At 36.3% G+C, this 137,304-nt stretch overlaps 3 protein-coding genes, 2 long non-coding RNA genes, 1 other non-coding gene and 2 pseudogenes across 15 annotated transcripts; 3 read left to right on the top strand and 5 right to left on the bottom strand.

Annotated features, from left to right (window-relative positions):
- Positions 1–19,098: 19,098 nt before the first annotated feature.
- On the bottom strand, positions 19,099–32,266 carry LOC139964955 (uncharacterized). 3 transcript variants are annotated; one of them, XM_071967065.1, is made up of 10 exons: positions 31,857–32,261; positions 29,785–30,273; positions 29,430–29,576; positions 28,870–29,015; positions 28,282–28,375; positions 27,145–27,315; positions 26,169–26,330; positions 22,601–22,751; positions 22,080–22,201; positions 19,099–21,559 (listed from the first exon to the last, which is right to left on the bottom strand). In XM_071967065.1, the coding sequence occupies exons 3-10, from the start codon at positions 29,481–29,483 to the stop codon at positions 21,236–21,238; spliced, it is 1,224 nt and encodes a 407-aa protein (XP_071823166.1). In that variant the 5' UTR covers positions 29,484–29,576; positions 29,785–30,273; positions 31,857–32,261; the 3' UTR covers positions 19,099–21,235. The 3 variants fall into 3 exon arrangements, with proteins under 3 accessions (XP_071823166.1, XP_071823165.1, XP_071823167.1); XM_071967064.1 differs by having other exon boundaries at positions 29,785–29,919; XM_071967066.1 differs by lacking the exons at positions 29,430–29,576; positions 29,785–30,273 and having other exon boundaries at positions 31,857–32,266.
- A 10,376-nt stretch (positions 32,267–42,642) lies between these two features.
- LOC139964685 (uncharacterized) lies at positions 42,643–46,531 on the top strand. The gene is made up of 4 exons (XR_011792055.1): positions 42,643–43,293; positions 44,159–44,341; positions 44,726–44,939; positions 45,464–46,531. It is a non-coding gene; the product is annotated as an uncharacterized lncRNA (long non-coding RNA).
- Positions 46,532–66,007: 19,476 nt separating this feature from the next.
- LOC139964911 (uncharacterized) lies at positions 66,008–67,622 on the top strand (annotated as a pseudogene).
- A 2-nt stretch (positions 67,623–67,624) lies between these two features.
- LOC139964682 (uncharacterized) lies at positions 67,625–71,764 on the bottom strand. The gene is made up of 4 exons (XM_071966507.1): positions 70,491–71,764; positions 69,988–70,050; positions 69,375–69,452; positions 67,625–68,469 (listed from the first exon to the last, which is right to left on the bottom strand). Exons 1-4 carry the CDS (start codon positions 71,761–71,763, stop codon positions 68,228–68,230), a joined length of 1,656 nt encoding a protein of 551 aa, XP_071822608.1. The 5' UTR covers position 71,764; the 3' UTR covers positions 67,625–68,227.
- An 83-nt stretch (positions 71,765–71,847) lies between these two features.
- Positions 71,848–90,740, bottom strand: LOC139964683 (uncharacterized). 8 transcript variants are annotated; one of them, XM_071966508.1, is made up of 14 exons: positions 90,607–90,740; positions 90,042–90,154; positions 88,291–88,453; positions 86,972–87,167; positions 85,966–86,043; positions 83,754–83,813; positions 82,896–82,955; positions 79,463–79,522; positions 77,746–77,805; positions 76,893–76,952; positions 75,176–75,235; positions 74,323–74,382; positions 73,465–73,524; positions 71,848–72,363 (listed from the first exon to the last, which is right to left on the bottom strand). In XM_071966508.1, the coding sequence occupies exons 1-14, from the start codon at positions 90,654–90,656 to the stop codon at positions 71,896–71,898; spliced, it is 1,548 nt and encodes a 515-aa protein (XP_071822609.1). In that variant the 5' UTR covers positions 90,657–90,740; the 3' UTR covers positions 71,848–71,895. The 8 variants fall into 8 exon arrangements, with proteins under 8 accessions (XP_071822609.1, XP_071822610.1, XP_071822611.1 ...); XM_071966509.1 differs by lacking the exons at positions 74,323–74,382; positions 75,176–75,235; positions 76,893–76,952; positions 83,754–83,813 and adding an exon at positions 84,613–84,672 and having other exon boundaries at positions 71,881–72,363; XM_071966510.1 differs by lacking the exons at positions 77,746–77,805; positions 79,463–79,522; positions 82,896–82,955 and having other exon boundaries at positions 71,881–72,363.
- Positions 90,741–95,294: 4,554 nt separating this feature from the next.
- On the bottom strand, positions 95,295–95,365 carry Trnas-acu (transfer RNA serine (anticodon ACU)). The gene has a single exon. It is a non-coding gene; the product is annotated as a tRNA-Ser (tRNA).
- A 2,100-nt stretch (positions 95,366–97,465) lies between these two features.
- Positions 97,466–99,763, bottom strand: LOC139964910 (dnaJ homolog subfamily C member 22-like; annotated as a pseudogene).
- A 32,799-nt stretch (positions 99,764–132,562) lies between these two features.
- LOC139964902 (uncharacterized) lies at positions 132,563–135,201 on the top strand. The gene is made up of 3 exons (XR_011792123.1): positions 132,563–133,336; positions 134,299–134,455; positions 134,729–135,201. It is a non-coding gene; the product is annotated as an uncharacterized lncRNA (long non-coding RNA).
- Positions 135,202–137,304: the final 2,103 nt, after the last annotated feature.

Below are 137,304 nucleotides of genomic sequence, written 5' to 3'. Positions count from 1 at the left end.
AGATTTGACATAAAGTGCATATGATAGTCACCGCCTATTTCTATTAAGAATATATTAACTTTACATTATCATTCACTTAACCAAAGTTAACGTATTGAAGCTCTGATCAAATATCCCTTTTATCCATTTTTTATGTAATGTTATATTATTTTGGCTGGCACATTGCTACCACAAAAAATCTTAACCTAGCTAAGACTCGTTTTGTCTTTCTTCTTGAAGATCTACTTGATATGATAGGTCAGTGCTGGTATAAACTTTTGTGTGTTGTTTTTGTATTTTATTATAATTATATCTTTTCAAATAAGCATCTGTTGCTTAATTTGAACCGTATTCAGATTTCAGGAAGTGAATGACTATATACGAGGTCTACTACACACAAAGTCAACGGTTGTTCTTTTCTTTCTTGAGAGCTCGTTGAGCAAATACAGCATGCAGGGCTGGCATAACATTTGCTGGAATTTCTTTTCCTTTTTTTCACTTTATCTTTTTGACGACATTTTGGTTGGTTTATAGTACGTAAGAACTGCAGGAAGCATGCGGTTTTGTTTCAAAATTGATGTAGTAATCCATTCTATCATATCCTAATATATCAAGGCTTTTCTTTATCATAAAAACAGCTTTGTGTGATGCGACTAAACCACCGATGGCTTTATCATTTTATGACCTCGACCCATCCAACCTTTTTAGCTTAATCAAATTATGGAGCATATGTTGATCATGTACGCATTGGGCGTGTGTTGAACATAATTTTGTTCATGGATTGGGCACATATTGATCATGCATGCCTCTCAAAATGTAAAATCAGAACCTGATTGTAATCCAAAACCATTGACTGAGTTTGAAGTAGCCAGGCCGGACGAGAAGGGGTCTATGCGCTCCATGCTCGGGCCCGGATCGGTTTGGAGGCCGGGAAAAGTATGGGATAAGATGTAATGTATTCTGATTTACATACTATACTTGAGAAAATTAATTAAAATGAGGCTTCGTGACATACAGTAGTTATCTCCAGGCCCCAACCTGGCTCTCAGTGCCCTGGAAGTGGCTGGTCGTGATTTACCATTCTTTGGCCCTGTTTCAATTTCAACTTGTTTTAAAATACTATTTCACTAGTTTGCCACTCTCTTATAAATAATGTTTAAGCCTTCACAGAAGAAGGGGGATGGTTGGTGTGAAGGTGGGGTTGAATAAAATCTTTACTCTATAAATTTGTAACTCGCCCCACCGCCTTATATATTTATTTTTCCAGTACCTTTGGCTCAATTCGTCAATTCCGTTGACTTGAGTAAGCTCCCAACAATGCATGTGGTTGGGTTGTGCAATGGCGAAGTACACACAAAGTAACCGTTTAGTCATTCCCAAAGTAACCCCTTCCTCTCCTAAGGATCATATTTCTCTTGCATACCCACGTGTACAAGCAACTTCGTCACCACAATGATATAGCAACTGCTGTATACGAACGCTATACCTACCATATGAGGTGGGTCAGTAGGACTGTTATAAAAGCTACAGAATATATGCGGTTACGTCACGGTGAACCTAACGATGTGCGGTTAACGTTTTCATTTCGAGTAATTTATCATATATATACAGCATTGGTACATTCTCCAAATCACCAAGAGACTTCAGAGGATATATGAAACTAATACAAAAACAATGATCAATTAAATTGTCTGCCGATCACTTTGCATATTCAAAGGATCCCCCCCCCCCCCCTGATGTCGCTGTAGCTGTAACATCCATTGTTCTTTCCCTCAAAAGGTCCCTCAGATACTCACTAAAGAGACCAGTTCCAGTTGTAGGACCCTTTGCAGCCACTGAAATGAATCCCTAAAGTCCCACTTCTTTCATCATGGCCTCCCTTCGAACCTTATTTAAGGCAATCACAGTGATTGACAAGTGATGTGTTTCATTAGCTCATTGGACAAAGACCTTTTTTTAAATGGTGGAGCATGAGGTTGAGTGGGCCTGTCACGTCAACAAAGTTGATTTTGCAGATCAGATTCTATTGGAAGCCGTTGTTTGAGTTGGTCACTATTACCAATGCACTGAAAAACTCTTCCTCTTATATCTTGTGCATTACCCTTTATATAATTCCAATTTTTATGGCAGTTACAAAGTAAACTTGTTAAAATTGGATTTGTTTTTACTATATTGTTGAAAGTGAACCTAAAACGAGATGTGGACAACAAAGAAAATGTCTAATTTGTAAACAAACAATTAATATCGAAAGCTATATTTGTGAAATGTGCCACTAAAATAGACTACACAGAGGCAGGTTTCAGAAAGCAGTAAATGTAATCTGCCTGATTCAATTATATGACGCTCGGTTTAACATCTGTTAAGATTCAACTGCCGGTGATATTGCTGGTCATCGTTTTAATAATTAACAAATCATCATTACAGCCAGTTTTTCTTCCTCTTTGCTCACGGATGCTCTATGCTTGCTCCACTAGTGCCCCACTCTTGTCCCTTTGTTGCCTCTAAATGAGATAAGCAGATCAATCAAATTTGGGGCAAACTATCTGATGTTAGTTTGTTTGGATCGAATGTGAGAACCTTAAAAAATACTCCTTCGGAATGACTTAATTAAAACCTTAATATAATCTGTGATGACGATTGATCCTGGCATCAAATCAAGTTGTTTTTAAAACCAACGAAAAGCACAATTAAACCTCATTTTTTAATTCAAAATTCACAATCAATAATACCACAAATCCACGAAAGAGGCCTCTCAACCCATCTGTGTCATACCTCCGTGGTTTAATCGTAGAAATATTTTCACAAATATTTACAAATTTAAGGGATTTTGCAATATATGGATATTTGCAAATGGGCATTTTAGCCAAATCGGTAATAAACCGTCGGTCGCAGCTGTAAGAAATTATAGTTTGTCAGAATATATAGACTTTGGATAATGCAAATGTTAGTTACCCTACCTCCTCCCCTCTCTTTCCCATTAAGAATTTTTTTTTTTTATCTGGGACTGCTTGTGTCACACTGATGAAAATTCCTCTGTGATAGAATTTCTTTCGTTCTTGTAGCGTTCGAAGATTGTCATATATCATTTACTTCAAGGCAATGATTCGAAAAAGGTTTGTGGCCGTCAGTTCTTTGAAGCCGATCCACATATTGGGGATTCTGGGGGCACGGGCGCCCCTCAGAAAAAGATGTTGTCGTAAAATGGCTGAATGATGCATTCTATGGTATATTTAAACTACATACGTTTGATTTGATTTGATTTGATTTATTTGATTTTCCACAGATGATAAATATATTCATGTGGAGGGAAGTCCTCTAAAAAGCCAATTCAGGAATAATAAGGTAAAGGACTCCCAAGAAAGAAAGCCAAAAAATACATATATGCATAAATGAAAATATAATTAATGTCTTAATAAGGAATAATTAATAACATACAATGTAAACGATGTATCAATACTGAGAAATGACTTCTTTTATAGAGTTTTTCTAAATGTTACTTTAGATGGTTTAGATTTTATAGGAGCAGTTAGAGAATTCCATATCCTCATAGCACGATTCTCTAAACTTAACGTACCGAATGTTGTATTACATAAGTTGTGGTGTGCTTGACCGGCACTTCTAGTGCGGTGACTATGTATGGCGCTGTTAATAGTAAAGAAGTCATGAAAGGCTGCAGGAAGTAAGCCATTCCAAGCCTTGTAAAAGAATGTGGCTACATTCAACCAAACAATACTGCTAAATTTTAATTGAGCAATTTGAAAAGTGGGCTGGTGTGTTCACGAAATTGCGAATGAGTTATATGACGAATGACTTTCTTTTGTACGATTTCAAGAGGTGAAGATAAACATTATGGGTGCAAGACCAGATTATAGAGCAATATGAAAAATGGGGGGAAAACTAATGTTTGGTAAAGCATTCTAAGAATATTCTGAGGAAAATAGTGTTTCAACTTAGAAATGATACCAACAATTTTCGCCACAGTGTTTGCATTATTATGTTCACACCAAGTAAGTTTACTATCAGTATATACTCCGAGAAACTTAATACTATGTTCATGTTTGGTAGGCTTACCATCCATTAAAATGTCTTTTTTCCAAGAAAAATATTTACTTTTATTGAAAACAATGTAGCTGGTTTTATCAAGATTAAGAAATAGCTTATTAGTTGCAAACCAGTCGTAAAATTTATTCAACTCCATGGATACTATGTTATGTAAATTATTCTAAATATTGGATTCGAAAAATATAGTAGTGTCATCTGCAAATAAAATAGTTTTTGCAATATTAGAGATATGACAGTTGTCATTGATATATATATATATATATATATATATATATACATACATATATATATATATATATATATATATATATATATATATATATATATATATATATATATATATATATATATATATATATATATATATATATATATATATAATGAAAGGAGGTGGTCCTAATATTGAACCTTGAGGAACACCACAGCGGATTTCAGCATAGTCAGACATGATGTTGTTATACGAAGTATACTCTAAACGTTTCGATAAGTAGCTGTACATCCAGTTAAGGATTGGTCCTCTGATACCGTAGAATGATAACTTGTTTAGGAGAATACGATGGTCAATGGTATCAAATGCTTTTGATAGGTCAATGAATATACCAATACATGTTTTCTTCTTATGAAGGCTATCGTATAATTTATCAATGGCATCTGGCAGGGCAAGCTCAGTTGAGTGACCAGGGCGGAATCCATATTGTTCCTTGCAAAGTATGTCATTAGCATCGAGAAAATTTATGATTCTGTTGGACATGAGACGTTCGAGAATTTTGGAAAAGCATGATAGAATAGAAATTGGTCGGTAGTTCTCGTAGATATTGGATTCTCCTTTCTTAAAATGGGAAAGACGTCAGCAATCTTCAGCTTGTCTGGGAATACCCCAGTGGTGAACTATATGTTACAGATATAAGTAAGAGGGGTGACAATGAAAGGTAAAACCTGCTTAACAATATCTGGCTTGAAATCATCATACCCAGCTGCTTTCTTTGGCTTTAAGCAATGATTCGCTACACGTAAACGTTCTCCTCTCTGACAGGGTAGGTAAAAATAGAGTTTCGCGTACTATTATTACTATATATGGGGTTGTTTGATTTTGCAGTATGATTGATTTAGCTGGCAAGTGAGGGTCCAAGGTTAAAGAAGAAATCGTTGAAGCCGTTTGCAATTTCTTGATCGTCGCTGGTTTCGTGATCGCCGTCTTTGAAAACAGATGGGTACGATGATTTCTTACGGCCGCCTAAGAACCTCATTAATACGCCCCAGGTATCATTTACATTATTGTTACTATCTTTGAATTTGTTATAAAAATATAACCGTTTAGAAAATCTTATTTTGTGGTTTAAACTTGTTTCGGCAAGCAACATAAATTTCTTTATTGCTATTTGTAGGAGGTTTTGAGTAAAGTCTGTAGAGATGTTTTTTTTTTCTTTTAATAGATTTTAGTATACCCTTAGTAATCCATGGATGTTTTCTCTTGCGCCTATTTCCTTTAGTTATTAATAGATGATGAAAACACTTATTGTACGTTAAATAAAAAGTGTTAAAAAATTAGTTGTAAGCTGAATTAGCATCAACTTTAGTTAACACCTCATCCAATGTTTCCTTCTCAATGTCATCGATAAATTCTGATATGTTGTGTCTGTTTAAATTTCGTATATGAAAGGATTCTTTTGTCTTGTGTGCCCTGTTAAGAACCTTTAGGATTATAGGCATATGATCACTTAAATCAGTAATGAGTATGCCTGTAGTAAGAGAGGAATTAGCATTCGTTATAATGTTATCAATAACAGTAGCTACATTTCTACTAAAACGAGTAAGTTTTGTTATCATGGGTAAAAACCGTACGAGTGCATAATGTTTAAAACATGTATAGACTTACTAAAATTGGACAAGTTAATGTTATAATCCCCCAAAATATTCGTAGTAATCTGGTGATTGGTTATAGTGATCAATATGTTTTCCATGTGTGTGTTAAAATCAGCCAATGAGTCATTTGGTGGTCTGTACACTACACCGATGATGGAATTCTCACGTTTACAAGGCTTTGTAATTTCAATCAACAATGACTCAATAGATTCATTAAATATTGATAGATCAGGTCTACATTTATAACTAACATCATTACATATAAATGGGCAGATTCCTCCATCCCTTCTGGTTTCTCTGTGTCTTTCTTCAAGTGTACAATTCTCCATGTTGATAAGGGGGGAAATGTTTTGCCAAGCCAAGTTTCAGTAAACCCAATAACTGAGAAGTGTTCGTCTAGTGTTGTAATGTATGAATATATATCGTCGAAATTTGTGTTGAAGCTACGACTGTTGAGGTGGAATATGGATACAGAATTACGTTGTGGTAAATTATTTAATGTATCAATATCATAGTACTTACATTATACGTTGGTTTGACATGTAATAGTGTTATGACTATAGTTCACGTTGGGATTCAGAAGAGAAGCCATGTTGAAAGGTTGAAGGCAATTAAATGATGCGTTATCTACTCTTTTATATGTGTGAAATATCGAAATTAATATTATATAAACAGCAACACTGATCATTTTGGCATAATTTCTTGGGTTCTTGACACTTGCCTCTTTAGAGGCTAAGGGTTAGGAGATTGAGTGGTACTACTTCTCGCAGCCATGGATACCGTTGGTGCATTTTGTCCCCGTTCAGTCGCTTTAGATAGTGCAGTCCCTGTATGCTCCTTTTCTGGTGCTGGTTATTTTACGGAGTCCATTGGCTCCTCTATTGTATCTGGTGATCGTGAGAAAGATACGCTTGAGATGATTTCCTCTTCGTCCTTTGTCTTACTTGGGTTCATGTCATTGTTCTCATCCTGTGCATTCTCGTTATTTTGAGGGCAATTATAGCTTCCAGTTCGTGGCAATTAAAGCATTCTACGTTTGGGCAATGGGATTCCCTGTGTCCTTGTGTGTTGCAGATTTTGCATAAATATTTAGGGTAATTACGCATAATATGGTCATTACCAAGACACAAATTGCAAACTTTAGACTGTCCATTATATGCTTCAGTCTCATATGAACTTTGTTGATGACAAAGGCATAAGGTAGGCTTTGGACTGACGATGGAAGCTCCAGACGAACATATCGTATACCATTATCAATGTTCGGATACAAATTAGAACATTAGGTATCTAATTTGGTCTGACCGCAATATTTAGGGTAATGATCACTTTTTAATTTTGTGGGGTGGGGGTGCGGGGTGTGGGGTTCACAATTTTTTGACGAATTATTGTATCTATACTATGCGTAACACCATTGTCCCACAAACAAAATATCCTTGTTTTATTTATAATTATATAAAGAAAATGCAATTATCGTTTAATATGGTCATAATTGTCGAACATGATGGCATTTTACAGAGAATTATGTCCCATCCCACAGCCCCCCCCCCTCCCAACCGAACTGGCCATCCTCGGTTCCACAAAACTTACGTTTGTCATATTATAAAATAGTAGCTCTAAGTGAGATAACTAAATAACTAACAGTTAAAGGACGGTTAAATGAACGAAATCACCCTGAAATCACATATTGCATAAACTATTTATTTGGAGGTAACAGATGAGGTGACATTATATAAAGTTTCGGTCCCTTGATTAGAGCAATACGTTATACTCGTTCCGTCTTTAATTGTTATGTAGACCATTGAGAATTGTGTATTACTATTCATTTCTAACTTTCTGTTGTGAGTGTGGGGCGGGGTGTGGGGGTGGTGAGATAGGGGTGGACAGTGCTTAAGATGTAAAATGCAAAATCCAATAGCGTGCATAGTGTGCGAATTTAATTATTGTTATACTATGATTATATATTATTATATCAAACCACAACTAGCAAGAGTTTTCATGTCTTTGTAACTTGATTTCAAAACCTCTGCCAAAAAAAGAGAGAAACACGATTTGTTTTTCAAATTATTATTTAATTTCCGTTAACTCATTACTTATTACACTTTTGCCAAATATCACACATAGTAAGAACAAAGGACCTGAAACATACACATTGCCATTTTTTTCCATATCGATCGAACAAAATTCTTGCTTAAAAGAAGAAAAACTTGTAACTATATAGACTTGTACTATTTTACCTTAAAAGCACATTGATAGAAACTTTTTCATTTGCAGGGCTGCCTCAGATTCTACTGTTTTTCTGATTTTTTTACGATATTATATATCCTTACGCCACTGAATATTCTTTAGCGATCTTATTTTGGGTTTTAAGAAGGTTCGACAAATAACTTTGCGCAGTACAGTTATAAATGTCACAAATTAATCATATGGCAGGTTGTCGAAATACAAAAAAAAACAGGTTCAAGGGCAGAACCTAATGAGGTCCTCAAAGAGAAATATAAAAGACATCGAATACATGTGAAGAGGAACATTTTAGGTTCTTGTCTCAAACCGTAACTAACGAGCAGATAAAGGAGGGTTTAAGATACGACCTAACCCTTCTATAACCATTGCTACTGCAAGCTGTGCGAACATCTCTGCATGAATTTACCCTTGACCGAAACAAATACCCACTTCTTGAATATTTTAACTTTCAAGAAACGATCGTTACAATATTATGATATCAATTAAACATATACCGATCAAGTTATTATATTTGTAGTTTACAAGGTATTTAGAAATAGACCATAGCAAAATGAACGTATATCAATTATGTATTCATGCAATGTCTAGAGAAATATGAACTGTAAGAAAGCCGCTATATGCTTATTTAGTGGTCAATACAGCAACCAAACGCAAAAGGAAAAATACAGACAAAAACTATTACAAGTGTACTCGACTTTATGCCGAAGAAGATCAAAGAGTTCGCTGATAATCATTTCATATAAAGACTTCTTTGGATGTGATCATTCCCGGGCTGTAATAATTTGATAAGTATGGGATGTTCGTCCACGGGAGATAATACATAGTTTCCATATAGACAAATATGGAAGAAATTGATAATTCATCAGGAGGAAAGCTGTCTGTGAAGCCTTTCTTAAATTGCAAATAAATAAGTTATAATCAACCCGGTGTCATTTGGTGACAAACGTGGTTTTGTAACCGAGGCAACAAACATTACTGCAATATTGGTGTTATTATTACAAACGAAATAGTGGGCCAGCTCTTTTTGGATTTCAAACGGTCTTCATCTTAGATGAAATGAGGGAGATAAATGATTAAATCGAAAACTCTTTTTGAGGACTTCTTTGTACGACTAGATATCATAAGGAGATCTTTCCTATCCATCTTGATCTTTTAATAGTTGTGTTGAAGGAGAAGTCACATGTAAAGTCAATATAATGTTATAAATACACAATAAATGCTAGTATTCTAGCCAACGTCAAGGGCTGGATTTATCACAGCGTCATACGCAAATTTTAACTTACAGAAATGATTGGTAACGTGTTAGAGCAATCATTCAGGAAAGGTTCGTATGTCTAAATTGGCGAACAAGAAACCGATTTCTTCAGCTCGCGATAGCATATAGTCTACGACGCATTAGTGACGAAATTCACATCACACCTGAAAAGGCATTGATATAGCAATATAAGTGAATGTTACAGGATAGTTTAATACTGGTGTGAGGGAGCTGTTTCCGTACAGTAAAACACTGAATATTGAGATCGTAGACGACAACATGTGGTGAAAGATAACTAAAAAGAAGAGCTGCAGGTTTAAAAACTGCAGGAGATTTCAACGGGGTGTATGTTTAACCAAAAGCTTCTAACTTATAAGGAAATATGTTGACGGAAATGTTCCATTCATTTTGCAAATCTACACAATGAAATCTGTGGAGAAAAAAAGTTGTACATTATTACTGGAGCGTTTCGAAGTTGTAAGCAGTTGAGATGTATCCAGACAGGCCTGGGTAAATTTAACCACAATTTGCGTGAAGCAGCTCAGATGACATGATAGAATATGCGTCACTATTATAGACTCTGGTCCCCAGTCGTTGGTTATAAAGGTCTATTCTTCACTCAGAACGATACAGTTAACCGGTCAGTGTAGATATCAGCGGCTTTCTAGTATAATATCAATCGGGGTTTTTATGTGATGAACAACAATGGAGAGAAAAGCAGGTGGAAAGTTCATATGCCTGTAAAATAATGAGAAAATATTTTATTTACACAAACTACGTTCTATAATTCTTATTAGATAGCCTTTCCCCCTAATTATGTTTGCCTCACTACCAATTTCATTAAGAAGAATACTTGTCTTGTATAAGTGTTACACTAAGAAATTTTCCTATTTGTTGAAATATTTCAGAATCAGCCCTGCTTATCTCGACCCGTCAAAATTCAAACAAACCACAAAAAAAGGGGTTATAAGTTAATTTTACTACGCTCATCGATCAAGGCTCTTCATCCAAGTTATAAATAACAAAGTATTGGAAAGGTGTGAAATTTCATTAGTACTTAATAAATATTAAACACAATCAACAATTAAAAAAAGAAAACAATGCATTGCTTCCGGTGGTTGCCAAGTTGGTGCGATGACTTATTAATTGCAGAAAAATGGAGTTTATCTAACGATTTTGATGGATGGTTATTGGTAAATTATTAAAAGTGGATTCCCCTTATTTCATGCATTGTGAATTAATTTCGTATTTCGTTTAAAAGGTTTGTTATCTCTACCTGTGGTATGTTTTTTTTTAACGTTTAGATAATATAACATATTTATACTAAGAAATTCAGAATCATGACAATATAGCGCATGCACTTTGGGTGTGGATTCCAATTCCAACGGATAACTTTGACAGTTTCGATATGTTGCATAAGATTCGAAATCTTTGATTATACAGTAGGGTTTTATTTGTGAAAAAGATATAGGTATCTTGTTCTGTCTCGGAGGAGTTAATAAGTATGACCCTCTCCCGGGTGGTTCTCCTTGATCTTCGTTAATTTGATTCGATTTAAGTTATTTTGAAGATCAAACATATTTCTTGTGTAATATGTTCATAATGTACATAACGTACATTTAGATATTTAATGAAATCATGACTATAATGCTTTAATACTTTTACTTATTATTTTATTGAGAAGGGATTCTGTTTATTAACTAATATTTTTATAGTCATGATTACAGGAGTATTCATAACTGACATAACTGACTGAGTTATGCAATTGCTACAAATCCGTCATAATATCAGTTATTAGTAAGCAAGTTTCATTTGAAATAACGAAGTAAAAGAAACACTTATCGAAAATAATACCAATGTGAGAATGGTTTTGGGCGAAATAATTCACTCATTAATGTTCCTTTGTCTTAGTTTCATCATTTCTAATCTAATTAATAGCATTAATTTGCTAATAGTAACTATATTCTGTAGGTTGGAAAAAAATCATTAAAGTAATAGTTGTAGTTTTTTGTATGGGAACATTCACTCCATGATGTGATCTTTATTGCTTAGTAAATCATCGAGTCATGACGTCTTTTGAAAAAAATGTTTTTTTTAACGTTTTTTGATATGCCTTTCTAAGGTCAACAAATGTAGCTAACTAGTCTGAAGCAACCTCTTAGCAGAAGTAGGTATAGGCTTACCTTAATTTGCCTTTAGCCAACGAGGATACTTTTAAACTAATAGCATCTTTTCGAACATATTTTTTAGTGAAATTGCAAAAGCTCTGATTTATTGCGGCAAACCGAAAGTAATATTTATTTTTCATCCAACATTGCCATTTGATCAATAAAACAGAATCTGGTGGACTGGGGTAGAGAGAGGAATTTAAATAGCTTGAATCGATTTCTAACATTACAAATATGCGAGAAATTCAGAAGCGTTTGGGCTGTGTTGATTTTTGTTAACTATTCTAGCGTAATTTCTTACTTTTAGTACTATTCGGATGGTTTGAAACAGTTCTGACTGAAGCTCCGCCCCTCCCCACAATAAAAATAAACTCTGATATTTACAAATTAAGACACAACACATAGAGTTTTTGGCTATAATTAATTAGGCTCCGCCCCCGTTCACCAACAAAAAGAAACTCTGATATTTACAAATTAAGAAACATCACAAAGAGTTTTTGGCAGTAAGTATTTAGGCTCCGCCCCGTCCACAATCAAAATATACGCTCATATTTACAAATTAAGGAACAACACATATAGATTTTGGCGGCAGTAAGTAATTAGGCTCCGCCCGTTCAACAAGAAAAAGAAACTCTGATATTTACAAATTAAGGCACAACATATTGAGGGCAGTAAGTAATTAGGTTCCGCCCGTTCCACATTAAAAATAAACTCTGATATTTACAAATTAAGAAACAACACATAGAGTTGTTGGCAGTAAGTATTTAGGCTCCGCCCCGTCCACAATCAAAATATACGCTCATATTTACAAATTAAGGAACAACACATATAGATTTTGGCAGTACGTAATTAGGTTCCGCCCCGTTCCGCAATCAATAGAAACTCTGATATTAAAAAATTAAGAAACAACATATAGAGTATTTGGCAGTAAGGAATTATGAATGATTAAATTATACTTACAGAAAATAAATATATCTCTCTAGCAAAAAGGAAGAAAGTTTACTCCCTGAAAAAAAAGACAATATCAATAAATATAAAGCAATCAATACCGAAGAGTACATTTTGTCTATAGTATTAATTTTTTTGAAAACAATTTCACGCTGAAAGTCTCAATATAATATTTTATTGCAGTAGCATCAATTAGGATACCCCCCCCCCCCACCCATCCCAAAGCAATTTTCACACTTTTGTTGCATTTCGATAGTTTGAAATTGTTACCTAGTATTGACCATTTGCAAGAAATTGTTGAAGTCACAAGTTGTATCAACAACAAAATATCGTAATATTTTGTTGTAGTTGCATAAAACGGTGATCAATAGAACATTTTTTCACTTTAATTTCAGTTTATTTTACGATTCATATTACAAACTATTTTATACATATGAAAATAAAGCATAACAATTTCAAAATGTCATACAAAATGTAGAAATATTATCATCTGCTTGAAACATTTAACGAAAGATGAAGCCGTAGAAATTCAATAACAAGGCTGCTTATGACCCCAAATTGGGATAAATGAGCAGCTCTCTATACAAATTGGGATTCTGAAGAGAAAGATTGTAACATTAGATCTTATTGTACTTTGTGTTAATAGAGAGAGAGAGAGAGAGAGAGTCAGAGAGAGTTAAATTCAAAATGAAGATTTAGTTGATATTCATCAAAATTTGAAAAGTTCTTGCAAATCATTTCTACATTAGCATCATGTTTCATCTCTATAGAGTAAAGCAAATCTGTCTCAAAAACAGAACTAGTATTGTTCAGTACAAGTGACAAACGCCTACAGTGGAATTGCGACTTTATATATATATATATATATATATATATATATATATATATATATATATATATATATATATACATATATATATATATATACATATAAATATATATATATATATATATAAGAATTGAATGTGAAACAAGTGGTATGACAGATATATAGTAAATCAATAAAGAATAAAACACCAGAAAAATTCCACTTCACGACCGGTTTCGTCCTTTGTGGAACTCATCAGGCGAAGGTAGGAATCGAACCCCGGATCTTTGTGTCACGAACCGAAGTCCGTACCACTCGACCGCAGTGATTCTACCGGTGTGTTACAGTGTATAAATTGGCATTGAATAACTGTCATTAAGGGCGTATTACCCGAGTGTTATGATTGTACAGAGTGCACCCCTGGCGCTTTGAATCTGACAATTTTACACAGAATAGTAATAATATATATATATATATATATATATATATATATATATATATATATATATATATATATATATACATTTTGGTAGTCCATGCATGTAAACTTACACGTTGAGGTCATCGTCACCGTATATTTCAACGTCATCGGGATTCATGTAAGGTTCTCGACCGTAGTACTCTTCCCTGAATCTCTTCAAGAAGGGATTTTTGAAGGCCTTGGTACCTCGTCCCCTTTGTCGACTGTTTGTCTGTCTGTTACCAGGTGCAACGTAGAAATTCCTTGCCTCTGACATGCTGATGACGAGGGCGACCACAAGCGTAAGAGCAAGAAGAATTGTTTTGGTGTTCATGATTAGTTCTGTAGAGCAAAAATATAATCAAAATAAATTGTCAATGTTTCAGCATATAGAATCCATTTGGAGAGGTAATAACGTGAGTATTTACAATATTATCTTTTAAAAGAACTGTTAATATATACAACGAAAATACAAACACCACATTTTGCTTGCATTGTCTCCCTCCATTTTGAATTTCGTTTTTTATTTTTAAATTTATCATGTCTCAACTTTGTTTGCAAATTGATTAAACTTGTCTAGTGGGTCCTATTTTGCTATTTGCTTCTTTCTGCCAGTTGATAATTAAGATCGTAAACATAACAATGAATAGGGTACAGTAACTGACTGATATGTGGACACTTGATTTTAGCAGTTTCAAGCATTGCAAGTTTTGTAGCAACTGTCTAAAAATAGTGGAACATTAACACCTGGTATATGATCTCATGTTGGTTCTCAACATTTTAACACCCAGGCAATTTAAATATTAGCCTATAGTTTTAATTACACGTAAATACTAAATTAGAAAAGTCTAAATCTTTAATGATATCTTCAATATTTGAAAGAGAATTTGACTAGTCCAGCTAAGGAAGCACATTGTAGTGATATTAAACTATACTAAATCGAAAAAAAACCCCTTCAAAGCTGCTAAAGGTAAGGATGAAAATGTAAAAAAAAAGGTTCATCCAACAGCCTCATTGCTAAGGATTTCATTAGGGCTTCATGCAATATGTTGGTACCAGTTGTGCGAGAACTGAGTATCCATGGTAATACTTGCTACAAGTTAACTGACTATAAAACGGTTCTTGGTGCACTCGACGAAGATGTTCCTCTCGATCACAACAGGCGAAAATGATCTCTGGATAATCACTGTTAGCGAAAATCTTTTTTAAGGCAATCTTGTCAATCCGATAACTTATGCGCATCCCGAGTGATCTTAATGTCAATTAATATGTTTCTTAGAAATTCTCAAGTCGGCAAAGTTCAATATAATATCTTAAAACTGTCACACAATTGTTGACAAATTGAAGAAAGTTGACTATATTATCGGCAAACATTTCTGAATGAGAAAACATTCCGGTGGTAGTGATAATAATATATAACCACTTAGGATATAAACATATGCCATCAATATTCGTTAACTTTAGGTGTCTTGTTCTTTGCAAACCTTGGTTGTTAATTGCAAGGAAAGAAGGGCGTGAATGGTCATAAGGCACCTAGATGAACTTGTGAAAGTTTAGTTCTATTTATAGAGATACCATTAATGCAAAGAAGAGAGACTTCTTTTCCGAGAATAACTATTACGTTGAGTGTTTAACAAGATCAATGACCAAACTGCTGCCATATCAAACATTTCCGATTTGAAATGAGAACGGGAGGGGTAGAATTACTGCACAATATGTTTTTTTTTCTTCAGGGAAATTCTTTTCACCTCTCGTCGAGCTCTGCTTTCTGTCATTGAAATTTTTATATTCAATGTTACTTTTCTTCATATTAAGCCTCAATTTGAAGAAAATGTCGGAAAAAAGTGTAAACAATTTACAGTTATCATGGCCGCCCAATTTTTCTACAAAAAAGCATTCTACTACTATATTGTTTACACCCAAGGTAAAATACTTCGTGTACACAAACGATTTATTTTCCGCATGCGCATGCAGTTCTCTAGCTTTGCGACGACTAATAGTAGAATGACCCAGAGTATTATGAACAAGATTGGAAAACGCCCATAATTTCTTCCAACAAATCTGTTTTGCTCTCGTCATATCTCGGTCAATAGAATCTACTGTACTCAAAGCACGTCAAACGTCCACAGTCATTTAATTTGTTATCTGCAGTCCTTCTCGTAGGCCATTAGTAACACATAAAAATTGATCTCACTTGTTTCACACTTTAAAGTTGCCAAAATAATCTTGATTTAAAATGAACTCGTTACTAAGTTCTGTTTTTGTTTTTTACAAGTTATCGTTTTAGCTTTTGATCCAATTCTGTCTGTAACAGTAATTAAGAGCACATTGATGTCAGATTCCTTTACAAAGATCGTGCTAAATGAACGTGTCGATTCATTCATGGTATACTTACGGTAACATTCCCTGAAACTGACCTGTATCTTCTGCTAACACAAACAAGCCGTGTGATGCAACTGAACTTTTGTCATGACGGTAATCTATCTGAGCTAGTAATACTAACTGACAACGAACGACATCAACCATAGCGCCCTCTAAATTAATTTTACCTAATCTCTCAATGATTTATTGTGATAACGTAGCGGACTCATTTCAAAGGAACATGTAAGGTGACCGTCCTTAGTAAATAGATCAACATAATGGTCATGTCAACTTTTAAGCCTCTTTTTGTTTTAGTCATCAACCTGTTTCGATGTAAATACAGACTGAGCCCAAATTGTAGTAATTAAAATTCCATATCTGCGTTTTATATTTTATTTGTAAACCTCTCATGTTTTTAACAGGGAATAACCTCGTTTATCATTCAGATAGTGTCAATTTAACTTATATTTCGTTTTTCACTCAAACTGAATATAACGTTTCAGTGTTTTTGGTTTACTCGTGTAATGTCCAGCGTTTTCGTTGATCTGTTTCCTCACAGTGTTATCTCCGTTGCGTATAATTGATTTGATGAACTCCTTGAATCATTTCTTGTTCTGAAAAGCATGATGCATATTAAGAATAACGAAATTATGTCTTCATGTTTATCAAGATTTTTACAGAATATTTCATTCTCTCTATTTGCACCCGCGTCGCGGCCTCCAACACGAAATTCCATCGACACGGAATGATATGGTTTACATGTTCAAATTTGCGTAGTGTATGTTATTTTTCCGTCATTATGCTCCCCTTCCCTCACCGCCCAGTCCACCCCCCCCCCACACCGCCCACCGTATCTACTGTATTCCTTACGCACGAACTACGGTAGTTCAACTACAAACCATTCACGGTTTTCTTTTCTTGTTTCTGTGTAAGTATATGGATATATCGTATGTAGAGTAAGGATATTCTTTTGATTGTGTTTTATTTCTTGCCACTCAACTCATCTTCATTTAAGTGCCTATATGTATACTACATAGACAGCTGCCTTTAAAGTGTGCGTACATGTCTGTAGAATAACATACTGAAAGCAAAAGTAAATTGTCAACAAGAAAGCAGAAAAATCAAAATCAAACTTGACTGCATAAATATCTGAACTGAACTGAATTCCAATATGTTTCAGTATACGGTATCATCGCGTAAGGCACAATACTAGTACGTTCTCTCCGATTTCATGGAAATGGTTCAAGTGAAATCTGTTAACACATTTAAAATGGGTCTAGCCTTATATTCAAATATTGCATTTGTAACGGGGTTTTTTTTACTCGCATATACTAGATGAGATGATAACATATTCATTTTTCTTTGTTTTATTTTTTTAATTCATCTATTTGTTTTATCGCCAATTGTGTACAATGGGAAAGGAAGTCTCTTATAAAGTCTTAAAAAGACTTTACAAAGTAGGAGACTCCCTGGAAGAAAAGAAAAGAAAAAGTACAAATATAAATAATACAGTATATACTGCAGTTATACAGCTATACTAAGAAATTTGCTAGAAATAAAGTTTGTTTTTTGATGATCAAGTTACAATTGATAACGTTCGTTCCATTTAACGACCAGCAACTCCTCGAAATTTCATTCTATAAATCAAGTTACATCTATACTTTAAGGATAAATGTTAATAATAGCGACGAGTTCGTGAAGTAAAACGAGGAGAATCTCCCCGTGCTGTTTTGAATGAAAACAAATGTTGTGACTTTTGTATTACATTTGTTTACAGCAAAAGTATTTACAGAGACTTTTCTTATAAAACTGCATTCAAGCGAACTTAAACTATTATCAAATAGTAAACATTATTCACGGTGTTAGACGTCATTAGTTTTGCCAACTGGTAAAAGCATCTCGTGATTAAAAGGACCCCCAACCCAACCCACTCCCACAAAAAAATAAAAAAAAAATAAGAAGAAAACATATATATTATGTAAGAAACGTGCTTATGTTAATACACAATATATATATATATATATAAATATATATATATATATATATATATATATATATATCGTATTCTAGTAAAAACTTACTAAAAACTAAAGTTTAAACTTACCGCGGCAACTCGTTATAAACAGAATCCAACGAGAACTGATTTTTCTTTTGAACATCGAAATAGAACTATAAACCTGACCTTTCTTAATCGTCACTGTTCTTGGCTTAAGGAATTAACCTCACTGGTGAAGACCTTCAAGGAATTGAGTAAATAAACGAACTCTCCGATACTTTTTATAAGACAGAGTATTCTTTGACGTCTTTTGCCAGATGTCTTGGAAATGTCACGTGACTCATTTACCTATGATTAATATTGACAAATAAGCGCAGGAGGGTTTTCTAGAATTCTGTTGAACGCCATTGACCCTCTCAGGTCGGGAAATGTGACAATTTTCCTAAATATTGATCAATTGAACTGCAAGACCCTATATCAGTAAGCTAAGAAAAACTGGAAAGATCTCATTTACAGTAACATATCATTGTTTTAGGTTAGTTGTCTTTATTTCTGCTTGTTTTGTTATCTTGTTCTACTGTTTTGTTTGCAAATAACAGAGTTGTGATCAGAAAATGATTGGTGATCATCAATGTAAGAAAACCTCTCGGTTTTGTTTCATTAGTTTTAATTAGTTTTAATTGAAGAGACAGAATTGCTTATTATCTTCTGCGATGAGAGACTTTAATTTAATCTTGGTCATATACCAACTCGACTAGGACCGACGCTAAAATTATCGATACCCTATATCAAAATGAAACTGTTGGGTTGCATTTGAGTACTAACTTAAATAGAAGTTTGATTTTGTGAAGTAATGAAATGTTTTAAGAACAAAAATCTGTATACATTTTTTTGTCTTATTCTTTTTTTGTACCATGCTTTAAGTTAATAGTCCCATCTAACTTTGACATGTACTCTCTTAAATTCTTAGACTGAAATTTCAGTCTAATAGACTGAAATTTCAGTCTAAGAGCGGACGAACTGAGGGACCAGTTCCTTCAGACTGAAATTCAGTCTAAGGAAGGACTGAAAATTTTCAGTCTGTAAAACGACTGATTTTTAGTCCAGCTAGACTGAATAATTTCAGTGTAACAGGACTGAAAGTTACTCTTTCTTACACTGAAATTAAGCCAAATTAGATTAGAATCCAGCCTATAAGGTTTGAATAATTTTATTCAATTAGACTTTAAAGAAAAGTGGCTAGACTGAATATCGTCATTTTATACTTTTAATTCAGGGATTAATAATCCAATAGGCAAGTCAAAAGACTACCCAAAAACACTAAATTGGGACGATTTCAGTTCATCATCTTAGACTCCGCTCTCCAGGCAGATTAAAGGAATATTCCTGTAGAATTGTAAATATTCATATATGGAGTATAATTTTAGACACAAACTGGTTAAAAAGGCAGGGTGATACCTCTTTTGGTTCAATAGTTACATATTTTTAACTTATATTTTGCTTTAACTATGAAAATAAGAAAACAAAACACCTGTTAAAAGTTTAAAAACTGTATTACAACTTTATTTATTTTCTTGGATACATTTAAGAAAATTTATAAACAAATAAAAAAAAAGTGCAAAAGGTAAGTTTGTTTGCTTGGGTTTTATTTATGATATCTTAGGTTATTAATAATTAGGTTACTAATAAGGGTTATTCAAATTTTAAGTCCAAACATTAAAGTTGCAATTCCGGTGCCGACCATTTGACACGCAAACTCTTTAAATGTGGTCAAGTTTACCAGAAATGTATAATTTGACCATAACTTTTTTATTTAGTGTCCTAAAACTCTAAGGCTTGAAACATTCATTGTTATGTTTTAATTTAGATTCATTCTTTTAAGTGAAACCAATATGTAGCAGTTGTTGCAAATATAATAACAACCCGAACCAATTATGACAGGGCAAGTTCCCCAATTATACAGATATTGGTACAACGAAATTTAAAATATAAAACCCTAATTGTACTTAAAGAACAAATTATGGCAAAGGCCACTTGGAAAGTGACCAACAATGAACGGATGCTGGCATAGGCCACTTGGAAAGTGACCGGCAATAGATGAATACTGGCAAACGCCACTTGGAAAGTGACTGGCAATGGACAAATACTGGAAAAGGCCATTTGGCAAAGTGACTGACAATGAATGGATTACAATTGACAGCTTACATATTACAACCAACTTACGTACAGAGAATGCAATTTTCGAAATAAAAAGTTAAGTATAAAAACAACTGAAATATTTCTCATACATGTTATACTGTAAGGCAGGGTTGTCCAACCTTTTGCAGAGGAGGGCCACATGGAATGATTATGAAGAAGGAGGGGGCCGCACAAACCCTACGCTCGATATTTTGCCCGAAGCCCAAGGCAGCAAACTGTGAGCACTGCGCGCGGATCGCACTGATTTATTTTCCTTCCTGATAAAACAGATGAATAAAGTCCAGCCCCCTCCCCTCCGTTGAGAGAGTGTCACACAAACTGACATGTATGCAGTTTTTTGGACCCAGAAGGTTCGAATGACTGATTAAATAGCTTCAAATTGTTATCAATAAATTTGCTCACTAAAATTTCGCATCGTAGAGCACCTCTGACGGGCCGGACGCAACCCTGCGGCGGGCCCGACTGTGGCCCGCGGGCCGTAGGTTGGACAACCCTGTTATAAGGTAAATGCATGCATCGCAAGAAGGTAAGAGTTGGAAAGACGTTGAAGCTTAATGTTGGTCCTTTCCACACCACCCTTCTTCCAAACTCCAACCTCTTGCCAACCCCCACAATTTTTAAACTCCCAACCTTTCCACCTACCCTTCAGGGTTTTCATTTCTGCTGCTTATTCCCAACCCCATCTCTTCCCAACCCACACCATTCTGACACCCATTTCTCGTAATTGAACCATTTTTGGAAACTGTCCGACTGGATTACAATTCAGAATTGTACCAAACTAAGTTATAATACTGATAGTACTGGTGCTTACATAAACAAAATAATTGTTTACATGACCCAAAATCAAAATAAAATACAGCATACAAATAAACACTTGCAACACCACTCTAAAAAGCTACTTAGGAGAAATTAGTTTAATGTTAGATGCCAAGCTACGCAATGGTGCCTTTACTGAAGTAGCAGGAATCACTCCATATAAAAAGGCAGCTAAAAATTCCCAAAATTGAAGAAGTGCCAAAGCATAATGCACATTAAAAGCATAATGTGCTTTAAATAACCTATCCACAGCCTGTATGAGATTGGTTCCTGCAGGAATTGGAATTCTATCCACCACAATGAAGAACTGCGACGGATTTAGGGCAGGACCGAGTGAAAGTATGTACGGTTGTACATACTTTTCATCTTTCCCGGCAGTAGTAGCATCAATACTCGTGCCAAGCTAGGAAGAAATGACAAAAAAAAATATGTATATTTCACTCCATACTATTAAATTCACATCTGAACATTAAGCAAACTGCCAATCAGATTTTTCCATGACACTTCCAGTTTATTCATACTAGAAGAAAATTTCACACATACTAAACTTCTTACATGATCTCCCTAGAATGTCACTAAAAATTCACAAACCCTGGACAGACAACTTTACAAAATTGGTTATAACAGCCCTGGACAGACTGACAGAGTCTACCTTCAGTATCAATAACTGTATATCTCAAACACCTGAAGGGTTCATAAGTCAACCGTTTTCCATCTCTATCTTTGTTATTCCTTACTAATAATGGCATAAATAATATTGGTTGGCTTTACATTTAAAACCATTTACACCAGACAAACTTTTTCCATCTTGTTTAGCCCAGTAAATTTTGTAAAACCATAACTTTTCCATTAAATGCAGGGGTGTTTATATGGCTTTGAGCATTTATAAGGGAATATGCAGTATATTGTCATAAAATACTCACAGGTTTGTTCTGAAGGAAGTACAACAGTGCCCCTGCTCTGCTAGTGGACTGCTGCTTCTGTTTTAACATTGTCACTGACCTGTGCAGTATATATATCAATGTATATAAAGCACACATATCCTCTGAAAAGAAAATTGAGTTTGAAGTTTTAAACATAACCTCGAAGGCATAGTCTGTGGTTAATTAAATGCAATAAATCATAGTACAAGTTAATTTGAACAAATGGCACAATTCCATAAATAACCCTTTTAAATAAAATCCAGATAAGTTATACATCCAAATAAATATAAAATTCTGTATTACACAAACTACAAAGTAATTGATATATTGATTTTTTAAAGTTATGGTTCATTGCATAATTTGCCCAAATTGAGAATAAGAATAAAATTGAGAACTTTACAGCCTCTTACCAAGGGGAAATGCCCAAAACACTTTATATGTGATCACTATTTGATTGGTTAGCTAGAAAAAGGCATACAAAGAAAACTTTGAAATATGATAGCTATACTAATTTAACTTACTACTATCAGTTTCCTCAAAAGCATCAATCATATTCGCAATAGCTGGTGAGGTTTTCTTTCCTACTTCTATGACGCGGTCTCTGTATCCAGCCCACTTTGTAATGAAGTTATCGCTGGATTCCGCAAACATTAATCGAAACTCCTCGTTAATCTGGAAGAAATGTAAACATTTAATTACTGCAAATCAGAATGCTAGGAGATTTTTCTAGTATCACAATTATGAAACTTACCACATCAAATCTGAATATTGCTTCTCCAGTTATCTATTGATTGCAGTGGCGTAGGAAGGTACTTTTGAGTGGGGGGGGGGGGGCTGAAGACTGATGGCCGACCTGGGGGAGGGGTCTAAGGGGAGGGGGTTCCCCCTCCCCTTTGGATTTTTTTAGCATTTCCAGGTGGCCTCAGATGCAATTTGGTGCAATATAGCACACTTCAACACCCACTCCATTTTTACAAAAATTTTGCATTTTCACCTGGCCTTAGATGCAATTTGGTGCTCCAAATGAGATTTTTTTTCTCATTTGGAAATGAAAAAGGGGTATTCTGACTTGCGAAGCGGGGGGGCGGAATGATACTTCCGCCCCCCCCCCCCCCATATTTTTCACTGGGGGGGCTGGCGCCCCCAGCCCCCCGGTTCCTATGCCCTTGATTGATTGTATAGAAGATTATAATTATTAGAAATGCTTGATATAGCGCAATATACCAAAACCGGTCTCAATGAGCTTTACAATTAAAATTTAATACCAGTATAGTCAGGCGATACAGTCAGGAACCTGGGGGCGCACAACAACAACCTTAACCAGGGGACGGACGAGAAAGATGGGGAAATGAATGAAAACTGCCTTTTCACACTTCTCTTCGCGAATAGTGTTCACTGAAAAAATAAACTAGTCAATATTGCCACGGACTAACGTTAAATTAGTCTTTAACGTTAGTCAATGCACCAGGACTAGCAAAAATCTTCGTTTCATCGCTGCTTCTTAGTTAGTTTACACTGACTAAGGAAAATATAATCGCAGCTTAGTCGGTGGCGACGGACTAAGGTATTTTAACCCATGGACTAAGAACGATACGGACACCCGATTTACGCCATAATCGTAGCTTAGTCGGTGTCTACGGACTAATGTATTTTAACCCAATTCGATTCACTTCAATTTGGAAACCGTGAGGCAACGGCAGCTTGCTGGGCTTGGCATAGTTTCATACGATCACTCTAAGCAACTTTCAACCGTAAATCACCCAAGAAGGTCTTTAGAAGAATGGAGGTATTAACTGCATCATCGGCCTACCTGTTATTCCTTTAACTAGAAGGTAAAATTAAAGTTAATTGTTAGGCCACTGGCACTAGTACTGTATTATGGTTAGTGTAACGCTACCGTTGTCACGTTGGCGTTTCGCAATACACAAGTGCAATGACAGTGAGTAGCCTATAGGCTTCTACTGGGTACTGCAGTGCATTCTCAACACTAAAGTGTGCATTCTAAACACCAATTAACAATGTGTTATGTGTGTATTGGGCTAGATTGAACAGTGGCACATAATCTTCTAATTTATTCCCAAACAAATGCTGGAACTATAAGGCTCAATAGTTTATTTGAAGTCTACACTCATTTGGTAAAGATTTCCTGTAATTTCCCATGTGAATCTAAATGGGTAGGCTTTGTGATATTGAATAAGCAAGGCTAGACCTTCAAACGTACAGTCACAGTCGGCTGAACACATGTTGCGACATTCCTTCACGGTCGACTTGTTTACTGTAAGAAGTATTAACCGTTTTTTTTCTCAGGAAAGCTTGATAGTCTGAAGTTATTATAACATGTGCTTTTAGTATACTGCCAAAAGAGTAAGTTGCTGTATTTGTATTGATATTTTATGTAGAAGTAACGGAAAATTTAGTACGTTTAGTTTGGTCTAATTGCACGTTTTTTTACTGTCCAATGTAGTGCAGGGTTCACTTGCGCGAATTCAAATTATTCTGTTTATGTGTATGTATATGCATCGATTCTTAGATTTCTTAGATAATTATGCCCATCAGTTGTATCTGAAGCCCTAACCAACATTTTCCAGTAGGTTTCAAGTGGTTACCTCATGAGCTGACCTAGGTCAGCCTTGAGGGGTCAAATATAGATCACTGGCAGGGGTACCCCACCACCAATAATTACTGGCAATGGCCATTTGTTGCTCTTGGGGCCATACCTGACATATTGTACTTACTTTGATGTGTTACCATGACAACTGATCTAGGTTAGCTATCAGGTGACTTTAAAATTGCTCTCCCAGCCACACCCACCACAGTCGGTTTGCCAGTCGTCTGGTTTCATATACAGGAATGCACTGTGAACATTGTGATGTACAAGGCAATTGGTTACCTTCCCAGCTAACCAAACCCTCTGGGATCCCGGTCTATTGGGATCATTATTATCATGATTAACATAATTATTAAGTTTTGAGAAATAACTTGGTGTTATGCTGTGCAAAGCTAATAATAATTTGGTAAAGCTGCTATTCCTGGCTTATAATTTGAGGGACCTAGATTTAAATGTATACCTCCCAATATGTTATAAAATTTTAAGGTAAATGTATGTTTATGATAATGTGAGTTATCATGTGCTATATCTGTATCTGTGCTTACACGTATATCATATTTTCTGTTCACAGGTCAATAATGGTGCAGATTTTGGCTTCCTGAAGACAAGTGGGAGGCCATTTGTAGTTAAGAGAAACACTCTTTGTTCGTGAAGACTTAACTGGTGTCGATTTGGGGTACCACTTTAAAAGGAAAGTCATGAGGAACCCTTGCCCAAGATCCAACTTTGCATTATTGTGCAGTGCTATACTTTTGCGATTCATGTTTGATCCATTAACTTGTCTTAACTTTGTTGGAAAAAAACTCAGATTTTCAGATTTTATTTACAGTGATTTCTTCTCTATCTGTCGAAAGTCAGCCTTTTGTAGACATCAGAAGTTTTATCAGAAATAAATACTGCCAACGTACACATTATTTGTGTTTCTTCTTCGCTCTTTTCTTTCAGTGATGCTAGTCAGTGAAACTAGTCGGGTTTAATTCTTTCAGTGAATCTAGTCGGTGCAACTAGTCAGTCGATACGGACTAAGAAAGGTTAGTCGGGAGAGGCACCATCCTGACTAATGTAAAACCTGCTATAAACTAGTCGGTGGCTCATATAAATTAGTCGGTAAAGACCGACTAATGTCACCAACTAATGTAACTGACTAATATACATTTACCGACTAAGAAATTGTTGATCGACTAAGCTGACGGACTAAGATGACCGACTAAGAAATCCAACTGACTAAGGAATAAATTAGTCGGTATAGCAACTGACCAAGGCTATGTTAGTCGGGAGAGGCACCAGATGGACTAACGTTATGTTAGTCGGTGAACCAATTTAAGTTTTCAGTGTTCAGAGAACCAGACATGGGTGACTCCCATGCAGGCAGCCAGGTACATCATGTCATGTAACACTTGCTTTTCCTGTCAATTGTGAAAAATGGACAATGGTTCGTAGGGCTGGCATTTTTGACAAGACATCTAAAAACTGAAACTTACCAAATTAGGCATATCCTGAAATCTGGGAAACTTCTGTAAAATTTCCGTAATTGTCTTACTGCCTGATTCCATCCACTGCCTTTTGTAGTGGTGAGGGTCCTTAAAGAAGTTGAGATGCTTAGATGGATTCTCACTAGGAACTGAGTATTTCATCCAATTAACCTAAACAATCAAATATAATTATAAAATCAGGTTACAATTTGTTACACCAGTGGTTGCCCTACTGCAACATCAATCACAGTTGGGCTTCACTACTACATCAATTATGAAGAGTCAATAGTACCACTGCCTCATCAACGGATCAATAAGAATTGCTCTCACTGCTCCATCAATCAGACTTGGTCTTACTGCTCCATCAAGCACAGTTGGTCTCATGGAAAACATTTAACAAGGGGGCTTTAATATAAACTCAGAACCTGCATTATCATGAAAAATTTATAAATTTACTTCGTTCCCCACTTACCTGTCTCCCCACAACCTATGCACCGCATTCTACCGTGTCTAGAATGCCCTGGTAATCTTTTAACACTGTACACCCTCACTGGCCCTAATGGCCTCCCTTCATTTTTCTACCCACAAAGTGTCTCACTGTGTTTTTCGGAGTTAGAAAAATTTATAATTATAATTTTTCATTTTGTCCATAAATATTGGCATTCTTTGGTGCTTATAATTTACTTTTCTCTAATTTACTCCAATTTTCCTAATTTCCTAAACTTACCTATTGGCACCTTTCCATTCGGACTATCGTGGTGCCGTTAAACTTTGCCGTTAAACTCCGAACAAACAAACATAATTTAAAGGAATTTGAAATTTGTCTCAGTAATGCCTCGAATTTTTCTTTGTTTCTGCCTTAATGTTAAGTGCTGCCAAACCAATAGATATACCAGTAACTTTATTCATACCAATTTTTTTAATACTGATAAACCTAAAACATCAAAAATTCTTTACATGATAAACAATTTGATAAAATATCTACCTTATCCATGATTTCATCCGTCTCTTCAGCAAGAGAATGACCAGGCCCATCTGGATTAGATGCAGATACAAGACCTTTTCGTTGCCGCATATGGTCAGCTTGCGGTTTAGTTGAGCGGATATTTTTGAGTCTATACTCGAGGAATCCCTGCCCATTGTTGTAATAATGCTCCTGTAACAAAATATATTTATATTCTAATATTAGGGATGCACCAGAACCAGATTTTTAAGTTCCGGTCGGAACCAGAACTAGCGGAACTGGAACTTTTTACATTTGTTAGTTAGAGTGAAATATGTATGACTGATTTAACTGTAAAATATTGAGAAACATGTCTAAAACAATATCAGTCATGTCACTATGTGCATTGAAACATGATTTTCAAACCATTTTTCAATATAATTATCCTTAAGTTAGTGCATACAGTACACTTGATTAGACACTTTCACTATTGACAGCAAGTTTGTCTCGACTGCAAAGAAGGAACAAATCATACATCACTCTGCGGCCGTTGTCGTAGGCGTCAACAAAAGGTTAACCTTGACTTTAACCTTGGGTTAGCAAATATGCTAAAAAATAAATAAACAAGCAGCTTGTTATTATTTATACCGATGATGTTGCTAAGGCCTACCCTTTCATTTAATATTGTCGATGAGTGGGGACGTTTTAAGAGGAATGACGTCGTCTTAAAAGAGAATAATGTTACATAATATTCACATTAGTTAACTGAAATATTGCTATTTTTAACCTATTTATTACTTTCTTGGTTTTGGTGGTTCCGGCCAGAACCACAAAAAATTCCAGCCAGAGCCAGAAATTTAAAAAATGGCGAGTTCTACTGCATCCTAATTTTAAGAAGCTTGATAAGCACCTTTCGGCACACTGACAAATTCATGCAGGGTATTTACACTAGTAACTTTGGTAAAAGATTTATCAGCCAAAACAGTACATAACCATGGCTTTACAAAAATATGCTACGATGCATTTTTGTAATTGCAGTAAAATGAACACACACAGAAAGTATATAAACTTTAATATTGAAAGGCTGTTTATAAATATGCATAACTAGAATTAAGAATTTCCTATTATGGGGTTAGAACAAACTGGATTACGGTCAAATAAAATGTTTATAGTACTTACATGCCCTTTCATTCCTGGTGTTGTGTCTTGCAGGGTGGGGAATACCGTCACAATCTCCATGGCAAGAGTGGTTTTTTGGTTAGTTGTTGGATACCTTTAAATGTGAAATATATTATTGTTGTATTAAACATTTAGTGATGGGAAAACAAATAGACAAAGGTAGTTCAGATTTCGTGTTTACAAGCTCTATAGCCAAAATCACGTTAAGCCCGCCCACTATGCATTTGAATGAGATTCAACATTTTTACACCATATTTCAATCAGATTGGTTATGTTAAACCAGTTATGTTAAACCCCGTCCCTTCATTAATATGCATGACATCATGACCAGTTATGTTAAACCCCGCCCCTTCATTAATATGCATGACATCATTACCAAAAAACAATAGGGCACATTTTCAAATGGCCTCTCTCTGTATAACAACACATGAACCAGATCTAGAGATATCGTGTTTACAAGCTAGGCATAACATACTTACACATGAGGGATAGGTTTCTGATGGTGATAGCATCTGAACCAAAAAACTAAACATTTAATATACACAAATGAGATCAACATAAAGCAATGGACTACAACAAAATACGTACAAACCACATTTCTCGACTAGACAACCCACTGCTATGCGCACAAGAATGCGTCGTTGACGGGTGGAAAGAACCTTGTTAGTTTCCAAAACCTGTGCTACCTCTTTGCCCTCAGAATGCTTGGTGATGGTCTCTTTGAAACCAAAGTTCTGAAAAAATTATGGTAAACAATTAGAAACTACTGGATCATACACTACTCAGTGTTTCTCCACTTGCGGCACATGCACCACTTGTGGCACATTGAGGATCCCAAAGTGGCGCAATGAACTTTGTCAAGCAAACAAATAATCGCTTCAGAATAAGAAGGAAAAAATGAAGAATAGAAAGTAAACCAGTTAAGTACAAATTTAAGAGCTCAATACACGTAATCTGATCACGTGCCACGCGACCGGTGCGACTACAGGACCAAAATGTTTTCTAGATGGGTAATTGCATAAGTATATAGAAGAGGGGTGCAGGGTAAAGTGACTCAACTACTGTAGAGCTGAGAATTAGGCTATTTTTCTGGCAAAAGTTGCTGCAGTTACCTGCTAATAAAATAATACATATCTAGCAGTACTTACTGTTATAGTAGCAGAGCTGTAACTGGCATTAAACTTTGAACACCCTTTTGACATATCACTTCTCTGCTTACATGGGGTTGATGATGAATTTGGAGAAAAGTCTTCTGGGGTCACAAGTGTGTCACTGTCTGATGCAGTAGAGGAACTCTGTTAACAAAATTGCAATGTTTGGTAAATATAATTTAAAAACAAAATAATATAAATTAAAATACATGTATGCCACAATGCAGAACTATACAACTAAATAGAGGTGATCAAACAGAATGATGAGAATTGTGAATTATGCATTTTCTAAACAACATTTGTTTTAAGTACCATTACAGTTTTAGTCTTGAACATACACAAATGAACTTACCAAAGACGATTCAGTGTTATCATCAATACATAGTTGCCTGATGAGAATGTGCAGCTTTCTTCGCACCCCAAAGGAAGTTACTCCCACTTCAAAACGTGTTGTTCATGATCTTCAGCATGAGGTGCATGTGTCATTCTAATGTGTCGCAAAAAAGAATTCATTAAGGTAAATGTCTTCAAACAGCCATCTTGGCCACATATAAGGATTTGCCCAGAGCCTCCAACTGGATGCAATGCATGCAAATGATATGCCAGCTCTCTAGTACCCCCCAAAATATGTTCTTGGCATAAAACACAAGTATATCCCATTCTCGCAGTTGCAGTGAACTTCTTTTACAGTAATTTAGTTAAGTGTTAATAGTCACTAAACACTACGCTGAAAGATACTGAAGTATTTGCTATTAAAATCCGAAGAATTCATGTATTTTCTGTACTTGAATGTTATTTGCTGTGTTGTGCATTCCTTAGAATTGTGATGCCATGGTGTGTTCTGAAAAGAGAGTGTAACATAAATAAAAGAATTCTCATATTCTTGCATTTTGTTTAGCAATCTGTATTGTTAGCATTGCTAGTGTGATAATCACCTATAATAAAGTCTTGATTACTGTACATTAAATTTCTGCAAGTACAGAACTGGATAAATATGAATATAACATTACTGTATGCACTGCACAGTACCATCTAGCAAAGAGTATGTGCCAACTTCAATGTTGACTAGACTATGTTTTGAAATTTTGTACGCACATGTACAGTATATCAAAGAGAAAAACAGGAACATAAAAATTTACAGTACAATACTGTAGAATTATAATATGTATGCACCTAGAGATAGCGTACTTTGGTAGTTGAAATTCTATTACTTTCTTACTGTTAGTTCATAAAATATACATCTATTTAAGATGGGTATGGAAATGTGTTATTATTTTTGTTTGCTACTAATTTGATGTGTTAGGCATTTATTTGAAACATATTCAAAGAAAAAGTTTTTTCCAGTACTTTTCTTTTAAATCACAATAAAAGAAGTGAAAAATCTAGTATTTCTCCTTTAACTCTTATGTTAAGTGACCTAACCAAGTGACCAAGTAGAAACCGTACTGAGCCCTATAGCACCAGTGCCTAACGGCCTGGTAAATAGCCACTACCTTTTCACTTAGGCTAAGTAAACTTGTATGCAGCCTGCAGGGTAGGAATAAATTTTCTTTAAAAAAAATCATTTAGGCTTAACGTTAGGGGCCTAATATTAGGCTAAGCCTATTTTCGTTTTAACCAGCACCCATTAATTTAAAAAAAAAAAATTTTGTTTAACCTAAAGTTGGCACTCTCTGACTAGGCTAGCCTAACTTAGTAAAATTTAGTAAAATTTGACTAGGCCTACACTACTCGTAACCAGTGCCACAATAGACGTAGTATGGTCACTTCGAAGTTCGGACACCTAAGCCTTGAAACACCCCAAAACTAAATCTTCTCGTATAAATCACATGAAAATATACTGGACATGGTGGGAGAAATATGTTATAGTAAGATACACGGCCTAACTTTCTTTCCTGCAAACTGTTTTTACTTTGTATTCCAAGAAGATTCTTCGTTATTGTGGAACTGGTATTTCTTTGCTAGAGTATTGTGAAGTTCGGACACCCAACCTACAGTGTTGCGCTGGTGATAAAATTGGTGGCGCAGTTGCTCTTTCAGTAATTATAACAGACTTCATAGATCTCCGTCATTTTATTGACAAATATGTAAGTACTTTCTTGCACACGGGTCATTTTGGAGAGAAAATAACTGTAGCTTTATAGTGTTTGGTGAAATTTGGCTCTTCCTGTAGGATTTCATGGTGAAATCGTGTATTTCTTAGGGTGTCCGAACTTGGCAATACTGACTATACATGTACGACAGTCTGACAGTAGTGTAGCCTAGGCCCCAAACTGGGCCATAGTATTTCTATACTAGGCTATAGCCTACTGTACTACAACTGTACTAGGCATAGCCTAGTATAATATTTGTTAATATACACTCTCTCTATGACTGAGTATAACTATGAGTATGAATCGATTAAAAACTGCTTTTTAATATTACCTTCGAGCAATGATATAACTTCTTCCGCAAATCCTTTACTTGCCAAACACGTTCTCAATGTTTCTGCCATTATATTCTCGTGGAAACTTAAAAGCGGCTAGTTTTTAAGAAGCGTATATTCTCTCGGTTGTTCGTCTAAGATGGACTTTCAATTCAACGTACGAGGGCAAATGTAGATTAGGAACACGTCATTGATTTGGACAGACCGGATTGGTTAAACCGTTCAGTCTTTGCATGGACTGAAATAAAATTGAGCACGTGACAAAATACAATGATGTTATTGGGTATTGCATTCAGTCTATTGCAGGCTGAATTTCGTTCGGAACCAATTCCAGTCTTAACGTCTGGAAATCGGTCTTATGGACTGAAATAAATTTCAGTCAAACCTTAGACTGAAATTTCAGTCTAAGAATTTAAGAGAGTAAATTGGCAACAGTCAGATGAAAATTCTATTGTTTTCTAGAACGTGATCTTCGTGTCGTGGTTTTTGCTTAATAGCTTCGGTGCCTGGATAAACAGCAGTGGCGGAGATTTCTTGTCAGAAGTGGGGGGGGGGGGGGGGTTGCAGGCCATTGATGAAATAAAAAGTCATAACTGCTGGCTCACTATCTAAGTGGAGCGCCACCATAAGTTGGCGCGAAGTGCACAAGAATTTTTGGGCAAATATTGCCTCCCAGATTGCAGTAAATGGCACTGCCCAGGCCTTAAAAAGCTGCATTTAACCAGGGGCGTATGCAGGATTTTCTAACCCGGGGGGCGCGTATTACTATCTAAGCGGAGCGCCACCATTGGTTGGCGCGCAGCGTACAAGCAAATTTCTGGTTTTGGTACCCCCCAGATCACCGGAAATGGCACTTCTCGGGCTTGAAACTGACCAACCATATGTACACTTTTGCCGGAGAACCAAGTTTTTTCCAAATACTTTTTTCTCATCTATAACCTTTTTGAAGATTGTCACCAGTCAAACATCATGTTCAACTTCATCACATATCCTGTGGATCATTGCTTTTGTAGGTGATTCTTCATCGCGGCCCACAATATCCGTCAGCCCCACTGTTCAGAATTTAAAAATTCACAATTCTCGTGAATAAATTCACTTCAAAATATACCCATAACGTTGCACATAATATCATCTATGGACAACCGATATAGAAAAACCTCCTTCAAACCCTAACAGACGGGTCAAAATTGCACGAGTATGATGAAGTATGATGAAGAATGTTGGTTAGGGAATTTTCGAAAATTCAGACGGCTACTAAAAAATTTCGTTGAAGGAAATAAAAATATACCAGATATTTCCGAAACCGAACACTAAACACATCGACAGCTTTGAGCATGGGCGCAGATTAGTCTTGGATAATGGTGGGGACGCGTGTCTTTTCTATGACACTATCTAAGCGGAGCGCGACCATGGGTTCGCGCGTAGCGTACGATTTTTTTGGGCAAATATACCTCCCAGATCGCCGGAAATAACACTTCCCAGGCCTAATGATGCTCCTAAACCTCCTTAAGTTTTAGATCTCATGGCTTTTTTTTTAGTTTGGAGAAATACATGGGCGTCTGCAGAAAGAAAATCAGGGGACAAATAATCCAAGTAGACTTTTGTATATACGATGGGTCTGGGGTCCTCTCCCAGAAAACAAATATAGACTGCCGCAAATGCGATTTCTTTCCTATATTTAACAACTGTGGATAAAATACAATAAACTGAGAACTGCTGCATGTCATTTGCACAATGCTGGATCAAACTGCGCCAAAGTTCAATACAGCGGAACTTGAAATGCAGCTATTGGTCAAGACAAATTGGTGGGGACACGGTATATCATGTCCCCACTACTGAAAAAGTTGGTGGGGATGCGTCCCGCTGTCCTCACCAGGATCTGCGCCCATGGTTTGGAGGCTGTTTATCGTGGAACGCCATTTTCATGCTCACTGATATGATGTGATATCTGCTGTTTGCTTTACAAATTCGAAAAATTTGTCGCTGTTCCTCTTTCTCTTCCCGTTTTCTTGCCGTATTTTCTACTCCATCCTTTTCTCCTTTTCTCTCTTTCTTCTTTTTCTTTTCCTTCCTTCACCTCGTTGAAGTTGGCAAGTGTATGCAGTTCCAAAGCTATTCAACAGCAACAAAACGTTATTTTGTGTATGTCTGTTGTGGGGTGAAGTTAGCGCTATGAGCTACAAGTTCCAATGCGCAAGGTGGGGGAAAGGGGCTAGAAATAATGTGTGGGTCAATTCTAACTCGGTTTTCGGTCGTTAATTGTTGATGTAGCCTACCAGGTAAAAGGTTGAAATGACTTTAACAATTTCAAATTTAATAATTTGATTTATTATGCCATTTGGAGCACATAACATAGGCTATAACAAAACATTACTGGCAAAAACTAGGGGGGGTTGATTGTGTGGGCCAACCCCCCCTCTTCAAAAAGTGGGGGGTTAAAACCCCCCCAACCCCCCCTGTTTCTCCGCCACTGATAAACAGACTGGCAAGTTACATTAGTGAGATTGTAGTCGTTCTTTCATTTATTCTAAACAAGATGGCAGCAGGGAACTCATAGCTCTACGTGCAGCTGTTCCTTACCGCAAAAAATAACGTTCTCGACTAGATGCGGTTTGCGAAAGTTAAAGGAGATTTCCTTAGATACCGTCTAGGTCTAAAATTTCTGTAAGGATTTGAACCTGTTCGGGTACTGTTTGTGGATGTAAGCGGAGAGTCGCTCTTTAGCTTAAACCGTTTTAGAAACATACACCTACGTTAACTTTTATTGTACGGCGACAAATTTATCGTAGTACGGTACTATATACTTGAACGTGTACGAATATCATCGGAGATGGCTTGATCATCAAGTTATCGGTGTCGCCCTAGGCGTAGGAGCCCAATTTGATTTGGGGGGCGGGGGAGGGGGGCTGAAACGACTTGCCAGAAAAATATAACCACAATTTTTCGCTCGGTGCGCGCGCGTTTAACATGTTAATGTGCATATCACATAGGCATGCATCGGTAATTACATCGCATGCCAATTACATGCAATCATTTGCCGTATTATTACCCTTACATATTGGTTATAATTTTTGGGGAAGTCGTTACAATAATCATAATAAAAGTTTAACAGTTGAAAAACACAGTGCCCGGAAAATTTGTAGCATATTGCCCGTATTTTCACAAAATATTTGGTTCGGGGCAGCCCCCTACCCCCCCCCCCACACACACACACCCCTGCCTCCTACGCCTATGGGTGTCGCTGAGTGATTTCGCTTCCAAAGTCATATCGTTTAAGGATATCAGTGACTTTCAATTCATTAACCTTTCTGCGCTTCATGAATTTATAGGAGATATTTTGCCATACTCGCAACACCGAAAGTCAGGAGTTTTATATCGAGGCCCTTCTTAGTACTGCCAATAACGCTTTTCTCATGAGAATGCGTAATTGTTTGCAATGGAACGGCGAAGAAGGCCAAACATTTACACCGAGTGTATTTCTTCAAAATGTACTACCCAACAACTCGACTTTTCTGACAGAGTATAGATCACATCAGATAGTAGCTAAAAAGTGAAAGAAGAAAGAGGAGGGGTGTATAGTATGGAAAGGGGTGGCTTATGTTCCGCCTGTGTTTTTGTTGAGACGATGAGGGTGACGAAAGATACTGGGAGTGCACTCGAAAATTCAATTGGTAGTATTCCTTTAATGGATATGCTCCGTCATTTGAACTCCAAAATTCTATATCACGACCTTCCTTTGTCTGACAGCAGCCACATAAAGTTCACAAAACCACAAATTGATCAACTTAGACTTTCTGACTTTCTGATGATCGGCTTGACGTGGTCATTTCACAATTGGTTAAAATATGCTAGACTGCTCAAACTGAAGATTCCGTTATATGTGAATTTCGTATACCATATTGCGAAATTTCAACGCACAACTACATGAATAATTCTTGATTCATAGCATGGTATTGCTACTTGGATACTAACAACGTGTGTGGGAAATGATGTAGGTATAGGAACAAATGGAAAAGATGTCCTCACTTGAGACAGTACCATCTAATTAATTAGAAATATTTGATCTGGGGTTAATTTCCTCTGTTGCTTTGTAATTAATTTGAATCATTTACCGTCAAGTAAATTTTCCAATAGTTAATGTCGATGTTTTACTGTAAAGTACCGGTATGTCGACAAGTACATAATGTTAAAGAGTCTAACACCTAATTCACCACCTATCGCCACCCTAAGCCCAATTATAGCCTACATTAACCCCTTCTTAAATGAAAATCCAAATCAATAAACAACAAACTTTAGCAATTAGTTCGCTTCACACCATTGACATATAGGCGAGGGGAAAAAAACAGAATGTCTAGAGCATTTATGGTGGTACCTCTCGGTTCTATAAGAAAGCGCTGTTGTGAGAACACAACTTAATTTGTGTATGATATGATATCGTCTTGAAATATTTTCGCCGGGTTTGTCATTTCAAAAAAGGAGAGTAAATTCGAAGAACTCGAATGTTTGCGCTTGAGTAATAAACTAAACATATACTTTTCAGCAACACTATGACGAACTGCAATAAATATGCACTGGTGAAAAGATGAGGGAGGCAAAATAATCCAAGACTAGTCCCCTCCACCGCCCCTCCCTTCGACCCCATAGGGTCCCTTTTACCTCTCCCTCTCCTATATTCTACCGCCCCTCTCTAATACTTCACAATTCGTATTGGCTGTCAAGACACAAGAGCAGACATTTTAATATCCCAGTTTGCTATAAATGAAACAATGACCTTGCTCAATGAAATGTTGGTTAGAATAAAAATGTAAAAAATGTAAGAAAAATAAGAAATGTTTCAAATGACATTTAGTGATTACAAAATAAGAATTGAAAGTTAAATTAATTTCTTTCGTTAACAACGATTCTTAGCATGTCAGACACTGTGTCCATGCAGAGTCAATCTCTATAATTTGACAAAGGAAATTCATTAACATTCTGTTAATATGCTCGTATCTGAATTTATACAATTCCGTTATTTTCACCCTCAAAACATATACGATCAAGTTACGAAGGGTTTGCAAGTGGCTCTTGAAAACAAAAATGTTGTCCGTCGGTTTAGGTTACCGAGATGTATATCTTTACAAGTTTAAGATCCTAGACATCCGAAGAAATGATGTCTGCTAAAATAACATCTATAAACCCACAAGTCATTAATGACATCCGTCAAAATGTCTAAGAATATATCCTGTAAGATGGATAATGATCACCAAAACGTTCGTTCCTCAGAAATGAGGTTAACATGCGACTTCCGTCGTTTAAAGGGATGTATATACTATATAGGTGGGGGTGGGGGGTATAGGCGAGACTCCTGATAGAAAGGGAGGTATATGCGACGTTTCAAAAACGTTTATCGAATTCTCAATGGAAAGAAAAAAATCCTCAAAGTTGATAATTTCATCAGGATTTTTTTATGACGTAAGTGTGGCTATATGAAGGTTGCATTGCCGCACCAACGTTTTTCCGTTTTGTCTAGTTTTGTTTAAAGAACTTTTTGTGCAGGCTCGGCATGCATGCCATTACGTCAGTCGCCCATTATAATTCACTAATATCCAATATGTGGATTGATTTAAAAGTTGCTTGGAATAGATTTCCAATACCTTGACGGCGTGGATGGCTTTAATTTTTCAAAGAAGATGAAAATTTTAAAGAACATATTAAATAATGTGAGTTGATGCAAGTGATTTTGTCATGAAACCAATTGCATAAAATTCCTTATTCGAGTATTTTCTCTTCAAAATGATAACGGTATTTTGTTAATCGACTATAGGGGAACATGCAGTTAATTGAGAACGGGGTGATAAGGGATGGTTCCCTTTTTCCCCATTGCATCTTTTGACGGGGGAGGAGTGGGGGCCAAACCTGCATTCAAATATAATCAAAGAATAGAACAAAACGGGTCTTTGCAACGCCAATAGAGACAATAATTTCCTTTATTCTCCAGGTACCAAAAGAAAAAGCGAAATAGGGCTCACTCACGTGAGCATATTATTTGCTAAGATAAAATAAGAACGGTGTGCATTTAGATTGTATACTTAAAACTCATATGTCTTAGTTCAAGTGTACAATGGCTTACAGCTTCTAGACAACTGCAGGTTTGTATCAAATAAAACTTTCAATTTACATTGAATAGACCACCTTTTGAATCTTTGTTGTCCAATAGCTGTTAATATTTCATGTCAATTTTGTTTAATTTTATATATACATTGTCGTTCACAAATTTCTGTCATAATTTTAGACTGCAGCATATGTCATTATTTGATATATTACATCACAACGATCGTTTTATATACCTTTCGTAACACGGTGTTTTACAGACGAATCATATAGCCCTAGTATAATGCTTCTTAAACTTTTATTTTCAATGCCATCCGCGGTAGTCCAACATTCTTAATACGCTATAACTAGGTGGAATTTGCAGCAGTGATGAAATAGTTACGGAAGTTAATTGTTGCCACACGACAATAAAGAATATATTAAACAAAATAAATAAATAAAAACACGATTTTGGAAATTCCGTTAAGATTTTGGAAACTAGGGAAAGATTTTGGAAATTACGAGAAACTTTCGAAATTACGACAAAGACTTCGAAATTACGAAAAGACCATTTTTTAAATTATATTGTTAGTAATTAAGGCAGTATTATACGCATCCGTATATAATGACTCTAATCCTCCAAATTAATCCCAACCATTGGGGATTATTAAATAAGACAAGTAAAATGTCTAAACGCGGATAACTTCCTTTAGATTGGCAGTAAAAAATGCTTCTTGATATGTGGACATGGGTGACCATTATCTGACTTTACTGGCATATTTGGAGGTAATACGGATGACCACAATACTACTCTAAACATCTGTTACCTGTTACAATGACTCATTTGTTTCTCAGTAAGGTAACTGTTTCTATTTGGTCATTTAATAGCTTGCATAAATATGCAGTATACGAGAAAGGTCAAGTTGTAAAAAGCCAAATCGCTCTTTTTTAACGACAGATATAAACAACATAAAAAGTGTACCTTTCGTGTTAATGGTCTTCAGGTGTTGGGCCTAAATAAGAATAATACCTTACACCACCGGGTTCCAAGATTTCTTTTCTGGAATTTGTGTAAAATTTGGACAAAATGCCAATAAACTGCGGTTTAGTTAATTTTCAATGTTTTATAACAGAACAATGAAAAGGAAGATTTCTAAGGTTTGTAAATTTGTGTGGCCCTTTCACCTGGAAAAGATTTTTCCAAAATATTTTTCTTAGAAGATAAATCTACTGGCAGGTTCATGTTCGTGGAATACGGGTAGTGGATGATAGTTGGATGATAATTTCGTTATGGTGTCAAGTGTGGGTGCAAGACATCATGTGAGGCTGACACGTGAAACAGGCTAAATGTTGAGGGAACCGTAATTTAATTGAATCACGGCCGGGATGATATTTTTTCTCGTAGCTATTATCATTAATCATGCACTTTGTGTGTATGAGTGCTGTACAACTCCACGTGAACGTGACATCATCACCCACTAACTCCACCCACCCTTGTAATCTGCGCATGCTTCGGGAAAGAAAGTTTACAAATAAAAAACACACAAACAACACCCACGTCCTAAAGCACATTAGTAAAGGAGCTTTGTGCTCCAGTTTCTGAAAGTTAAGAGCAATTGGTTACTTTCAGCGTTTAAAAACAGGCCTGACGAGGGGGGTCTAGAGTTAGTAGGCTATAGCCCCCGGGGCCCGATGCCAAATTAGGGTTTGCACAGAATAATGTATTGTCATGTTCCTAGAATATTGAAGGAAACTTGAACACTTCAAAACGGGAGTTATTATCTGTCGACGAAACTGCTTACAACGTTACACGGGTAAGCAGTATATATATAATCCTGCATGTTAAATTTTCGACTAACGCTTGATGTACTGTGATTGGGTGCGCTGTCTTTTGTGAAGATTGTGAACTATGGAGCCATATTTTGGGTTGGAATGTACTACACTTGCACTAACTTAGCCATGTAATACTTAGTCACACATTTACGTGAACACCCCAAAATATAATCAACACATGTGTTACAAACAGTCGCATGATTATATAATCATATAATTAACTGTTTAGGCAAATACATAAAAGTTCCTGTCCCTCAAATTAAATGTCTTGTCTTCGCTTCTCTCTCTTGAAATTTACTGACCTTTGAAGTGTACGCCTAACTGTATCGTTCTTCTTGATAATATGGAAGACTAGAGTAACATATTACTTTTTCAGTTGTCTTATTTTTCCTTGGATATTGGAGCGTAGTACATCACAATAGTAACAAATGGAAAGCGCGGAAGCTTTGATGTGTAATTTGTGGTTATTTTTTTAACTAAGGTGTGTTCTGTCAATATATATATATATATATATTTATATATATATATATATATATATATATATATATATATATATATATATATATATATATATATATTTAAATTGTACAGAGTACAATCATAACACTTGGTTTATACGCCCTCAATGACAGTTATACAAACCAATTTATACGCATTCATACACCTGGAGTAGAATCACTGTGGTCGAGTGGTACGGACTTTGGTCAGTGACACAAGATCCGGGGGTTCAAGGGCGGCGGAACCGGGGGGGGGGGCACAGGGGTCACGTGCCCCCCCCCCCCCACTTTTCCTCAGGGTTAAAAATGTGCACTTTTTCTACATCAAAATTGAGGTATCTTAAGTTAGCAAGAGGCCAGGGAACCGGAATGAACACTCTGGAAGGGCCGTTTCCGGCCATCTGAGGGGTTTGTAAAACCAAAATTTCTCTTGTACGATCCGCGCCAACCGATGGTAGCGCTCCGCTCAGATAGTCGTGCATCCAACTTTGCAAATCCTGGCTACGCCCCTGAGTTTTAATGAATTTATGTTGGTCAAACTCAAAGCTATTTCGAATGGAAACAATTTGTTAAGATATTAACAAGAAATAAACTCTCATTCGGAAAATTCATACATTAGCAACTAGCATGATTTCACTTCATTTGTCTCAATAGAAAACTTGTTCCTTGTTTCCCAATTTGCACATTGGATATTGCAGTGCCAGTATGCATATTTTCCTTGAGGGGGGGGGGGGCGTTGATGGGGTGATGTGTATACGCAAATAAGATAATACATTAAGAGTTATAAAGGGTACTAAATATCAGGCTACATCAGTCCAATCGAATTTCTGCAAAGTGCCCTTTGATGTCGGTGCCCCCCCCCCCAGATTAAATGTGCTTCCGCCGCCCTTGCGGGGGTTAGATTCCTACCTGCGCCTGATGAGTCCCAAAAGGACGAAACCGGTCGTGAAGTGGAATTTCTTTGGTGTGTTCTTCAGGGGCGGATCCAGGGGGGGCCCGGGCCCCCCTTTTTGAAATCCTGATTTTTTTTTTACCGCGTTCGAGGGAAAGGGCCCCATGCGTGATCAGTGGCGTAGCTACGGGGGGCCGGGGGCCGAGGCCCCCATGAAATAGGCTGGCCCCCCACTGGCCCCCACTGGGAATGGGGTAAAAAAATGTTGTAAAAAAATAAAAATAAGTGCGATTCACTTATATTTTTTGTTCAATAATTTGGGAAATAGAGTTACACAATTATCTCGTCTGCATCTGGCAGAATAAGAAAATACAATATCTGTAGTAATCATGAGAATGGCCACACAGCATGGCATGGCAATGGTCCATGCGACGATTGCGACCATATACCACGAACCTTGTTGTGCTGCGCGATATCGATATCTGCTGAAAATATGTTCAGTGCTTCCACCTAGCGCAACAATCTATCAAAAGATTGGCTCCGTTTGTACCGAGCCGAGGTATCAGGTTTTCATATATTGCCTCGAGTCAAATGAATATATGCAGGCGCGGATCCAGGGGGGTCCAGGGGGTCCGAACCCCCTGCTCTTGGCCAAAAAAAAAAAGAGAGAAAAAAAAGAGAGAAAAAAAGAGAGAGAAAAAATAATTAAATTAAACGCCAATTTTAAACTTGTAGGACGTCAGAAAAGCGGTTACCCAGGAGAAAATTCCTGTTAATACCTGTTACAATTTCAATTGGTTTTAACCGGAACCAACAGGGACTAACAGGTACCTGTTAACGACAACTGGTTTTAACAGGCATTGTGACCAAAACCAGTTTATACCAGTTAATTGCCTGTTGCAACAGGTAAATTACCTGTAAGCTGTAACAGGTACCAATTGGTTTTAACAGGTACCTGTTAAACCAGTTGCTTTCAACAGGTAAAACACCTGTTGAAAACAACTTGTTTAACAGGTACCTGTTGAAAACAACTGGTTTAACAGGTACCTGTTGAAAACAACTGGTTTAACAGGTAACTGTTGAAAACAACTGGTTAAACAGGTACCTGTTGAAAACAACTGGTTAAACAGGTACCTGTTGAAAACAACTGGTTTAACAGGTACCTGTTGAAAACAACTGGTTTAACAGGTACCTGTTGAAAACAACTGGTTTAACAGGTACCTGTTGAAAACAACTGGTTTAACAGGTACCTGTTACACCAGTTGCATTCAACACGTACCAGTTGGTTCAAATTTCTGTCTCCACTTTAAGGCACATAATGGTGGATCACCGTTGTCAGGGAAGGTTTATGAGGGGAGGGGGGGGCTTGAAAATTTGTGTTTCTCATAAAGGGCTTATATGCAAAATAATGCAATTATTTCCTCTTTTTTTGCTCCCTTCGTTTTCTTCACCGTCGGACATCTGTCCCCAAAATTTTTTGTGGAGGTACTCTTTCCCCTGCCCCCCCCCTTCCCCGCCCTCGCTGGCTTTGCCACTGCAAAGATGTGGTATAACATATGTCTGATCACTGAATTGTTTATCCTATTTGGTACATTAAGGTAAAATGAAAAATTCACATATTAAATTTATGAGAGAGTTCTTCCAGATAGTATATGAATACGTAGCATACACATACATCAAAAGATTGAGACGAGCTCGCATCTATATTTAGATCAGTGATTCATAGTCTAAGAAAGTAAGACACATATTGCCAAGTCAAGATCAAGATAAAAATAATTAATGTTTAAATTGTATTATGATTTAATTCTTTCTTATTTACTTTTGTTTTAAATTTTTGATATCAATTAATGACATTTGTAATTTTTAGTGACATGAAATTCTCAAATTGGGGCCAAAGACAATTTTTTAAATTTTTTCGATAATCACATTTTGTACGAGGTTGAACTTTGACTTCAACACCATATTCAATTTCGAAACCGAGGAGCAACGGCAACTTGCATTGCACAGCGTAAGCATTGCTTGGCATGGTTTAATACGATCACTCTAAGCAACTTTCAACTATTAATCACCCAAGAAGATCTATAGAAGAATGGAAGTATTAACCGCCACCATCGGCTTACCTGTTGTTCCTTAAACTTGGAGGTAAATCTAACGTTAATTGTTAGGCCACTGGCACTTGTGACCGTTGTTAGGCTAGCGTTTCGCGATACACAAGTGCAATGACAGTGAGTAGCCTAGGTTTTCTATTGAGTATTGCAGTGCGTTCTCAACACTAAACTGTGCATTCTAAACACCAATTAACAATGTGTTATGTGTGTATTGGGCTAGATTGAACAGTCGCACATAATCTTCTAATTTATTTCCAAACAAATGCTGGGACTGAGTTTCAATACTGTAGTTTACTTGAAGCTTAGGTCTACACTCATTTGGTAAAGATTTCTTGAATTTCCCATGTGAATCTAAATGGGTAGGCTATGTGATATTGAATAAAACAAGGCTAGACCTTCAAACTTACTGTTACAGTAGGCTGAACAAATTATGTTGGCTAGTCACTGGTATTATATACTTTAGTACTACTACTAGTAAGACTAAAAAAACGACTGAAAGACAAACTGACTTAGTGTGACAAAGAACTGTTTCTTCTCTAGCCTAGGTCTAAATAAGACTTGTTAAGTGAGCAAGCAAAATAACAACTTAAAACAATTAGGCCTATAAATAAGTTGGCTCAGTGCATTTGTGTTTCTAAAATCTTGTATTTTTAGATCTTAAAAACAAACAAAGTTTTAGCCCATGTTTTATTATCTCTGTAGTCTGGGCATTTGATTCTGGTTGCAATGATGACACTCTGGTTCAAATGTTCAGCTTTATACAGTCTGCTTCAGACCTTGGGAATCCTTTTTTCAGACTATTGTGGAAGCAAATCTCACATCACTTTGTGGTGACAACTTTATTTCATTTTTTTAAAATGATTCATGACTACTGCTGCTTTGCTATTTCCTTTTTCTAGGAAGAATTGAAAAACCAAATATCCAGGTGAGGTTTCCTGTGATGTACGACACCAGTGTGGAGGCAACAACAGAAGAGGAGAACGTATATGGCTTAAAGACATAATGGTGTAAGATGATATTAAGAGTTTATCCAAGAGTCCAAAAAGCAAAGGAACAAGTGCCATAGAAAAAAAAATGAAAGGGTGAGTTTAACTATTGTACCCAAATGTGTAATGATATTATTTAGATACTTTTCATAACCTGTTTATATATAATATATCAAAAACAGTCTGGTACATCATTTACGTACAAGCGTCATAAGTTTGGCCAATTTTTTACTGATTTGGGATAATTATAAACATGGTTATTAAGCTTTGAAAAATAACTTGGTGTTATAGTGCAAAGCTAGTAATTATTTGGTAAAGCTGCTATTCCTGGCTTATAACTTGAGGGACCTTGATTTAAATGTTTACCTCCCAATATGTTGATATAAAATTTTAATGTTAATGTATGTTTATGATAATGTGAGTTATCATGTGCTATATCTGTATATATGCTTACAGGTATATCATATTTTCTGTTCACAGGTCAATATTGGTGCAGATTTTGGGCTTCCTGAAGACAAGTGGGAGGCCATTTGTAGTTAAGAGAAACACTCTATGTTCGTGAAGACTTTACTGGTGTTGATTTGGGGTACCAACACTTTGAAAACGAAAGTCGTTGGGAATGCTTGCACACGATTCAACAGTGACAGAGATGCAAAACCGCTGTTGTCTCCCATGAAGCTTAATGCTATGGAAGGTTAGTCATTATGAAAAGCTTTCAAACAAGTTACCATTTATATTACAAGCTCATGACTTAGTACACAAGTGTACAATATAATTTACTGAATAAGCTGTTTTTCAGGAGTAACTAATTTTTTAACACTGACAGAACTATTTATCAGGGGGATTATGCATTCCAGTATCATGAGTTAACAACTGATATCATTTTGGTTGGTTCTTAATTGCCTTTGAGTTCTGACAGGAAGCCTACAATCAAACTACCATAGTGGTGTAGTTTTTCCAACCAAAAGATTGAGCAAACCCAAATTCTAAACCAAAAGACTGTTCTTGGTTAGACTGTGATTGCTAGTCCATTCAGGTTGGATACCAACAGAGATAAATATCGTGAGACATTCTAAACCATAGGAAAGTTTGACCTTAACTTTCCATGAAAGCACTCATCTAGCAATGCAAGAGAGTTTGTTAAGTTTTAGGACCACACTGTTACTGTTAATCATGATAAGTCAATTCTTAAGTGTTCATACGCTTTGTTTCTTGCAGCACAATTCGTGGAACGTTTGAAAGAAAGCTGCAGTTTACTGAGGAAGCTGCAAGGTTCAGCAAATACATATCCGAGAAGCTGACGTCAATCGTAAAACAAAGAAGGCCTTAAAACATTAGTATCATATTATTTTTTTCAATGGTTATTGCTTACCATTAAACAGTCTTTAGTTTTATTCAAACTGACAGCATATTGCTGTCACTGACAAGTTAACTTTTCAGAGGAATTTTTGTAGACAGTTCTTTTTTCAAAGTAGGATTAAACCCATATTTATTATTATGTTTTAAACAGTTATTGTTTGCCATTATATAGTATTTATTATTTAGTTTTTCAATTAAATTCAGGAAATGGAAAGTATGTTGCTGTCAATTACAACTTAAGTTTTCAATGGAGATCTTCTGGACAGTTTTTTCTTGAAAGTGGTTTAACCATGACTATTATAGACTGATGTTGACTTTTACTTGGCAAAGTCATCTTTCCACTTTTGCCTTATTTTTTTTAAAGAACTAACATTTCTAGTAATCAGTATGTACAAATGCCATTAAACAGTATTCAGATTTTTATTCAAACTCCAGAATAGACAGTATATTGTCGTCACATATGTGTTCAGTATAAATATGCATTACAAATACATGCTTTGTAGGTAAATATTGTTTTTTAAGATCTGATTGGTAGCCAATTTAAGAACGAATTCCTTTCAAAAGGTTACTGTCTGACTTGCTATTATTATTGTCTGCCTAGCATGCAGAATTGCACACTACATAGTTTGGTAATGCTAACTCTTGAATAACTTTTATCTATTCAGCTGTAACTTTTATTTTGATATAATGATTGATAAAAAATTAACCTTTATATTGTTTTAACAGATAGAGTTTCCTTTCTTAATTGCCACAGCAATACATGAAATCATTGTTTTAATGAACATATTTAGTTGGTATTTCATAATATATGTAAGTTTTTAATGTGTAATATGAAAGCGTTTACTTCAGAAGTTTGCTTTCTTGTTAGACTCCAAATTTATGTTTTCTTTTTCATTGCTGTCAACTTTGCATTATTGTGCAGTACTATACTTTTGCCATTCATGTTTGATGCATTAACTTGTCTTAACTTTGTTGGAATAAAATGATATTTTCAGATTTTTGTCAACAGTGATTTTTACTCCATCTGCTGGAAGTTCTCCCTCGCCTTAACTTGCTTGTTAAGTGTTAGACCTACATCATGTGCAACTGTAAAGAGTAATTTTAACCTGTTGAAATTCTTCGCCACCTGTTTTCACCAGATAACTTGTTGAAAACAATTGAACCTGTGGAAAATCCTACTGTTATAACCAGCTTAAAACCTTCCATACATGTTCTTACCTGTTCAAACGTTTTCAATACCAGTAAAGACATGTTGAAAACAGAACCAGTTAAAACCTGTTACCCCTGTTGAAAACAGTTGAAACCACTTCATACAGTATGTTATTACCAGTTAATAGCTGTTGCGCCTGTTGAAAACAGTTGAAACCTGTTATTACCAGTTAATACCTGTTCATGCCAGTTAAAAGCTGTTGTGCCTGTTGAAACTTGTTGAGAACAGTTGAAACCGGTTAATACCAGTTAAAAACTGTTATGCCTGTTGAAAACAGTTGAAACCTGTTATTACCAGTTAATACCTGTTAATACCAGCTAAAGCTGTTGTGCCTGTTGAAACCTGTTGAAAACAGTTGAAACCTGTTAATACCAGCTAATACCTGTTAATACCAGTTAAAAACTGTTATGCCTGTTGAAAACAGTTGAAACCTGTTAATACCAGTTAATACCTGTCAATACCAGTTAACACCCGTTAATACCATTTAATACCTGTTATTACCTGTCACCAAATACCAGTTGCAACAGGTACCTGTTAAAACCAGTTCAACAGGTATTAACTGGAATTTTCACCTGGGTATCCTCACAAGTCATCCAGGTGTGTATTTTCCGTCAAATGAACTATAGTGTGCACGCGTGCTACACGTGCCAAAAATGCCTAACGATCTCAGTTTTCAGACCGAAAAGTTTCAAACTTGAGGAGGTGTTCGAATTTTTTTGGGCGGTGAGGTTACAGAGCGGTAGGCTGCTAGGATGCACTAACGAATTTCATGAGCAAACCCCTCACCCTTCCAGAATCCTGGATCCGCCCTGCATCAAACAGTGGTGATGGACTGGAGGGGATTGGGGGCTAAAGGCATTATGATTTTTGTATCATCTCAACTCATCTGATATGTATTACCATATTTCATAGATTGTTTTTTTCTCATCAATTGAGAAATTGCAGACATGAGATCCATATTTTCAGGCTAGGTACATGCTGCTTAGAATACTCGGGAAGTGCCGTTTCCGGCCATCTGGGGGGTTTGTAAAGCCAACAATTTTCTTGTACGCTCCGCGCCAACCGATGATGGCGCTCCCCTTGATAGTCTTACGTTCAGGCGCGGCTGGACCAGTCAGACCCCCCTGTCACAAATCCTGCATCCGCCCCTGATATTTCATTGAACATTCCACAAAACAACTTTTTTATGCCCACGAAACTGTCGAAACATGATTTTCAATACTGGTAGAGATATAAAATATTGGGAATTCTGAATTTCCTGCAAACATGCGGCTGTGCCTGTTCAATACTCACTACTGTATCGCCTTAAAAAATGATGAGTGGAAATAGTTTCTCCAGGACCGTATCGTATCGTGGGTATCGAGTGCGTCTGATATACGAACGTACGTACGTACGTCTATGATGATATGCACTGTACTGTACTGATAAAAACGTAGGTGAATTTCACTCCATGGGAGTGATCACTGAGCACATTCCGGTATAAAAGTGAATTTCCACTCCAAAAAATCTTAACTCCTAATAGAGTTATATTCACTCATATTAGGAGTGAGGGTTAACTCCAATAGAGTAAAATTTCACTGTTCATTTGAAGTGCGCCGAGTGATCACTCCAATGGAATGAAATCCACTCATTTGTTTTTAGAGTGTTGCTAGATATATGAAGAAGAAATTTACATACCAATACATGTTATCGGTCATCGATTGGCACAAAAAGCCAGATTCTGATGACAGCTGCCTCAAGAAACCCAATAAATGGCCTAATTAGCACCGAGCCACCAATGTGGACCATTACCGAAACATCGATGCGTGTTAGTCTTCCATCCCCTTCCTCTAATGCTATTTAAGTCCACATGTGGGCATATCCTGCAAATCTACCTGTAGCCCACAGGCGTTTGAGTTGGGAGAAAGGCCTTGACAGCTTGAAACGACAAATGATGCCAACTTCCCTCAAGTTAAAAGTCTGGCTGAGTTGGCAAGGCCAGTCAGCATGAAAGAGAAAATTTTTTTTTGCATTTCTGTCACCAAAGTTGCACATCTTTGTGGTTGCTATTTTACCTCACAGGTGCCATCTCCTGCGATCTGGGGGGTGCTGAAATCTCAAATTTTTCTCTGTACGCTCCGCGCCAACCAAGGTGGCGCTCCGCTTAGATAGTAACCTCCGGCCCCCACAAGAAAGAACAGCCCCCCATGGCCCCCCACTCAAAAATCCTAGCTACGCCACTGTGCGTGTAATTTTTTGTAAAATAAATTTGCAAAAAGAGTACACCATCATTCTGATAAAGTGAAGGTGAGAGGGGCACTCTGACTGCATCAATAGTCTCCATCTGGAAGGGGCATCCAAGATGAAATGGCCTGGAGTAGCCTGGTAAAAAGTAGTTTGCATCACCACCTACTCCCCAAAGACGTAAATCCCAGCTCATTGTTCGAAATTGCAAATATATGCCCGGCAAACCATGAATACATGATTTATTGGAAATAAATTTTACTCCAAATTTCACGAAAAGTAGCACCAGATTGCACTGAGGACCTCCATATTTTGTGAAATTTTCCAAAGGGGAGGGGGCACCCACTCCCATTAGACCCCTCCCCCAGGACGACGATTAGGCATTTCCCATCTGGGCCCCCCCCCCTTCGGCGAAATCCTGGATCCGCCACTGTTCTTGGTATATATTTGTATATAAATATATCTTAAATTGAAATTGTCGTGAGTTGGAAAGTCCAGAACAGTGGAAAAACTACCAGCCTCCCACCGGGACTCGAACCCTATATACATATGGGCGGATTTGCCTACCGATTAGCCGCACTGAGCCGTTGCGCCGCTGACTCCGAGTCTCGAAAGGTGCCGCCAGGTTGATGTGCCGAAAATGCGCCGGTGTTCTCGTAGTCGCGAAAATATGTAGTGTCATCCGCAGGTGCGAAATGGGTCCCAGGGTGGTTCACTGAACCGGTAGCTTTTCATGCCCCAGTCTGCCCCTGTATATAACCGCCATGTTCCCTCCCTAAGAAATCTTGACTGATTACCTTTAAGATGCGATTTCACTCCTGAAGAGTAGTGTCATGTAACTTTATTTCGAGATATCATCTCTGATAACAGCAAGAAAAAAAAAGCGGTAATGAAATTTTCCTTCTCGAGGTGCGTTGATTTTAAATTCAAGACAATAGATCCACTCAGGAACATAAATTTGTCGTGGAAAGAAAAACGAATTTTGACTATTTACCTACCTTATTGTAATATGCCATAACTTGATATACACGGGTATATACAGGTACTTCATAGCCAGCGTAAATGCGCATCAATTCTAAATTCATCCAACATTTTACCTCGTTTGACGTTTTTCTGAACTTCAATCCTTTTCCGACTAAACGTCTATGTTAATATTGCACGAGCTGGGAACAAAAGTTGAAAACACAGAAGGGGATCACTTAAGCGTATCTTATATAGGTCTGTAAGCATTTCTATCTATGGAAACAGAACGCTGTGTTTGGGGCAGCGAGGTGTCAGAACGTTCTTGAAGGCGGTCATGTTTCACGATGGGGTCCCTAGTTAGTTATATGAAGTGAGGGGGTTCACAATAGGGATAAGTTAATGCAGACATATTCACTGGCTCTATTCTGTATCGTTCTGTGTATAGGCTCAGAGGTGACGGATGGTCTGTCGTCTCGCTTCAAGAAGGAACTTTTCGGTCATAAATATATACCGTATTGACTTTACAAAGAGGGATTCCGCATATCTATAACTGTAACATAGAACTAGTACTAATTTATTGGGAAGAATCCTAGCTTGCTGAATCAATATATCCCGCCAATGTAGGATTTATAAGGTAAGGTATAATAAGACTAAAAACTCAAATAGATAGATACTACGAGTGGAAATTTGAGGGTTATCAGGGTGCAGAAATAAATTGCAACATTTCTTTCTCTTTTTCACATGCGATTCATTCATCAGTGGCGTTATTCCAAACACCCGCTAGACCGCTGTATCCATTAGGCGAAGTAGGCGCCTATATCTAGAGCAGCACAATATAGGGGAAAGGGTGGCAGAACCGCTGGACCGCTGTATCCATTAGGCGAAGTAGGCGCCTATCTAGAGCAGCACAATGAGAGGGGGGAGGGGTTGGCAGCACCGCTGGACCACTGTATCAATTAGGCGAAGTAGGCGCCTATCTAGAGCAGCACAATGAGAGGGGGAAGGAGGTAGCAGAAATTGAATGAATTATATATATACTCCCTGTAGGCCGTGGCCCCAACCTCCATCATCATGCAATCGTGGGATTTCTTTACATTCAGTCTGGGAAGAATTAGTCTATGAATCCGGGCACAGGACGCCCTCGGTTCGGATCCAGGTGTTGTGATGGGTATACCCCCAGTTCAAGCTCACACGAAAATGCAATAGTATTTATCAGCACAACCTATCGTTTAGACCTAATTATACACATTTATTTAGTCCAAATAAACCTGAGAATGCACCAGTTGACGTTTTAACTAGGGTGATTGTTAATAGGGGAGGGACCTCCAGACCCGCTACATGGGAATCGAGTTCAACGGCCCCATGGTAATACCCTCTACATTTATAATCCTTTATCCGACTCTGGATCAGTTCCATAAAGTCCATGTCGTTACCTAACTTGGTCGGGGAAAATTTAGAATTCCACCTTAAAATTCAGTGTCGATAGTACTAAGGACTAGAACAAGACGTTCAACGACATATTGTTAGTTTTTACATAAACGTGATAGGGGGAGGGGAGGGCATTGAGGCTAATTGTTTCGCCTAAGGTGCCGAAAATGTAAGCCTTCTGTGCCCCTTTTCAATAATAACGGACCCTCCACTGCAGGCATGAAGTCCACCATCGTAAGTAGATCATTATAAGAAGTATGATGCATCATTCTAATGCGTCACACTTTCTTAAATTATAATTGGGTTTTCATAAATAGCTGATATATATATATATATAGCTGATATATATATATATATATAGCTGATATATATATATATATATAGCTGATATATATATATAGCTGATATATATATAGCTGATATATATATATATAGCTGATATATATATATAGCTGATATATATATAGCTGATATATATATAGCTGATATATATATAGCTGATATATATATATATATATATATATATATATGTATATAAGCATAATATGTACCTAAGGTCGACAGTTTATGGTAAAAAAGTGTACCTTAGGTCAACAGTGTACCTTAGGTCGACATTTCAGTGTCGACCTAATGTTTTCACTACCATTTTAAGACACTTTTTTATTGTCGCAAATAGCTTTATAATGTTCTCCGTCCTCTAAAACGTTCATTTAAAAGTTTTGGTTAGGGTCGGTTCAGGGTTAGGGTTAGAAAAAAGGGTTAGGGTTAGATTAAATTTAGTGTGTAAGTCAATGTAACTGTCGACCTAAGGTAGGATCCATAGTTATATATATATATATATATATATATATATATATATATATATATATATATATATATATATATATATATATATATTTATATATATATATATATATATATATATATATATATATATATATTATCAGCCAATGTGATATATCTACTGTGTAATTATAATTAAGTGGATATTGTGCCAGAGTAGATAGCTAGCCAGACAAGCATTTTACCACTTCTTCAAAACATTTGAACTTCAGGAAACCATTCTCTCTTTACTTTTTAGCATTTTCGGAGCAATAATGAACAATGATAAACTTCTTTTCCTTTTCGTCGTCTTCTTCTATCTTCCAAAATTAGGTAAAGGAATATCTTTCCTTTTAAAATACTGTCTATTTGTATCAGTGACTCCGGTAATCCTAACAGCTCAAGGCCTCATTTGTCTTCACGAGCCTTAAATTTAACTGTTATAAGATCAATAAGTCAAACTTTCACTGCTTCAAAAGCATGTCTGATTGGCGATTAAATAAGCCAGTGTTTCTTTCAAATTTGTTTTAACGAGTGTGAGCTTTACAGAAGTGTTTAAGTACCGTTCGGTTACAGTGATGGAAGACAGAACTTGATCGTAAATAGTAGCATCATATACGATGAAATATTTCCCATCGAATCGTGTCTGATCCGAGCAAATAATTCCCTTTAAAAGTCATCTGTACTAATCCTCAGACAGTAAAATTCTTGTAGAAAGATTAAAGAACGATCAATTATGGTCACCTTATAAGCTTTGTCGTTTTCTGTCTTCTTTTGAGCTGAGACAAATTAAATCTTTAGAATATGTTCTGTCTTAACGTATGTGAATTCTTTCGAATGCATAACCTTCAAGGCAAGCAATAGTTTGAAAAAAGCATTTTACTTTATAGTACTTCTTAAAATTGAAATATTGTGTGGATAGGGTGAGTGGGGGAGTCAGATGACCTCATAATGACTATGGTGATGCGAGAGGAGCAAAGTTCAGTGAAAGCTGATTTATAGAGAACGTTTGGAAGACTGTTGTAAACTGTGTGCGCTCTCGCAATGTGATACATCCCCCGCTAGCATTTCCCCTGTGTCGCAATAGTCCCTTTAAATATCATTACCTGAGGACTTGTAACATGCAGCTCTCAAATACTACCGTTTAATGACATACTAAGTGAATTGCAGAAAAAAAAAGAAAAAAAAACACGGTACGTCATCTTGAATGAATGGCTGAAATAAACACTCGCTACATATTCATTGATGTAGAGTGTCGTGGTTTTCGTCTCAATTAATGGAACAGGTAGAGCAAATCAAGACAGCCTTATAGTCCATCGGGGCAGGCTTCAAAAAGTGCTTAAAAAACGACTTTCGTTGCACATATTTAGTACCAAGGTTTGTTGGTTGGAAGTTGTAGAGGGATGTCCTGGGAACATTTTTCGCGATGTTGGATGATTGGAGAGGTGTTATTGTTCGAGTAAACAACAAACAAATGACGTCACTCTTATACGGTGTACGACGATTACAACAAAGCAGTTCCTTGTCACAGCAACATGAAAATGGCATTTAAATGCATTTGAACTTATAAAAACCAAGATGGTTTTGTTGACAGGTATAGAGGGATGTCCTGACATTATTTTAGGAGTTGTTGGATGCTTGGAGAGATGTTATCTTGCGAGTAAACAACAAATGACCTCACTATGCGAAGTGTGGGCTAAATTGAAAATCAGCAACGACTATTCACAGCAACATGATAATATTTTTAAATGTTACTAAACCTATTTAGAACCAAGGTTTGTTGGTTGGATGATGTGAAGAAATGTCCTTAGAATACTTGAAGAGTTGTTGGATGCTAAAAGAGGTAATACTTTACGAGTAAACAATAAACATATGACGTCATAGTCCATCAGAGCAGGCTTCAAAACGTGTTTGAAAAACGACTTTCGTTGCACATATTTAGTGCCAAGGTTTGTTGGTTGGAAGTTGTAGAGGGATGTCCTGGGTATATTTTTCGCAATGTTGGATGTTTGGAGAGGTGTTACATTTCGAGCAAACAACAAACAAATGACGTCACTCTTATACGGTGTACGATAATTACAACAAAGCAGTTCCTTGTCATAGCAACATGAAAATGGCATTTAAATGGTCTTGCACTTATTATAACCTAGATGTTTTTGTTGACAGGTATAGAGGGATGTCCTGAGATTATCTTAGGAGTTGTTGGATGCTTGGAGAGATGTTATGTTGCGTGTAAACAACAAATGACCTCACTATACGAAGTGCGGGCTAAATAGAAAATCAGCAACGACTATTCACAGCAACATGATAATAGTTTTTAAATGTTACTAAACCTATTTAGAGCCAAGTTTTGTTGGTTGGATGTTGTAAAGAAATGTCCTTAGAATACTTGAAGAGTTGTTGGATGGATGCTAAAAGAGGTAATACTTTACAAGTAAACAATAAACATATGACGTCACTGTTTTAGGTTGGACGTCAATTAAAACTCAGGAGTTCCTTGTAACAGCAACATGGAAACGACATAATTTAAATGTTCTTGCACTTCTTTAGAAACAGGATGTGTTGGTTGAAAGTAATGGAGCGATATCAAAATGATATTTAAAGAGTTGTTGGGTGCTAGGAGAGGTGTTATTTTACGAGTAAACAATATACATGTGACGTCACTCTTATACGTTGTAAGATAATGAAAATAGAGCAGTTTCTTGTCACAGCAAGATGATAACATAATATAAATGTTCTGCACTAACAGTACTTAGGACCAGGTAATGTTGGTTGAAAGCTATATAGTAACGTCTGAAGAACATTTTAACAGTTGTTGGGTGCTAAGAGAGGTGTTATGTAAAGAGTAAACAATAAACAAATAACGTCATTCTTATACGTTGTACTGTACGACAATTAAACAGAGCAGTTCCTTGTCACAGCAAGATTATAAAATAATTAAACACAGTATTAAGAACCAGGATGTGTTGGCTGAAGTAAAAGAGGAATGTCCGAAGAATATTTTAAGAGTTGTTGGATTCTTAAAGCAGTGTTATTTTTCGAAAACAACAAATTTATATTGTGTTAAAAATAATTTGAACAAATCATTTTAAACACTGTCCGTCTCCTGAAGTCTGCCTCAAGACTCACCTTTAACGCAAATGTAGCTGGTCAAAAACGCAGTGACCAGGCATAAATATATGTTTTTAGGTTTGTGAAATTTACAAATAGCACCTTCCCGTGAGAGTAGGACCGTATGACGTGGGGACAACTTGAAAAGGCGTAGCGCTCACACAAAAATAAACATAAGGAAAATAGTAGGTTTACTATGCACATGAATCTTGTATTAAAAACAATGGGGTCACATAAACTTAAAGAAAAATTTAAATGATATAAGTGGGTAACTTACAGATCTTATCAGAGCTGTTACGTCTAACAAGAAACCCACTGAACTTATTTGAAAATAAAATGCCTAAAGGTCCTAAGTTAGAACACCATCTCGGCGCGGGTCAACCAAATAAAAAGTCGCGAAATATAAATACTTCCTTGGGTTACTTCGATCAGGGGCAGGTTCACTCTGTTGGGGGGCGTCTCTGGGGTAGGTTTGCTCTCTTGACGGCTCTAGACCAGCTTGCTTTTCACTCCCTGGTATCTGGGGTCCATTGACCTATCAGCTGTCAATTAAGTTACTAAATAATTACAAGGCACATTACTTAACCGGAATCTATGTATGTAGTACGTATGTATATTAGATCCTCCTGCAAGATCCTGTATATTAAACTAGGGAGTTCCATAACAACTCTCTGGTTAGATCCTCCTGAATCTAAACTTATAAATAGGTCTCATCAGTGTCCTTAAATTTGTAGATACACATCTATAAGTTCACCAAGAATATTCCTACCAAAACAAAATAGCTATTAAACTGTCTATTTCTCCCACAGTTCTCAAAAGTGATAGAGGCTTGGAGCCAGTACATGTATTCCTAGAAAGCAAGGACCTCAAAAAAAAATTACTATGTTAAAAAATGACAAAGGTCACACAGGGCCACCTGACCACAAACTGTTGCCCTGTAGTAGAAGCAAAAAAGTGAAACTTTAGGGAATTCCTCAATCGACCAAAGTAAGTTATTCATTTTCAAATTAATAAAACAAAATAAAAAAAAAGAAGGGAAAAGATCAAATAAATAAAACAAAATGGAAAATGAAAGAAAATGATCAACATAAACAACAACAAACCATTGACCAGGATATGCTTTGGTTAAACAAACAATCCTTTCTGAGTTATATGACTTCCTCGCCACTGTCTACATGATCAACACCCAAAGCCACTTGCTTACGAAGAAGTAGTCTTCCTCTGTTATGTGTAGACAGAATGTCTTGGGCAATAGCATTTTCATCCTTTTATCACATCTCTGTTCAGCAGCTTCTTTGAGCCGTTTTTCAGCATCTCGTGTCAGGCACTGAGACATCAGTTCTGTCTGCCCGCTAACAGATCTTCTTCCTTTCGAAAACTTGAGTCCTGATTGTGCCAGAGAAATCCATGTAGAGGAAGCACCGCAAATATCCTTGTCTTTGGCACCGATGGGCCTGCACTTTCATCTGCAACAAAACAAAACCAAATTTGTTTGGTTGATACAGTATTTTGAATTGTCCTGTCGATCACACTGTGGTTCACATTAATTGTCTACACTGGAACTCAACTGACTAATAAGCCATTTGATATTCCATTTATTTCAGTGCAAGTCTGGAGCCATGAGCTTGGTAGGGCATAGTTACAAACCCACACACTACAAAGGTTTGAGAACACATGCAACCCTACTTGACAGGATTTCCCATACTAAAAGAAGGCCTCACCATTCATGCATCAAAGAAAAATAAACCAAGCAAGATGCTTTGATATTAAATATTTTATTCCAAATTTTAAGAGAGCTGTAATAAGACTATAGGTGCTACTAAATCGAGTGCCATGCTGATGCTAAATAGGTGGAAACTTACATATGCCAACTCGCTTTGTAAGGTGTACAAAATACAAGAAGGGATCTGACTTCTGAGACTAGGCAATACTGTAGCATTGCCTAGGCCTATATAATTAGTGGCCTGTTTATAAGCTACATTACACGCTACATTTGTTTGTGTGTGTGCCAGTACTACCAGCAGCCATAGAGACATGCTCTGGGCTTAGTTAGGCCCTGTTTTGACAAAATAATCAAAGACTAGAGGCTAGACCATAGACCTAGACCGACATTGAATATTGATAGGCTTAACGTTAGTCTGCCTATCGAACCTACATTGGTGTTGTTTTAATTTCTTTGTTTCATGACAAATAAAACATGAAATAAATGGTATCATAAAATAACAGATACCAGTATATAGTAGCTGTCGATCTATCCTTCATGGGTGCTACGTAAATCACTTCTAGTCTAAGGCAAACTAGTAGTATTATAGTTGGCATTCGTATCACTTGAGGAAGTTATGTATACTTTCTTGTCACAGTAATGCTCTAAGTTCTAACATGGGTATTAGTAACAGGCCTAGAATAACCTTCATCGTTCGTGTATTGAATCATGGAAGCACCTTCTAGGCATGAAAATTTGCCACCCTCAATACTGCTTCATATTTCGGCACATTTGACGTCGGTTTGCCAACTGTTGGCTGTAAATTTCGTTAGACTTTCAGCCGACCGGTCTCTTGTTATGCAGTACGTTATGCAGACGAATTGTAAACACGTACAAACGTTACATACACACAGTCTGTGCATATACATCACGCCGAGCCGAGCAGTTTCTGTATCAGCTGACATATCACATGCCATACAATAAGGATTTTGATAGGCTCTTGACTGAAAAATCGCTGCGTTCGGATAAGTCCTAACAACGCAAAGCGGACTAAATGAGTCCGTCTTAAACTGCTGTTTACTCTTAAGATAACACTTCCCGAACCATCCAACATCGAGAATTGTAATTAGCATATGAAAACACACCATAATATGTGATCAAACCTTGGTACTAAATATGTGCTACGACAGTGAACGATATCGAGCCTGCCCCGATGGACTATTAGACTTAGTACTTTAAACTGAGACAGTCCTGAATCACTGATCTTATCAAGGTAAAGTGATTTGGAGGAATAAACACCGCCAGGCCCAACTTAGTAAATTGATCATTTTGAGTGACACTAGTCATTCATCAACCTTTCTATCATAACTACTGTGTTAAAAACCATCAACTTTACTTGGCAGTTCTGTTCAGTAGCATCGTTTTTCAACACTGCTGTTAATGACGTCTTAGAGCAGGCGTCCTGGCTACCGGTATATTTTACCGTAAACATTTGTTTTAACAGTATTATATGGCTAGAAAAATACAATATACCGTTTACAGATTTCTAAGAAATCCGGTCTGGTGAAGAATCATACATAGAGGTCAGGGTGAGGTGGCTATAGATAGTTGTGGCCAACTGTCAGATTAAGTTTCATTTGTTCTATATCTCATGTTCTTTCTTCTCCTGGTTTTTTCCTTCTTGCAGGAATGTGGATCCCTAAGAAAACTGACACCTTACTTACCACTCTCATCCTGTCCAACCAGCATCCTTCGCAAAAGTTGTTTTTATTTTTACCATGGAAGAATCATAAATTGTACTTATTTTGCTCGTGGTCTTACGACGGCTCTCAGAAGACTTCGAGGGGGGGGGGGTGGCGTGGGAGGGACTTAGTTACAGGAGCTGCGCAAGAGGGTCAATGTGGAAATGCAAAAATACCATATATATATATATTTATATATAATATATATATATAATATATAAACACATATATATATATATATATGTGTGTGTGCGTGTGTGTGTGCGTGTGTGTGTGTGTTCTCACAACAGCTACCTTATGGAGACGGTTAGGTGTCCTAACATAGCCTTGTGGAGACACATTTCCCTGTGGAGTCATTTTGGCCGTCTCCACAGGGAAAGTGACGATAATCAAGCCAGTTTTACAAGAAATTTGCATATTTAGGTAATTAATATGTATATTTGATGTACTTTACCATTTTGAGTCCTATGGGATGCTAAAATATTGGAAATGACATTAGTTACAAGCATTTGAAAAAATGTCTCCAGTAGGCAAACCTAATGGAGACTTTGAGTGTATCAGTGTGTATCTGTGTATCAGCTGGAAAATTTCTAAATCCATTGTTATTGAACAGTGCCCTCAATTTAGCTTTCCTTATGGAGACACGTTTGGTGAGCTTACTTGGAAGTGTAATACTTCACCAATATGAATTTTAACTGTTTGTTCTCGTTTGTGGCTGACAATTCTTTGTTTGAGTTTAACATTTGAAACAATCAATTCATTTACCAAATTTTTTGCCAGGACACAGCAACACTGAATATGAACTTTTTTGACTCCTGCTAGGTCATGAGAGCCATATCAAAAGGAGGTTCATAAGTGACCATATCAGATTGTGCTAGTTTTCCAACACTTCTAATACCCTTGTCTGGGCCTGTTAGTTGGTTTGTCTTTCTTAAGCTCTTTCACTGTTTGGTATTTGACCTTGCATTCCAGTATTTTCATACCAGTCTAGAGAACATACAAATATACCCAGGGCCAGGAGAAAGGTACATATTTAATTAAAAAATATACATGAGAGATCAACTAACAGGCCACCACTCTGAGCCATGCCGTAGCCCTAGCAGCTTTGGTGATATACAGCCTATGAAGACGGAGGTCAATCAACTAATTGAAACAGTTATGGATGTGTCCCCAATATATTTTAGTCATGCCTGATTTTCATTACAGATCTAACAATTCTTTTCATCTAAATATCCTTATGTATGATAACATGATTTTGTTTTGAAAGCTACTTCAAGGATTGTACCTACAGTACTTTATTGAAAGTTCCTTACAATAAAAATTTGAATGCATTTCATTTGGTACCAAACTCAAATATACACAAATATTGCTTTCATGATGTTTCTTTCCCAATTTATTCTGTGAATCTCAAATGATCAGGAAATAACTTCAAGGAAAAACATTTTATAAGGAACAATATTTTATATAAATCAACACAATTCTAATTTATTTTTCCAAATTGGTGACATTTAATTACAATGAAATTGGCTGTACAGAATGAAACAACTCTGGTTGGCAGTAAGTTTAGCCATTAACAGTAATGGTAACAAGTTCAACTTTGATTATGTGAATACATTTTGATTTGCAAATACCTCTATGTAAAACAAGCTTATCACATATTTCAGTTTGAATCTCAAATGATCAGGAAATAACTTCAAGGAAGAACATTTTATAAGGAACAATATTTTATATAAATCAACACAATTCTAATTTATTTTTCCAAATTGGTGACATTTAATTACAATGAAATTGGCTGTACAGAATGAAACAACTCTGGTTGGCAGTAAGTTTAGCCATTAACAGTAATGGTAACAAGTTCAACTTTGATTATGTGAATACATTTTGATTTGCAAACACCTCTATGTAAAACAAGCTTATCACATATTTCAGTTTGAACTGCATTTCATAGTATTTAATATCTTTAAAATGATACAATCAATTCAACAATTTCATAATGCTCTATTCTGTAGTGTATCAGTTTCTGCAAATGCAATCATGATGCAAGTGCGGGTTTTGATGTCCTTAACTAGGCCAGAAGTACTTCACTTGTCTGAACTAACATGTTTACGTAAGTGATTTAGCAGTCTGGATTCTGGTTTAATGGTATTTTTGAGAAGTGGCTGATTTAATTTCATTCGAAGTAAGAACCAAACAATGTAACAAATTTTTAGCCAGTCTGAAGTTATTTTCTTGAACCAAACATAACCTACATGTTATGAAATATGTTGTGTATTACAGTACTCAATGATTGGATTCTGTAAGCATGAATTATAATGGTGACATGAAGATACACAGGGGAGAAAAGAGATATTTAACCATGGGAAGAATTCAGCAATACCAAACACATTATGAACATACACTGGACAACAGATGTTGACCTATGTATACAGAAGCTTAAAGCAGAAAATATACCAAGTATATCCCAATTCTAATAACACACAAAACACCTGTTGCAATGAAATGTACAAATGTTGTGGATACAGTTTATGAGTAGCTATGATGATGACTTTAAAGAGCAGCAAATCATATATGGATAAATCCAATGCGTGATTCATACAGGACATAATTCCAATAAGGTTACTTTTTAAAAGTTAATAATTGTCAATTCATAACAGTATTAAAATTCATTCACAGAGCAAAAATTCTATTCAGTAATTCATATTTACAATAGCTTCAATAAACAATAGTACTTTATCAGTCTAATTTGTTACAAAAGAAATGTTTTCAAATAATGCAAAATGTTACCCAAATACAATTATTTTGTACCCATTGAATATCAAGGTTTTTATGTAATACAAAATATTTCATTGAAGACTGTTACAATGTAAATCACTACACTTTATATTTCAAATTTAAAAAAATATCTAACATTTTGTAACCATCAGCTTATTTCAGAATTCAGTCATAAAATCAAGGAACATTCATGTGATCTTTCTCACTGACAAGTTTGAAAGGTACAAAAAGGCAAACCGGAAATGACAGCTTGTTAAGTTTGAAATTCTTAGTACAATAAACAATAGTACTTTATTAGTCTAATTTGTTACAATAAAATGTTTTCAAATAATGCAAAATTTTACCCAAATACAATTATTTTGTACCCATTGAATATCAAGGTTTTTATGTAATACAAAATATTTCATTGAAGACTGTTACAATGTAAATCACTACATTTTATATATCAAATTTAAAAAAATATCTAACATTTTGTAACCATCAGCTTATTTCAGAATTCAGTCATAAAATCACAGAACATTCATGTGATCTTTCTCACTGACAAGTTTGAAAGGTACAAAAAGGCAAACTGAAAATAACAGCTTGTTAAGTTTGAAAATCTTAGAACTGTATAGTTCAAAGTGATACTAACTCTGTTGAACTCAAGCAATCCAAGTTTAGATGCATTATCATATATTGGTAAGTCTAACAGAAATGTGTAATTCTGGAAAAATGTGAACTGGGGATGTGACACTTGTGGTCACAAATCAGACTGCGCTGACTATATGAAGAACTTTCTATCGATACATTTGTGGGTAGTCACTGATATTTGCAAACAACATAACAGATGGTTTGCAAGTTGATTCCCCTATTGTAAGAAACACGTTTAAGGACATGTACACACTTTCATTCACATACAAGTAAATTTAAGAGTTACAGTTTATACACTAAAGAGGTCTCAGTGCCAACTAATATGGTCTGTATTGAGATATTTTAATTTGGAGTGCCTAAACATATTGTGGCATTGTTTGGTGAGCATATCTTGCATGAAATTGGCATATTATGCAACTTACAGTAGGCGTACTGAAAGGGCTAATCAAATTAATAAGCTGTCTTTCCACTACAGTGTATATGACATTTGCTTGTGTTAGTACACTGGATAACTTTCAGTAAGTTTCAGTAGGTTTCAAAATCAGAATATGCAGGTCCATATCCAAGCAGAATAAGAAACACAATGAGGTTTTGCTGGCTTCATTGCACTAGACTTCTGCTTGTGAACCAGAAATAGCTGTTACAATATAATGGCCCGAACCACTTTGTTGATTTACAAATACACTATGGCATGATAAACACAGTTCATTCCACTGTACGTGGCAATACACACCTCCACCAAAACAATAGGGGTCTTGTACTTAATGTGATACATCCACACACCAAGTATGTGAAATATAATCATTCCAATTGTTAGATATCATGTAAAAGGCTTTTCAGAGTTTGACCTCTGTTGACCTCAAATGAGATTTGACCTCACAAGCATCAGGATTCTTGTACTCAATATGGAAAATCAATATACCGTGTAGCCTATAAAAAGTATCTGTGATTTCTACCATAAGAAATAATGTTTTGAAGGTTTTCAGGCCTCGACAAATGTTTTTAAATGTACTCGCTATTTGGCAATCATTACTAAGCATCTACTCGCCAAAACGCAAAATTCACCAAAGAAGTGATTACAAAAATACTTACATAGACATTACATCCTAATAGTGTAGCAGCATAGCAAACCTATTGTGCATTTTGTGATACAAGCACCAAATTTTGCACACATGAACATTAACATATTGCTAACATTTTTAGATATTGGGCCACTGAGAATTCTCTCTTTATGTCCGCCATATTGGATTTCAAAATGGCCGCCATTTGAAATCTACATTTGCGATTATCTCTGAGTCAAATGCTGCTATTGACTTCATTTTGGTGTCTAAATGTATGTTTTTTGGGGCAAGGAATCCAATGGTAACAATCTGCATTGCGTATTTTTACCAATGGGCCGCCATATTGGATTTCAAAATGGCTGCTTTACATTACATGGGCGCTTCTCGATCTCCCCTCACCTGTTAAGCGCGCAAGATTTGCGTTCCGGTTTCCGGTGATTTTCAAAAAATCCCAAATCCTACACCGAACAACCCCCAGACCTGGAAAATAGCTTGTTTGAAAGAGGACAGAATAAGCTTTCATTTGATGGTTTTTTTTAGGGGGGGGGGGGGTTAGTGCAGGAAAAACCAGACAAGATGAGGAGACGGCAACAGTATTCAGATTGGCCGATCTTGTCCACCTCTATCAGTCCAGAATGGAACAGCTTGGAGTGCAGTTCGACACAAGACTCCACTCCACACGACTGAAACAGAGACTGCTATCTCAGTTTCCTGACATGAGGGCACACACCAAGGGGAGAGACATCCTGATGGCATTTGAAGAAGATATCGGTGCTGCTCTTGACAAAGCCTGCGAGCTGGACAGTGATAGTGATGCAGTCCATTTTGCCCGTGCTGCACACATTGTTCGCCGTCACATGTTTGGAGAAGCCAAGCCCTTCACAGGATTCCCTGGAGGATGTCAAGATGTGCCACCGTTGCTGCTTGCCCTAGTCAGCATGATCCTAGAGGGACCCAGCATCAAGGACCAGATGGCAGACACTAACCCTGCAGCAATTACCGCAGGCCAGGTACTGAAGTTCAACAGCGTAAAACACAAGCGAACACGTTGCACCACATCATCCACCTGTGTCAGGCACAGTGTTGCACAAGAGACCCCACTTCCAACATACATCGGGATGATGTTGCATGCTCATACATGCAAGAAGGAATTGGTCGACAGACTGTCACACCTTGGCCTGAGCATCTGTAATGATAGAGTGCTCCAGCTCTCAGCACAGATGGGCAACAATGTCTGCCAACAGTTTCACAGAGAACAAGTGGTCTGCCCTCCGAAAATGCGTGGCGAAGTGTTCACAACTGCCACTGTAGACAACATAGATCACAACCCTAGTGCAACAACATCAAAAGACTCCTTCCATGGTACCGCTATCTCCCTCCTACAACATCCTTCTTGCACTGGTGAAGGAATAAATCGGAGCATCGTCGTTGCTGGAGAATCTGGGGATGCACGGTCCAAGACTGTCGCCCCTTTGCCGCACTATTATACTGATGTACCCCCTGTCACTCGCAGCATCAAGAAGTCGCCTGTCCCAGCTGCTGGAGTTGTGTCATTGGCCAGAGGGAGGCTTCAAACAGCAGACTGATGAAGAATACCAATGGCTAGGCAATGCAAAACAAGTCCTGGAAGACAACACTGGTACAGTGGACAATGAAAACAAATCTTGGGCTGCATTTCATGCCAGCCGACAGCCACCAGATGCTAGAGTCATCTGCCCCACGTCGCTGCTTCCACTCTTCCTGGAAAGTGCCCACACTGTGGCCATGATCCGGCATTCAATGGACGTTGTGAAGAAAGCTGTAGAACACCTGAATTCTGGACACCAGTGGTCACCTTGGAGCAGCCACTGTTTGCTTTGGAAAGCAGATACAGTGGAAGTGGCAAGAGAGTTATGGTGAAGACCACATAGTGGTGATGTTTGGTGGTCTCCATATAGAGATGGCGGCACTGAAAACACTGGGGGACTGGCTGCAAGGGAGTGGTTGGGTGCAAGCACTTGTGCAAGCCGAGATTGCGACAGCAGGGACAGCAGACTCATTCCTGCGAGCATCTCATGTCTTGCGCACAAGAAGAGCACATCAAGTGACTGCAGCAGCACTGTACATCCTGCAACACCATGCCTACAACCACTACTGTCTGGGAGAAACCAGGGATGCAGAGGACCTTCCTGCGTTTGAAGACTGGTGTCGCCAGAGACGAGACAACATCCCCCAGTTTCGCTATTGGGCAACTGTGCTGGAACTAGAACTGTTGGTTCTAGTGTATGTGCGTTCTCTCAGGCAGGGATCGTTGATGATGTACCTCGATGCTCTGACAGAGCTGGTCACCTGGTTCCACGCACTAGATCATACCCACTATGCTAGGTGGATACCAGTGCACCTGAAGGACATGGCCTAACTCACTACCAAACACCGGGACGTAGCCAAAATTCAGTGAAGGCCATTTCACAGTTCAGAAACACAGAGGGTGTTCTCTTCAATCCCGATTGACCAGGCACATGAGCAGAATAATGCCTGCATCAAAGGAGACGGTGGCGCAGTTGGGCTCACTGACAACCCTAGAGCCCTTCGTCGCTGGATGGTTGCGGGACCAGAAGTTGCTAGGGTGATCGAAGAATTCCATGACGGGAACCAATACTGGAGACGCAAACAGCAGACACACGTCATCATGATCAGACGCCAAGTGTACAGGCCTCATTTGTGAAAGATATTCGCTCTCTCGTTGGTGTCATAGAGGAGATGGGCAACCCATTTGAGGAGAACAGTCAGGATCTAGTCACACTGGACACAAAGGACATCGCAGGTCCTGCAGCCATGGAGACCGTGATGAATGCCAAGAGGATTGGCTAAGAGCAGTTCGAGGCTTCCACCAGAGAGTGTCTGTTGGACAGAACAAAGGCATTGGACGACCCCATTCGTCGTAACAAGCTGAAGGTGTTCAGCACTTCCACTCCAAGAAACCAGAGCAAAGGTCAGCAACAGCTCGCCTCCGTCAAGAATGATCGTGAACTCTTCGCACGCCTGTACATTAGCTGCCAAGGGATGGAAACCTTAAGGAGTTCTTTCGTCACGAGAACCAGGCATGTCCTCCTGCACTGTCTGCTGGTGGAAACCTCTTCACTGGTACCAAGAATGATCTCATCACATGCTTGGAAGAAGTCTCCAACGCCAAGACAGAGACTCCTGTCACTACCTGTATAGTGTTTGATGGAGCAACCATCGTCCAGATGCTGAAGCCGGCTGCATTAAAGACCTTTGAAGAGTATGCACATCAGATCTTCATCCCATATATATCTACGAAGCTGCAAACAGTGTCACGCCTGGATCTGGTCTGGGATACTTACCTTGCTGATTCACTGAAAGGTAGTACACGTGCAAAGCGGGGACAAGGCGTGCGGAGACGTGTGGTGGCCAACGAAGCCATATCAGGAAACTGGCAGAACTTCCTACGAGTGGACAGCAACAAGACCGAGTTGTTCAGGTTCCTCTCAGCAGCTCTCATGGAATGGTTTGACCAGGAGGACAAGCAAGCATTGACACGGCCAGGAGGAAACTCTTCGCAAGGAAGAACGATGTGCAGCTGATCCCTCCAACGAAGGCAGCTTTAGAGGAACATGTCAAGAGGGCAGTGTATCAAGGTGGACATGTGTGGGGTCAGATACTGCTGCCAGCACCAGAGCTCCCTCCACCAACCAACTGGGGTTGGTCAATGACTGGAGGACACTACACACCATACTGGACCAGACTACCTGAGGCAGCTCACAGCTGCATTGAGCTGGTTTCTTGCAAGTGCCAGAAATGGTGTGTGAGGCGCTGCAAATGCAAGAAGGCTGCCCATGAGTGCACAGCCCTCTGTGTGTGTGAACGGGACTGCACATGACGATGAGTCCACAACATACATGTACTTGTGGCAGTGCTGAACTTGTTAACATGACACTGTTTATGTACACGTATCTTCAGTACCGATATATACCTAGCCTCAGATGCCAAGTAGGCTGAGGGGGCTGCAGCCTCTTACCAGGCTGCAGCCCCCTCAGCCTACCTAAGAATTGTGCATGGATTGTGCATTGGATTGTGAAATTGGTACCATTGGATTCCTTGCCCCCCAAAAAACATACATTTAGACACCAAAATGAAGTCAATAGCAGCATTTGACCCAGAGATAATCGCAAATGTAGATTTCAAATGGCGGCCATTTTGAAATCCAATATGGCGGACATAACGAGAGAATTCCGAGTGGCCCAATATCTGAATATGTTCGCAACATGTTAATATACATGTGTGCCAAATTTGGTGCTTGTATCACAAAATGCACAATCCTTTTGAATATTTGGGCTAAACCGCCCCACTATAAGGAAAACAAATAAAAATATTACATTTTGAAAAATACAACGAAGATAGGGTGGCTCCTGTTACATTAGGGCTCCACTAGTATACTCTAGGCACTGTATGGTTATACAGTGTACCCAATTAAGTAACACAGTAGCAGATGTGGCCAGGGAGGAATAATGGGTGCGATCCCTTCCCACCCCCCCCCCCACGGTTTTTGAGTACCCCTACAATTTGGCCTCTGGTGACTCCAAATGACTATTGACCTCCATAAAAACAAATATGCTTATAATGAATGTGTCGCAACTGTATACTAGATATGAGATTGGTCCAAGCTTCCCTTCTTGAGGTATCGTGCATACAAAGTTTGCACATTTTGACCCAAAATAACCTCCATATAAACATTCACTTCCTCTACTTAATGTGGTACTCCTTCACACGAAATACAAGATTAATACAAGCTTTCCTACTTGAGATAATGTGTTTACAAAGTTTTCACAATTTGACCCCTCAAATGACCTGGACCTCTACAAACAATAGGCTTCTTCTACTCAATGTGATACACCTACTAATTAAATATGAGATTGATCCTAGCTTCCCTTCTTGAGATATCGTGTTTAGAAGTAAGATTTATGTTTCATTTTGTGTTTGCTTTTTCACTTTACTGATAATGTTGTAGCATTTAAATTTAATTTGCCTCCATGATCTATTTTGTAAGTTCCCTTCCGCTAATCTGATGCACTCTTCACAAGCATCCTTCCCAGGCACTTCTGAGGCCCGTATGTAAGTTCCAAGGTGTTTCCACACAGCCTGGTTCTCCTGTTTTGTCCACAAAGTCTTGGACGTTTTACCTTTAGCTTTCTTGCAGGGATCTGTTTAGGATTAGAAACAGATAGAAATTCAATGCACAATATGTTTTACACACCAAGAATTCTTAAGTTCTATTAAGGATCAGTCTGTGGACATAAGTTGTACAAGTCACCACTTGAACTTTGAACTGACATTTGCAATAACTGTGACAAACAGGACTGACACAGAAGGAAGGCACTGCACCTCATTACATTTGAAGTTCCATTGGGTGCAAATTTGAATGAATATGACCAGTTTGTGTAGTACAAAAGACTATTAAAGTTAAATGTTAGAAGTAACAAGCCAGTGTAAACAAAGTACATATTATGTAGGATTAAATAGACAAGTCTTTGGATAAAACATGCAAGTACTGTGCATGATAATAGTGTATAAGTATCATGCACTTATGTTTAGAAATATGAGCATTCCTTATTTCCTTTTAGTAATTAGCATTTGCTGGATCTGCCAAATAGTAACAATTAATATAAAAACAATTTATTAGCCTGCCACTGCAATATAATTTGATATGCCAGTATCAGAAAGAATTGATAATCCAAGGGTACTCTTCTGCGCTGCTCTCTGAATAGTACTGATATGGTGATTATTGCTAGCAGTTCACAAGTCTGCTACACGTTTTGAGAAAGTCCATTCTTTTGTTCCTTAATTGGATTTTATAATATGTTAGTGGCTACACCTTTTGCTTTGCCAAAGTCTTCAGCAGCCATGCAATCAAAGGCAATAAAACATTCCTGATCATTTGTCATCATGACCCTTCTGTTGTTCCTATCCATAAACAATATGCCTAAACACAAAGACATCCCTCTTTTTGTAGCTCTAAGTGTTTCTGTCTTTCACTTTCTGTTGAGCCCCAGTGTTGTGACAAGCCAGTTAAAAGTATGCTAACCAGTGATATGAATATTACACTTACATGAAGAAGCACTGATGTCTTCATCAGCTACTCTCTTGGAAGAACTTGGCTTACTTCTATTTTCTTCATCAACTTCACCTACAGTAAATGTGAAAATTGCAAAGGTTTCTTGCCATTAATGCTTAATTATTTATTCTTAATTAGTTTTAATTGTAGGCTTTGCATGCTGTAAAGTCAAGGAAGGCTGTCACAGGAAAAACGTGCCAGCACATGATATGTGTGCAGTGTGGCTGATGACTTAGGTACACTTTGTCTTAAAATGTGAACTGAATTCATGTGTCCCATCATCAATTCAATTCATGAGAAATTGTTATTCCACCAATAGCACTAAATGTTGTCTGCACATGACCACCTCATATCAGCTACATTTTTTTTTCTTTTCATGTACTTAATTTTATGCTATGATCATTAATAGCTCATTTTATTGAGAACCTCAATGTGAAAAATAATACCTCTCACAGGATTGAAGGGTTGGCACCTAAATTCATTCTTGGGTGTCAATCTTGTATACTACAGTAGAATTATGAAAGTATTGCATTGCGAACAAACAAATTATATCTGAATCAGGCATTAGCAACATGATTTGAATATGTAATAGTAGGAAAATTTATACCATTGCATATTGTCTCCTCATCTTCATTATCTTCAAGGTCAAGCAATTGTTCCTCTGGAAAATCTGCAAGATGAATGGGTTATCAATTAATTCTGCTATGAAAGCTGATTTGTTTAAGAGAATTGCTGAAAGTTTTGTAACTTAATTCTACAGAGTGTAAACAAGCACTCCTGACAACATAAAAGAAGGCTGAGTGAAACATAGTTTTGTATCGAACTTTGACCAATACTGCAGTAGGTATTTAATAACATTATTTTCTGGTTTATACTTCAGTGTTTGGTGAGGTTTTCCAACACTTGGAGCAAACATGAGAAAATAGAAAAGTATCTCAGAGTCTTTAATATAACCCCCCCCCCCCCTCCATAATTTACATTAGCTGCAAATTTGTAGACATTTAGCTTTTAAGACTTAACTGCTATCAAGTACCAACATTGTGAAATGTACTAACACTTCTACAGTTAATGTCAAAAAGACAAAGCATTTGAATATTAAGGCATGTTTACCTTCTAGAGTAAGCTCAGTTAAACTCTTTCCAGTCCATCTGCCCACCTTTCCCTTCTCAGTGAGCATAAGCAGCTTTGCGACTTTGGTTAGTTCTAAGGCAGATTCATGGAGCCTGTAGTACTGACGATGAACTTGGACATCATGTCCGAGATGTCTCGCTAACCAGTCAAGTTCATTTTTCTTCAAAGCGAGTACTTGGGAGACAGTTGCCAAGTACTTTCGCATGTTGGTAGATTTGATCTTCTCAGGCTCAGCCAGATCAACGTCCTTGACAATTTCTGATAAACAGTCGTTTGCACGAATAAATGACAATGATGTTCCCATGGCAGCAAATAAAAATGAGTTCTCATGGGCGATTGATACTTTGCTTCGCAGTTTGATTAGCTGTTGGAAAACCTGCTGGCAATCTTCTGGAATGATAACTGGGACTGGGGTTCCCCGTTTCCCCCGAATATACACCAAGTCCATGGCAGTCAAAAGCTTTTGCTCAAGTGAGGTAAAGCTGTCCTTCACTTCCTGAATTCCAGCATCTGCCCAGTTTGGTCGCTCTTTGTACGCTTTTATGGTTAGTTGTGACAACTCACCTGGTCGACGCTTATTGAAAAGAAGCAACCGCACCAGACACAACTTTTGCAGCCTCTTATAGATTTGATTGGACACGTTCTCCACAATTTCTTCCATGGCCAGCTTCAACTGTTGTGACACATGCTCTGTAAGCTTCACTAGATCTGAAGTCTGGGGGAGATTTTGACCTTTGTTAAACTTTCTTTCTCTCAGTGTCGTCAGTGCTGTGCAAGACATCTTTACACCCCACTCTTTCTCATGCAAGAATAGGTAGTCTTTAGCCTCCTTCTCCAAGTTTTGATCACCTGTTCTCAGTGCCCTGCACATCTTGATGGTGGCAAGTTTTTTCATATCATGGCCCAGCTTGAGTACTGTTGAAGGCTTTTCGTATGAGGAATTACCTGTTTCTGTAATATCCTGTCCACCAAGGTTGTTGGCAGCTTCCAGTATGGCATCAAAACATTTTGGCTTCAGAAAATCACTAATAAATTCACCCTCATTTGGACAAAGCTTGCGAAGTTCATCCACCATCCTTGATGATGATAACATCTTACTTGAGACAATCGATTTCCTTTGTCCTCCAACTTTCTTTAACCAAACATTACCCAATTCTAATATGGCACCATCACTTTTTGCAATTCTGGATATGTTGCTACTCCGCATCTTTGCTAATACATGCCTCTTCAGTTCCTCGCTTGCACCGGACATCTTTTTGTTGTTTGCAAGGATTTGTGACTGAATTTGTAATTCCCCTTTTCCACTCCCACCTTGTGCTTGACCACTGTCCCTTGCAATGCAACGGTAGTGAGTGTGCCTCCAGATGTCTTTTAAAAGCACATATCAAAGGCACAGAGGGCATGGTCCATAGTCTTCATAATCCAGATCATGGAATGTGTGAGGCCGCCTCATTAAGATGATTTGCCCAACACCAGCATCAATTACTTGTTGATTGTGAAGGAAGTTGCCTCTGTTGCGAAGGAGGTCAAGCCTTCTTTTCCTCTCTGCTTGATCATTTAGGACATGTATTGCAGCAACATCAGGCTCATCTTTGTGTACTGCTAATAGGTGTCTACCAATAAGAACTTGCACAAGACAACCACAGAAGACACAGGCGTTTTGTTTGTTGTAAGTTCTTTTTTTCTTTTTCTGGTAAGTGCTGATGTAAATTCCTTTGCTTTCACTCTTCAAGTTATTCAAGTTATCGAAGCGATTATTGGTTGCGGTATCGTCATCATCACTGTTTTCCACAATACCCCCTTGCTCCATCATCTGTTCAATAGCTGCCATTACTTCAGGCTTCAGAATAATCTGAAAGTATAATAGTAGATATGAAGCTGAAATGTTTAGCTTACAAACAATATGGTGCTGCATCATTTGATACAGATTTATTTGTACCACCAACTTACACTAGATAAAGCAGAGGGATTTTTAAGCCCCTCATTTAATAGGAGTCTTGCTGGCATATACAATACTAATGTGACAACATAAGGAGTCAACAAAATAATGGTAATGAACAGTGATCATTCAAAATACATCAACAAAATTACACACATTTAGCTGCCCTGCAGTAATGTCACAAGTTTCTATGGTGTCTTCATAGGGAACAAAATGTTGTAACAGTTAATTCCCAATTGTTTTTTGGGGAGGATATCTAGGTGTAAAAAAGTCATTTTGTTGCAATTGTTGGGGAGATGGAAGTGTTGTCCCTAAACGGTACATGTGTAAACAGCAAGTGCACAGCACTATCACCTAAAACAGGAAATGTCTATCAGTGTACATTAACCATTTGTTGTTCCGTTTCAAGATGTTGATACTCAAATGCCTTCATCAGCTAACATACCCCGCAAAATGATAAGCTAGAATCATTATGTGATGATTTTAATACATACTAATTCTAGATTTACTTCGTTCCCCACTTGTTAAAAGATTACCAGGGCATTCTAGACACGGTAGACTGCGGTGCATAGGTTGTGGGGAGACAGGTAAGTGGGTCACTCGTAAATATATAAACCAGTAAGTTTTATAATATTGTAGATAAACTAATCTCTTAATGGAGAGTTATCTTTGTTCATTTAGTAGATTGAAAGTTCATTTTTAGACTTGTGTTTAAACATGCATGGCTAAATCATTATGTGCAAAGCCTTATGAACACTTGATTTTGACAAGAATATACCAATGAATTCATCCAGGTAATCAAAACAAATTACTAAGGGGTTATTAAACACTGTGGTACAGGCAATAAGTTTACTGATACTGTTCTAAGAAACACACGTACATGTTGAACCATATTGATTTCACTAAACTTATCACTTGATGGAGAGTTTCCTTTGCTCACTTAGTTGATTTAAAGCTCTTTTGAACTATGATAAAACTGCATGGCTAAATTATTATGTAATGGCTTATACATACCACTTCAGACTGCTCTCCAGAATTACTAGTCACTTCGTCAGGTTGGGGTTCAGAAATCAACTGTAACAGAACAGCAAAATCAATGTAGTTGCATTCCTCTTTTATGTGAAGGGGGTTTTAAAGATTCCGGCACAGTTTATCAATTACTGGAAATTTTCTAAGAAACATGAATACAGGTGAAACATTAAAGTAGACTTTAGAACAATAGCAAACCTCCAATTAACACTAATACTTGAGGCATTATTGTGATCCCCAATTGGTCATCATTTGTAGATATGTACAAGTGTATTCCTTGTGAATACTGTATACAGTGTCTATATTGTCTTCATAGGGAACAAGTGTGTGTAGCACTATTGGCATTTTATCATCAGAGACAATACATATTTTGACTCATTGGGTCAAGCTGACACTAGGAATGCATTAGAATTGTTTCCTGAACACTCACTGACGATGCTGCTGAAGGGATGAACATTGCTACAAATATGATGACTTGTGATTTAATACACATGTCTTGCCTTGTGGAGACAATACTGGTTTGTGTGTTGGTATATTATGTTAATAGGGAAGATGTTTTTTCATCATGTGTAGGCCTGGACAGCACAATTCCAAAACCATTACTAAGAAAGGCTTAGTAACACCTACTTTTGACAAGAAAATACCAATAATTTCATCAATTTAGTCATATAAAAAAAACTTATTCATTTGTGAAACACTTGGCAACCAATGTTGAACCATTTTGATTTCCCGAATGTATATCACTTGATGGAGAGTTTCCTTTGTTCACTTAGTTGATTTAAAGCTCTTTTGAACTATGATAAAACTGCATGGCTAAATTATTATGTAATGGCTTATACCTACCATTTCAGACTGCTCTCCAGAATTACTAGTCACTTCGTCAGGTTGGGGTTCAGAAATCAACTGTAACAGACCAGCAAAATCAATGTAGTTGAATTCCACTTTCATGTGAAAGGGGTTTTAAAGATTCCGGTACAGTTTATCAATTACTGGAAATTTTCTAAGAAACATGAATACAGGTGAAACATTAAAGGAGACTTTAGAACAATAGCAAACCTCCAATTAAACCTAATACTTGAGGCATTATTGTGATCCCCAATTGGTCATCATTTTTAGATATACAAGTGTATTCCTTGTGAATACTGTGTACAGTGTCTATATTGTCTCCATAAGGAACAAGTGTGTAGCACTATTGGCATTTTATCATCAGAGACAATACATATTTTGACTCATTGGGTCAAGCTGACACTAGGAATGCATTAGAATTGTTTCCTGAACACTCACTGACGATGCTGCTGAAGGGATGAACATTGCTACAAATATGGTGACTTGTGATTTATACACATGTCTTGCCTTGTGGAGACAACACTGGTTTGTGTGTTGATATATTATGTTAATAGGGAAGATGTTTTTTCATCATGTGTAGGCCTGGACAGCACAATTCCAAAACCATTACTAAGAAAGGCTTTATAACACCTACTTTTGACAAGAAAATACCAATAATTTCATCAATATAGTCATATAAAAAAAACTTATTCATTCGTGAAACACTTGGCAACCAATGTTGAACCATTTTGATTTCCCGAATGTGTATCACTTGATGGAGAGTTTCCTTTGTTCACTTAGTTGATTTAAAGCTCTTTTGAACTATGATAAAACTGCATGGCTAAATTATTATGTAATGGCTTATACGTACCACTTCAGACTGCTCTCCAGAATTACTAGTCACTTTGTCAGGTTGGGGTTCAGAAATCAACTGTAACAGAACAGCAAAATCAATGTAGTTGAATTCCACTTTCATGTGAAAGGGGTTTTAAAGATTCCGGTACAGTTTATCAATTACTGGAAATTTTCTAAGAAACATGAATACAGGTGACACATTTAAGTAGACTTTAGAACAATAGCAAACCTCCAATTAACACTAATACTTGAGGCATTATTGTGATCCCCAATTGGTCATCATTTGTAGATATGTACAAGTGTATTCCTTGTGAATACTGTATACAGTGTCTATATTGTCTCCATAGGGAACAAGTGTGTGTAGCACTATTGGCATTTTATCATCAGAGACAATACATATTTTGACTCATTGGGTCAAGCTGACCCTAGAAATGCATCAGAATTGTTTCCTGAACACTCACTGACGATGCTGCTGAAGGGATGAACATTGCTACAAATATGATGACTTGCGATTTAATACACATGCCTTGCCTTGTGGAGACAACACTGGTTTGTGTGTTGGTATATTATGTTAATAAGGAAGATGTTTTTTCATCATGCGTAGGCCTGGAAAGCACAATTCCAAAACCATAACTAAGAAAGGCTTAATAACACCTACTTTTGACAAGAAAATACCAATAATTTCATCAATTTAGTTTTATAAAAAAAAACTTATTCATTCGTGAAACACTTGGCAACCAATGTTGAACCATTTTGATTTCCCGAATGTATATCACTTGATGGAGAGTTTCCTTTGTTCACTTCGTTGATTTAAAGCTCTTTTGAACTATGATAAAACTGCATGGCTAAATTATTATGTAATGGCTTATACCTACCATTTCAGACTGCTCTCCAGAATTACTAGTCACTTCGTCAGGTTGGGGTTCAGAAATCAACTGTAACAGAACAGCAAAATCAATGTAGTTGAATTCCACTTTCATGTGAAAGGGGTTTTAAAGATTCCGGTACAGTTTATCAATTACTGGAAATTTTCTAAGAAACATGAATACAGGTGACACATTAAAGTAGACTTTAGAACAATAGCAAACCTCCAATTAACACTAATACTTGAGGCATTATTGTGATCCCCAATTGGTCATCATTTGTAGATATGTACAAGTGTATTCCTTGTGAATACTGTATACAGTGTCTATATTGTCTCCATAGGGAACAAGTGTGTGTAGCACTATTGGCATTTTATCATCAGAGACAATACATATTTTGACTCATTGGGTCAAGCTGACACTAGGAATGCATTAGAATTGTTTCCTGAACACTCACTGACGATGCTGCTGAAGGGAGGAACATTGCTACAAATATGATGACTTGTGATTTAATACACATGCCTTGCCTTGTGGAGACAATACTGGTTTGTGTGTTGGTATATTATGTTAATAAGGAAGATGTTTTTTCATCATGTGTAGGCCTGGACAGCACAATTCCAAAACCATTACTAAGAAAGGCTTAATAACACTTACTTTTGACAAGAAAATACCAATAATTTCATCAATTTAGTCATATAAAAAAAACTTATTCATTCGTGAAACACTTGGCAACCAATGTTGAACCATTTTGATTTCCCGAATGTATATCACTTGATGGAGAGCTTCCTTTGTTCACTTAGTTGATTTAAAGCTCTTTTGAACTATGATAAAACTGCATGGCTAAATTATTATGTAATGGCTTATACGTACCATTTCAGACTGCTCTCCAGAATTACTAGTCACTTCGTCAGGTTGGGGTTCAGAAATCAACTGAAACAGAACAGCAAAATCAATGTAGTTGAATTCCACTTTCATGTGAAAGGGGTTTTAAAGATTCCGGTACAGTTTATCAATTACTGGAAATTTTCTAAGAAACATGAATACAGGTGAAACATTAAAGGAGACTTTAGAACAATAGCAAACCTCCAATTAAACCTAATACTTGAGGCATTATTGTGATCCCCAATTGGTCATCATTTTGAGATATACAAGTGTATTCCTTGTGAATACTGTGTACAGTGTCTATATTGTCTCCATAAGGAACAAGTGTGTAGCACTATTGGCATTTTATCATCAGAGACAATACATATTTTGACTCATTGGGTCAAGCTGACACTAGGAATGCATTAGAATTGTTTCCTGAACACTCACTGACGATGCTGCTGAAGGGATGAACATTGCTACAAATATGGTGACTTGTGATTTATACACATGTCTTGCCTTGTGGAGACAACACTGGTTTGTGTGTTGATATATTATGTTAATAGGGAAGATGTTTTTTCATCATGTGTAGGCCTGGACAGCACAATTCCAAAACCATTACTAAGAAAGGCTTTATAACACCTACTTTTGACAAGAAAATACCAATAATTTCATCAATATAGTCATATAAAAAAAACTTATTCATTCGTGAAACACTTGGCAACCAATGTTGAACCATTTTGATTTCCCGAATGTGTATCACTTGATGGAGAGTTTCCTTTGTTCACTTAGTTGATTTAAAGCTCTTTTGAACTATGATAAAACTGCATGGCTAAATTATTATGTAATGGCTTATACATACCACTTCAGACTGCTCTCCAGAATTACTAGTCACTTCGTCAGGTTGGGGTTCAGAAATCAACTGTAACAGAACAGCAAAATCAATGTAGTTGCATTCCTCTTTTATGTGAAGGGGGTTTTAAAGATTCCGGTACAGTTTATCAATTACTGGAAATTTTCTAAGAAACATGAATACAGGTGAAACATTTAAGTAGACTTTAGAACAATAGCAAACCTCCAATTAACACTAATACTTGAGGCATTATTGTGATCCCCAATTGGTCATCATTTGTAGATATGTACAAGTGTATTCCTTGTGAATACTGTATACAGTGTCTATATTGTCTCCATAGGGAACAAGTGTGTGTAGCACTATTGGCATTTTATCATCAGAGACAATACATACTTTGACTCATTGGGTCAAGCTGACACTAGAAATGCATCAGAATTGTTTCCTGAACACTCACTGACGATGCTGCTGAAGGGATGAACATTGCTACAAATATGATGACTTGCGATTTAATACACATGCCTTGCCTTGTGGAGACAACACTGGTTTGTGTGTTGATATATTATGTTAATAAGGAAGATGTTTTTTCATCATGTGTAGGCCTGGACAGCACAATTCCAAAACCATTACTAAGAAAGGCTTTATAACACCTACTTTTGACAAGAAAATACCAATAATTTCATCAATATAGTCATATAAAAAAAACTTATTCATTCGTGAAACACTTGGCAACCAATGTTGAACCATTTTGATTTCCCGAATGTGTATCACTTGATGGAGAGTTTCCTTTGTTCACTTAGTTGATTTAAAGCTCTTTTGAACTATGATAAAACTGCATGGCTAAATTATTATGTAATGGCTTATACATACCACTTCAGACTGCTCTCCAGAATTACTAGTCACTTCGTCAGGTTGGGGTTCAGAAATCAACTGTAACAGAACAGCAAAATCAATGTAGTTGCATTCCTCTTTTATGTGAAGGGGGTTTTAAAGATTCCGGTACAGTTTATCAATTACTGGAAATTTTCTAAGAAACATGAATACAGGTGAAACATTTAAGTAGACTTTAGAACAATAGCAAACCTCCAATTAACACTAATACTTGAGGCATTATTGTGATCCCCAATTGGTCATCATTTGTAGATATGTACAAGTGTATTCCTTGTGAATACTGTATACAGTGTCTATATTGTCTCCATAGGGAACAAGTGTGTGTAGCACTATTGGCATTTTATCATCAGAGACAATACATACTTTGACTCATTGGGTCAAGCTGACACTAGAAATGCATCAGAATTGTTTCCTGAACACTCACTGACGATGCTGCTGAAGGGATGAACATTGCTACAAATATGATGACTTGAGATTTAATACACATGCCTTGCCTTGTGGAGACAACACTGGTTTGTGTGTTGGTATATTATGTTAATAAGGAAGATGTTTTTTCATCATGCGTAGGCCTGGAAAGCACAATTCCTAAACCATAACTAAGAAAGGCTTAATAACACCTACTTTTGACAAGAAAATACCAATAATTTCATCAATTTAGTTATATAAAAAAAAACTTATTCATTCGTGAAACACTTGGCAACCAATGTTGAACCATTTTGATTTCCCGAATGTATATCACTTGATGGAGAGTTTCCTTTGTTCACTTCGTTGATTTAAAGCTCTTTTGAACTATGATAAAACTGCATGGCTAAATTATTATGTAATGGCTTATACCTACCATTTCAGACTGCTCTCCAGAATTACTAGTCACTTCGTCAGGTTGGGGTTCAGAAATCAACTGTAACAGAACAGCAAAATCAATGTAGTTGCATTCCTCTTTTATGTGAAGGGGGTTTTAAAGATTCCGGTACAGTTTATCAATTACTGGAAATTTTCTAAGAAACATGAATACAGGTGAAACATTTAAGTAGACTTTAGAACAATAGCAAACCTCCAATTAACACTAATACTTGAGGCATTATTGTGATCCCCAATTGGTCATCATTTGTAGATATGTACAAGTGTATTCCTTGTGAATACTGTATACAGTGTCTATATTGTCTCCATAGGGAACAAGTGTGTGTAGCACTATTGGCATTTTATCATCAGAGACAATACATACTTTGACTCATTGGGTCAAGCTGACACTAGAAATGCATCAGAATTGTTTCCTGAACACTCACTGACGATGCTGCTGAAGGGATGAACATTGCTACAAATATGATGACTTGCGATTTAATACACATGCCTTGCCTTGTGGAGACAACACTGGTTTGTGTGTTGGTATATTATGTTAATAAGGAAGATGTTTTTTCATCATGCGTAGGCCTGGAAAGCACAATTCCTAAACCATAACTAAGAAAGGCTTAATAACACCTACTTTTGACAAGAAAATACCAATAATTTCATCAATTTAGTTATATAAAAAAAAACTTATTCATTCGTGAAACACTTGGCAACCAATGTTGAACCATTTTGATTTCCCGAATGTATATCACTTGATGGAGAGTTTCCTTTGTTCACTTAGTTGATTTAAAGCTCTTTTGAACTATGATAAAACTGCATGGCTAAATTATTATGTAATGGCTTATACCTACCATTTCAGACTGCTCTCCAGAATTACTAGTGACTTCGTCAGGTTGGGGTTCAGAAATCAACTGTAACAGAACAGCAAAATCAATGTAGTTGAATTCCACTTTCATGTGAAAGGGGTTTTAAAGATTCCGGTACAGTTTATCACATACTGGAAATTTTCTAAGAAACATGAATACAGGTGACACATTAAAGTAGACTTTAGAACAATAGCAAACCTCCAATTAACACTAATATTTGAGGTTTTATTGTGTTCCCCAATTGGTCATCATTTTTAGATATGTACAAGTGTATTCCTTGTGAATATTGTATACAGTGTCTATATTGTCTCCATAGGGAACAAGTGTGTGTAGCACTATTGGCATTTTATCATCAGAGACAATACATATTTTGACTCATTGGGTCAAGCTGACACTAGGAATGCATCAGAATTGTTTCCTGAACACTCACTGACGATGCTGCTGAAGGGATGAACATTGCTACAAATATGATGACTTGTGATTTAATACACATGCCTTGCCTTGTGGAGACAATACTGGTTTGTGTGTTGGTATATTATGTTAATAAGGAAGATGTTTTTTCATCATGTGTAGGCCTGGACAGCACAATTCCAAAACCATTACTAAGAAAGGCTTAATAACACCTACTTTTGACAAGAAAATACCAATAATTTCATCAATTTAGTCATATAAAAAAAACTTATTCATTCGTGAAACACTTGGCAACCAATGTTGAACCATTTTGATTTCCCGAATGTATATCACTTGATGGAGAGCTTCCTTTGTTCACTTAGTTGATTTAAAGCTCTTTTGAACTATGATAAAACTGCATGGCTAAATTATTATGTAATGGCTTATACCTACCATTTCAGACTGCTCTCCAGAATTACTAGTCACTTCGTCAGGTTGGGGTTCAGAAATCAACTGTAACAGACCAGCAAAATCAATGTAGTTGAATTCCACTTTCATGTGAAAGGGGTTTTAAAGATTCCGGTACAGTTTATCAATTACTGGAAATTTTCTAAGAAACATGAATACAGGTGAAACATTAAAGCAGACTTTAGAACAATAGCAAACCTCCAATTAACACTAATACTTGAGGCATTATTGTGATCCCCAATTGGTCATCATTTGTAGATATTTACAAGTGTATTCCTTGTGAATACTGTATACAGTGTCTATATTGTCTCCATAGGGAACAAGTGTGTGTAGCACTATTGGCATTTTATCATCAGAGACAATACATATTTTGACTCATTGGGTCAAGCTGACACTAGGAATGCATTAGAATTGTTTCCTGAACACTCACTGACGATGCTGCTGAAGGGATGAACATTGCTACAAATATGATGACTTGAGATTTAATACACATGTCTTGCCTTGTGGAGACAATACTGGTTTGTGTGTTGGTATATTATGTTAATAGGGAAGATGTTTTTTCATCATGTGTAGGCCTGGACAGCACAATTCCAAAACCATTACTAAGAAAGGCTAAGTAACACCTACTTTTGACAAGAAAATACCAATAATTTCATCAATATAGTCATATAAAAAAAACTTATTCATTTGTGAAACACTTGGCAACCAATGTTGAACCATTTTGATTTCCCTAATGTATATCACTTGATGGAGAGTTTCCTTTGTTCACTTAGTTGATTTAAAGCTCTTTTGAACTATGATAAAACTGCATGGCTAAATTATTATGTAATGGCTTATACGTACCACTTCAGACTGCTCTCCAGAATTACTAGTGACTTCGTCAGGTTGGGGTTCAGAAATCAACTGTAACAGAACAGCAAAATCAATGTAGTTGCATTCCTCTTTTATGTGAAGGGGGTTTTAAAGATTCCGGTACAGTTTATCAATTACTGGAAATTTTCTAAGAAACATGAATACAGGTGAAACATTTAAGTAGACTTTAGAACAATAGCAAACCTCCAATTAACACTAATACTTGAGGCATTATTGTGATCCCCAATTGGTCATCATTTGTAGATATGTACAAGTGTATTCCTTGTGAATACTGTATACAGTGTCTATATTGTCTCCATAGGGAACAAGTGTGTGTAGCACTATTGGCATTTTATCATCAGAGACAATACATATTTTGACTCATTGGGTCAAGCTGACACTAGAAATGCATCAGAATTGTTTCCTGAACACTCACTGACGATGCTGCTGAAGGGATGAACATTGCTACAAATATGATGACTTGCGATTTAATACACATGCCTTGCCTTGTGGAGACAACACTGGTTTGTGTGTTGGTATATTATGTTAATAAGGAAGATGTTTTTTCATCATGCGTAGGCCTGGAAAGCACAATTCCAAAACCATAACTAAGAAAGGCTTAATAACACCTACTTTTGACAAGAAAATACCAATAATTTCATCAATTTAGTTATATAAAAAAAACTTATTCATTCGTGAAACACTTGGCAACCAATGTTGAACCATTTTGATTTCCCGAAAGTATATCACTTGATGGAGAGTTTCCTTTGTTCACTTAGTTGATTTAAAGCTCTTTTGAACTATGATAAAACTGCATGGCTAAATTATTATGTAATGGCTTATACCTACCATTTCAGACTGCTCTCCAGAATTACTAGTCACTTCGTCAGGTTGGTGTTCAGAAATCAACTGTAACAGAACAGCAAAATCAATGTAGTTGAATTCCACTTTCATGTGAAAGGGGTTTTAAAGATTCCGGTACAGTTTATCAATTACTGGAAATTTTCTAAGAAACATGAATACAGGTAAAACATTAAAGTAGACTTTAGAACAATAGCAAACCTCCAATTAACACTAATATATGAGGTTTTATTGTGTTCCCCAATTGGTCATCATTTTTAGATATGTACAAGTGTATTCCTTGTGAATACTGTATACAGTGTCTATATTGTCTCCATAGGGAACAAGTGTGTGTAGCACTATTGGCATTTTATCATCAGAGACAATACATATTTTGACTCATTGGGTCAAGCTGACACTAGAAATGCATTAGAATTGTTTCCTGAACACTCACTGACGATGCTGCTGAAGGGATGAACATTGCTACAAATATGATGACTTGTGATTTAATACACATGCCTTGCCTTGTGGAGACAATACTGGTTTGTGTGTTGGTATATTATGTTAATAAGGAAGATGTTTTTTCATCATGTGTAGGCCTGGACAGCACAATTCCAAAACCATTACTAAGAAAGGCTTAATAACACCTACTTTTGACAAGAAAATACCAATAATTTCATCAATTTAGTCGTATAAAAAAAACTTATTCATTCGTGAAACACTTGGCAACCAATGTTGAACCATTTTGATTTCCCGAATGTATATCACTTGATGGAGAGTTTCCTTTGTTCACTTAGTTGATTTAAAGCTCTTTTGAGCTATGATAAAACTGCATGGATAAATTATTATGTAATGGCTTATACGTACCACTTCAGACTGCTCTCCAGAATTACTAGTCACTTCGTCAGGTTGGGGTTCAGAAATCAACTGTAACAGAACAGCAAAATCAATGTAGTTGAATTCCACTTTGATGTGAAGGGGGTTTTAAAGATTCCGATACAGTTTATCAATTGCTGGAAATTTTCCAAGAAACATGAATACAGGTAAAACATTAAAGTAGACTTTAGAACAATAGCAAACCTCCAATTAACACTAATACTTGAGGCATTATTGTGTTCCCCAATTGGTCAATCATTTGTAGATATGTACAAGTGTATTCCTTGTGAATACTGTATACAGTGTCTATATTGTCTCCATAGGGAACAAGTGTGTGTAGCACTATTGGCATTTTATCATCAGAGACAATACATATTTTGACTCATTGGGTCAAGCTGACACTAGGAATGCATTAGAATTGTTTCCTGAACACTCACTGACGATGCTGCTGAAGGGATGAACATTGCTACAAATATGATGACTTGTGATTTAATACACATGCCTTGCCTTGTGGAGACAATACTGGTTTGTGTGTTGGTATATTATGTTAATAAGGAAGATGTTTTTTCATCATGTGTAGGCCTGGACAGCACAATTCCAAAACCATTACTAAGGAAGGCTTTATAACACCTACTTTTGACAAGAAAATACCAATAATTTCATCAAATTAGTCATATAAAAAAAACTTATTCATTCGTGAAACACTTGGCAACCAATGTTGAACCATTTTGATTTCCCGAATGTATATCACTTGATGGAGAGTTTCCTTTGTTCACTTAGTTGATTTAAAGCTCTTTTGAACTATGATAAAACTGCATGGCTAAATTATTATGTAATGGCTTATACGTACCACTTCAGACTGCTCTCCAGAATTACTAGTGACTTCGTCAGGTTGGGGTTCAGAAATCAACTGTAACAGAACAGCAAAATCAATGTAGTTGCATTCCTATTTTATATGAAGGGGGTTTATACATAAGTTCATAATAATAAGTTTACTAAAACATTTCTTAGAGACATTAATGATGTTGAAACAGTCAGATAGACATTAATGCAATAGTAAAGGTCCCATAAAGATTGATACAGGATGATACAAATAATTCTCACTAAAGAAATTGGTGTTTTCATGACCTTTTCTGATATCACAGTTTTCTTGAGGACCACCATGTCAGGAAAATATTGCACAAAGTGTTTTCTTTAAATCAAGTAAACTGGATGACTATATATCAGCAGTGAGCACACAAGAATTTCCATGATATTTTTTCTTATATCACAGTTATATCACAGTACAATGGCATATAGTTTTTCTCCATAGCAGTTTTCCTGAGTACTACCAAATCAGCAGAGTTCTGTAATGGGGTATTTCTGCTAACAAATAGTTTCCTGAGGTCTACCACATCACAGAAGCTCTGTAACAACGCAGCTCATGCACAGCAACTGGTCTGAGGATAACCTTCTCAGAGAAACATGGATATAATGTATTTTCTCTTTCAATTTTCCTGAGGACAACATTACCACAGATACATAGACTGGTAAATAGTGTTTCTTTTAAATACATTTCATCACACAAAAATGGCAAACCATGATAATCATACATATTTACTGAGCAGTTTTCCTCAGGGCCACATGCTGTATCTGAGAATGCTTCATACCAGAGGAAAACTGCAATGACATTTTTCATTCATAATTTTTTTTCTGGACACTGCAGTGATCTATTTCTTTGTTCACAGTTTTGTCTGTAGGATTAATTGTTATGAAAATTAAGTTATTATGAAAAACAGGAAAATTATGAATTTCTGTAAATCACAGTTTCTTGAGGACAGCCAAACCAGAGAAACACCAGAATTATTTCTTCAAAAACGGTTATCTGAGGACTAACCATATCATCACACAAACATTTTACTCCATTATCGTAGGTTTCCTGAGAACTAAAGGAAAGAAGCGTGGAGCTGACATTTCTAATATCACAGTTTATTTGAGGACTATAACCATATACCAGAGAAACACTACACAATGGTTTCTCTTTTGAAGTTTGTGGAGAAGAATCATAGTAGAGGCACAGACTTTAATAGCATTCTCTAAATCCTGGCATTACCTTCACCTCAAAAAATTTAACTATACTAATTTCAGACCATCTTCCACTGCAGATAAGCTTTATTAATGGAAAAAATTATCTTTGGCTAAAGAAATATCAGTAATGACCAACCTTTTTAAAACCACAGAAAGAAAGTTCATCAAGGCTGTGATGCAATGGTACTGTCTTATTTTCTTTTCCTTCCAGTGGCTGAAAAGCAAATTGTCAGGAATTATTAATATTCTTCCTTTAACCAGTTACATCCAAACAAAATATTATGTCCACACTCCCCACATTGAGAGTATGGTGTTGTAAATGTTAATGGTAGACTTGGTGAATTTGTTACCAGTCCTGATAACCCCCCCCCCCCTCCCCCTCAACCAACCAATAATTCCCATTATTTGCAAACCATATAGGGCTCTCATTTACCAACGTAACCGTTGAGGTACAAAGTTTCAAGCATGTATATATATAACATTAGAATAATGAATTTTCATGCTTGTAACCGTACAAGTCTTTGTTTGTTCATGCCTGTAACCATTTATTTATATATTTGTTTCTTCAATGAAACAACAGCTAGCAGGTGAGTTGAAAACATTTCACAATTTAAGAGGAAAAGAAGTGTCCTGAAGACGTTTCCTTTTGGTCATTTCCTAAGGGCCTCTTGGACTCTTTTCTTGGTCTGCATCATATGAAAAAAAGAAATGGCTTTCATATTTTTAAGTTTGCTCTTAGTGTATGGATTAGTCAAAATTTTGCGAAAAAAGAACATCACTGGGATCTTGTGTTTGTATACATAGTATTTATGAGCACTGAAAGAAATTAATTGAATTTATTGACCATTGTAATAAGTACGTTCCTTTCCATAATCAGACTTTATGATAGACAAGTGCAAAGGAACAGCATGGGTTGGGCTTAGTTGATGCTCCACTTGGCTAAAATAAGCTATTAACTGCATTTGTTTGCATTACTGTAACCTAAAACAGGCATAATATTATCAGTAATACAAACTTATTTACAACGTGTCATTGCAAGTTGCTGCATGTGGCCACACATTTTGTTCTCTTAATGAGATAAGAAGAATTTACTTTACTTTATTTGAAAAGAGGATAGCTATTAGCAATGAGGACATCTTTACCTTTCTCCGCCATGGGAGATTGGCTACACCATAGTCAAACCGCAGTTCTGTCTCAGCTGGGATGTCTTTAGTAGCAAACAGACATAGGTAGGGTTTGGACTGGTGTAGTTTGCAAACAATGATCATTTTGCAGTTTGGGGCTATGTGGTTATCATTGACCAGCCTTCCTTTCCCATGCTTATCAGTAGCATCCACACTAAATAAAAAGGTAAGAGAAAGACAGTTTAAAAACAGGCATGTAAGAAGAGACATTTATGTTAGTATAACATTCCTCAGCTGACAGCACCAAGAATAGATGTATCACAAACTAAGGGGGTTATAGAAATGGTTAGGCAGCTGTGTACAGGTCAGTGCACATGCAGGAATGAACTGTAGTCTAACAAAATTCACGTGGTTTGACATTACAGTTGGTAATGAGGATCAAGTGCAGTACTGCAATATATATGTCACTTGTTGCAAAATCAAGTAAAATGTTCAGGGTGCTTGAACACTAGATCCGGATTAGATCTCAACGTCAGGATCAGCGCCTATCGACATCACAGCTGTAGTGTAAATGCAGTTCAGATCCGGACCTGATCCTCCTATTTTGATGCTGGCAGAGACCAGGATTTTATCCTGATATCAAGATCAAGTGTGTAGTGTTAACCCTTCAGGATCAACTGTGACTGTGTTGAAGTAGCCTTCCTTGTCATAGCAGGGAGTTGTTAGTGAACAACTCCCTGGTCATAGCCTGCTGCATATTCTGGTAGGCCTACATAGTTAATGGTATATGTATGTTTCATAGCCTTAAGACTGTGAATATAGAGGAACCTTTAGTGAATTGCAAGCCATTTTATATCGACAATGTCCTGACTAATTAAGAATTTCGAATACTGGTGCTTGTAACTGTATAGACATTTGTGATACGACACAAGCTGTCCCAACAGCAAAAGCTCTGAATAGTGAACAGTTTGTTTTAAGTTGTAGGTTAGTTGCTAGCCTCCATAATGCTCCATACCACATCAACACTAAGTAGTGTAAAGTATAGGAGGATCAGAGTATGAACTAAGTATGAACATGTCGGGATCAGTCATTTTATTACCACATGCAGGGATAATCGTCTAATAACATCAGTGGATCTGATCAGGATCTAGTGTAGCACCTTTATTCAACTTGTCATGAACAGCTATAGTTATTATGGAATTGCAAAGAAACTGATTCAAATGATTTCAAGCTGCCACATGAAATATTTATCAAAGTTTCAATGCAGGATACTGCACCCTTGTAAATTTATTTACAATAATTAGTTTAAGCTAAGATACTTATGTGTAAAAACTCACCATTTCAGAACACCTTTGTCCTTAAAAAAGTAAAGGAAACTCCCCTTTGAAAGTGGGTAAGTTTTTTCTCTCTTCACTGCTTCTTCTGATGAAATTAGTTCACCCCGATACTCCAGCAAAAAATCTTTCTGGCTGAAGTCCCTGGAAGTGAATACACCATAACCTGTCAATATAAAAGTGTAAAGGACAGTGCATCATTATTTGCCAGCAACATTAACTTTAAAACAATTATTGCTAATGCACTTGCATCTATTTAGATCATGATGGTAATTTATTTCAGGCTCTATGTTGCTTATCTAATTTTGATAGATGTGAGCAGTGAAAGCAAATTAATCTTCCTGACATAGTGCTTTTTTTTTTTTTGGAGCATTTACTGGCTGAAAAATGTGGTATATGATTAAAGATTCCTTTTTCGCTACATTTCTGTTCCTTCTCTGAAATTTGGGATAATCCTTGGTTATATCTATGTGGATTGTGGTATCTGAAGTGTTCCATTATAAGCTACAGTATAGGGCATTTACTACATTTGCAATGTAAGCAAAAACGATATGACATATCACATATATCAATATATAGGATATTATCTGAGGTGTACTTGACTTCAGTATATTAAATTAAATGTAGATCAATAGATAAATTTGCATTTCCTACATGGAACACTCACTTATATGTATGCCACCTGCATATATGCAAAATGTCTTCACTGATGATCAATGGCCCACCATATCATAGCAGCTGAAGGCCTATGATATGTTTTTATGTTAATGTGACAATTATAAACATGTATATGGACATCCTCAAAAGCAGCATTGTCATACAGACCAGTATAGACACAGTATCTCTATGAACTGTGCAAGCCTTCAAGCTCAAGACCACAATAGTATATGAGTTAGCAATTTCTTTCCAATGAGCTCTCTACCATCGAAAGGCAAGTAGTGACGAAGGAAAGTAATGTTACATAACCATTAACCAGTACATCTGTAATTGCTATACCATCTGTGAGGAGTGTTCACATACATACTATATTAGGCAGCTCCTACCATACTTCTTGTTGAAGTTTTGCCATTTTACAAACTTGAAGCGATTGAAAATGTAAGATCAGAGTCATGCTTGCTGGTTACACCAAAGCTGAATGTTACTTGACTTTTTAAATACTGGCTACTGGCATGCACCGAGGGGGGGGGGGGGGTGGGGGGTACAAACTTCTTAAGTTGTAAGTACCTACATATTGTTCATATAGTTGCCATTGCTTTTTTCAATTAATTGGTGTTAACAGCTAAGAAAATTAATTTGTAGGAAGAAACAGGAACTATGGAACCTATGCAGAGCTGATGTACACAGCCACTTCCATTCATTCAATTCTGTGAAGTCATACTTTTACCTGCTTGAATAAATGTATTGCGGGCTGCTATGCCCCTAGTTCTCTATGCCAATCTGTCGATTGTGTTCTAAGTTTAGCTGACTAGTTTTGTGCATGTAGCTACACAAGATGATATGGCCTGCTTCATGCACATGTCACATATTATTTGTTCAGCTCATTCAGGTGCATTTGACAAAGGTAACTAGGATTACATCATTCATCTTGTAGGTTGGTACGAAAGTTTAGTAATATGGGCAAAATTCCAACATCTAGGAATGTGTTGTATCCAGAGTTACCTCTGAAAAATATCAAATTTCATTAACATTTTCGTTTTTTATCACAAGCTATGAATAGTAAATACAGCAATTTATGAAAGACAAGTGTACCTTACCAATGAAATCATTTATGTAGCGGACATCAAATCCAGCTTTATCTACCCCAAGCTCACAAAACTTTGTGGCTTCTTCCACAGGCTTCTTCATCAACCGACGTGGCCATCGCTTCCTGTGATATGAGCAACAAAATTATACCAGTAACCTTTCACAGGTTAACTTATAGATAGAAATAACATAGCTAAATAAGAAAAATTACCATGCTATGACTGAATTTTTAAATGTTTTGATAATGGCACCGTCTGGTTTTGTTTTGATTAATAATTTTTTTTTCACTTGCAAATATTACCTTGTTCGCATTGGATTGGGCACACTTTTGTGGTACGGGAAAACTTTAACGAGAGTACTTAAACAATAACACATAAGGTTAGGTTGCATTGGAAACAGGCGTAGCTAAGACTATTGAGGTATTTTAATAGTGACTTACTGTAAATAGATATATTTATGCTTCTTCCTCTCCTTCATCTGCTGTGTTCATTTTACTCTTGATAAGTAGTTGTTAGACTTTGAAAACGTTACTTTCTTAGTTGTGCCTGTTTGCTTTGTCTGTAGTAAACAACTTACCAACTTCTTATGCAAATGTAGTATTGGATGGTTAAACCTGATTGGTTCATAGTGTTGCTACTGGTGGTTGTAGTTGGGCCAATGAGAGAAGTTAAGTTGGTGACATGGTTATATGCTGTAGTTTGGGAGCTCCTTTCCAGGAGTCTTATAGGAAGAGTTGCAGTTTTCTTGTGAGCCAGTCAACAGGGCATGAGTAGAATCTGGGCACTCTTGAGGTTAAAGTCTGTCCACTGTGTAGATATATAGAGTTGTTGTTAACTAAGCTGTCAAACTTGTCTGATGAAAAGGTATCTTAACTTTTCTGGAGGAATTATATGTTGGAGGAATTATTTGTAAATTGTATTTACATCTTGATACTGTGCCTATTCACACTAATGGAATTGATAGAACTGAGAGCTGTCGTCGCTGTTTTTATATTATTGTACCTGGATCTTCTACTTTCGTTGGTAAGGACATCATTCGAACTGATTTGTATTTACTGGAAGTTCATTTATCGCTATCAGCCACGGTACCTTTTTATACTTGCTGTTATCTGCTGGACATTCATTGACCCTTTTTATCCTTTATGGTGGATACCAGTCATAGGGTGTCTACCCTTTAATGTAATAACTTTGGGACATAAAATGTTCTATTGGATTAATTCACATGGTCAAGAGGTTTCTAGCCAGCAACAACAAATCAAACAGTTGATAGGAATACAGTGCTACTGGAAGATACAGACCCCCTCCCAGATAAGCCTATCTCTTATTTTATTAATGTGCACAATATACTAGTCTTGTGGCCACTTGACACTCCCTAGTTAATTGTAACTTTTATCCCACAATTAAGTGTAAATTGATACCTGTTTTAATTGTAATTGTATAACAGTGCATTCATTTGAAGAGTACTTTGCCAAGTTTCTCACGTTGCATAATTACTTAAATATTGTGGCGGGGTTATATAGTTACATACTGAATCTTGCTCAATTCTTATTCTTTATTTAGCCTGTTGTATTTAACATATAGTGGTTAGCTGTCTTCACACTTCGTAACCACTAGGGGGATTCCCAACAAGCCTGCTGGTCAGCTAGCTGCTGACGAGAACCCCATATCCAGCATCCCTTTCATTACCTTCAAACTTGTCTAAATTAGAGCGCCAGCAGCTCTGCTATATTCATTGTACTTGGGCTAGACATTTTAACAGATCCTCATAAGAATAAAGCCAAAAATACATTTATCATACTGATGTGATCTATATGTTCCAATCATATTACAATGTTGCTTGTGCAAATAGTTGTGCTTTCCACCAGTATTTAGAGCTGAATTAAACATTCCAACACTGTTGGTAACTAACGATTAAGTTTTGGTAATCCTATACTGTATTATATAATGATTCAGGACCTTTGCCAATTTAGTTGGAATTTTTGTATTAAAATGCAAATGTATTTAGCTAGTTTGTTTGAAAATAAATATAGTGGGCATGAAGCTATAGTGTACTGACAAGTGGCAAATGGAACACCATTTGCTTTCTATAACATTGTAGATCTTACAGCCTTGGCAACAAAAGTCTTACTCTTATGTGTGACAGGCACAGAATGCTAGATTGTAAATACCAACCCATATTTAATACCAAGTTGAATATGCTGATGGGATTTGGGGAACTTCAACCTCGGGTAAAAGCTGAATCTCATTGTATTTTTATTACAACACATGTGCTAAACAAATCGCAAACATTTATCTTTAACTACTTTGCCGTATCCTGCTCTTCTAAGGGTACATTTTAATGAAGATGATCACCTGGTAACAAGCTGTGTATTCAGAAAGACTTGATCATCTAGTTTTAAGGAGTTTGAAGAGGGTTAAGCTTATTTATCATTGCCATGCTTTTATGCAGGGATTCCTTGTACAGCAGTATTTACATGTATTGCGAAGTTAGGCTCATTATATATGTACCTGTAGTCATTTACTTTCATTTTCATGCTTGGTTGACGGTATCTTGGCTATTGCAAGTAGAATAGCTACAGTATTTGATACAGCTTTGGTTCAAGTTTTCATTATAATTATTAGTGATGTAGTTAAGGTGGATTACAAGACAATCAAGTTGTTAACGTATATAATTAAGGGAGTGAGAGCAAAACTCATCATGAGACCTCTCATAGAACCTTAAGCTTGGAGCAGAGCTGTGTGGGGGGTTCCTTATGAGAGAGTTGTTATTAACCTACAGGCAGATAGGCATTATTATTTCTCCTTGAGTCGGTAATGCTAGTCTTTATTAGATAATTTGCCCATTCTATAGTGTATAAGTGATAGGTTGCTCTGGAGGTGGCATGCCTCGTAGCCCTATTTGGGTCCCTCAAGAGTTGCCATCAGTTCACTAGAGTGCGTGCGGTATAATCTTAGTTGTTGGGGGCTCAGTGTGTATACCTAGTTGGCCGTGATTAAACCGTAGATTACTCTGGGTTCATAGTCGATTCATAAGCTTCATATTGAGTTCACGGGTATGACATACATGTAGGTAATGACAGTAGGAGCTTTCTACTAGGACCTTTGACTCCATTGTAATTAACGTATGATATTCCGTCCCATTTTGCATTTCATATTCTTTTTTTTATTCCTTTAACATTAGCTATTTTTCTATTTTTGCTTATGGTCGTGTTTCATCTTTTCATTTCTTAATAGGAGTTTGTTCGGGGAACAAAGTCAAGTTCCACAATAAAGATCACAGCACCACAGATGGCGTCTTAGACTATCTTTGTACTCCACCTGTTACATATGCATAGCCTGCTGTACTTAATTGAAAGTCCTAGGAGAATGGACAACTATGACAGGCCTAAAGGCTTGAATTGAACTATTGTTCAACTGAAGTCTCTTAAATCACATCACATTAACAGCTGACTGTTCCTGATCCTTACACCATCATGTGCATACACCAGTATGACATGTAAGATGCATAACTGACCTACGGCTAACAACAGTTACACTATTATACCCCTTATCAACTTTGCCAATGGCTTATAAACTACAAAGTGGCTATTCTTACGACTAGTCGTAAGAATAATTTCCGACTTTGCATGTGCAGTTGCTATTTTTATGACCAGGAGTACTATTTTTATGACGAGGAGTAACAATAATTTTCGGTTAGGGTTAGGATTGAGGTTTAGGGTTATGTTTAGGGTAAGGGTTACCCCTACTACATGCCCAGTTGCTTTATTTACTTTACTGCGCTTGAATTCGCCTTTGTCGTAAGAATAGTTTATAAATAATTGTTACGACTAGTCGTAAGAATAGCCACGGCCTATAAACTAAAGTTTTAGTAGGCTACATCACAATGCATTAAAAGCCTATCTTAGAAGACTTACAATGAAAGCCCAGACAAGGAGTTAAAATGTGCCTTCTGTAGATTATGAGTCACTACCACGAATACCTATCAAGCTTAGCTAGAGAAAAGGCTGGACTTGGCATCAGCCTAGATCCATGCAATTTTAGGGTAGGCATATATAACCTAGCCTAGGCCTAGGCATACATCTACTGTAGCCTTCAGTAATTTATCTAGCTGCAAGCTAGTATAGTAGTATTTAACTTACTGCTAACCGTGATACAAACATATACTCATGAAGGTCGCAACTGTCAGAAAAATGAAGGGCTAACATGATGTATAAGTACTGCGGCTGTGCTAAAGTAGCAGACTAGGCCTAGCCTAACCTAGGCTTGAGCACACTCATCATGCCTAGTAATACATCAGGCCTATTATAGGCTAGGCCTATATTATCAAGTGTAACTAAAGTGGACTAACCTGGTCTACAATCATGCAGCAATGTAATGTGTATCATCTAAGGAAGTTATCGTTACTAAGACCAAATTGTAAACAAGATCTTGAAAGTACTTACATTTTGAAGAATGGACTCCTACAAAGACTACAATGTCACTGCAGGTATGTCACTGTAAGGTTGATGCACAGTCAGTTGATGGTTAACATGGTTAAACAAATCGAGGGCGCTGTATGAAATGCCATGTCGTCTCCATTAGGGATGATTCACAAGGCTATGCTGGGCATAATGTGTATCCTGAAGTATGTTTCAAGTAGATGACTCCATAGGGTAGCTCTTGTAAGTATGTGTGTATGTGTGGGTTGGCCTATGTGTAATGATTCCTTATACGTTGGGTAAAATTGGTGGTAAAGCCGCTTAATGTGTACCCAACCATGCACACGCATACACACACACACACACGCATACACCCACGCTTATATATATATATTTATATATATATATATATATATATATATATATATATATATATATAATTGAAAACGTAATGAGAAGGAAAATCTAGAACAGTGAAAAAAACTTCCAGCCTCCACCGGGATTCGAACCCGGGCGTCCCGCTTTGTACGCGAACACCCTAACCAACTGGATTATAGACGCTGATTGTATGTCCAGAGGATCGAAACCGGTAAGGAAGGTCGTAATTTCACTGTAGGCGTTTGACACATGTATCGAACAACACAAGTTCTGTTTTTGCCTTACTCTAGAAATCAAACATGATGCTAACCAACTCGAAAATCATTTGTGATCCCTAAAGCCGGATCTCGAAAGAGATACTTTCAACAGACTTTATGTTAATGAAATGGAGGTTAACGACAAAGGCAAATGAACATATATAATTGAAAACGTAATGAGAAGGAAAATCCAGAACAGTGAAAAAACTTCCAGCCTCCACCGGGATTAGAACCCGGGCCTCCCGCTTAGTATGCGGACACCCTAACCAACTAGGCTATGGGCGGAGTTTGTATGTCCAGAGATTCTCTCTCTGACTTCATGGAAACTCTGTTCTGAAAATTGTTCTGAGTTTGATCTAAATACGAGAAGGACGTTAATTATTTCCATTCTAGTTTAGATATTGTTTAGTTCCAAAGGATGACACACAAGCAACTGATGATCCACACAAACAGCAGTGCATTTCTTCACAAATGGTCAAAGCATCACACAGTTGTATTAACAAAATCAATAGTTAAGATGGTGTAAATTTCACCAAGCCGAACTCCTGACCGTCAACACAAACTTATACATAACGCAATGTATCGGACGAGCGTTGACATAATTATTAGACCCTGACATATTATTAGACAAACAAATAGATAAAAGCATTATGTTGTACATAGGTTCCCTTCACATAGTCCTACGGAAAGTAGATAGGTTATTAGATTTATTAGATTAATTGAAGCCACGATGTAGGCCAATTCATTGGGGGAGGGGGGGGGGGGACTGAGTTCATAACTAAGAAACGAGAAAAGGAATTACGGTTGGCCAAACATATGATTTCTTTATTAAAATTCTGAGAATTGTTATTTTTTTAATATGTTTTCGGTTTCTCTCAAGTAGGCAACTTCTCGTTCCCATATAATGTCATATTTATATTGTTTTATGTCTTGCACTGAGTCTTACTTAAACAATTGATTGCTTGATTTGTGACCAAAAGAAGCAACTATCATCAGCAAACGGTTTATACTTCCAAATGGCTTCTGAAACAACCCCATCATTCTCACTGGAGACTAACATACGCCAAAGGAGTGTGGGCCATATATCACGCAAAGATTCAAGCGATATTATCGTGGAAGGCGGCAGGAGACTACATTAAATCGGAGAGAGTTTGTTTAATCCATCTCAATATCATGTTCTTTACTCAATACAGTGTTGTCTGAATGTAAACTGTATATACTTCTTGACTCGATCAACGGTAGGTCGTCTGTTATGTCATCATGATCGATGTTCTTTTACGTGAACCTTATACTTTACTGTGTAGTATCTGTTCCCTTTCGATGGTGATGCACACCCGACGATGATCACACAGTCACAGTCCCGTTGCAAGGGGACTGGGGTTGAGAGCGGATCAGTCGTTCGGTAGCTTGGTTTTCGTGCCCAGGTTCTTTCCTGGGCGACTTTTTCTTAAAAAGTACCTTACCCTACTAGTGCAGTGTTCGTGATTTGTTTCTGAAATACGAAAAAAAAAATGGTTGCCAATGTTCTGTTCATTTAAAAAAAAAACTACTATAGTAAACCCTCGACTGCACCTTATAACTTGTACTTAATGTATCATTGCTGTTTTGTATGTCTCCTTATTTATCCCTCTATATTTGGTAACAAACTTATACCTTCATGTTGTTAAGTAGTGTCATAAGAACAAATACACGCATTGTACTAGATCAATTCGTAGTGACACGTGACAAGTTAATGGATACACATGTTATAGTTTTGATAGGCTGAGACATCGAGATCTGTCAGGTCGGGGTGCAGGGGTTGCGGGGGTGAGGAAGGGTAATGAGGGTGGGGGGGGTGGCAGTAACGATGCACATTATCCCTAGCGCTGGTCTCGAGGATGTATCTTCCAGACCTCTGATACGCTCAGGCCTGGGATGTTGAGAATATAATGATCTGACCCTTCGTTTCTGCGTCCAGATGTACAAGTTACGGACATACCTGTTTGTCGAGCAGCTCCATTCATAGCTAATTTAACGGACCCTCTCATGTAAATAAACATATCACTAAATGATGGCAACACTTAATTGTGGTAAACATCTCCCTATAGTTACCACACGTCTCACCTTAATTTAAAACAAGATTATACAAACTTACACTTCAATGATACATATCAAACCTTAAAGAGGAATATACAGTTAATACTCGTTGGCATAATTATATATAAACCCGTCACCGGTGTGATCATCAGGACTACAAATTTTATTGGTCAGTAACCTTTGTGATAACACTACAAATGTTTGGGGTCAAAAACTAACTTGTTCAAATATAACTCAAACCTCGATGGACAAAGCGCCCTCTTATTGTCCGTGTATTTGAAAAATCTCGGCTAATCTACATTGCTTCTCATGCTTTGGATCTGTTACCAACCTTATAGGCATTCATCTCGCCCTGAGGATCAAACGAGTCCATCAGATCCGACCAAAGACGTCGACATCCACTGGCTTTCCCTCTCTGATATAACTGTTGCATGGTCGCCACGAATTCCTTCCAGAAAGGTGAGTTGAAGAAGTGATTGACTACATCTTTAACCTTGATTGTTTCCCCATCCCCTGTGGTAATGGAGGCATTGAAGTATATTGCCGGAAACCAAAGACCAGTTATGCAGGATCCTGTTCATCTAAACGTCAACATGTAACATATTACGTTAAAAAAAACACGCAAGTATCAAACATTAACTTTGAAGTGAAAGTTAACTTTGAGCACTGGGATATTCTCTTTTCATCTTTGCTTTTCCATGAAAATGTTTTGGTTCCTCCTGAGACCAGATTTGGCTGGGCATCCAAAAACTTGGATTATTTGCATCCCTATCTATAGTACAGATTATTAATCAATTTACATGTAATACATGCTCTGCATGGTACATCTATACTAAACTATGCACACAAGCGAAATACCAGTCTTGAATTTAAGTATTCTTCAGCATGACAAATAAAAATGTCAGTTTTTTCACCTAAGTCCTTCAACTCTTGACTGGGGCCTGACCTTTGTCATACTGTTCACAAGGGACAGTCCAGAGAAAAATATGCCTTTGCACATTGCCATAGTATCCCAACATCTTAGTATCGCAAATCAGTATTAGAAATAACGTAATAAAATCAGTTAACAGTAAATTTGCAAATGTTAGTGATTCAGATATTTCCAAGCAGAATCCATATTCTTCTGAATCATGTTGCAATCGTTGATAACACAAGACCTGCATTAATACTAAACCAGCAATTATTATTATTATTATTATTATTATTCTTATTATTATTATTATTTTCTTTGTTCAATTTAGAAAACACAGTCCAGCTGGGAGCAATGCCATTTTAGTGATAACATCAAACGTACCTGCAATGAAAAGAACGAAAAGCCTCCTACATATAATTTGAGTCATCCAAGCTTCCGAACTTTTCCTGAATCTTTTGTTCTTCTGAAATAAGAAGGCACTTAGAATGGCTTGGTATGCTACCCATACAGCGCTGGCTTTTGCCACCCAGTGAATTCCCTACCGATGTTACCCACAATATGAACACCGACAGCTATTGCAAAGGGTACTACGAGAGTTGAACTTCGTACCACCGGAAATTCCTGAGCAATTCTTCAGATATGGCTACCATCGTTAAGTAGCCAAAGAAAGTACCAATAACTAACTGGGCGCAAAATCTAGAGCTTGAAAAAGATGGTTTGGGATTCTTCATCATCTGTTGGATTAACTTCCTTTTATACACTGGTGTATATCATTGGCAGAGTCTACATATTTTGGAATTCTCCCGAGGTCTCTGAAAACTCCAACACCAAAGAATCCACATGTGCACCACCATACAAGATAGAAATGGTGAAAACCAAATACACCACCTACAAGCCACAAAAAATATGAAATCCACTTGTTTTTGGCCTCCACGCTGGGTCATCTGTGATTCATGGATTCATGGATTCAATGAGAAATGTTGGTTTTCAAAAATATAATCTGTAGGTTCCACATCGTCAATGTGCACTAACTTAATCACAGGTGCAGTAACTGTAACTGAGGAGTGGTAGGAACCTAAAAAAAAGAAAGGAAATGGACCCTACAAATGCCGCATGTTTGTACCTTAGAAGTTGGCTTATTAACACCTAGGATAGTAAGTGTTATCTTCGTACCAATGGGTCTAGGCTAGCCTAAGTTAGACCTGTAATCCACATACTGTCAGGACCTGTGTGGGGTTTAGGCTACCACTGGTTTATCCTTCTTCGAAGGAGGAGTTGTAGGGACAAATTATTCCCAGGCCGTTCACCAGATATAAGTATGATGTCAAAATAATTATCCTCTTGCATATTTTTCTTCTTAATGCCTTCTGTGAATATGTAACGATGGATGTATCCGTCTTCGTGTTAGCAGGCTATAGGAGTAATAATGGTGCTATCTAGACCGTCAGTTGGTGATACGAACACAAGATAAATGAAGATAGTAAAGGTCTCGCACCACAATTAATTGTTCCAATGACTTACACACTAAACTCGTCACTTTCAAGACCTGCCAAAGCAAAGATAGAAGTTTTCAACTGTTATATCCTGGTTTATCATACTGAACCCCCACCCTTCCATCTGCTCGCTCGGAGTAATATCAACATTTAACTAACGATTTTCTAAATGGTTTATATCGTACCTTCGATCCTCCATATTTCCACACCATCTATACTTTAAATTAAGTTGTTTCATATAAAGGCAGAACAAACGATAACAGTAACAGATAACATGCTAAAACCATGCCCTACCTTAGGTACTTTAACATCTTTTCTCTGATAATGGTTAACCTTTCGAGCGGATGAACACAACTTTAATTGTGGAGCGGTACGTAAAACGAAGACCCTCGTTTTGACAGATTTACGAAGGAGATTTGTGAGGGCGCACTCATATTAATTGTAACAGGCAAAGTAACGGCAGAAAGTCAGGGTCTTGAACAAGACTAGTTTGAGTCCCGCTCCTGACCAAGAAATTCCCTGCCGCTTTTTTTCCATATTATTTAATATAATTTCTGAGTCACTTTTCAGGCGTCTTAATATACTTTATATACATAAAAACTTTCTCTCGCAATTAAAATTTTACAACTTGTAGTTTGTTTACACACTGTGATTTAATGAAGGTGCGGTCATGTAGTTCGTGTATTGTGCTGTGTTGGACATATAGTATAAGACTTCTAATAATAGACTATTCGGAAATTAAATTTGAATTTCATGGAAAATTAAACATATCCCGTAAAATAAACTTGAAAAACAAAACTTGGACGTGTATAAGCATTCCTCTTTGCCTGTGCATGTTTACGTTTGAAACTTGACAACGTCGGGTAAAGAATTTCGAAAGGATATGTAGACGATGCTTGGAAATTTCCGTCAGGAGTAACTTTACCTCTAAACTGCCCTTATATTTTGATCTATCGTGTGGTTGTACCAGTGTTGTCTACGTATAGATCAACGGATACATTACAATGAGCCGGATCTTGCTAGACCAACATATAACTGTGGTAAAGGACCACCCAACCAACAACAAAGATTTAACTTAGTTATAGAACTAAGTAATATCATACTTTCCACGAAGATAATTTACAGAAACATTCCAGTAGCATTAGAAACTGGTATTAGAATGTAATCACGCAAAGAAAATTTCGATCTTTTACACTTGAACACTGAATCAAGCAGACAAAGCCAACGGACACTATGATTCCTTGCTTAGTGGAATGTCAAAGTATTGTATGTCATTACGCAATTTTATGGAATGAACTTGACAACATTTTTCAAAGTATTTGGGCCCCAAAAATTGGGGCGTAAAGAATGTGTCCCTAAATGCATTTAAGTTGGAAATAAAATATGGGTCCACCCAGCTAAAAAAGGGGCCGGGAATTTTGGGGCCCAGATGTTCCCAATGCATTTAGGCCTACATGTACCAGGTATTGGTCAACAATTGAACACCAAGTTTGGCTACAATCTGCCGAGTTATTGCAATGTAAAGATTTTCACGTTTGACCCCATAACCTTATTATTTTTGATAAGATCATGGCGAAAAACAATAGGGCTCACCTACCATAATACATCTACACGGTCAGTATGTCAAATTTCCATCACTCCGTTGGTGAGTTGTCGCGGACCAAAGCAAGTGCTACAGACGTACACGCTAACACACACCCACACACCCGTAGCTGCAACCACAGCAAAGACCAGAATCGGATGGAATCTGGGTGAGGAAGGAGGGGGGGGGGGTGGATTGGTAAATGCATATACTTTATGGCCTAAGTAGGGGAACACTGTCCTACGTGGGTTGAAAACGCAACATGGCCAAATAATATTGAACCACAATCATCTCCCTTCCTGGGTGATGGCTTTAGTAACAAAACATACAGCTGTATTTGATATGAAGAAAAAACATTGACCTATTATACTATAATAGAAGGGCTCGCACCATCATGTCTTAAACACAGTCGTATGCTTGCCGAAATACTTACTCAGAACTATAGACAAGATATAGTTAACAAAAAGGTCGACAGAAATCCCATGAAACTGTGTGTTAGCCCTACATGCATGCTGTATCTCAAGAAGGAAATGAAAAACAGTTGAAGTCGTGTGTAGTTCAGCTCGTATATTGTCAGCCACTTCCTGAAATCTGAATACGATTCAAATAAAGCAATATATGCTTCCTTGAAAAGATATAATTATAATAAAATATATAAAAAACCATAAACTTTTATGTCAGCTCTAAACTTATTTTCCGAGGAGATCTTCAAAGCGGAATAAAAAAAAAACGAGTCTTAGATAGGCCGAGTTTTGCGTGAAGCAATATACCAGCAAATATAATATAAAATTAATTAAAAAAAAAGGAATAACGGATATATGATCAGAACTTCCATACATCTTCTTCGTTAAGTTAATATTAATGTAAGGTTAATAGATTCGCCCTTTTTATAGATATTGTTGTAGATATTGTTATGGTACCATAACGTCCTAGTTGTGTGTATGTAGCGCCTATCAAGTGTAACATATGTATGTAACATATGTATTTTGCTAAATGCGGATTATTGGGAAAACTGCTAAATAAATGAACTATAGTGCGAAATTGCCTCTTGGGTGAGATACACACTTCGCCTTAACGATTCAGAAATTATTTTTACTGCCTTTAGCTTGATCTATGCATGTCTCGCGATATTCCCTTCTTTTGAGAGGTCACAAGCTTGCATAATCATAAGTAGGAGGTAGCAACTTGCAATTGCCAGATCAGAGCATTCTATGTTAAATTTCTAGTCTTTGGTCTCTGGAGTTGGACAAAGGACCCAACCTAAGCTAGCATTTACATTTCATTAGGGATTTACTGTAGCTAGTTACAATGTAAGATCATCCATGAATTGTATCAAGTTTACTCGTTTGCTTGGCAACTAGCCTAGGCCCATAACTAATTGTTCCTCACCACAACTGTAGCATGCAAAATCTAGAACTGCTTTTTTGATGTTCTTAAGGAAACGGATGAATATAAGTATGGATTCATAGGAAGGAGGCTTTGATATGTGATACCTCGCCCTCATAATGAATTTCAATTTGTTGTGTTATTGGTGCTTAAACTTTTACAGGCTGAATAACTTCATATGGTAATATTTCAGCCTAGTGACTGTAAAATGGTTTATCAGTTGTCTTCAATGTTTTATTAACTTTGTCAATAGGCAATAAGCACTCAGCAAGAAAGAGGAAAGCAGAAGAAACCCCTGAAACAAATATACAAAAAGCGGTGGCCTGTGGCTCATAGAGTTCTATGAACTAGACAACTTTTCAGTCTGGTACTTCCCTGACAAAGGTATGCTAAATAATTCTTTAAGTTTTGTTAAAGTGATCTGCTGTAGAGGTAAGGATGGCTTGAAATAGGTGACAGACACTTGTAACCAGTAAAACACTGAGAGAGTTGACTGTTGAAAATTTTTATTTAGGGTTACTTATTAGGTCTGTGTTATTTTGGTTAATCCACTAACCATATAACCGTTTGATTATTTGAGCAATTAATGGTTATCCGGCATGGCCATTATTTCAAAAGCTGTAAGACGTACGTAACTTGAGACCTTCAGTATAAACCCCTGCCAATTGGAAAGACCTAGGCCTGGGCCTATCCTACACCTGTATCTCATTAGACATGCCCCATGATAAACTTTAATGAAAGAAAAAGAACAATTTGCACAACAAGTTCTTACTTCTCAACAAAATGCCATGTTCATGTTTTGACCTTAGTATTCACTAAGATTCCAATTATTACTTTTAATACCATTACTAAACAGCAACTTTACAATTATGTTTAACTGTATTATTGCTTTGATAAGTATTTTCTCAAGTATCCATGAGCCTCCATAAGTTTGCTTCACTTACAGAAAAATCCCAAATATATTACATGTGGAAAGATCAAGTTTTTTAACACACTTAACTCCCATTGACATTGGTCACGGAACAAAAGTTAGCTATAGACATTTGAACTTGCCCAAGTTCAATCCTCATAGGGAACAACATTTTTTATCAATGACATTCCATAGTAAGAAGAACCCTGAACAATGAGATGTTGTAACATATTTTCCAAAGACCAAACAGATCGAGCAATGTGATTGGTTTAAGTTCAAAATGTGAGAAATAATTTCCTTACTTTGAAATGATATGGCCTATACTGAAACTTGCGGGGATGGTTTAGAATTGTCCTTTTGGATTCCTTGCCGAAGGTTCAAGGAATCTATGCGATGATGATTGCGAGTGTGTGCGTGTTTGGGTGTGTGTGTATGTGAGGCCCTTGGCTCGTAAACACTATAACTCAACAATGGCAAGTTGGATTAAAGTCATACTTGGTACATAGATGCACCACAGTGAGTAGATGAAGCCTGTTGATTTTGATGCTAATCTCATGAATAATGAGGTCACGAGGTCAACCTGAAAATCTCCAAATGCTAATAACTCCGCAACCGAAAGTCAGAATTTATTCATAATTGGTATTAATGTGTTGGTAGATTGCCGGTACATTTTGATATATATTCAAGATGATGATGCATATTTATTAGTGGGCGGGGCTTAAGTTGGTTTTCACTAAAATAGCTTGTAAACACGGTATCTGAACAACGACAAGTTGGATTGAAGTCATATTTGGTAAATAGATGCACCATAGTGAGAGAAGAGCCCTATGGATTTGGTGCTTATCCCATAAATATTAATAAGGTCACGGTCAAATGTAAACATTTTAGGAATTGAATCATACTTTGTGTGAAGGTGGTGGTTGATAGCGGGTACATGATAATGTGTGTTCAATCTGATATTATGCACATTTATTAGGGGGCAGGGCTTGAGATTATAATCTCAAAAGGTAAGAATCACAATCAGCCCACTTGCTTTCTGGTTTCTCTTTGTTATTAACTTAGGTCGCAGGGATATTTTAGAATTCCTCAATGTTCATGAACACGTTGGCCATGATGGGAAGACTTTCAAAACAAACGTGATGATCGAAGTCAACAAGTATAAGAAGATGGCAAATGAAGAGAAAGCATCAGCAGGAGTAACATTGGATGATGAGTCTTCTACCTTAGTTTTGAGTTACCCTTGAGTCGAGAGCAGAGCTAGCTTTTGGAAGGACCACAATTGTAGTAAAGTAAAATGTTCACATTAGGGAGGACATCCCTTCAGTAGGTATTAATACTAGCTACATGATATTTCCATACTCATGGACTCGTGGAGTGTTGGCTTTTAGAGAAAGGTGTTAAAGAAAGGTAATGTTGACATATAGAAATATCACTCCACGTTGATACATCATTACAGTACATCACATGCGTTGAAAACTTATGTGTATCCTTTTAAGACAGGTCTTACGTATTATTCTCTCAGGGAGCCTATAAACAGGTATATTCTCCTCTAAGTACCACAGAAATGGGAGGACTAACAAGACTTGTAGGAATATGTTTCCTCCTGGCTTCATATGATTTCTTTCGAGAAATGCAAAGTTTGTCAGTAGTAGCAGTACAGGCTATTTGCATCATAATCACCTTTCTTGAAGGGTAAGGTTTGTCGTATCCTTTTAAAAGGGTAACATTTATTACTCCTCAGGGCAAATATATACAGGTAAATTACCTTTTAAGGATCAAAGTGACAGTATGATGTGGGAATCTCATATCCTTCTGTATTTGCTTCATGAACACAAAGATATGCATCTGAACTATGTTATAAGGAGATATATTCTGATTTACAGTCCACCATGAGTATATGACACAGGGTAATGATTGACACATTTACGATTAGTGGAGGCAGATATGTGAACAGTATTATCACCATAGTCCACTAAAAAGTGTGCATGTATGGTTAACTTGGATCAGTGTTAGGCCTGTACAGCACAACACAGATATGTTTTACAACACACTTAATTGTAGGGATATCATATCCTACTGTACAGTAGTTGCTTAACAAACACAAATATATGCATCAGAACTGTGTTTTAAAGAGATGCTGTTTGATAAGATTGCTCCACAATTTGTGTAACAGGATTGTGTTCTATCCAATGTATATACCTGTCTGTTTATACTTCAGTTACACTCCTACAGTGATCAATTGTTCAGAGATCATCAGAGATATTTAATCAACCCTAGCTCAATTTGGAAGCCTGGTGAAGAAGCCAATATGCATTTTTCAGACCCAAATGGCCTACCTTTGTATCACACTTATCAAAAAGCAATATATCTCATGTAAGGAGTTATGTGTTCTTATGAGGGCAGAACAGTAGTGTAGGTGTATTTCCCCATGGCTATAGGTTAGAGTGATATTTTGGTATGATATTGCTTTGTTGTTCTTATTTCCTTCTGAGTGTATTTTTTGTTTGTTTCATTATGTAATGTAACTGTGTGTTTTTATTTACAAATGTAAAACTCTGTTAGAGGATTGTGTGCCTTTGATTGTCTCATTCTCTCTGCCTAAAGTGGACATAAGCATAGGTCAATTAACCCTTTTTTCAGTCTGCTGCCAAGGCAGGAGTGCATATAATCTTTGTTACACTATACAGAGATTTTCTGATGCCATGAACAAACGCACATGTTTGAGGTTACTGGAATAAGCAATTTTGCGGATCTGTCCTTTTAGCCACATGAACACATGGTGCTTATTTTGCAACATAAATCATGCTAATTATAGGAGTTTTGATTCCAAAACTGTTTGTAGATGCTTATCTTCATGAAATGAAAATGTGTTTTGGAATAAGTTTTCCCATTTCTCACCACTGAATGTTCACTTTTAAATTTTTATTTTACAGTTCAAATTGGTTTTACGCCTTTCCAGGTTAACCCTTCTTTTGTTACAGTTATGATAGTTGGTACAAATAAAACTTGTTACCGCCCACCTGACTATTGTGTCTGAGAGTGTTGTTTCTTTTGCCGTCTGAGTTTTTTATGTATCATGAATGTCTATTTTCAGAACTCAGTTTCCTAATTTTGTTGAATATTCATGTATTCACAGCATTTTCTGTGGTAGTTTTCGAAAAGATATCTCCCCAACTCTTTGTCTCTCCGTCTACATTGTTTTAGATATGGAATTGTTGGGACAGCGTATAGTTTATATTTTACACCAGCGTGCATATTATTAATCCCTACCTACCAAGGAAAATAACGTGAATGTACTAACTCTTATATTTCCCTTTATGAGGAAGTATATTTATCCCTAACAACCTTCATGAAAGGAGAAATATACATACATAAATTTAAGGCGTCCAATATACACATTCTCCCTATGGGTGGCTGCGTAGTGAAAATAAGTCATGGGGATTTTTTTCGGGCCAAAAAAAGGTATATCTGCCGCCGTTGGGAATTGAAGATTTTGACCAATACAGTCACATCAGGCATATTGCACATAGTACCTCTTGGAAAACTTATAGAGATCTTACCATTGTTCGTGATTTTATTCAAGGTTTTCAAAAACTTCGCCGTATGGGTCATTTTTTCGCGATTTTTACCCCTATGGGTCAATCCAACCATATATATAGGCCTATATATATATATATATATATATATATATAGGCCTATATATATATATATATATTTATATATATATATCTATATATATATATATATATCTATCTATATATATATATATATATATATATATATATATATATATATATATATATATATATATATATATATATATATATATATATATATATATATATATATATATATATATATATATATATATATACTTATACGCGTACTATTCCTATCGAAATAAGTGAGCACTGCCTTATTGGATAGCTAAACACAATGTACTTTTATACGTTTAACATTAGTATGTAACTCGATGTCGTTTGCTGGGACACAAGATATATTTACAAATCGCTTGAAGAGTTGGTACTTTGGCAGTATTAATACTTTAGTGATTCAAATTCATATTGTTCATGAGCGATTCAATATGTTGCAGTTATTCTTGTTAACTTCCCCACTCTCACTGATCTGAACTTGTCGGTTCAGCTTATCGTAGCAACTCAGCCTACTGATTTACTGTTTTGTGAATATTTATTAGCATCGATGATTACAGGTTGAGAAATTCCTGTTTAGTGAATCATATGAATTGCTCCCTTAGTTCACATTAAGCTTGTTGTACTCTGCTCTGTTAGTAGCCTCAATATTAAATTAATTTGTCATTTGTAGGTGTGACGTCACAGCCTCATTTGATGTCGCCTACTTTCGTCAACCTCTTCGTAAGTTCCTGCTGGAGTAGCTTTAGTTAGCGTAGTTGCTTTTTGTGCTGTTTTGACTATTTGTCTGTATCAATGGCATAGTTAGGTGTGGCTTCTGTTTTTGAACTTTGATATTTGGACTGAGCGTCATTACCTTTAGTTCTATCAAACACCGGATTTACCGGGTTCATGCAATGCTTGCAATGTATGGTTAAAAACGCCACATTAGATTAATCATGTGATGACTGCATAGCGTACATATTTTACAATGAATTCATACAATCACCAAATAGCGTAAGGCAACGATTGTCGCAGCAGTTCTTGTGTACAACCTTCATAAACCAGTGACTTTGATCAACAAATGTTGCACAACAATGAATTGTTCCATTGACTTACATACGAAACTCGTCACTTTCAAAACTCGCCAAAGCATTGACAGAAGTTTTCAACTGGGATATCCTACCAACCACATGCACGATAGCTGAGATATTGGCCTGTAATGGTACTTATCTTAACTGTTTAGATTTTGAGCTAGAGGAGGAGCAAGTTTGGCATACTAAACCCCAACTCTTCCATCTGCTTGCTCGGAGTAATATCAACATTAAACCAAAGAATTTCTAAAGATGGTTTATGTTACCTTCAATCCTCCCTATTTTCACACAATCTGTGCTTTAAATTATGCTCTTTCACGTAAGGCAGAAAAACAATGATGGTAACTGATAATATGCTTGAAAGCAAGCTTTACATTAAGTAATTTTAGTTCCATTTTCCGACAATGGTCAACTTTTCGAGCGGATGTATACTACTCTAATTGTGGTGTGGTAACAACAGCTAGGTATATGAAGATATACACACAATCAAACTATACGCGGTACATGGATACGTAGTAAACTGACGGACAGGCAAAGTCGAACAAGACAGTGTATAACCCATCAATTGGTTCAAAGCAAAGATTCACTGCGGTACATTAGAACCATGTGCTTTGCGGGGGCATATTTAGACTATGAATTATGTCTATATAAGAAGCTCTAATTGAGAGGTTGTGCTCATAGATACTTTGTGTTAGGTTTGAAGAAAAAGTGATGGGAAAACGAAAAGATCAAGAGAAGATTATTGTTTGTACTGAACTAAACTCAAAAACTACCAAGTTAGGGTGCTTTATATCAGGGAGCCACAACTCCTGTAGCAGCTCCCTGTTTATACCATTGGCGTACACTTGATTTCAAAATTTATCCAGAGTGATTTAAGAAAGAATATGAAACTTTATGGAATGTCAGAAGTGAATTATGTCAAGAAGGAGGTTCTAGGCACTGTGTTCGGTGACCCATGTAAGGTGCTTCGAGTCCTCCCCCAGATAAATTATCCCTGACATTTAAAAAGCGAACAGTGCATCCCGAGTCGTATTTAGGCTTTAAAGTCGGTCTATAATTAGGTCTAAGAAGAAAGATGTGTTCATAAATACTCTGATTTTTTTAATGAGGCTGAAAAGGGAAAGAGACCTGGAGTATTGGTACAAATCTTCCCACACTGATTGTTAATACTGAACCATGTCCCACACCCATTTTAAATATCGTGTACCTATTAGTATCGCAGTTTCTAGAACAGCTCCATTTGAAATCACCATGTTGTTGAAGTTGTTATTCTGAATTCCATCATGCGCTTTTCTTTAGGAATTTAAATTTTCTCTTGGCATATATGACAAATATTTATGGAAAATCCCTTTGGTAAAGTATAATTTCTAAATAAATTCTAAAACACAAGGGTTGCATGCCTATAAATTATGTGCAAGCTGATAACTCAGTTTCAGATATCTGGAATTAATTTAAAGAGTTGTGGACGTTTAGTTGAGATATTTTGAATAATTATTTCAGATATCGCCAAGAATCTAATTAGCTCAGAGATCTCAAATACTGACAATTCAAGTAGTTATGATCTTAATTGCTAAATTTAAAAAAAAAAAAGCTAAATTAAATTTTGAAACGGTTTCCATTGGGGTGCATCGTCTACATTAATTATTTGTAATTATTTTATCATTGTTATATAAACTTGTAGCTTTTTATAAGTGATATTAATCCAACTTGTGCATTATTAATATTCACTCAAGGCTGCGTAACATAAATGTTCATCTCAGTTATTTATCCTAAATTTTGCCTATCCTGCATATCAATTAAAATTGACAGTCAATATTTCTCCAATATTTACTTCGGTAAAAGTTGCATAACTTTTTACCTTGGACTATATCATTAATATTTTCCCTAGTCCGTTTATCATCAATATTTACCCCATACTGAAACGATAATGTTTACTCTAGCATATGTATCATCAATAATTACAGGAAATGTGTGTTTCATTTTTACCTCTGTATGAGTATCTTTAATGTTTACCCCAGACTACATCATTAATATCTACCCTGTTCTGCAGATCATTCATAATTACCATAGCCTTTGGCCCTAAAACGTAAGTTAATTTCTTCCGTTTTTTTTTACTTTTCACTATAAAAAGCTACAAGAAATCAATAAATACAGAATTATGAAGAGAAGAAAAGGAAAGCAAACTAACATTTTACAAGTCAACATAAAATATATAAGTTGATGTACACTCTAACAGTAAAGTAAATTAATTTGTACTTACCCATGTACCATGTCACAGAACGACGGAACACGAATCCTTCTTACGACTTAAGCAATAGTGTGTATCATTAATAATTAACAATCTTGCGTATCATTAATAGCTCTTCGGATCTTCAGTTTCGTGATGTTTGGAGTCCACATTTTAAAGGAATATGTCCACATTTTGAAGGAATATATCCACTTATGCTATATGCTATAGGCACATTTCACATTGTTCGGTGCAAACTATTACGCTGACGGATGCTCCCCTCCTCTAGCAAAACTCGTTCCCCCTACCCTAAGTTTATAATGTGCCAGACGTTTGGAATACCAAGTTTTTGCAATTTCTTGTATCCAAAAGAAAAGTTTATAAGAACAAAAGAAGACATTAATTGTTATTTATGATGCCTAGTTTATTAGACTAATGAAATTACACAAATAACTACGGTAAAAATTTAAAAATCATTAATCATTAACCAATAACCATTTAATCATTAATCATCAATCATCAATCATCAATCAGTAATCACTAATCACTAATCATTAATCATTAAACATTAATCAGTAATCAGTAATCATCAATCGTCAATCGTCAATCGTCAATCATCAATCATCAATTATCAATCATCAATCATTAATCATTAAACATTAAACATTAATCATTAATCGGTAATCATTAATCAATAATCAGTAATTAGTAATCATTAATCATTAACCATTAACCATTAATCAGTAATCATTAATCATTAATCACTAATTATTAATCATGAAAGAGGTTATGAAATGGGTTTTTTTTTTCTTTATCATCGTATTTTGTACACTCGTAGCTTTCCAATGATATCCAATTTGTTTCAAACCATGGAGCTATTACCGACATAGCTTTATGGTCACACGAAGCTTACATCCTCGAGGAATGAACGATTTTATTTACGGTAATGCTGCGTGACGTCAGTCGAGGTGCTCAGCTCACTTCCGGGACGCTACGTTTACTTTCTTAAACGTCTGAAAACACACAACATTACACTGTTGCAGTGCTCCGTAGTATTTGAGATTCGGTGTTTGGAGTTTTGTTTTTAAGTAAATTTATCTCGTAACTGTTAAATATGCCGAGCCGATATGTGGTTGCAGGTTGCTCCACGCTTTTCCAAAAGATGACAGAAATCGAAGAATTTGAACACGACTCGTTCAAAACACTACACATACACAATGTTACTAGTGCCTGTAGGCCTATACTATTGCCAAATTACTTGACCATAGCCTAGGCCACCTTGATGCAGTAAATGACGATTTATTTTATTGGTTACCTAAAATTTTGCAAAAAACTTAAAGCCAGTTGGATTTAGAACAATTAATACTAAATCAGAAAGTTTTTTTGGGGGTAAAACTGGCGTAGTGTTATGATTTTACGTAACAGTTGGATGATACAATTACACGGGCTAGCCAGTTATACAACGTATAGGTTTTAGGTCTAGAACCCATGTTACCACTACTAGTATACTATAGGGTTGCACTTGCACTGTACAGAATGTCACATCTTTCTTGCATTGTAAGTGGCAAAATTCTACAAGCTTCGCTACGTAGTTAAGTAGCAGGATCATTGACATTCGAGATAATTTATTCATATGATGGTCTTAATAATGGTGGGTCTGTTTATGCTCAACCGACCAGTTTCGGTTCAGGATAGTCCAACCGTTCTGCTCGTGTACTTCGATCGGCAGCGACGCGTCTCGGCCATCGGGATCGTTTTACAATTCTTCTGCAAGGGGCTCAATTGATAGGGAAAAACACCGATATCTTCATCACCCTCGTAAACTATTTCCTCCTCTTCTTCCTCAAGAAAATTTTTGTCAAAGCTTACGAATGTCCTGAAAGGTGAAGTCCCTTTCCTCGGAATCTGAAGATTCGGGAGAAGACATTTTCAATTGATGAGAAGAGTGTTGTGGTTACATGTAGTAAACTGTACAACGCCGTATCGGTAAACAGCGGGGAGTCGGCTCTAGCTGAAATGGTTCCTTTGATGACGTCAGATGAACTGCGGTGGGCAGCTTTGAATTTTTTTACGAGTGGCAGCTCGAGAGGTCTCTTGGGAATACTTTGACAGCGAATTTCTGGCGTTTGAAGTCGCATTTACGGAAAGTTGTGCATGAATGGTGTTGTAGTAATGTAGATAAACTATTCCAAGATATGAAAACCCACCACTTCATAACCTCTTTAATCCTAAATCATTAATCATTGATCAGTAATCAGTAATTAGTAATCATTGACCACTAATCACTAATCAGTAATCAGTTATCAGTAATCAGTTATGAGTAATCAGTAATCAGTAACCATCGACAATCAACCATCAACCAGTAACCAGTAACCTATAATCAATAACCAGTAATCAGTAATCAGTAACCATTATAACCATTATAACCATTATAACCATTAACCATTAACCATTAATCATTCTCAATCTCAATCTCAATCTCAATCTAAATCTAAATCTAAATCTAAATCTCAATCTAAATCTCAATATTAATCTCAATACCAATGTCAATTTCAACCTCAATCTCAATCTCAATCTCAATCTCAATCTTGATCTCAATCTCAATCTCAATCTAAATCTAAATCTAAATCTCAATCTCAATATCAAATCTCAATCTCAATCTTAATCTCAATCTCAATGTCAATTTCAACCTCAGTCTCAATCTCAATTTCATTCTCAATCTCAATCTAAATCTAAATCTAAATCTAAATCTCAATCTCAATCTCAATATCAATCTAAATCTAAATCTAAATCTAAATCTCAATCTCAATATCAATCTCAATCTCAATCTAAATCACAATCTCAATCTCAATCTTAGTCTCAATCTCAATCTTAATCTTAATCTTCGTACCTCTCATAACAATTACACCCGTTTCATATTTACATTTAACCCTATAACCATTACTATCTCCTCCTCCACCGTCACCCTTACCTCCTTATCCCATTTAATTCACAATATCTTGGCCATGTACTATTTCTATACTATATAACTATATCATAATAATCTCGATAATTGAAAGTTAAATTCAAGTTCCGATTCGATGATGTATGCACTAGCAATTGTAGTTCAGAGTCAAGCAGGCTGTATGGTCAGTCACATCTAATAATCTAAAGTGAAAGATATAAAACAAAAGTTGCACTGATTACGAACATTAATGCTCAACTAACACTAAAAGAGAGTGCGATGTCGGAGGATCAGGATGTGAGAATGAGTGGGGAAGGACAAACAAAATAAGTCAGTAGATGTTTCACTTTGTTGGAAACAGTGATTCTACTAATTAGAAAAAAAGGTTTAAGTATAGATAGTAACAAATATAAGCAAAAAAAATCAGAGTATATTATTCGCTTGCAAATTCGTATATTATTTCTATGTTACCCTGCTAACTTTCGTCTGTGAGTCCTCGTATACAACTTACATTCATTCATGGTGCCCATCTCCCAAAATAATGATAATAATAATAAAAGCAAAGATAATAATATCACCATTGTAGCTCGAATCCATCATCCCATAATTTCCTATTTAACTTAAAGGTATGCTGTATAGACCCCTAACTACAGCAAGCTATCATCGAAAAGTTTCTTGAGATTACGTAATCGACTTGCCTTGGTCGTAAAATGACCTCTTTTTACCAATTAGTCTGCAACGCCTGCCACATATTTTCTTCTGGTATGAGGGTCTTTGTGTGAACGCTGTATGATTAACTACACTGTAGACCTGAACATATTTCCACACAGTGTTTACACAAAGAGCCTAATGGTGTTAAGAAGCTATGCATGTTCAGTTTAAAGCCTGAGGTCTATTTACGACCATTGCAGGTCGAATACGTATTCACACAACTTTCCTAGCTATAGCGTGCCAATAAAACAGATTTTTAAGCAAAGTAATTTTGGCAAAAATAAGGCATGGAAACTGCCCATGTGGAGGCAAAATGTTTTGTAGACGTTCCAACGGGCTGGAGGTTTATTGACCAAACTTCCGCAACAACAGCCAGATGGAAAGTAAACATATTAACGAAGTAGAAAATAGATCAGATTTGGCATAATTGTTCCCCAAACGAGTCATTAAAACACTGTTACAAGGTCTGGTATACAATAGGGTAGGTGGTATCAGATTTCCGTTTGCATGCTATAAAGAAATCCTCTTTATAACCGCTGACATTGTCAATGAATGTATTGTGACGGAAATGTGGCAAATGCCCTAACGTTATGACTTTTAATTATTAATAATATCCTGCTCAATCTAGTCTAATTTGGCTTTTATAAAATAAATATCAGTAATCGAAGCTCCCGCAAAGAGCTTTGTGAATAAAGAATACAGTATATGATAAACTTACCTTCGGTTATTGCTAAGGAATACGTAAAGAAAGCAAAAACGAAGACTTATACAACTAAGATGAAATGAAGTAACCGAGTTTACTAAAGCGTTTTCCAACTGTAATTTTTTTTCATATTATTAACAGAAAGTCTTCAAAATAAAGTAGGAGAAAATGTATTAACGTAATAGAACTTCCATTGAGTGTATATTTCGTTATGTTACAACAATTTTTCTTGTTATGCTACTCCCGCATCAACAGCCAGATGGAAAGTAAACATATTAACGAAGTAGAAAATAGATCAGATTTGGCATAATTGTTCCCCAAACGAGTCATTAAAACACTGTTACAAGGTCTGGTATACAATAGGATAGGTGGTATCAGATTTCCGTTTGCATGCTATAAAGAAATCCTCTTTATAACCGCTGACATTGTCAATGAATGTATTGTGACGGAAATGTGGCAAATGCCCTAACGTTATGACTTTTAATTATTAATAATATCCTGCTCAATCTAGTCTAATTTGGCTTTTATAAAATAAATATCAGTAATCGAAGCTCCCGCAAAGAGCTTTGTGAATAAAGAATACAGTATATGATAAACTTACCTTCGGTTATTGCTAAGGAATACGTAAAGAAAGCAAAAACGAAGACTTATACAACTAAGATGAAATGAAGTAACCGAGTTTACTAAAGCGTTTTCCAACTGTAATTTTTTTTTTCATATTATTAACAGAAAGTCTTCAAAATAAAGTAGGAAAAAATGTATTAACGTAATAGAACTTTCTTGGAGGGTATATTTCGTTATGTTACAACAATTTTTCTTGTTATGCTACTCGGGACTAATACGGGATCAGAGTATACTGTTATGAATATAGTCATATCAAACATCTCTCCATATTTCAAAGCATTAAGTGACATCGGTGGATATACACCGTTGTCGTGAACCCAGAGATAGGTGATATTTGTAATTGCAATCAGATGTGTATACATTATCGTTTGGAACCTGATTTTGTCTGTTGTCAGCTATTTGCTCACCATTTCCTACCCATTTGCCAATCATTACCAATTTGCCCAACTTTCTGTTACAGCTGTAACGTTAAGAGCAATTCTTTCTTGTTTAACAACTTTGCGTATCCGTTACATTTATTATATCACTACTGTTCATCCTGGGGTAATCAGAAGATCACAAATAAACGTTTAAAGCCCATATCAAGGAATTTTGACTTGTGGGCACCAACTGGTTAAGAAGTGATCACAGTATTTGTGTTCAGTGACTGTTAAATTCTGACGTTACGTAGAGGTGGTGGCACATAAAGGAACCTTAATTTCCATAATGCGCATCACCCCTTTCAATCTTCCGTCTTCCGCAGCCTATGAGTCTGAAATTATTTTTAACTTCTTTGTACACCTGCGCCCTGTTTGATTTGTCTTGTACATTGTATAGTCCGTTACAAAATCATATGCATTGTACTTTCGCAAGTTGGTTGAATAGGTTTCATATTTATTAATATATTAAAAATACTTTCATCTCATGTAAAGCTTTTCAGCGTTAGAATGTTCATTAAATTAATGTATAACTATTGTGTTGGCATCACGAAGTCCACGGACGGTGTCTTCACTTCATGTACGAGTCCGTATATGTAGCTTCTGCTACATTTTTATCTTAGTATCTTACTTTCTTTTATGGGGAACAAACATAGGAAAATAGGATAACGTAAACTAAGAACATTACTGTGTACTTCATACAACAAATCTCTTTTATAACGTAATCAACATGCGAGATCAGAGTAGACTGTTATGATTACAGCTACATTAACTATCTATTCATTCAACAGCCATTCATTCAATACAAAGCATTGCGTGACGTTGATGCATATCCGTCGTCGCAGTGAACTCACGTGATAACATCAGTAATTATCAGAGATGTATGCATCATTGCTTGGGAACCCATAATTCATGGACCCTCTTTTTGCTATTTACACCATTCTTATTCAATTGTAAGTTTTAAGAGAATTCCTTTGCTTACAATTTGTTCTCACCCGCTACAGTAGCGAGAAGTTTATTTTGTGTTTAACGGCGATTGAAACACATCAGTGGAGTGTATCACAACAAAACATTGGATTTGGACTAAAGTGTCATTTTCGTCTGTCCACTTGACACAAGAGACATTCCAATTTAATTACTCGTTTTACTATACTGATGTTAAAGTGGATACGACTTTTATAACCAAACGCAGTCTGATTATGTTACGAGTCGAACCCTGTTCAATCTGAATAAGAGAGTATGCTGACTCATGCATCTGTCGTTAAGCACCAAATTTGTTACTCTATTTTCAAATATGCGCCTTGTTTAATAAGTATTGTACTGTTAATTATTCATTAAATAATTCGAAACATTTTACTCATTACTTCGCAAGTTTGATATTCAAAAGACGGGCATCTCTTCATTTCATGAAGAGTTTTTCACCGTTTGTCTGTACATTGACTTAGTTTGACGTTTTCCTTTCTGAAGCATCTATTAAACTCCATCAAGTGTGATATTACTTCATGTACTATAGTTTGTATATTTAATTATTGCTTAAATTTGACTGTAGGTATTCAAGTTAAAATGAAGCATCAAACACTGTGTTCATATGGGATAACGCGCTCGTCATAAGAAAAACCCCGCAAGGTTACATTGCACACGGCACTTTAACATGTATTGTGCATCTCGTGATATCTGGTACTATTAACGATTGATGCCTGTCTTTTTCTTCAAAAATTAGATTGTATATATTATCCTTCTCGGAATCCCTTATGTACTTTACTATGTAGCCTAACAGGAGCAGGGTGGGGGGAGGAGGGACTTTCCCGGTCCGAATTTTTTAAATTGGTTTGTACTAAACAATACAAAACCTTGAACCAAGAATGACGTAGTTAGAATATCGAAGATGATAGCACCCTTTGCATCTAATCCCTACTACCCAAGGATCGCTCCCGTTAGGCTCCTCCCCAGGATGGACAACATATGTGCCTTTACCCCTCCCGCAACCTAATGACTCCAAGCTCATCCTACATATAATTTAATTGGGGAAAGTGCAGAACTAAGTTATGAGAGAAATTAATATATTTTGAACATTAACATGTCCAGAAAGAATGATTCAGACTGTGATAATTTGCTTCAAACAAAATTTTTTGTTCACTCCGTCAGTTCTCTTATTGGTCAAATTATTGAAGATTATGGACAAAGCGAAAAGAGTACAATAGTATCAAACACTGGTACTATAGTATCCGAGTTATCTAAAATGTTATACAATTCCCTTGTCACAAAAGAATGTCTCAGCACGACTTAAAATATAGTGTAAAATGACGATACTTGCTTGTACATTACATTTGAAACTAAGAGACATTAAGACATTAAGCTCCCAACTGTAATTACAGACTGTTACTGTCAATATTTTATCATTGCTCAGTTCAATGATAAAAGAAATACATTTATCTTTATGTCTTTTTTTTCTAAAATAAATGTTTACAACTTTCTAACATTGTAACAAACTATGTCTGTTAAGAAGGGGCATAAAGCAAGGGGAAAATGAGATGGGAGGAACAGAACTGACACCGTTAACTGGCGTATTTCTTAATCAATTAGCACAACAAATATATAAGCTGCTCAGAAATATTGCCTATCAAAACAAATTTCTCAAATAGAAGCTTAGCTGAGCTTCTGCTGAAGCGTTTCCGCTCTTGTTAACCCGTTTGCTGATAACGCGTTCGTTGATCTAATATAGGGCGCGCTATCCCATGTGAACACAGTGTTACCCGAGGCTTTTATAGAACCAACAGGAGAAGAATATAAAATAACGTAACCTGACGTTACAGAAGTGTACTTCATACAACAATACTCTCAGCTTGAGACACCAGAGTATGTATATTCATCCAATATATGTCATTTTGGGAAACGTGAGTGCATATCCGACGTTGTAGTTTACTCACGTGACATCAATTCCGATTCTAGTTTTATTACCATTCGTTTGTTTACTATTTTTTCACCCGTTACAGTTATAGAAAGTTCACCTTTTATCTTTTACTGGTTATTAATGTCTCTCGAAACCAATTTTAATTCGTTGTAATGAATTATTAATTTGCACGAAACAAATTAAAAATGTATTCGAAATGAATTAAAATATATTTCGAATGGCACTTATGGGCTTTCGTAGACACATGGGTTTCCCCTGTTTGTCTGTCCATTGACTTCATTTAAGATTGTCATTTTTGCAGAATTTACTCGACCACTTCATGTAAATGTCTGTATATACACTGTTGCCTATGCAATTTAATTGTACGTCTTCAACTTGAGATAAAATGGCTTACCCGGTTCTTTATGTTGATAGAGAATACAGAAAAATAAGAGAAAATAACGTTAACTAACCTTACAGAAGTGTACTTCATTGAACCCTTTGATACTAATAACTAACTGACTTACTTGCATTTAAGGTTCAACAAGGGAATTTACGTCTGGTGTCAATACAAATGACATTGTTATTTTACCATCAGCCATTGAGGTAAGACTCAAACATGTGTTAGTAATATATACATTTCCTTCAATGATTTGATAAAGGAGTAATGTGGAGGGATTAATAAGTTTGATAAGGACTGGAATATGATCATGGTGTGTTGTATAGACAGTTCACTACAATGATACTATAATTTAATCCGTCTTGCAGCGTGCACCCCTTCACATTCGAAGGTACCACATGTGCATTTAAACAGAAAAGTCATCCCTCTGTCATATAAATCAGAAGCTGTGAAATGCCAATCAAACATTGCATAATTGAACAGTTTGAAACTAATGCTGAAGTGAAAGAAATGAGATGGACAAGGACACATCGATGGTTCCAGGATTAAAATGGTTTACGTGGTCAACATTCTAGTAAAGCTACACTGAAAACCAACAGCTTATGTTTAACAATGTAAACAATTCGTTAAGTAAAATGTTTGATGTGACTTCTTTAAATAATTTTTCTTTCATTCTTTAATAAGAAGCTAGCTGTAGCCAGTGCAAAGGCGCCAAATCTATTACACGGAGTTCTGCACAAACCGGTACTAGATGTGGATATATATGGAATAGAGCATCAACATAATGGCTGAAATAGCTTTACGTGTATCTACTGAATATACTTTTACCGTAAGTGTTAAAAAGTAAAATACACTTTCTTACCTTCACACAGGTCTTAGTGTATTGGAAGCAAAAGTAGAAAAGGAAGAACTTGGATGAGGCGAAGAAGGAAGAACAAAGGGTAGACAGGGGGGGGGGGGGGGGAGAGAGTGGGGCATGGACTTGTAGTAATGTTACTCAAGTCTACATATCTTTGATAAAGTATTGTTTATCGTATGTATTCTGTTATCATCACAGTCAAATCAATCTTTATAACAAATAATGTATAGTGATGAATAGTCTTTAAACCATATATATACATAGATATCATTTGATTTAACATCTGGTTTTATATGCATCAAACAAGAACAAAAAAATCTTGTCAATCCCGTAATGCCGTTCTCGAAATTTATCAGTGCAAATTGCACTAACAGTGGAATTTGAAAATGCAGGTGTCCACAGATGCGCAACTACGTACACAGTTTTTCTTTATGTTTCTTATCATGTATATACCTAGGTCTGAAAGCGGTTCTACTCTACGAAGCTCTAGAGAGGACATGGACAAATAATTATATTACGTACGTACGTGATAATATAATATTGGCCTACATGCAAGATACGTGCATAAACGTACCGTACTGTTTTACTATATAATAATATAATTATATTTCTCGTTCACTGTACCTCGCATGTATCAATCATCCAACCAATGAAGTCAACCTAGTAAACGATTGAGCCGCGGTTTAAAAATAATGCCGGAGACAGACAATGTACGTTAGAGTTATACTAACACTACAGGTATGCATGTGCCTAAAATACATAAGAACAAGTTCATCTCTCTCCATCTTTGAAATGAAGATGTAAGTGTTAACATAGGCTATATCACGTAATAAAAACACGTACGTTTGTACTGAGGCCTACATTCGTTATAATTATCAGTAGTGAGTATTACGTACGTAAGTAGTAACTATTACGTACGTACGTACGTACTAATTATCACGTACGTACGTAATAATATTATGTACGTACGTACGTAATAATATTATGTACGTACGTACGTAATATTATCACGTAGTACGTTATAAATATTACGTACGTACGTAGTAATTATCACGTACGTACGTCATACATATCACGTAAGTGAGTAAGTACATATCACATACGAACGAAGTATTTTTCACGTACGTACGCAATACATATCACGTACATACGTAACAAACATCACGAACTTACGTGATATCATACGTACGTACGTAGCATTATTACGTACGTACGTAATAATTTTACCATGTCCTATCTAGAGCTTCGTACTACTCTCAATACAGTGGTTATAAACCTTTTATAATGTCAATTCAAAGTACAAACATATACTCAGGCAGTTAATTGTAAGTCACAACATTAAAGAAAAACTATTTGCTTTAGTGTAATTTGTACAAGTGGTATAAGCTTCCATGACCATCTCGTAAACGCCATATTAGAATTTCAAGAAAGTTTGTTTTACTTGGGGGTTAATATTATGTTCCTCTTTCACAAATGTTAAATAATTTTATCCTTCCATTGCTCTTTAAAGTTATAGGAACATCAACAATTGTGTGATTTTGATGGCGTCTTTTTTTTATTCGAACAGTAAGTCAAAATAAAATAAAACTGTTAGCAAACTGCTTATCCACTAGAGAGCCTGTGTAATATAATGTGTAAAAGTAAGTTGGCCTGACGTTTCGATCCTAGCAGGATCTTTTTCAGAGGCTAAATGGCATTTAGCCTCTGAAGAAGATCCTGCTAGGATCGAAACGAACAGTAAGTCACGAGACATCTTTGGATCACAATAAATACATTTTACCACTACCGTAGTTTAGATTTGAAAATCGTTTAACTTCACATGTCTGTACAAACAGATTTTGCTTTAACTCTCAATTGAAATATTATGTCTTACCAACTCCTATAGCGAATAATATTATAATAATGTAAGGATAAAAAGGAGGAGAAGGGGAAAACCGTCACTCAAACTTAACTGCATTACTCAAATGCAATAGACTACGTTACAAATATATTTTTAGTTAATGTAATCAAACGCTCGGGATCAGATTTTTATCACCTCTGACGGAAGTTAATTACGTTCTTATGACTCTGAACGTAAAGTTGGTCCATTTTTATTACCTGCTGCAGTGGATCCGAAGATGTGTAGGCTGAACTTAATTGGCTGTCGCCAATCTAAAAATACGTTGTTATTTCTAAACAGAGTATTGTTAAATGAGTCTTGTGTATTTAATATCCATTAAACTTCAGTGAGCATATTACTCATTATTTTTTCGTATCATTATCATTCTTAAAGTCATATATACATATATAGCTTCTCTTTCTAACGTTCACACTCCCAGAAACCCCTTATGCAATCATGAGTACGCATATCCATTTCCATTACTATAACTTTTGAATTTCACTCAGGTGATTGCTGAAGGCAATTCATCGCCGTACACAACTAACTTGTACTTTTTTTCCACTACCGTTTGCGAATTGAATCTAACGTTAACTTTAGTAGTATATATATATGTATGTATGTATGTATGTATGTATGTATGTATGTATGTATGTATGTATGTATGTATGTGTGTATGTATGTATGTATGTATGTATGTATGTATGTATGTATGTATGTATGTATGTATGTATGTATGTATGTATGTATGTATGTATGTATGTATGTATGTATGTATGTATGTATGTATGTATGTATGTATGTATGTATGTATGTATGTATGTATGTATGTATGTATGTATGTATGTATGTATGTATGTATGTATGTATGTATGTATGTATGTATGTATGTATGTATGCATGTATGTATGTATGTATGTGTGTATGTATGTATGTATGTATGTATGTATGTATGTATACGTGTATGTATGCTTTATAGCTTTCTTATGCAAAATAAATTTAAACCTAAATCCAGATTGTTCGACTGGAATCATGGAAATTATGACTTATTATTAACGGTTCTCATTTGACACTACGGACATCTGAAGTGAATTCACTTCTTACTGTTACGAATATAAAGGGAATCCATTTGTTGATATTGGTCCTTAACTAGCATATGCTAGGACAAGGACCCTACCAGATTAGAACATAGTACATAGGTATATCGACTACCTTACAAAAAACGAAAAGCCCTTCTCTTAAAAGGGATATTCAGGTGGCAGACACTGTGACATTTATTTGAACAAGAAAAATGTTCCATACTATTCGTTGGAAACCCCATCTCACTTTTCCCCTAATCCAAATTTTGGTTTATTTAATGTAACCTACTTTTGACTGCCTATGTCATTGTTTCTCCACAGGAGAGGATTGCCAAGTTAAATATTTTTCAAAATGTTTGTTTTCCGATCATACTCTTCTTGTAGATTTTTCCTTGAAGCCTGATAAAATTGGCATGTTTGCTTAGCTGTCATGTTTTTTTCCTTATCAGAGTTGCATAAAAATGCAAGTGTTGTGTACATACATTTCTTCTATGTATAGGAGAGTTTAACAACTTCAAGAAAGCAAAAATATTTTCAGCTTAATTGCCGTGATGAAATCATTCACTACTCTGTTGCCAGATTCATTCACAAAATATCACCAAAAAACAAATCTTCTCCCTACAATCATCATTAGCCACTGGAATATTTCTTTAACTGGCGCCTTGTTTAATCAGTCTTATTTTGTTCATTTTACTGTGAGTCATTACTTTCATTATTCATCTAATGAAAAGTTATCGAATGTTTGTCTGCACAATGAATTATTCTAGAAGCTTCAGTACTATTGCCTCCATCGGCCGGGACTTCACTTCATGAGATGTAAGTATGTGTACTTAAAAATAATATCTCACTACTAGCATAGTTTTGCTGCGAGTCTTCAAATCAAAAGAATATCTTACCCGATCCTTTCATGTAGAAAACGATGAGGTAAAAAAAGTTATGAAAGCAAACGTAATGAAGTGTACTTTATTTATGTAACAAATCTATTGTTAAAAAAATCATGATGCGAAATCAGAGTATTCTTTTATTACTACAACAATGCAGTCGCATTTAATACATTTATAAGCAGAGATGCGGTATATGGATTACCGATTGAAACCGTCACACCATCTACTCTTCTATCTCATTTATTCATCATACGTGCCCCTTGCAATTTTAAAGAGAATAATGTTGTTTACTGCTTGTTTCAACATTTCCAGTCGTGAAAATCCAAGTTATCACTACTGTGAATCACGAGATATAGAGTATTTTGTTATCTGAACGTTTAATTTGGACATTATCTTCCTTGTTTGTCAGCTTATTTGCTACTTACTTTAGAAATATGCAGTTACCTACGTTTTTATATTCCATCGTCAATTGGATATATTTGTTATTACCATGTGACCACTGTGTGATATATCTTCTATGAGGGCAACTCTGCTTTGGTTAACCGAGTAAATATTTTGAATGGCTACACCTTCGACTACTCCAGGAAGTTGGATCACAGTAGGGTGGTCTGTGTTACAATATAGGCAAATGCTCTTCGAAACTTTACTAGGCTTTTATAATCTTCTTGTTGATTCATCAGAAACCTGATACTATTGGAATGTTCGTTTAGCTGTCAAGACTCTGTGTACTTAGAAGTCTGGATACTCCAAATTTATCTTTTTTATAGGAATAGTATGTTCCTTTGTGAATACATTATAAAGAAAAACAGACATTTTTAAATATAGTGTAATGATGACAAATATCCATTCTGCTGCTGAGAGATGCATTTAAAAAATATCATACAAATTAAAAAAAAAACCATTAAATTTGCAGATGAGAAATGAGGGAAGAAGTTTTTTGCCTAAAGATGCAGAAAATATTAAGCAACTAGCCAAAAAGCAATCACCCACCACAAAATACTTTTTGGAGTTCGGATTGAAATGAAATGTCTTACCAATTTCTGATAGGGAGAAAAAAAGAAGACGAAGAGGATAAAGTTAACAAATGCCACAGAAGTTTTTTTTTTCTTAATATTACAACAGTGCTCTTGCTAAAATAATCAACACGCGAATTGTGTATACTTTCATTATTACAGCCACATCACTCAGCAACTATGCAATCAGCAGACATGGAAACCAAAGCATTAAAGAAAATTCATTTGGTTACTACTTTTGTCTCCCGTGACGTTCGTTAAAAGTCCATTTTATTCCTACTGAATATAACGGGATATAGAGTTTGTCATTACTGCTCTTTTTATTTGAACATTACCTTCCTCTCCGTCTCTTTGCCACTAGCGACATCCACAATTTATTAAATTATGACCCGACTGTATTTTCTAAAAAGATTTGTTAAACTTGAGTATATATGTCCATAGTTTGTCCCTCTTCCATCTCGTGAAGAATGTTCCACTGCTTAATTGTCTGTAGAAAGACTTAGTTTCAAGATTTCATTGTTGCAGCATAAAGTTGAGCAAAAGTGTCTTGTCCTTATTAATGTAATAACGGTACTGTATATGTCTTGAAAATACAATGAAATGTTTTGTCTTACCGAAAACTGTTGGAGAGAAGAAAGAAAGAAAAATATTAACGTAAATTAATGTTACTGAGGTGCTTTTTCATGGTATAACGGTTCTCTTGTACTCAACATAAGAGATCAGACAATCCATTTATTTGAACAGTCAACTAAATGAGCTGTTCATTCATTTCAATTCATCAAGTAACGTGAGTGAATATCCACCGTAGCAGTGAACCGATATGATAGATGTATCACTTAACATATTCAATACGTTTACTGTATTTTATTTCTAAAGACAAATCATGTTGTTACTACTTTTGTCAACAATACCGTCGTGACAAGTTCTAATTATCACAACTCTGGATCAAGATATATTAATTTTGTACTTTGACTTGAATATTGCATTTTCTTCGTGGACAGTTTCCTTCTATACACATCTGAAGTCAGTTACATTTGACGACTGCGACTGTAGTCATGAGAGTGAAGTAGATCACACAATGATACGGCGTGATCTATGATAAGGTTGCTACTAGATCTGAGGATGCTAGTACACTGAATGCTTACAACTCTACCATCCAGCTAAAAATATGCTATTTCTCTTTCAAAGTTGCTCTTGTAATGTTCAGCAAATCATTCCTTGAGCTGTGAGTAAACATTTGGATCACTATTTTACAAGCTGTCTGAATTATTTGTAGAGTTTTGGTTTTATATATTTCAAATAGTTCATATTTTCATCTCATGGAGAAGTTTCTCATGTTTTTCTCTAGACTGACATAGGTTCACGCTTACATTGCTGCATTGTTAACTCGAGGGACAGGGTCTTGAATGCATTAATGTCTATAACAATATTGTGTATACGTATTTAAATTAAAATAAAATGTCTTACAGTAATCTGTTATAGATAAAAAAGATGAAGACAAGTTTTTAACGAAAATTAATGTTACTGATGTGTATACTTCTTCATGTTATAACGGTTCCTTGTATTCAACATGAGAGATTAGACAATGGGTTTATTTGGAAAGTCAACTTAAAGAGCTGTTCATTTATTTAAATTCATCAAGTAACGTGAGTGAATATCCGCCGTCGCAGTGAACCGATATTATAGATGTATCAAAATTGCTCTCACTTAACATATTCAATACGTTAGCCGTATGTTTTTACATTTGACGACTGCGACTGTAGTCATGACAGTTAAGAAGATCATACGTTGATACGGCGTGATATATGATAAGTTTGCTACTAGATCTGATGACCCTAGTACACTGAATGCTTTCAACTCTACCATCCAGCTACATATATGCTATTCTCTTTCAAAGTTACTCTTGTACTGTTCAGCAAATCATTCCTTGAGCTGTGAGTAAAACTGTTATCACTATTTTACAAGCTGTCTGAATTATTTGTAAAGTTTTGGTTTTATATATTTCAAATAGTTCATATTTTCATCTCATGGAGAAGTTTCTCATGTTTTTCTCTAGACTGTCATAGTTTCACGCTTTCATTGCTGCATTGTTAACTCGAGCGACAGGATCTTGAATGCATTAAGGTCTATAACACTATTGTGTATACGTATTAAAATAAAATAAAATGTCTTACAGTAATCTGTTATAAAGAAAATAGAAGAAGAAAAGTTGTTAAAGAAAATTAATGCTACTGAACTGTATACTTCTTCATGTTATAACGGTTCCTTGTACTCAACATGAGAGATTAGACAATGGGTTTATTTGGACAGTCAACTTAAAGAACTGCTCATTATTTAAATTCATCAAGTAACGTGGATGAATATCCACCGTCGCAGTGAACCGATATGATAGATGTATCATAATTGCTCCCACTTAACATATTCAATATGTTTACTGTAATTTTTTGAATTTGACGACTGCGACTGTAGTCATGACAGTGAAGTAGATCATACTATGATACGGCGTGATCTATGATAAGGTTGACTAGATCTGATGATGCTAGTACGCTGAATGCTTACAACTCTACCACCCAGCTACATTTATGCTATTCTCTTTCAAAGGTGCTCTTGTACTGTTCAGATAATCATTCTTTGATCTGTGAGTAAACATTTGAATCACTATTTTACAAGCTGTCTGAATTGTTTGTAAAGTTTTGGTTTTATAGATTTCAAAAAGTTCATCTTGTCATCTCATGGAGAAGTTTCTCATGTTTTTCTCTAGACTGACATAGGTTCACGCTTACATTGCTGCATTGTTAACTCGAGGGACAGGGTCTTGAATGCATTAATGTCTATAACAATATTGTGTATACGTATTTAAATTAAAATAAAATGTCTTACAGTAATCTGTTATAGATAAAAAAGATGAAGACAAGTTTTTAACGAAAATTAATGTTACTGATGTGTATACTTCTTCATGTTATAACGGTTCCTTGTATTCAACATGAGAGATTAGACAATGGGTTTATTTGGAAAGTCAACCTAAAGAACTGTTCATTTATTTAAATTCATCAAGTAACGTGAGTGAATATTCGCCGTCGCAGTGAACCGATATTATAGATGTATCAAAATTGCTCTCACTTAACATATTCAATACGTTAGCCGTATGTTTTTACATTTGACGACTGCGACTGTAGTCATGACAGTTAAGATCATACGTTGATACGGCGTGATATATGATAAGTTTGCTACTAGATCTGATGACCCTAGTACACTGAATGCCTTCAACTCTACCATCCAGCTACATATATGCTATTCTCTTTCAAAGTTACTCTTGTACTGTTCAGCAAATCATTCCTTGAGCTGTGAGTAAAACTGTTATCACTATTTTACAAGCTGTCTGAATTATTTGTAAAGTTTTGGTTTATATATTTCAAATAGTTCATATTTTCATCTCATGGAGAAGTTTCTCATGTTTTTCTCTAGACTGTCATAGTTTCACGCTTTCATTGCTGCATTGTTAACTCGAGCGACAGGATCTTGAATGCATTAAGGTCTATAACACTATTGTGTATACGTATTAAAATAAAAAAAAAATGTCTTACCGTTATCTGTTATAAAGAAAATAGAAGAAGAAAAGTTGTTAAAGAAAATTAATGCTACTGAACTGTATACTTCTTCATGTTATAACGGTTCCTTGTACTCAACATGAGAGATGAGACAATGGGTTTATTTGGACAGTCAACTTAAAGAACTGCTCATTATTTAAATTCATCAAGTAACGTGGATGAATATCCACCGTCGCAGTGAACCGATATGATAGATGTATCATAATTGCTCCCACTTAACATATTCAATATGTTTACTGTAATTTTTTGAATTTGACGACTGCGACTGTAGTCATGACAGTGAAGTAGATCATACTATGATACGGCGTGATCTATGATAAGGTTGCTACTAGATCTGATGATGCTAGTACGCTGAATGCTTACAACTCTACTGTACTCAACATGAGAGATGAGACAATGGGTTTATTTGGACAGTCAACTTAAAGAACTGCTCATTATTTAAATTCATCAAGAAACGTGAGTGAATATCCACCGTCGCAGTGAACCGATATGATAGAAGTACCACAATTGCTCTCACTTAATATTCAATTCGTTTACTGTATTCTATTTCTAAAGACAAATCATGTTGTTACTACTTTTGTCAATAATACCGTCGTGACAAGTTCTTATTATCACAACTGTGGATCAAGATATATCAATTTTGTAGTTTTACTTGGATATTGCATTTTCACCGTGGACAGTTTCCTTCTGAGCACATCCGAAGTCAGTTAAATTTGAAGACTGTGCCTGTAGTCCTGACAGTGAAGTAAATCATACTATGATACGGCGTGATATATGATAAGGTTGCTACTAGATCTGAGGATGCTAGTACACTGAATGCTTACAACTCTACCATCCAGCTAAAAATATGCTATTTCTCTTTCAAAGTTGCTCTTGTACTTTTTAGCAAATTATTCCTTAAGCTGTGAGTAAACATTTGAATCACTATTTTACCAGCTGTCTGAACTGTTTGTTAAGATTTTGTTTCATATATTTCAAATAGTTCATATTTTCATCTCATTGAGAAGTTTCTCCTGTGTTTGTCTAGACTGACATAGTTTCACGCTTTCATTGCTGCATCGTTAACTAGAGCGACAGGATTTTGTCTGCATTTAGGTCTATAACACTATTGTGTATACGTATTTAAATTAAAATAAAAAGGTCTTACCTCCACCTGTTATAGAGAAAACAGAAGAAGAAAAGTTGGTTACGTAAATTTTTGTTTCTCAAGTGTATATATACTTCCTAATTTTATAACTGTTCTCTTGTACTCAACATAAGAGATCAGACTATGCATTTATTTGGACAGTCAACGTAAAAAGCTGTTCATTCATTTAAATACATCAAGTAACGTGAGTGAATATCCACCGTCGCAGTGATCCGATATGATAGAAGTATCATAATTGCTCTCACTTAACATATTCAATACGTTTACTGTTTTATATTTCTAAAGACAAATTATGTTGTTACTACATTTGTCAACAATACCGTCGTGACAAGTTCTAATTATCACAACTCTGGATCAAGATATATCAATTTTGTACTTTAACTTGGATATTACATCATCTTTTTCGTTCTCTTCCTTTTAAACACATCTGATGTCAGCTACATTTGACGACTGCGACTGTAGTCTTGACACTGAAGTAGATCATACTATGATACGGCGTGATATATGATATAGTTGCTACCAGATCTGAGAACGCTAGTACGCTGAATGCCTACAACTCTACCACCAAGGTACAAATATGCTATTTTCTTTCAAAGTTGCGCTTGTACTGTATAGCAAATTATTCCTTAAGCTGTGGGTACACATTTTAATCACTACTTTACAAGCTGTCTGAACTGTTTGTTAAGATTTTGTTTCATATATTTCAAATAGTTCATCTTTTCATCTCATTGAGAAGTTTCTCCTGTGTTTGTCTAGACTGACATAGTTTCACGCTTTCATTGCTGCATTGTTAACTCGAGCGACAGGATCTTGAATGCATTCAGGTCTATACACTAACGTTTTTACGTATTTAAATTTAAATTAAATGTCTTACGGTACACTGTTATAGAGAAAACAGAAGAAGAAAAGTTGTAAATTTATGTTACTGAAGTGTATACTTCCTAATGTTATAACGGTTCTCATGTACTCAACATAAGAGATCAGACTATGCATTTATTTGGACAGTTAACTTAAAGAGCTGTTCATTCATTTAAATACATCAAGTATCGTGAGTGAATATCAGCCATCACAGTGAGCCGATATGATAGATGTATGAAAATTGCTTTCACTTAGCATAGGAAAGTTGTTAACGTAAATTTTTAAAGTCAAAGACTTTACTATTTTTACTTTTTTTGTCAACATGACAGTCTTCAACTATACCGAACAGCTATATGCATGCTCTTCATTTTCAAACTTATTCTTGTACTGTATATTTTATTATTGAATGAGCTGTAGTAAACATTCGTATCATTAGTTTGCAAGTTGTCTGTAATGATTGTTAACATTTGGTTTATATATTTCACGATAGTCCATCTTTTCATCCCATAAAGAATTGTTACCATTTTTACACAGACAAAACCGGATAAGATGTTACTTTCATTTTGGCATGGTCTTTGAATGGTCTTAGCTTCATCTAAACGACTGTAAACGTCCGTACCACTATAATTCAATGTAAGTATTCAAAATGATATTAATGTCTTACCATTCACTTTTACAGAAGAATTAGAAGACAAAGAAGAAGAAGACGAAGAAGTATACTTTTTCATATCACCAAAATTATGTTGTTAAAGTAACCATCATGCGATTTCAGAATACACTGTAATGATTACAGCCACATCAATCAGCTTATTCAAGCATTAAGTGACTTTGATGCATTATCGCCGTCACCGTGAACTCGTGTGATGATCGTAACTTTCATCAGAGATTATAAATCATCGTTTGGAAGTTGAACTTATCTAATCTCACCTATCACATAATCACCATTCTTACCGCGTTTAAAGGGTACTCCTTTATTTAATCATTTTCCATCACGTTACAGTCAAATTATTGATATTGTGGATAACGGGATGCAGAGCTTGTCACTACTGGACGTAATATTGCACTTTATATTTGGATATTACCTTTCCATCTTCTTGCTTGCCACTTGTGATCCGAGGCTAATTACATTGATACTGTTCCGACTTTAAAACAAATTATATGCTATAATAAGTAGACATAGTATGATAATCACTGTATATTTCATTATTCCTTTTTACTTTTTAAGTCTCAAATTGTCTAAGTAGATTCGATAAAAAAGAAATGTCTTACATTTTATTACTAGAGAGAAGACAGAAGGAGGAAATATTTAGTTAAACTAACATTACTGCACAGTGCTGGATTTTTTTTTTTGGTTACAAACATCTTTTGGTTTAACTAATCAACATGCGAGAACGGAATATACTGTCATAGATGTATGACATATGTATGCTATGACTTATGTACGCTATGATATATATATATATATATTTATATTTATATATATATATATATAGATATATATCATTTAAATAATAAAATATACTTATATACTAATATATATATACTTATATATACATATACCTTGTTACGCCAACATATTTATGCACGAATTAGAACAGGAAATGCTATCCACTTCTCCTCTTAAGCCATCACATTATTATAGATATATTGACGATATATTTTTTGTCTGGCCACATGGTGAAGAATCTCTTAAGTCTTTCTTTGATCATGTTAATTCTTTTCATGACAGCATTAAATTTTCTGTCGAAGTTTCCAAACATCAAATTTCAATCCTACATGTTCTGGTCAAGTGGATGGCTATTCCTTAACCACTTCGGTCTATTATAAGCCCACGGATATTCATATGTATTTACACTTTAATAGTTTTCACCCACATAATCTCAAGAGTTCTATTGTTTACAGCCAATGCATTAGACTTAAACGCATTTGCTCCAACCCATGTGATTTTGAACACCAGGTATCCATATTAACTGGTTATTTCTTGAACGTCGGATACCCCTTCACTTAATTAGACAGGGTATTTCCAGGGCCGACAAGTTGAGCCGTGAGGACTTATTAAAATACAAGTCTAAAAGTCCCAACACACGCATTCCATTCGTTACCAGTTACAACCCCCTCATCAAATCTTTCATTCGCTCCATCAAACTAGGCCATCAGCTGAAGGTCGAAATTCGCTTGTTTCGTTCCAGCAACTGCGGTTCTAAAATTTCTCTACAGCATTGAATACATAAATTAATTAAGATTAATGATCCAAAAGTTCTCCATGTACTTTCCTGCAGTTTTTTTTGCAATTCCGCTCGAAAGATCGAACTATATTTTTTATTGCGTATGTTAAGAAACTTGCCGTTTTACGTTCAAAAGTTGTGCGCCAGTGAGATATCTGTACCATGTGATATGAATTGTCCAATGAGCCATGAGTTCTGTGTGCAATCTTTGTAGAAAACAACAAACATGGCGGCTCCCACGGGCGCTAGTCAGTCTCCGACACACGGAAATCTACAGTGCTCAGTGCACATTGAATCTGTAAAATTTGAAGCATTCAATGCACTGACGAATAAACGATGGACTAAAGTTACTTCCTGCGCTAAAGATTGGCTTAATCTCAGCGGCGGAGACAGTGATATCGCCGTACTACTGATTACTCCATGGCCTACTACGATCAAGCGTGTGTTCAACAGCATAGTATGATGGGGTTCCACGATAAGTGTTACAGGCGGTTCATTGATAGCAAGCACATTGCTGCAAGAAAACGGACAGTTCCAGAGGAGACCCCATATGATTTTAAACGAAGAATTGACGGAAAAGATCGAGGAAACCAAGCAGAAGCTCTGGTGTATTGCCTGTTCAATTTATTATATGTGGGAAAAGAAACAATACATTACTAGGCGTTGCAAACGGGACAAGCTGCAGCAGGCAGAGACTTTCGATGGGGGTAAGCCTAAGCATACTACACGACTCTACTTGTACTTCTGTGGCATAGTTGAAGTGTTAAGAGAAGTTGCATAATGCAAGATCAGTAGCTCTTAAGGGATATAATCCAAGTCAAAGGGCACAGTGTTGGACCTGAACATAATATAATTGGCCGTGGCTATTCTTATGACTAGTCGTAACAATTATTTATAAACTATTCTTACAACATCGGCGACTTCATGCGAATTCAAAGTAAATAAAGCAACTGCGCATGTAGTAGGGGTAACCCTAACTCTAACCCTCAATCCAACCCTAACCCTTAACCTAACCCTAACCGGAAAATATTGTTGCTCCTGGTCGTAAAAATAGTACTCCCAGTTGTAAAAATAGCAACTGCGCATGCGCAAAGGGGAATTATTGTTACAACTAGTCGTAAGAATAGCCACTTTGAATATAATTAGTGGCATGGTCATCTGATTTGTTTTGTTATATGGTGGTAGGAACGGAAATTTGTTTCAAATTCTCCATCTGGGCACTAGCCTAAGTGTTAAATACAGGCTTCATAGTTTTCTTACTGTGGCCCTTTATTTGAATGATAGAGATATTATATTAGTTAGAAAAATAAGTGTAACAAAGGTGCAATAAGGTTAGGTTTGCAAGGTCTTATGGTCAGCCTGTCTAGCTTTACCAAAATGAACAAGTATCTGTCTCCTTTATTATTAGTAACAGATATAATCTACCATTGTATAATTTAAACCATAACATTAAGAGATAATGTACTGTACTGTCAAAAAAAGCCTGTTTTAATTCTTTTTTGCATGACACTGGTTTGCAAAATTTGAATGTGTCTTTGTTTGTCCATAGAAGATGAGCAGATCACATGGTATATAAATAAAATTGTCTTAGTTCTTATTTGTTCAAACTTACATTTTGATCAACAGAAAATGCAAAACAATTTGCTTTTTTTTATTTCATTTTATTGAGGTATTGCTTCGACAAGCAGCAGAGCTGAAAAAAGATGAGCCCAGATTTTATGAATATTAGAGGAAAAGACCGTGTTGCCATTGAAGTGAGGTACCACTCTCTATGTTGAAGAAACTAGATACAATTCTTGACAAGGAAGACATACAGATCTTGAAAGGTAAAGTACTCTCTCTCCAATGTGTGGTTCATTGGGTGTTCAGGGGTGGATCTAGGACTTTTGGAATATGGGGGTCCTCCCCCAAGGAAAATTAAAAAATTCTCTAAACGCTTTGAGATGCAATATCAGGTTAATCTTTCCATTAAAATTATTAAAGTAATTTGCAACATATTTCTAGCTGAATTGTAATAATATTGGTACCCCATTATAAAATGTGAGACTCAAAAATATCGAATTTCATGGTACAAGGTGTTCTGTTCATCTCCTCCTCAGAGCAGAGTTTACCACCAACAAAAGATGCTCTGATCCAGCATGTTAAGCGCTGCACCAACCAGGCTGCTATTCACAGTAGGGCATTGCAGCAAAGGATTGATGCACTCTCACCAGAGGGACATGGATGGAAACTTGAAAATGATGACCTTATAATCACTTGGATGACGAAGCCACCTGACCCAGATGTTTTGCTTCAGTGTGTCAGCAGTAGCTGTAGAGTCGGCAAATGTCTTAAAGGAAGATGTTCCTGAATGAATGCACAACTACCGTGTACAGACCTATGTAAATATAGAAATTGCAGCAACTTCCAAGAAGATGTTGAGATTGTTGATGCAGGGGAAGATGATTTGGAGGATGAACTGTGATGGTGTTAAATCTTGATATCTTAGTCTGAAATTTTAATCAAGTTTGAAGTTTGTGAAGAGGGTTAACTTTTTCAAAGTCATGTGGTCATTATTTTGTTCCTCAGAGTTTAAAGGAACCAGAAAACATGATCTTATTCATATATTCATTTTAGCTATTAGTAGTTTTACGTAGATTACCCTACCTACCAGACACCTTTGAAAAATATCCACATTTTCTTCAAATCACACTTTTTTTTGAGAGGGGAGGGGAGGGGGGAGGAGGGTGTTATGGGCATGCTTTACCTCTTGCATATTCACAACTACATTTACTGATGACGATGACGCAAATACCGCGTCCTGAAACCAGTCAAAGGTTTATATACTGTTGTTGGGGAACCATCGCCCCTGACCCTGTTCCAATATCACGGTTCTTTATTGTTTGCCGTAACATTTCGTTACCTGTTTTATTCATATTGTTAATATGTTCTGCGCATCTGTTCAAGTTTTGGCTGAAGGATATTCAAGTCTTTAGTGACTTTTATTTCATCTAATTATCTTCACCTCTACTACGGAATAGACTTTCCCTTTTCCATACCATATCTGACTTCCATGCAGTGAATTGAAGTGGATACTGTTAAGACTAGTACAACTGTCCTTGGATGAACTTTTAATCACTTATTAATTCCGCGCCGCGCCTTTTGATGAAGAACCTGTATCTTGAATCATCGCAAAGGCCCAGCTCTACTACACCATTGAGTGTATCGACCCAGTCTTAATAGATACATTATTTCTTTCTATCTGGGGCTTAAGTTAACTGTCCTCGTTATTCACTTATTTGTACCATTCACCTTTATTGTTCATATTATTTGTAGAATATAGAACTATTATTATTCAAAATACCATTCGAAACCTTGTCGATCTTTTCTTTTATACGTTAACTCCCTTGGAAACTCTTTTTGCAGGAATACGAATTATAAACATGTCGTTTCAGTAACAAGGAGAAAGTACCTAATTTTGCAGAAGACTGTAGAAAGAGTACTTAGGTAACGGATATATACCGACTATAACTTTATTTCACATCTACGATATGCCATGACGTCTTAGTGTGCCAACTTATATATTGATTTATACAAAAGAAATAGCTCACTGGTCTTGGGGCATTGGTACATCTCATTGTAACTAGGGATTTAGCTACATGTAAAGTAGAGGGGGAGGGGGTCGCATTTGTAAAACAGTTTGGATGGGTAGTGTAACAATTATGGAGAGGAACTTTTCATTATATGTGTATATTTACGCATACACGCACAGATGAAATGCATTCATAACATAGGGGGAAAATCTAAAAATATTTGATTTATTACAAAGTATTATATCTGAGTTTATTAAAAGTGGTACATAATGGTATAATTAAAACCCTTAAGTTATAATGTGCAAAAATTGTATTTCATATTTCAAAGTTGAAAATGTGATTTTTTTACCATTTTGGCGAAAATGGAGGGGGGGGCACAACTTGTAATGCCTGAAAACAACCCTCACTGACCCTTAGACCAGAATCCTCTTCCACCATTCTTGTAACCCTGACCCAACTATTATACAAAAAAAATATATCAGTCGTAATTTAACATATAAGAAAAGAGTGGTATGTATGCACCACTGTACCAAATCTAACGTTAGCACATGTGTTCCTAATACATAGCATCGTAGCACGTAATGTCTACATAACATACCCAATTTCAAGGGTTTCTTACAAAAATACTGGAGGAAATTTTTTGGAGAACTTTTGATATAATGTTTGTGATGCATTAAACTACCCAAAAATGCATTAAAAGTCTAGACCCGGTGTTGCTGGAACGAAACTGATTTTACAGCCACATTTTGAGCTTCAGCTGATGGCCTAAACAGGAATTTGCTGTATTTCAAGACGATCAGTCTGTAGGAGAATCGTTTAAGGTACCCCCCATGCTAGCATTTCGTCAACCCCCCCAACCTTAAATTTCTTCTCACTTCCTCCAGACTCCCCCTCTCAGTTTCCACCTCCGCAGGCAATTTTCCTTGCGGTAAACGTAGATGCCAAATATGCCCCCATATTACCCCAGGCACCGTGGTCAAGATTCCAAATGTTGACTTTAGTCTAAGACCCCCTTCCCTCTCTTGTGATTCTATTAATGTTATTTATATTTTCTATTGTGTACTTTGCAAAGAGGGCAATTATGTAGGTGAAACAGGCTCACG

Source organism: Apostichopus japonicus, chromosome 23, assembly GCF_037975245.1.
Source record: "Apostichopus japonicus isolate 1M-3 chromosome 23, ASM3797524v1, whole genome shotgun sequence".
NCBI lineage: Eukaryota > Metazoa > Echinodermata > Holothuroidea > Aspidochirotida > Stichopodidae > Apostichopus > Apostichopus japonicus.
The sequence above is the reverse complement of the archived record's forward strand: the minus strand, read 5'-3'. Positions and strand labels throughout refer to the sequence as shown.

Coding starts and splice junctions, on each gene's coding strand:
- LOC139964683 (XM_071966508.1), bottom strand. CDS start 90,656: ATGAACCAATCAGGTTTAACCATCCAATACTACATTTGCATAAGAAGT. Junction 90,155..90,606: donor TACATTTGCATAAGAAGTTG/GTAAGTTGTTTA, acceptor CTCATATCACAG/GAAGCGATGGCCACGTCGGT. Junction 75,236..76,892: donor CTGGAGAGCAGTCTGAAATG/GTACGTATAAGC, acceptor GTTCTGTTACAG/TTGATTTCTGAACCCCAACC.
- LOC139964682 (XM_071966507.1), bottom strand. CDS start 71,763: ATGTCCGGTGCAAGCGAGGAACTGAAGAGGCATGTATTAGCAAAGATG. Junction 70,051..70,490: donor AACTGAGCTTACTCTAGAAG/GTAAACATGCCT, acceptor TTCATCTTGCAG/ATTTTCCAGAGGAACAATTG. Junction 69,453..69,987: donor TGAGGAGACAATATGCAATG/GTATAAATTTTC, acceptor CATTTACTGTAG/GTGAAGTTGATGAAGAAAAT.
- LOC139964955 (XM_071967065.1), bottom strand. CDS start 29,483: ATGTCAAAAGGGTGTTCAAAGTTTAATGCCAGTTACAGCTCTGCTACT. Junction 29,016..29,429: donor ACAGCTCTGCTACTATAACA/GTAAGTACTGCT, acceptor TAATTTTTTCAG/AACTTTGGTTTCAAAGAGAC. Junction 21,560..22,079: donor ACTTCCTTCAGAACAAACCT/GTGAGTATTTTA, acceptor ATTTCTTCCTAG/CTTGGCACGAGTATTGATGC.